The sequence below is a fragment of the Mya arenaria genome, chromosome 13, assembly GCF_026914265.1.
Source record: "Mya arenaria isolate MELC-2E11 chromosome 13, ASM2691426v1".
Taxonomy (NCBI): domain Eukaryota; kingdom Metazoa; phylum Mollusca; class Bivalvia; order Myida; family Myidae; genus Mya; species Mya arenaria.
Genome location: NC_069134.1, coordinates 66,021,571 through 66,165,749, shown reverse-complemented (window position 1 = coordinate 66,165,749; position 144,179 = coordinate 66,021,571). Strand labels below are relative to the sequence as shown.

The following is a 144,179-nucleotide window of genomic DNA, read 5'->3' as shown; positions in this document are numbered from 1 at the left end:
CGAAAAGTGAAATGATCATGCTAAATAGAGGCGGCGTAATCTGTATAATATACTTTATCGATATACGGTTTCCAAAAAGCATTCACTTCGTTTGTTTGTTTATTGATCAGTGAAATAGTGTTTACATATCATTTCATTTTTAAGGATTTTTTTTAATTGTTTGGAATCGATTAATCAATTATGGTAACTACTTCTTATAACCGACTCACACCTGTAACAATACACTTAGTTTTTCGCCGTTTTCGAGCGGTTGCGTATAAATATGTTGTCTTCATTTTGTGATTTTTTTAAGCTGCATTTTCAGGAATATGCAAAATGTACGAGTTCAAGTGTACATTACTATACATCAATTCAGTTTTGTTGAAGTTAAAAGATGTCATGTGTATTCAAGCATTCAATGAGCGCATTATTTCGACCGAATCACCGTGTAATCATTTGTAGTAACGATCTGATGTGCCTACTATGAACGTGGCCCTGAAGGGCCCCCGTTCGAAAACCGGTAGGTGTTGAGTATTTATTGGTTTGCTGTGTCCGGAACGACTTGGACAATCCCGTCAAAAGTCAGTTAAAGGTGCGAACTGACATCGTTTTCATCTAGTATCGATAACGAGGTAAATATAGTTTATATCCTTTACACATTATATTCAAGAGTCTAACCTTATGGAAAAGATATCGCTTTATTTGAAATGTCACTAGATTTTTCTTGTAGTATGCAAAAATACATGCAATTATCTCCAGAAGCACGGCAATATAACTCCGCTCCAATATTTGTTCATATATTTTCGTAGATATCCAATGACGTCTACGTTTTACATTTGCGACGTCCTGAACTAACAATCAGATGATCATACGTGTTTAAATTTAATAACTTTTAATTTACCAATATCATGACTGCAGCATAAGCATCATCTTATTGTTGGTCAAGATTTTATCAGATGGTCAGGCAGACACTGCATGGCTGACTGAGATCCGTAAATGTGCTTATTGTCCATCGTCGCTATCACATGCCCTTGCTGTATTTAAACGAAGCAACCGTTGGATACTGGTTGTTTGAAAGTCATGGATATCACAAACAGAATTTTGTTCTGGGTACCAGCTTCAGTTTGAGAGGCAGGTTATATTCAGCCCTGGTGATTGCAGAGTGAAACCGACGGTATCCGCCTGAATAATATGGATATTTCAACTTCGATGTTTTTTAGTTACACTATTTATATCTTAGTAAATTCATAAAAAAACCTGAAAATGGTATAACATGCAGTATAAGAAGCTGAGCATTTCCCTTTACCTCAAAATAATTTCAAAAAAAAGATTAAGAAAAAAGCATAATTATCTTATTTATTTAAACTTTTTATAACAAACGTAAAATGTTTTAATAAAATAATGGTTAATAAAACGAGTGAATACATAACATGCATGTAAACTCCTGCACGACAATAGAATGGTATTGGGTGGTTCTCTCCCTTGCCTTGGCAGTGTTTTATTAATTCCGGATAGCGCTAATGCATAGCTTAAGAGCAGGTTTTACTAAGTACTAAGCATTTTATTGAATATATATTTTTCATTCAGTATGTATCATATGTGCAACGTCTTAAGATGTCTATGGTAAATTCTCATGCTCTTTTTTCGTACCTTAGTGGCGTAGTCAAAAATGTCTTAAACTTCAGAATTGAAAAGAAATCTGTTTGACAAAGACTTCAATGAACAATTGAACAATCTGTTCTGACATTTATCCTCACGTTCTCCGCCGCCAACTCCTGAAAATTCCTCTTTAAAGCAGAAAATTGACCATCAAAATATTCTTTTATTTCTTCACCAACCTTATCTTTTAAATCATGTTCGTTTTCCGACATAGTTTTAATGTTATACAAGTAACTATCAAGCTGCGAAATAAAACATTCAACATTGGTCAATGCCCCGTAGGCTCATTAAAACTCCGAGCACGAGTACATTTTCCGCCTAAAACATTTCCCGCCGTAACCAAACGGGTTTTTTAACAATACAGTAGAAATATTGATAATTTTGAAGCGTGGAAATTATATTTAGCTAGTCAATTACTGTATCTAAAATGTGAATGGGATAAAATACATTTTACCATAAGTTTATTAGCGATAATTATTTCCTTTTCGCAGGTTATAATATGTTGTTGTTGTTGCTGTTGTTGTTTTTGTTGTTTTTGTTTTGTTGTTTTTATTTCTCCACTTTATTTTTAATAAAGGAGTTTTTATGTTTTCCATTATACATAAATCATATGTCTTAAGTAATTGATCTTAAACTTATCGTTTTAGTATTAATATAATACTTTATACCGTCTTTGTAATGTATGTTGGGACTACTTATGTCATCGTACCTGTACATTCTATTTCCCTAGCCATTTTACATCTATTATATTTCTTTATGAAAGCTCTGCGAGCTTAGGCTATTTGTATAATGCTTTGCCGACTGCAAAAGACATGAACTGTATTGCTGATAGTTTTCGTAGAATAATCGATTACGACGATTACGATGTATCACCAGATTTTTTTCATATTTAGAAGAGATGTAGGGGCCACATAATGCAGATAGATTCGGCATTCGTTCAACACTAAATGACCAGGCTTAAATTCGTTGTTACTTACACTGGGAAGCATATATGCTTGGGATAATGAAAATAATTGGTTAGTTCCTCCAGTGTATTTGATTTCCGGGGCTTTACATTTCTTAAAGCAGTCCAATGCTAAGGGTACATTGGTAGCACCATATTGGCCTTCCAGCCGTTTTTCTATTTTTCAGCCATTCATAGTTAAAATATTAAGATTTCGTGAAATGAAATATATATATATACGTTCAGGGTTAACATACGGAGGGCATGTTTGTTCTGATAACTTCACAGGCAAAGTGTAAGTTGCCCGAATCGATTTTTGCTTAAGCCGTATTTCCGTTTGAAAGGTTAAAACACATGTAAGACAGTCCCTGGTTTACCATTATGTTATCATCCGTAGGATTTTCGGTATAGCTCTTTTTCGCGGGTAGGGGCATACGAATATGATACAATAATGGATTTCCGTTAATTTACATAATTATATACTTTTTTATAACTGTAATCGAAAGTTGATATATTAGTAGTATCTACGCGAAAAATGGTTTAACTTAATTAACAGTTTACGGGTTCAAACTACGTATTGTTTGTTTTACATTACCATAATTGATTAATCGATTCCAAACAATTTTAAAATTTCCTTAAAAATGAAAGGATATTAAAACGCTATTTTACTGATCAATAAACAAATTATCTGAACGAAGTGAATGCTTTTTTGAAACCGTATATCGATAAAGTATATAATACAGATTACTCCGCTTGTATTTAGCATGGATTATAGTCATTTCACTTTTCGATCGTCGCCATTTTGTAAGCGCACTGCCTAAGAGTGTCTCATGGACTTCAGCTGGAATAAATGTGTATTGTAAGTATTTTATAATCAGATTGTTACACATGAACGGCTCTACGTGTGCGTGGCATGACAGTTATTGAAATTGCTTCAATATTTACACTGTACATATATTTACCTGTCAATGTGCGTTGTTTATGTGCGTGACCTACATTAATTGAGAGGCCTTAATCATAAACCTGCGTGTTTATTCTATTATTTAGTTTGTTTAGATTAGGATGTGAATTTGTGTAGTTCATCTAGCTATTTTTGATGACGTATATTATGCTTTTCGTTAGTTTATGCATTCGTGCCGTTCGTGGCTCACACAGTTTCGTGACCTTAGGTGACCCACTATGTAGTTGTATGAATGTACTGTAGTGATGCCAAGTCGATTGTAGCAATCTCCCCTTATGAATCTCATGAATATTAATTTTCCACGGAAGGCGACCAAATGCTGGTACCGGTTTTATACACCCTTTAAAACACATATATCAACATTTGCGGAGAACCATGTGGCTATTTATAGTTAAAATTAGATGATGAAATATTCATCAGAAGTTCAGAAGTTGGCAGACTGGCAGCCCAGCAGCCCAGCAGCGTGAAGTCAGCAGCCCAGCAGACTGGCAGCCCAGCAGCGTGAAGTCAGCAGCCCAGCAGACTGACAGCCTAGCAGAGTGAAGTCAGCAGCCCAGCAACTTGAAGCCAGCAGCCCGGCAGACTGGCAGCCCAGCAGCGTGAAGTCAGCAGCCCAGCAGACTGACAGCCTAGAAGCGTGAAGTCAGCGGCCCAGCAGCCCAGCAGCGTGAAGTCAGCAGCCCTGCAGACTGGCAGCCTAGCAGCGTTAAGTCAGCAGCCCAGCAGACTGACAGCCTAGCAGCGTGAAGTCAGCAGCCTAGCAGACTAGCAGCATAGCAGCGTGAGTTAGCAGTCTTGAAGACTGACGGCGTGAAGTCAAAAGCTAAGCAGCTGGGCAGATAAGCAGCTATGCTAAGACGAACTCGTGTGAAGTTTCCCGTCGGTTTCCAGTTTTCAAAGCCAAAAAAATACATAAAAAAATGAAAAAAATCATTCACTGGTTTGCAAAACACACCTTAAACTGAAGCAAAAATACTAAAATGAATCATTTAAAAACATGTACACTATTCCTTTTTTGTGAACTAAAGAAATCACTTTACTCCACTTTTTAATTTCACGCGTCTGACAGCCCCGGGCAGCCCCAGGCGTTTTATATTATTTTTACTCGTGCTGGATACATGGCTTCTAGTATATGAAAAATGAAAAAAAAAAATCATTCACAATAATTCGTTTGCAAAACACCCTTTAAATGACGAAAATACTAAAATGAATACTTTTTCAACATTTACACTGTTCTTTGAGTGTGAACTTAAAACATCACTTTACTCAACTTTTCAATTTTAGTTTTCCGGCAGCCCCGAGCAGCCCCGGGCAGCCCCGGGCAGCCCCGGGCGTTTTATGGTATTTTACTTCTGAAACGTTCGAATATTAACAAGTTTAATAACTTAACAATACGGAAAATTCAGAAATTCATGTTTTCAAAGCCGAAAAAAATGAAAAAAAAAATCATTCACAATAGTTCGTTTACAAAGCACTCTTTAAATGACGCAAAATACTAAAATGAACACTTTTCAACATTAAAACTATTTTTTGTGTGAACTAAACACTTTACTCCACTTTTCGACTTTAGTTTTCTGGCAGCCCCCAGCAGCCCCGGACAGCCTGAAGCGTATAACGATATTTTTACACGGGCTGGATACAAGGCTTTAACGATGTGTAACGTTCGGATGATTCCAAGTTTGATGACTTTAAGCAAAGATAAGATGTAAAATGTTACAGAACACTAATTATTTAACGTATTCTTGCTAGAATTTCACTCGATTTTTATCGCTCTGCTAAGACGAAATCGTGCGAAGTTTCCCGTCGTTTTTGTAAGAAAAAAGCGCGTCTTCAAATTCAAAACACTTCATTTTGCCATTTGAGCTGTAATTTAGTTTCCCCTTACCACACTACGCATCAGAGCGTTATATGCTGAATATTGTTTTTTCTAACAACACGGAAAATTCAGAAATTCATGTTTTCAAAGCCGAAAAAATGAAAAAAAAAACATTCACAAAAGTTCGTTTGCAAAACACCCCTTTAATTGACGCAAAAATGCTCAATTGAATCATTTAAAAACAATAACACTATTCTTTTTGTGTGAACTAAAAACATCACTTTACTCCACTTTTCGACTTTAGTTGTCTGGCAGCCCCCAGCAGCCCCGGGCAGCCTGAAGCGTATAACGATATTTTTACACGGGCTGGATACAAGGCTTTAACTATGTGTAACGTTCGGATGATTCCAAGTTTAATGACTTTAAAGCAAAGATAATATGTAAAATGTTACAGAACACTAATTATTTAACGTATTCTTGCTAGAATTTCACTCGATTTTTATCGCTCTGCTAAGACGAAATCGTGCGAAGTTTCCCGTCGTTTTTGTAAGAAAAAAGCGCGTCTTCAAATTCAAAACACTTCATTTTGCCATTTAAGCTGTAATTTAGTTTCCCATTACCACACTACGCATCAGAGCGTTATATGCTGAATATTGTCTTTTCTAACAACACGGAAAATTCAGAAATTCATGTTTTCAAAGCCGAAAAAATGAAAACAAAACATTCACAAAAGTTCGTTTGCAAAACACCCCTTTAAATGACGCAAAAATGCTCAAATGAATCATTTAAAAACAGTTACACTATTCTTTTCGTGTGAACTAAAAACATCACTTTACTCCACTTTTCAACTTCACGCTGCTAGGCTGCCAGTCTGCTGGGCTGCTGACTTCACGCTGCTGGGCTGCTGGGCTGCCAACTTCACGAACATGTTTTTTTCATGTTTTAAGGCAAGTACAAAGGATTATTTGGTTTGCATTTAAGCATGGGAGGGGTCTCTTATAGTTTTTTTTATCACTTTTGATACGAAAACAACTGGACTTTGAACGTTCTTAGACCATTTATAGACTTTGCCAAAATGTAAACAAAAATCCAAAATGGCTGCCGCGAAGTGAAACTACAGTTTTCACTTAGTCAGATGTTTGATGATTAATGCATGAAACAGTTGCTGACAGCTTCAAACTGCAAGTACACCTTGTGTAAATAGCTGTAAACATTAAGAATGAATACATTTTATGTCTATTCTTTAAATATTTGTAAAAAAAAACATGTTTTTTCACAAAGTTTGTGTTCGTCCCCAGTTTTGTACCGTTTCGTTCTCAAATATGTTTACAGTATGTAATAAAGACGTGTTTATATAAAATAAAGCCCAAGAAAAATGACAGATTTAGGTTACATCAGTAGTTTTCTGACTGAAACGTGATATTGGGTTCATCTTCAAGTGTTGGCTTCATCGCACCTATCATGAGCAGCTTTTGGTCGTAGAGGAAAACTTAAAAGTTGAACGAACCCATCAATTTAAACTGGTATGCCAGATATGTGTTAATTGAGTATGTTGTATAGGCTATAAGGGCGTCAATGATTGTATGTTAGGGTAGGTGTTGTTGATTTATTTATTTTCCTTTCTCAATATTTTAAACAGACTCGGGAGGAACTGTAAATAACCAGCCAGACAGCCCGCCCGTCGAGCTGCCCACCCGGCCGAGCTGTATTTGGTGTATGCCAACATGTCGACATGATGTAATTTGTGAGTAGGTCATATAATGGAAAATTGTATCCAAACTGAAGTATAAAGTGAGTAAGTTCGGGTCATATAAGCCCATTGATACTGTTTGTTCCATTCCTAAATGAATTTCTTTCATGTTGTTTGTCGATCATTTCTTGTGCGGCTTTGATAATAATATTTTTTTCTAATGAAACTGCTGACTTGTATTAGTCTTTGGTCTGAATAGTGCATCTATTCGCACATTTTGTTTGCTCTTTTAAGCAGACATTACATTTATTTAAAATTCTATAAGCAATTAAACAAAATTTACTGCACATTTGATGCAGAATGATGTTTTATTTAGTGTGCATATGATTTTGAGCTTATGGACAAGAAAACATCTACTTCAACAATCACAACAACACAATGAGATCCCTATTTTAAAGAAATAATGCCACCTTTCATTAATTCATTAATTCATTCTATCAATCATTCATATATATTTATTTATTTATTTATTTATTCAGTTTATACACTGAAAAACTTGACATTTCTCAAGGCAAAAGAAATAAAAAGTGAGCCGCTTTCATCAAGATTAGAGCCTTTTCCCTTCATGCATTAAAAAAACAACCTTAAATTAATACATTATTAATGTCTTAAAACCCTAATGTATTGTTTATTTCAATAGCCAGCCTGGTTGCTGTAGCCACAGGGGAATTTTCAAGGACAAGAACCAGTGCTGGTAAAAATGTGGTTTCATGTGATTTTTACATACCGGCTCTCAGCAAGGATTTCAGAGAAAGGAATACCGTCTCCAAGTAAGAAGAAATTCTAAGCATGTCTGGTTTTAATGCTTTCAAAATGCATCTGGGTACTCAATAAGATGAGATTAACCGTTGAATTGTTAAAAATTGAAAGCAAAATGTCCAAAAGACTATATATTTCATAAAATTTGTCCTGAAAATCTTTCAATTCATGAGCTTTTCTGCATATTTATCATATTTATGACCACATAAAAGGTTGACGTGTATGCCTCAAATGAGTGTTTACATGCCTTTTTCAAACTTTAACAGTATTGGCAGATAGTTTTATAAGTGTAAAACATTGCTTTTGTGTCTTGCTTGCAGATCATGATGTGCTAATAAACTCCAGTTAGCTGCGCCTATTTCCTCCCGGCAGTAGTCCTGCAATCTGAATCCAGGAGATGCAGCTCTGAATCCAATATTTCAGAAGAATGAAGATGTAAGTCAACTCTGTAGTAATTGTTATTGTGTAAATGATCAAATGAGTGAGATTTATAGCAAATCAGGTGTAAATAAGCAACTTATAGACATTGGTGAAGTGCTGTCCTCTTAATGCCAAATCTAGCCTTCAAAACAGATACTTAAAGTAAAATTAAAATAAAAATGGGCATGTTGATGATATCTCTGCATTTTCTACATCATGTAGCCACCTCATACATGAAAACACTAGCAGTTGTCATGAATCTTTCACTTTTGGTGTTTTCTTGCCATTTCTTTTGTTGTGCCATTTGTCCCGGAAGCAAACAATTTTACATGAAGTGGTGTTTAGACTGTCTATAAACACATTATCACTAAATTTCTTTTGTTAAACTGAACAGTTCTGTTACTTTGTATATAACTATAATAAGTGGATAAGAAAAGCAAAATTTTGACAAGTTGAAGCATTTCAGTTTGGCTCTATGTCATTTTTAGCTCTACTGGCCAAAGGCCAGAAGAGCTTATGCGAATGTAATTTGTACGTAATATGTGCGTCCGTGCATCTGTAAACAATTCATGTTGACACGATACAGCCTTCAGTTTTGATTGTATCTCGATGAAACTTGTACAGTATCTACATATCGATAAGAGCTCGGTTCCTTTCGAAAACCAGCCAAATCCGACCATGCATGCCTAGATTATGGGCCTTGATAGTATACAAATCCTGTAAACAAATGCTCGTTAACACGATTCAGCCTTCAGTATTGATTGTATCTTAGTGAAACTTGTACAGTGTCTACATATCCATAAGAGCTCGGTTCCTTTCGAAAACCAGCCAAACCCGCGCATGCATGCCAAGATTATGGCCCTTGATAGTATAAAAAAATCAGCGTGTCGGTAAATAATTACTCGTTAACACGATACAGCCTTCAGTGGATTGTATCTCGACGAAACTTGTACAGTATCTACATATCCATAAGAGCTCAGTTCCTTTCAGCCAGATCCGCCCATGCATGCCTAGATTATGGGCCTTGATAGTATAAAAAAAATCAGTTTGTCAGCAAACAATTGCTCGTTAACAAGATACAGCCTATAGTTTTGATTGTATCTCGATGAAACTTGTACAGTATCTACATATCCATATGAGCTCGGTTCCTTTGGAAAACCAGCCAGATCCGCCCATGCATGCCTAGATTATGGGCCTTGATAGTTAAAAAAATCGGTATATATGTCAGTAAACAATTGCTCGTTAACACGATACAGTCTTCAGTTTTAATTGTATCTTGATGAAACTTGTACAGTATTTGGATATCCATTAGAGGTGGAATCCTTTTGAAAACCAGCTAGATCTGCCCATGAATGCCTAGATTATGGGCCTTGAAATGATTAGATTATGGGCCTTGATAGTATCAAAAATGTTATTGTGTAATAAATGCTTGCGAACATGACAAAAAGTTTTGAGTATTGAGATACCCATAAGGGATTGGTTCTTTTCGAAAACAGTGATGTTGACCACACAAACCCAGCTATCAGAGCATAGGCCCTTGGGCCTCATATTTATATAAAACTATAAGCGCAAAAGAAGTGCAAAAACCTTATTTTGCTTAGAAAAAATCTTAAAAGAGCAGGCAGGCCATTTTTTGTGGTGTTGTTCTATAGACACCATTGAAAGCTACAAGGAAAACTTTACTTGGTCAAATTATTCCAATGCATTAGGAAATAATGGCTCTTCAACGGTTTGCAGCTTACCATTTGAGGGAAATGGCTGTTTCTGCGTTTTATGAAAATACCACAGGTGCTAATATTTGTCTCATTCATTTATTGTTTAATATATCATTTCCAAACTTTCAGTATGTGTTGCATTTAGCCTGAAAATAGAGTTTTGAAGTCTGTTTCTGAACAAATGATGCTTAAATAGGCTCAACCACAGTTATCTGTCATATATGTATTGTTAGGGCTTGGTATATTTTTGATTAACATTAAATGTTGACATGTTGCATGTAATTCAGATACCAACAGGTCAGGTTTTATTTACTATTTACTTTCATAGAATGCATTACATTGCATTGCATTTCTTTTTCCATCATACTTTAAATGCATGCATTTTTCAGAAATGAATCAGTTCCCACCATTTCACCTTCAAATGACGTCTCTTGTTCATTTAGACCTGCTTGTGTGTGCATATAAAATGAACAACTACTTAGAAATTTCAGCACACATAAAATAAAAATAGAAGTTTCTATTAAGTTCCAAAAAAATGTGTTGTAGTCACTCCCTAATTCTATAATGCAATGAATATTAATGACTATGTATGTGGTACATGTACTTTTAGAAAACTGAAGCCTTCAGGAACTCAACGCCACCATGGTATTGATTTACTCAGCTCTGAGTACTCAGCTGTGATGTAACATGCCTTCAAATCACTATCCGAAGAACATTCAGACGTTCTAAATGGACCATTGCCCTGTTGTCATGGAAATCATTATGAGGAGGAGCACACAAACTGTCACTTGTTTTGAATACGAGAACTGACCATAAACTTTTCGGATGTTCTGTTTATTTCACCAGCCAATTTCGATGTATATTTTACTGAATCTTTATTAACGATGCTCAGCTCTTACTCATAAGCATCTCTACGCATTCGTATTCCACAACTAAACATGCTTGCAATTACACTGTGCCATCTATAATAATATAGCAATGCTGCAATGTCCACATTTTTTTGTACTAGTTGTTGCTTTATACTGAAACTTTTATTGAAAATGGTGCATAAAGACTGATAACACATAAATGTTTCATTTATACATTTGTACATGTATGAATGAATCATTTATGTGTTATTAGTGTTTATGCACCAGTTCTTTCAGTGTATATGTTGATAATGTTCATACATATTTCATGTGCATTTACACATGTGTTTATTGCCAACCTCATCAAAACATGCATAGTTTGCTAACATACATATTTCCAACACAGACATTTACTGAATGTATTACTACTTTACGTTGATTTTGATATGTAAATAAAACATTGTACTACTCGTTTGTACAAAACACTTTTCATTTGCTATGTTGTTTGTTTCCATGTTCTGTCTGCATGCAGATGGTATTTTCATAAATATTATCAATTTTTAGCTAAACTATTCGAAGAATATGGAGAGCTATACTACTCACCCAAGCGTCGGCGTCAGCGTCACACCTTGGTTAAGGTTTTGCTTGCAAGCACACATACGTTAATATCACAGTTACTTCTTGAAGTATCGCATTTAGACTTAATACAATGGTACTCAACCATCCAACCTACTTAATTAACCAAGTAAGATAACTCTACTTTGCATTTAAAGCAAATTATAGGCTTTTATTATTTGACTTAGAAATTCTGGTTAAGGTTTTGCGTGCAAGCACACATAGGTAAATATCTCATTAAGTACTTGAGGTATTGGATAGCGACTTGAAACAATGGTACTCAACAATCCAACCTACTGAATTGACCAAGTTAGATAACTCTAGTTTGCATTTAATCCAAAAATTAGGACTTTATTATTCGACTTAGAAATTCTGGTTAAGGTTTTGCGTGCAAGCACACATAGGTTAATATCTCAGCCGCTACTTGAGGTATTGCATTGAGACTTGATACAATGGTGCTCAACCATCCAACCTATAAATTAACCAAGTAAGGTTACTTGACTTTGCATTTAATGCAAATGATAGGCCTTTATTATTCGACTTAGATGTTCTGATTAAGGTTTTGTGTGCAAGCACACATTATATAAATATCAAAGCATCTACTTCATGTATTGCATTGAGACTCATACAATTGTACTCAACCATCAAACTTCCCCATGTACGATAGCTCTAGTTTCATTTAATGCAAATAATTGCCCTTTATTATTCGACATAGAAATTTTGGTTAAGGTTTTGCGTGTAAGCACACATAGGTAAATTTCTCAGCAACTACTCGATGTATTGCATTGAGACTTTATAGAATGGTATTCAACCACTCAAAGTAATTGAATAACCAAGATATATAACAGCATTTTGCAAATAATTTCCCTTTATCATTAGACTTAAACATTCTGGTTGAAATTTTCCATGTAATCACATTTATGTTAATATCTCACCACATGAATTGCATTGAAATCTTATCTAACAGTGATCCATGCATGTTTCGCCAAAACATTTCGATCCTTACACTGAAAAGCGGCGGAATAGTCGAGCCCGCTATTTCTGTGACAGCTCTTGTTCAACATTAACGTGATGTTCATTTCATTTGTGAAACTTATCCCTTGGGAACAATATCAACATCTTTTAGCATACATGCCTGGATGAGTTTTAAAAAATGACCATATCATGCATACTTACTGCATGAAATATACAATGACATACATTTCATATCAACTTGTGTATCGGTATTTCCCTTTCAACTACTTCGAAATAACAAACGTCCCAACCCTAAAATAATCAAAAATCTTCTACATACATTATTTTTATCTTACACTGTATATTTTTATGTTATATATGTATATATCACGCCTAATAAAATTGAAGCCTGTCAACTCGTACGTTGTTGTGAAACATATGAACCCCACCTCTCATCTTCCCTGTGTGTTCCTATCAATTTGTTTCTGAAATTCCTGTCATCATTAATCACGACCAACTTAATCATAATCTTAAATGTTTTAAGAAACGTCTCGTAAACCTTCCTCTCGTTTGAATAAAACTAATCATTGCGTAGCGTTAAAGCGAATGACACAATCTGAAGTAAAATGACGTCAAGTCATATTAACCTGATAAGATCACCTGTTTTGTTTATTAATGATACTGTTTCTACTAAGTAGTAATAAAAGATGATGATGATGATGATGATGATGATGATGATGATGATGATGATGATGATGATGATGATGATGATGATGATGATGGGTGAGAAAACGCGACAGAAGGATGATGAAAAAGCGACAGTAGTAATAGAAGGTGTAGGTTGTTGGTTCTTTTACTTGCATCGTGAAGGCCGAGTGTCAGATTACATCTTCTTACCAAAAGAGATCTCTTGTCCCGTTCCATAAACATTTTTTTGTCGTTACTAGGAAATCTATAGGAACTTCACAGATTGGAGACCGTTAGTTTTGCCAATAGTGTGTTCAACAAATAAACTGAAACTTCATTGTAGTCCAAGTACGACGAAGACTCTTAATGAAACGCACCCTCAGTCCATCCATTATGCATCTGGTTTTTTACGAGTGATGTCCCTTGATAGAAAATGCACGAAAGGTCGCTCTCGTTAAAAATATATTTTTCTCAGTTTAAACCGATGTGAAACATATGGATTTATAACAAAACGTGTTCGGAAGACATTGTGATTAACATCGATATAAAACTTTTGATGTAATTCACTGAAAAGTGAACTTTGATGAGCTTCTTTGTGTTCAGTGTTTACGGCGGGAATATAAACAAAGGATTTATGTACCTAGAAACTGACCGGTGAGTGGACACTGTATATACAATAAACGGACAATACACTGATCCCTGTTAAACGTTATATCTCAAATCCAGGACAATGGGCATTTCAACAGCGCTGTGGCGATTTAAAATTGGGACATTTTCACAACCAGTTAAAACAAAAACTCATACAAAAACTTTAAAGTTGAAATATGTTTCACTGGCTGTAAGGATACACTTTTCTTCTTACTTCTCGCCCACGGCATAGAGTCGAACCCTGGGCCCACTGGGCGTGGGGCCTCCCGGTCCCGTAGCTGCACACAGCGCCGAGCACAGTGTGATCCCGAAACTCAACCGGAAGACGTCATAAGCACGCCTGATGCTTCGCAAACAGATCTTCGCGCCCTACCAGGCTCGCAACCCCGACGACCGGACGTGCCACATAGCCAACCGAGCGTCAGCGGTTGGCTCCATACCGGTGGTCAGCAGGGTCCACTGGCATCCGGTGGCCGACCAAGTCACCCCCACGACACAGAGGATACCGTCCTGAGCGACAACGACGCTAAGTCAGTTCTCCTCGAGATCCATCAAAACGTCAAGCATCTAAACCGGAAGTTTGACACGCTCGAGAAAACTGTGGAAGAACTCAAAAATGATAATGTGGTTCTTAAAGAGCAAAACATTGAACTCACCTCTAGCGTAAATGTGTTAAATGAAAAGCTTAACAAAATAGAAGGTGAGCTTTCATCATCAACGAAGAAAACAGAGCGTTTAGAAATGTTAATCAAGAAAAACAATCTGAAATTTTTCAACATTCCCGAAGCACCCAATGAAACGCCATCCAGCCTAGAACAAGCCGTTAAAGACAGTATTAGTCACGACCTTGGAATAAACGAACCTAACATGCATATTGAGAACGCATTCAGGATCCCCACAAAGTCTTCTCCAAGGCCTATACTTGTGCAGTTTTCGCGCTTTGTTGACAAAGAAACTGTTCTTAAAGCCTTCAGGGGTAAGCGGAAGTCCTCTGGGGATATGGCGTTCAGAATAAGTGAAGACTTGCCGGAAAGAATATCTCGCGCACGCACTGACCTGTTTCCATTCTTTAAAGAGTGCAAAGATTCTGGCAAAAATGTGCACTTCAAGCAAGATCTTCTAGTTGTGGACGGCGTTAGTTACACGTACGATAAAGATCTTAAGAAACCAACTATCGTTAATAAATAGGACGTCGGCCGAGGCCCATATACATACCCAGATATACAATCATTATTAAATATATGTTCATTAAATGTACAAGGCTTAAGAAAATATTATGGTAATGATGAATTTCTAACTTTTTGCGCACAGTATGATATTATTGGACTATGCGAGACTTGGCAGACTGCAAATGGTGAGTTCGACGATTTATTGTCTACAAAATATATAAACTAGGACTGTCCCCGGTTATCGAAAGGCACTCGTGGCTCCGGGGGTGTGACTGTATTCGTAAAAAAACAGCTCTGTGAGATTGGGATTATTAAGCGAATATATAGCGAGTTTAAAGAATGCATTGTTCTTTATATTGATAAACAATTTACTATGTTGCCCACTAACATTGTGTTGTTTTTTACGTATGTTTCTCCAGATGGTTCAACTATATATGACACGAACTCAAATAACGGTATTGAAATTTTATCAGAAAAGCTCACTTGTATTTTATCAGACATGAATGATATTTCGCTCATTGTGGCAGGGGATTTAAACGCCAGGACAGGTCATATGCAAGATTTTATTCTGGATGACAATGTAGACTTTGTTTACCAAAAGAATGTAGAATATCCTGGGGATAACTTCGACCGCCGACGGCAAAATTGTGACTCGAAATGTAACAGATACGGAAAATCACTAATTGAATTATGTTGCACACTAGACGTACACATCGTAAACGGTCGAGTTGGGAGAGATTTGACTGGCGACTACACTTGTTTTGCTAATAATGGAAACAGTGTTGTGGATTACTTCTTGGCATCGTCGAATATCTTTGAAACTATTGTCGATTTTGGTGTAGAATTGCTAGACATTTCTGATCACTTTCCACTAAGTTGTTGTTTAAGACTTGATATTAACAAGGCGGGGAATGGGCTTGAACATAGGCCGAATACACAATCGAACTTAACCAACTACACGCCGTTTAAGTGGAAAGATACGTTACGGTCGTTATTTATTGAAACATTCGCGCCTGCTTTTAACACCTTATTGAACATGGTCAATGACAATAACATTATTGAAAGTCAACAGCAGTTCGTGGACATTTTACAAAAGAGCGGTGAATGCATGCGCGTGAAAGGCGGCCGGCAGCAACTTCCGGCAACGCAGCCTCCATGGTGGGATAAAGACTGTGATAACGCTAAACACGAAAAATATGCTTCGCTTCGACGTCACCGGAAGTCACGCTCACCATTAGACCTAACCACATACTTAGCAAAGAAACGAGTTTTTAAAAGTGTGTGTCGTTCAAAGTCGTTATTATATCAACGTGAAATGAGAAATAAACTAATAGCCAATAGAAAAAATCCAAAAGCGTTTTGGGCTTCTGTAAAAGGCAATGTAAATAAACAGAGACCGCAAGTGCCAATTGACCACAACACTTGGACTGAATATTTTAGCGAGCTCTTCAGGGCTAAGGACTCCTTAGATTTAAACGTTGGCTCAGAAAACATATTAAATGACCTGCGCATTGACAGTGATGACTCCGAACTCGACACCGATATAACGGACGACGAAATCTTGAAAAGTGTTCGGGCCCTGAAAGGTTCCTGTTCATCTGGAGTAGACGGTATATGCATAGAGATGCTTAAAAGCACTATTGACTACACTTTGCCATATTTAAACAAACTGTTTAATGCTGTTCTTTCTACTGGAAACGTGCCTGCAACGTGGTGTGAGAGCATTATAACCCCCGTGTTCAAAAAGGGCTCTAACACCGATCCGAACAATTATAGAGCTATTTCAGTTGGTAATAGCCTAAGCAAAGTTTTCATGAAAATTTTAAGCAATAGACTAACTACCTGGGCTGAAAATAACAGTATACTGGACGAAGCGCAATCCGGATTTCGCACTGGATATTCCACCACAGATAGTATTTTCAGTCTACAGTCCATTATTCAAAAATACCTCAGCAATCGGAAGGGGCGTGTCTATGTCTTCTTTGTCGACTTTTTGAAGGCCTTTGACAACTGTGTTCATGAAAAGCTGTGGCAAAGTCTCGAGCGTAAAGGCATTAACCAAGACAGTAAATTGTTAACAGTGTTTAAAAATATTTATTCCCACTTAAAGTCATGTGTAAAAGTACAAACTGATATCACAACCGGACTAACTAGCTTCTTTGACTGCAAAGTAGGCACAAAGCAAGGCTGCGTGAGTTCTACAATTGTATTTAATCTCTACATTAACGATTTGATTGCATGTCTTAAGCGTTATTCACGAATTGGAATATACGTCACCGAAGTTACGGGCGAGTTATATGGACTGTTATTCGCCGACGATGTATCTACTTTCGCCGACACCGTTTACAATCTACAGAGCAATATTGACACTATCGGGAAGTTCTGTGACGAAACGGGAATGAAAATAAACCTTGACAAATCCAAAATCATGGTCTTCAGAGGTGGTGGGGGCCTTAGACGCTTCGAAAAATGGTTTTACAAAGGGAGAGAAATCGAAGTCGTACCCTGTTATACGTATCTTGGCTCGTACTTCACACCTACATTATCGTGGACAAAGACTAAAGAGTTACTGTCGATACAGGCTACAAAGGCATTAAATACGCTTTACAAGTATCAAAAGCAATTCGGCTACTTCAATCTAAATGATGCATTCAAGTTGTTTGATGCGATGGTGAAGCCAATATTGACTAATTCGTCTGAGATATGGGGGTACGAGTACAGCCACCAGATCGAAAAAGTCCAAATAACATTTTGTAAGCGAGTGTCATGTCTCAACCAAAACGTCGCTAACTTTTTTGCACTAAGTGAGTGTGGCCGACATCCGCTCTCAATCACATACATGTCACGTTGTATACGGTACTGGATTAAACTCACACAGATGCCACGTGACCGCAACCCTCGTCAGTGCTACGAGATGTTACTGCGCCTGGACGAAAGCGGACGCACCACGTGGGCGACACGCGTTAAACGTCTGCTGTTCCAACATGGCTTCGGATACGCCTGGATTGCCCAGGAAATAGGACAAGTAGACATGTTCATAAAACTGTTCACGGACAGGTTGACGGACACTTATAATCAAAAGACTATGGCGGATATCAATAGTTCCCCAAAAGCTTTGTGTTATAGACTGTTTAAATCAGCACTGACGCCAGAGACATACATTTCTGCATCAATACCGTTTCAATACAAAAGGATATTAGCCAATTTTAGATGCTCAAGTCATGCTCTAAATATTGAAATAGGGAGACATCAAAATATTGAAAGAGATTTCCGATTCTGTTCATATTGTCTCAATCGAAATGTGTATGTTGTAGAAAATGAAATACATTTCCTTATTGATTGCCCTTTGTATGATGAATTAAGAGCAACATATTTATTGAATATAGAAAATATTGTTAGCAGTGAACGCCGTTTTGTTAAATTGATGGCTAACGACAGTATCACTTCTATTTTTGCATTATCTAAGTTCTTAAAATCATCATTTGAATTACGAGAGGTCTACATAAATAGTATTAATTAGATATATGTGTTATAAAATATTCTGTTTAAAACTCACATATTTTATATATATATCATTTCCATTGATTTGTTTAATTTATACAACTGTAAATTGTGCATACCTTTATATTATATGAAATCATGTACATCACTTTTTGAACACTGTATATTTGTATTTTGGGCCGGTGGCCTTATGCATTACAAATAAATCACTATTGTATTGTATTGTATTGTAGTCCCTCTCCACAGGCGGGCCAAGGAGATTGTAGAACTGTTTAATTGTACGACAAATATAGTTGTTTTTAGAGATTTATTTTAAAAAGATAATTTCGTCACCTTAGTGCAATAACTCAATATCTGCTTATGTTTCTATATGCAGTTATTGAGTTATTGCACTAAGGTGACGATTTGTTATTTGGAAAACGTCATTCAAATTGTATTTTTGGCCAATTTAATGTTAAAATCTAATCACAAAACTAGTTATGTTGCATATCATTGTACAAGATAAATATATATATTATGACAACCGAATGATGGTTGGGTTTAATATATGTACGAGTCTGCCCAATATTGGTTTGGTATACTATATACATACGAGTCTGCCCACTGTTGGTTTGGTATACTATATATATACGAGTCTGCCCACTGTTGGTTTGGTATACTATATATATACGAGTCTGCCCACTGTTGGTTTGGTATACTATATACATACGAGTCTGCCCACTGTTGGTTTGGTATACTATATACATACGAGTCTGCCCAATGTTGGTTTGGTATACTACATATATACGAGTCTGCCCAATGATGGTTTGGTATATTATATATATACGAGTCTGCCCAATGTTGGTTTGGTATACTATATACATACGAGTCTGCCCAATGTTGGTTTGGTATACTATATATATACGAGTCTGCCCAATGTTGGTTTGGTATACTATATACATACGAGTCTGCCCAATGTTGGTTTGGTATACTATATATATACGAGTCTGCCCACTGTTGGTTTGGTATACTATATACATACGAGTCTGCCCAATGTTGGTTTGGTATACTATATATATACGAGTCTGCCCAATGTTGGTTTGGAATACTATATATATTTGAGTCTGCCCAATGTTGGTTTGGTATACTATATATATACGAGTCTGCCCAATGTTGGTTTGGTATACTATATATACGAGTCTGCCCAATGTTGGTTTGGTATCCTATATACATAAGAGTCTGCCCAATGTTGGTTTGGTATACTATATATATACGAGTCTGCCCAATGTTGGTTTGGTATCCTATATATATACGAGTCTGCCCAATGTTGGTTTGGTATACTATATATATTTGAGTCTGCCCACTGTTGGTTTGGTATACTATATATATACGAGTCTACCCAATGTTGGTTTGGTATACTATATATATATACGAGTCTGCCCACTGTTGGTTTGGTATACTATATATATACGAGTCTGCCCAATGTTGGTTTGGTATACTATATATATACGAGTCTGCCCACTGTTGGTTTGGTATACTATATATATATGAGTCTGCCCAATGTTGGTTTGGTATACTATATATATACGAGTCTGCCCACTGTTGGTTTGGTATACTATATATATTTGAGTCTGCCCAATGTTGGTTTGGTATACTATATACATAAGAGTCTGCCCAATGTTGGTTTGGTATACTATATATATACGAGTCTGCCCAATGTTGGTTTGGTATCCTATATATATACGAGTCTGCCCAATGTTGGTTTGGTATACTATATATATACGAGTCTGCCCAATGTTGGTTTGGTATCCTATATACATACGATTCTGCCCAATGTTGGTTTGGTATACTATATATATACGAGTCTGCCCAATGTTGGTTTGGTATACTATATATATACGAGTCTGCCCACTGTTGGCTTGGTATACTATATATATATATATATATATATATATATATATATATATATATATATATATATATACGAGTCTGCCCAATATTGGTTTGGTATACTATATACATACGAGTCTGCCAAATGTCTGCCCAATGTTGGTTTGGTATACTATATACGTACGTGTCTGCCCACTGTTGGTTTGGTATACTATATACGTACGAGTCTGCCCACTGTTGGTTTGGTATACTATATACATACGAGTCTGCCCAATGTTGGTTTGGTATACTATATACATACGAGTCTGCCCAATGTTGGTTTGGTATACTATATAAATACGAGTCTGCCCAATGTTGGTTTGGTATACTATATATATACGAGTCTGCCCAATATTGGTTTGGTATACTATATACATACGACTCTGCCCACTGTTGGTTTGGTATACTATATACATAAGAGTCTGCCCAATGTTGGTTTGGTATACTATATACATACGAGTCTGCCAAATGTTGGTTTGGTATACTATATACATACGAGTCTGCCCAATGTTGGTTTGGTATACTATATACATACGAGTCTGCCCAATGTTGGTTTGGTATACTATATATATACGAGTCTGCCCGATGATGGTTTGGTATACTATATATATACGAGTCTCCCCAATGTTGGTTTGGTATAGTATATACATACGAGTCTGCCCAATGTTGGTTTGGTATACTATATACATACGAGTCTGCCCAATGTTGGTTTGGTATACTATATATATACGAGTCTGCCCAATGATGGTTTGGTATACTATATATATACGAGTCTGCCCAATGTTGGTTTGGTATACTATATACATACGAGTCTGCCCAATGTTGGTTTGGTATACTATATATATACGAGTCTGCCCAATGATGGTTTGGTATTCTATATATATACGAGTCTTCCCAATGTTGGTTTGGTATACTATATACATACGAGTCTGCCCACTGTTGGTTTGGTATACTATATACATACGAGTCTGCCCAATGTTGGTTTGGTATACTATATATATACGAGGCTGCCCACTGTTGGTTTGGTATACTATATACATACGAGTCTGCCCAATGTTGGTTTGGTATACTATATACATACGAGTCTGCCCAATGTTGGTTTGGTATACTATATACATACGAGTCTGCCCAATGATGGTTTGGTATACTATATACGTACGTGTCTGCCCACTGTTGGTTTGGTATACTATAATCATACGAGTCTGCCCACTGTTGATTTGGTATACTATATACGTACGTGTCTGCCCACTGTTGGTTTGGTATACTATATACGTACGAGTCTGCACACTGTTGGTTTGGTATACTATATACATACGAGTCTGCCCACTGTTGGTTTGGTATACTATATACATACGAGTCTGCCCACTGTTGGTTTGGTATACTATATACATACGAGTCTGACCAATGTTGGTTTGGTATACTATATACATACGAGTCTGCCCACTGTTGCTTTGGTATACTACATATTTACGAGTCTGCCCACTGTTGGTTTGGTATACTATATACATACGAGTCTGCCCACTGTTGGTTTGGTATACTATATACATACGAGTCTGCCCAATGTTGGTTTGGTATACTATATACATACGAGTCTGCCCAATGTTGGTTTGGTATACTATATATATACGAGTCTGCCCACTGTTGGTTTGGTATACTATATACATACGAGTCTGCCCAATGTCTGCCCAATGTTGGTTTGGTATACTATATACATACGAGTCTGCCCAATGTTGGTTTGGTATACTATATACATACGAGTCTGCCCAATGTTGGTTTGGTATACTATATACATACGAGTCTGCCCAATGTTGGCTTGGTATACTATATATATACGAGTCTGCCCACTGTTGGTTTGGTATACTATATATATACGAGTCTGCCCACTGTTGGTTTGGTATACTATATATATACGAGTCTGCCCACTGTTGGTTTGGTATACTATATATATACGAGTCTGCCCACTGTTGGTTTGGTATACTATATACGTACGAGTCTGCCCACTGTTGGTTTGGTATACTATATATATACGAGTCTGCCCAATGTTGGTTTGGTATACTATATATATACGAGTCTGCCCACTGTTGGTTTGGTATACTATATATATACGAGTCTGCCCAATGTTGGTTTGGTATACTATATACGTACGAGTCTGCCCACTGTTGGTTTGGTATACTATATATGTACGAGTCTGCCCAATGTTGGTTTGGTATACTATATACGTACGAGTCTGCCCAATGTTGGTTTGGTATACTATATACATACGAGTCTGCCCACTGTTGCTTTGGTATACTATATACAGACGAGTCTGCCCACTGTTGGTTTGGTATACTATATGCATACGAGTCTGCCCACTGTTGGTTTGGTATACTATATATATACGAGTCTGCCCAATGTTGGTTTGGTATACTATATATATACGAGTCTGCCCAATGTTGGTTTGGTATACTATATATATACGAGTCTGCCCAATGTTGGTTTGGTATCCTATATATATACGAGTCTGCCCAATGTTGGTTTGGTATACTATATATATACGAGTCTGCCCAATGTTGGTTTGGTATACTATATATATATACGAGTCTGCCCACTGTTAGTTTGGTATACTATATACATAAGAGTCTGCCCAATGTTGGTTTGGTATACTATATACATAAGAGTCTGCCCAATGTTGGTTTGGTATACTATATACATACGAGTCTGCCCAATGTTGGTTTGGTATACTATATACATACGAGTCTGCCCAATGTTGGTTTGGTATACTATATACATACGAGTCTGCCTAATGTTGGTTTGGTATACTATATATATACGAGTCTGCCCAATGTTGGTTTGGTATACTATATATATACGAGTCTGCCCAATGTTGGTTTGGTATACTATATATATACGAGTCTGCCCAATGTTGGTTTGGTATACTATATACATACGAGTCTGCCCAATGTTGGTTTGGTATACTATATACATACGAGTCTGCCCAATGTTGGTTTGGTATACTATATACATACGAGTCTGCCCAATGTTGGTTTGGTATACTACATATATACGAGTCTGCCCAATGATGGTTTGGTATATTATATATATACGAGTCTGCCCAATGTTGGTTTGGTATACTATATACATACGAGTCTGCCCAATGTTGGTTTGGTATACTATATACATACGAGTCTGCCCAATGTTGTTTGGTATACTATAAACATACGAGTCTGCCCAATGTTGGTTTGGTATACTTTATATATACGAGTCTGCCCAATGTTGGTTTGGTATACTATATATATACGAGTCTACCCAATGTTGGTTTGGTATGCTATATATATACGAGTCTTCCCACTGTTGGTTTGGTATACTACAAACATACGAGTCTGCCCACTGTTGGTTTGGTATACTATATACATACGAGTCTGCCCACTTTTGGTTTGGTATACTATATACATACGAGTCTGCCCACTGTTGGTTTGGTATACTATATATATACGAGTCTGCCCACTGTTGGTTTGGTATACTATATACATACGAGTCTGCCCACTGTTGGTTTTGTATACTATATATATACGAGTCTGCCCACTGTTGGTTTGGTATAATATATATATACGAGTCTGCCCAATGTTGGTTTGGTATACTATATACATACGAGTCTGCCCACTGTTGGTTTGGTATACTATATACATGCGAGTCTGCCCACTGTTGGTTTGGTATACTATATACATGCGAGTCTGCCCACTGTTGGTTTGGTATACTATATATATGAGTCTGCCCACTGTTGGTTTGGTATACTATATACATACGAGTCTGCCCACTGTTGGTTTGGTATACTATATACATACGAGTCTGCCCAATGTTGGTTTGGTATACTATAAACATACGAGTCTGCCCAATGTTGGTTTGGTATACTATATACAAACGAGTCTGCCCAATGTTGGTTTGGTATACTATATACATACGAGTCTGCCCACTGTTGGTTTGGTATACTATATACATACGAGTCTGCCCACTGTTGGTTTGGTATACTATATACATACGAGTCTGCCCAATGTTGGTTTGGTATACTATATACATACGAGTCTGCCCAATGTTGGTTTGGTATACTATATATATACGAGTCTGCCCACTGTTGGTTTGGTATACTATATACATACGAGTCTGCCCAATGTTGGTTTGGTATACTACATATATACGAGTCTGCCCACTGTTGGTTTGGTATACTACATATATACGAGTCTGCCCACTGTTGGTTTGGTATACTATATATATACGAGTATGCCCACTGTTGGTTTAGTATACTATATACATACGAGTATGCCCAATGTTGGTTTGGTATACTATATATATACGAGTATGCCCACTGTTGTTTTCAATCATTTCCTATGGCCTATCAGGTATAGAAAAAAAAGGCAGACCTTATTTTTGTATATTCTTTATTACTCATTATATCTAAAAAGCTTTCGAACGTCCACTATTTGATGTTTGCCTTATATAAATTAAACTGAACTCTAAAATAAATTGAAAAATAAAAATGTTTGTATATGTCAGCATATTGAATTTTTAAGTGACAAGTCTGCCTAAAAGTCAAGCATGTATATATAATTATATTCATTCATTCATTGACTTAGCATGTTTGATTCCGCAAATCAGTGAGTGCAGGTACAGCTACAGTACAACATATAGTACATAATACAATAACGCGCAGTAAAACACAATTGAATCGTCATCTCTAATTGGTAAACAATAGAATTGTGTAGGTGAAAGTTCTGCTATCAAAACTTTGCTTATTGACATCAGTGCTAATTGGAAATAGGGGCCCTTTGTTGACAGTTTGGAACTCTCAACTAGTTCATTAGGGTCAATTGTGTACACAGCGGGGATTAGAGGGACCGTAAATTGTCCTCTTGGCAATTAGCCAGATCTGTTACTTCGTCTGTAAATCGTGTATTTAGTATTTTTTTTATAGATTTATTTTTTTCCGAGTACTCGAGTGGTGATTTGGTACTCGAGTACTCGGACGATCGAACGAGTACTTGAGTACTCGTTGCCATCCCTATTATAGACATTATGTTTACAGAAAATATATCACTCCTACCATTGACAATCGTAGTTTATCACAAGTTCAAAAACCATAGGGATAAGTTAAATATTCTGTGCCAATAACACGTTTGTCAAAAACGATTTACTTTTACGTTTTGTACTTACATGACCAGTGGCGGGATTTTATGTTCATCTACAACAGTGATATGTTCAACATCGCTTTCCTGTCACCATGTATTGACCGTGTTAAAGTTTATGTCAAGAGAGTTTTTCAAATTTACGGTAATGTTTTTGCAAACTGACATATGGTTACTTGTTGTGGGTTTCATCAAAGGGTATTCGTAGTTTTTAAGGCCTTTTGTGATGCATGATTATGGTATCTCCTGGAACCTCATCGATCAACTCGCCAAGATAGTCCCCTAGTTGCGATTCCTATTTGCTGGAATGCTAGTAAAGACTTTGGGAACGGTATCACAGTATATTACGCGATTTCCTTATGGTTTTAAATAACTGTTTGGTTTGAGACGGGCTTGGACTTTTGTATGCCGCTATGTTGACATTGGTTCTAGCAGATGATTCAATAAAATCGTCATTATAAACCCAGTCTTATTGCACCGACTCACCGATAATGATCCGAACATTCTTCACTTGCTGTTGGTCGGAAGTCGTCATGTCGAAAAACTCAGATGGGTCGGATATATATGTTGTTTTGGTCAAGTTCGTTTGTTGACAAACTTTACCCCGGAACATATTCAACATCAGTTTTGCTAATGATCTTATTCCTGGATTTTTCTCGATTTTATCGTAGTCTAGTAAAAAAACTCCATTTAATGATATTGTTGAATGTACTGACGCTTATCATCTTCGGTCTGGCACCAGTCTGGCCAGCCATTGCTTCACCTTCAAAACCGTGTTTACGTACTCGGTAATCAGTCCATCAGATTGTGACTCTGTATCATATTGGGACACTGTCTTAAAATGTCAAACTTCATATATCTTCTGAACATGGTATCACTGCTGTACAACTCATTTGACCTCGTTCGTAACCCAATTACCTACCAATGCAATGTCATTAGGCTCATATCGGCTCTGTTGAAACGTTGCACTGCAGGTACGACACAAGCTAAACATCAACTTCCCATTACACGTCACTAGTAGAACTGGTATATACAATCCTCTTGGTGACAATACCTTGTATTTCATAAGGTTCTCCTTGTTAGAAATATTTTTAAAATTCTCTTCAATGATCTGAGGGTGTCCACTGGGGATTTTTCCAGTCTTATTTGACGCGACGTCATAATATTTTATTTGTTTTGCTGCTGTGGTTTCCTCATATAGATTCAAACCTTCTGTGTGACCTCCGAAGAAAGCGTTTCTCGGTTTTAGCGGACTGCCCATTTCTAGGTTTTGAATTAATCGTTCTATATCTGGATTTTGCTCTATTTCAATGTTAAATCACATTCCAACATTGCAATGTAGATGTAACCACTTTCTTTAATGAAGCACCTTTTCCCCGTGGTCTTTGCATAAAAATCGCCAATGTGCATGTCATTTACAAAGTTCATTGTTGTCTTAGAAAAACATTTAGGGCAGTCGTACCAGAAACAACCGTGAAACTTTAAAGCTACGTCTTTACCGTCATCGGTTCGATAATAAAAGTCTATTTTGTAAGGTCGAACATGTCTCTCTCTGTAGTTTCTATCATGCTGTATATTGATCTGTTTTATGTGCTGGATACGAGATCCACTGATAATCCATGATTGACTGTTTTTCTATAGGTATGTACCCATGTGGCGGTATACCTCCTATGCTGTCACGTTCCAGAAAATTTGCCTTATACACTAGATGACATGAGGACGCAACAGTGATACATTTCTAAAAGGGGTCTATTCATTCGTTGTCTCCTTTCTGAGTAAAGTCTATGAATAGTTTTCTAAATTTCAAACAACACTTTCTCAATATTTCTACGTCTGATCGGCAGTATCGTCGAAGCTCCTGTTGAAAGTTAAATTGTTTTGTTTTTGTTTTCTTCATACCACTTTGAGAATTTCTCTCGTTCTTCTGGTTTCTCATTGTCTGGGTTATAGTATTTGACATCTGGACAGTCCTTTTTGTAGGGTTCTCTTTTCTATTTAATATAAATAGGAAAGTAGCCTTTGGCCAGTTCCGTGTCTCTAAACGACCCGGACATAGCGCTACAAACATGGGTATATAGTTGAGTGAATCGATCATACGGATAATGCAGACAGGTACGTTAATGGACATGTACCTACCCTTAAAATTCATGACAGATGACTGTGGCTCCATAATTTTATTTACAAAATAGCCACTTTCAGAAGTTTTCCGTTGTCTTTGTGCCTTGACACACACGTTCGTTCTTACCGCACGCCTCGCATGTTGACACAGTAGTGACGGGAAATTCCATACATGTTGTACAAATTTTGTGTACCGCGCAAAGGTTAGGCCTGTGTTGAAATGTTCCGCACCATGTCATTGAACAGTTCGTGCACTGTCTACTTTTACTTGGATAGAACCCATTTCACATTAAAGAGCATAATACTGTGTACATGCAAAGTCAAAATATATGTATGTAACGCGTTCCTTCTTCTGTTGGCTTTTGCTGTTTTCCCCCGACATCAACCGGCTGTATGAAACATAGGTGATCGTCATTGAAAAAATCTTTACATGTTTTACAATATTGTTCTTGGCAAACACCTTCTTATGAACTTTCGTATTAATTATTTGATCACACGTTTTACATTTGTAATACATTGCTCAGGTAGATTTACCCCCCCCCCCTCACTCTTCCGTTGTGAATGCATTACGTAGCATGTCTTATTCTAAAAATATCTGTTTCATTTCTCACAGGACCTCCGGTTTTCTTCATCATCTTTATGTAATTGATGACAGTTATCACAAATTTTATTGCGGATATAAGTCTCTTTATTGTTATATCCTTTCTTACTCTGATGATAACAGAAACTCCTGTTTAAAAAGCCGGTCATCTAGGTGATGACGTCAAAGACAAAAGGTATTTCAACATTGGCATGTACAGGATACGACAATTCTTGCATTATCAAGAACCTTACAGTCTACACAAGCCAGTTAGAACACGATTTCAAAGAAAGCATATCATAAGCGCGGGAAAAGACTATGTGTGGACAACAGCTAGTCGCTCCCCGGCCAAGTTAATAACTGATAAAGGTATTTTACGTTAATGTTTTGTTTGTCCAACAAAAAATACATTATTTTCAGGTCAGGATTTTGAAGTCAAAAATGTCCAAGACCTCATAAAAAAGAAGAAATCCATAAGTTGCCGACTCGAAACGAAACTAAGGCTTCTATATCAGGGAGGGAGGGCCATTTAAACCATAAAGACCCGTCTCATGCGCTATATTTCGTCATCTGTGTTACAAGAAATTGCTGACAATTAAAACAAGACCTGTCATTGAACAATTGGATTGCGACCTCTGGTTGTTAAAGGCACAAATCGATAAAAAGTTTGATTGACAACATACTTTGCACAGAATGGACAACATCCAAAACAAGTCACAAAACTGAAACTAAATGTGGGTGATTAGTCCGCATCAGTCATCTGAAAACCGTGTTTTCTCTGGCGTATGATCAAACATAATCCGGTGAACCAACATTACCACAGAGGCACATAGCCCAACTATAGAGTACGCGATTTACAAAATGGAGCTATTAAAGGAACGTTTTATCAAAGTGAACTCCGTAGAACTAAATATGATCAAAACAGTGCACTCAAAATTGACAAGATATTGAAATCAAAGTGTAAAGGAGCCAACAAACAGTATTTTGTGAAATGGAAATATTATCCAAAGAAATTGGATAAACGCTGGTGATTTTTAGCGATTTCATGTAAAATTAAATTTTTACTTTTTGTATCCCCGTTACGCCGGAGCTGCTCCAAAAGTTCCCTCATTTTCTTGTCCGTCCAAGATGGCGGATTTATATAGACATATAGTAAAAAAAGTGGTCTGGATGAGCACATTAGAGTACTCCGAGGAAAAAACAAAGCAGTATATTTAAAAGATTCAGCATCAAAGCAATTTATTGCAAAAAAAAAACGAAATCAATTCACTAAATACGTATTTTAGTTATCATATCGCAGTCAATTTTGCAATTACATTATGTAGCCACCTTAAAACTGTAATTTTGTGTCGATTAAAGTATAAAACAGGAAGGGTCGAAAGTTCGATCCATCCCCTATGTTACACGTCTTCCGGAGGAGATGTTTAATGTAATTGTATCAGTATGCGCTGTACACATTTCTAGCTATCGACACATGCTCTCAACTATATAAAGCTGAAAGTTTACCGAAAGAGTTGTTTAAGGCCACACCAAATTGATGTATCGTTCCGCGGATTTACCGCTCCTATTTTTTTGAAAATGTAAAGGGAAGTTACCGATGCGTAGTGTTTTTATACTGTATATCGATCGGTTTAGCATGGGTTTCAATAAATTCAATCAAAATGGCCGCTTCCGGTATAAACAATGTGGCTCGAAGTTTGGAAATTAAATCTTATTTTTGACAATAAATATGTTTTGAGCATGCTTGAAGTCATTGTTGATCGTCTCATGCACTAAAGGATCATTATTTAAAGCAATCATTATGCAATAAAGCATGTGTATCTGAGACTGGTAGCTATTAGGACTTAGTACTATTTTATTCAAGTCATAATACAAGGGACCAAAATTTTACCTCGTTACGACGATGCTGAAGATTACAGGACAATTTAACTGGAACATGAGTCATTGTTTGGTCCAAACTGATGTATCAAGCTCATTTTTGATCAAATTCTGACAAAACTGTTGTTTTGAACAAATATCTTTTCACACATAGCGATATAAACACTGGTCTGGATATACCTCAACATAAGTAAGCATAAGTTTATCACCTTATATTTTGTTTTTATTTGCAGCATAATCCGGGATTGTAATGCAATTGTCAATTGTAACCACTGCCCCGCCCACCCCTCGCCCTTGTTCCATGGGGTATACCGGGGACAGCAGAGGCAATGGGCTGTGTTTTTACCTTTCAGGGAAATTCCATACATGTTGTACAAATTTTGTGTACCGCGCAAAGGTTAGGCCTGTGTTGAAATGTTCCGCACCATGTCATTGAACAGTTCGTGCACTGTCTACTTTTACTTGGATAGAACCCATTTCACATTAAAGAGCATAATACTGTGTACATGCAAAGTCAAAATATATGTATGTAACGCGTTCCTTCTTCTGTTGGCTTTTGCTGTTTTCCCCCGACATCAACCGGCTGTATGAAACATAGGTGATCGTCATTGAAAAAATCTTTACATGTTTTACAATATTGTTCTTGGCAAACAACTTCTTATGAACTTTCGTATTAATTATTTGATCACACGTTTTACATTTGTAATACATTGCTCAGGTAGATTTACCCCCCCCCCTCACTCTTCCGTTGTGAATGCATTACGTAGCATGTCTTATTCTAAAAATATCTGTTTCATTTCTCACAGGACCTCCGGTTTTCTTCATCATCTTTATGTAATTGATGACAGTTATCACAAATTTTATTGCGGATATAAGTCTCTTTATTGTTATATCCTTTCTTACTCTGATGATAACAGAAACTCCTGTTTAAAAAGCCGGTCATCTAGGTGATGACGTCAAAGACAAAAGGTATTTCAACATTGGCATGTACAGGATACGACAATTCTTGCATTATCAAGAACCTTACAGTCTACACAAGCCAGTTAGAACACGATTTCAAAGAAAGCATATCATAAGCGCGGGAAAAGACTATGTGTGGACAACAGCTAGTCGCTCCCCGGCCAAGTTAATAACTGATAAAGGTATTTTACGTTAATGTTTTGTTTGTCCAACAAAAAATACATTATTTTCAGGTCAGGATTTTGAAGTCAAAAATGTCCAAGACCTCATAAAAAAGAAGAAATCCATAAGTTGCCGACTCGAAACGAAACTAAGGCTTCTATATCAGGGAGGGAGGGCCATTTAAACCATAAAGACCCGTCTCATGCGCTATATTTCGTCATCTGTGTTACAAGAAATTGCTGACAATTAAAACAAGACCTGTCATTGAACAATTGGATTGCGACCTCTGGTTGTTAAAGGCACAAATCGATAAAAAGTTTGATTGACAACATACTTTGCACAGAATGGACAACATCCAAAACAAGTCACAAAACTGAAACTAAATGTGGGTGATTAGTCCGCATCAGTCATCTGAAAACCGTGTTTTCTCTGGCGTATGATCAAACATAATCCGGTGAACCAACATTACCACAGAGGCACATAGCCCAACTATAGAGTACGCGATTTACAAAATGGAGCTATTAAAGGAACGTTTTATCAAAGTGAACTCCGTAGAACTAAATATGATCAAAACAGTGCACTCAAAATTGACAAGATATTGAAATCAAAGTGTAAAGGAGCCAACAAACAGTATTTTGTGAAATGGAAATATTATCCAAAGAAATTGGATAAACGCTGGTGATTTTTAGCGATTTCATGTAAAATTAAATTTTTACTTTTTGTATCCCCGTTACGCCGGAGCTGCTCCAAAAGTTCCCTCATTTTCTTGTCCGTCCAAGATGGCGGATTTATATAGACATATAGTAAAAAAAGTGGTCTGGATGAGCACATTAGAGTACTCCGAGGAAAAAACAAAGCAGTATATTTAAAAGATTCAGCATCAAAGCAATTTATTGCAAAAAAAAACGAAATCAATTCACTAAATACGTATTTTAGTTATCATATCGCAGTCAATTTTGCAATTACATTATGTAGCCACCTTAAAACTGTAATTTTGTGTCGATTAAAGTATAAAACAGGAAGGGTCGAAAGTTCGATCCATCCCCTATGTTACACGTCTTCCGGAGGAGATGTTTAATGTAATTGTATCAGTATGCGCTGTACACATTTCTAGCTATCGACACATGCTCTCAACTATATAAAGCTGAAAGTTTACCGAAAGAGTTGTTTAAGGCCACACCAAATTGATGTATCGTTCCGCGGATTTACCGCTCCTATTTTTTTGAAAATGTAAAGGGAAGTTACCGATGCGTAGTGTTTTTATACTGTATATCGATCGGTTTAGCATGGGTTTCAATAAATTCAATCAAAATGGCCGCTTCCGGTATAAACAATGTGGCTCGAAGTTTGGAAATTAAATCTTATTTTTGACAATAAATATGTTTTGAGCATGCTTGAAGTCATTGTTGATCGTCTCATGCACTAAAGGATCATTATTTAAAGCAATCATTATGCAATAAAGCATGTGTATCTGAGACTGGTAGCTATTAGGACTTAGTACTATTTTATTCAAGTCATAATACAAGGGACCAAAATTTTACCTCGTTACGACGATGCTGAAGATTACAGGACAATTTAACTGGAACATGAGTCATTGTTTGGTCCAAACTGATGTATCAAGCTCATTTTTGATCAAATTCTGACAAAACTGTTGTTTTGAACAAATATCTTTTCACACATAGCGATATAAACACTGGTCTGGATATACCTCAACATAAGTAAGCATAAGTTTATCACCTTATATTTTGTTTTTATTTGCAGCATAATCCGGGATTGTAATGCAATTGTCAATTGTAACCACTGCCCCGCCCACCCCTCGCCCTTGTTCCATGGGGTATACCGGGGACAGCAGAGGCAATGGGCTGTGTTTTTACCTTTCAGGGAAATTCCATACATGTTGTACAAATTTTGTGTACCGCGCAAAGGTTAGGCCTGTGTTGAAATGTTCCGCACCATGTCATTGAACAGTTCGTGCACTGTCTACTTTTACTTGGATAGAACCCATTTCACATTAAAGAGCATAATACTGTGTACATGCAAAGTCAAAATATATGTATGTAACGCGTTCCTTCTTCTGTTGGCTTTTGCTGTTTTCCCCCGACATCAACCGGCTGTATGAAACATAGGTGATCGTCATTGAAAAAATCTTTACATGTTTTACAATATTGTTCTTGGCAAACAACTTCTTATGAACTTTCGTATTAATTATTTGATCACACGTTTTACATTTGTAATACATTGCTCAGGTAGATTTACCCCCCCCCCCCCCTCACTCTTCCGTTGTGAATGCATTACGTAGCATGTCTTATTCTAAAAATATCTGTTTCATTTCTCACAGGACCTCCGGTTTTCTTCATCATCTTTTTGTAATTGATGACAGTTATCACAAATTTTATTGCGGATATAAGTCTCTTTATTGTTATATCCTTTCTTACTCTGATGATAACAGAAACTCCTGTTTAAAAAGCCGGTCATCTAGGTGATGACGTCAAAGACAAAAGGTATTTCAACATTGGCATGTACAGGATACGACAATTCTTGCATTATCAAGAACCTTACAGTCTACACAAGCCAGTTAGAACACGATTTCAAAGAAAGCATATCATAAGCGCGGGAAAAGACTATGTGTGGACAACAGCTAGTCGCTCCCCGGCCAAGTTAATAACTGATAAAGGTATTTTACGTTAATGTTTTGTTTGTCCAACAAAAAATACATTATTTTCAGGTCAGGATTTTGAAGTCAAAAATGTCCAAGACCTCATAAAAAAGAAGAAATCCATAAGTTGCCGACTCGAAACGAAACTAAGGCTTCTATATCAGGGAGGGAGGGCCATTTAAACCATAAAGACCCGTCTCATGCGCTATATTTCGTCATCTGTGTTACAAGAAATTGCTGACAATTAAAACAAGACCTGTCATTGAACAATTGGATTGCGACCTCTGGTTGTTAAAGGCACAAATCGATAAAAAGTTTGATTGACAACATACTTTGCACAGAATGGACAACATCCAAAACAAGTCACAAAACTGAAACTAAATGTGGGTGATAAGTCCGCATCAGTCATCTGAAAACCGTGTTTTCTCTGGCGTATGATCAAACATAATCCGGTGAACCAACATTACCACAGAGGCACATAGCCCAACTATAGAGTACGCGATTTACAAAATGGAGCTATTAAAGGAACGTTTTATCAAAGTGAACTCCGTAGAACTAAATATGATCAAAACAGTGCACTCAAAATTGACAAGATATTGAAATCAAAGTGTAAAGGAGCCAACAAACAGTATTTTGTGAAATGGAAATATTATCCAAAGAAATTGGATAAACGCTGGTGATTTTTAGCGATTTCATGTAAAATTAAATTTTTACTTTTTGTATCCCCGTTACGCCGGAGCTGCTCCAAAAGTTCCCTCATTTTCTTGTCCGTCCAAGATGGCGGATTTATATAGACATATAGTAAAAAAAGTGGTCTGGATGAGCACATTAGAGTACTCCGAGGAAAAAACAAAGCAGTATATTTAAAAGATTCAGCATCAAAGCAATTTATTGCAAAAAAAAAACGAAATCAATTCACTAAATACGTATTTTAGTTATCATATCGCAGTCAATTTTGCAATTACATTATGTAGCCACCTTAAAACTGTAATTTTGTGTCGATTAAAGTATAAAACAGGAAGGGTCGAAAGTTCGATCCATCCCCTATGTTACACGTCTTCCGGAGGAGATGTTTAATGTAATTGTATCAGTATGCGCTGTACACATTTCTAGCTATCGACACATGCTCTCAACTATATAAAGCTGAAAGTTTACCGAAAGAGTTGTTTAAGGCCACACCAAATTGATGTATCGTTCCGCGGATTTACCGCTCCTATTTTTTTGAAAATGTAAAGGGAAGTTACCGATGCGTAGTGTTTTTATACTGTATATCGATCGGTTTAGCATGGGTTTCAATAAATTCAATCAAAATGGCCGCTTCCGGTATAAACAATGTGGCTCGAAGTTTGGAAATTAAATCTTATTTTTGACAATAAATATGTTTTGAGCATGCTTGAAGTCATTGTTGATCGTCTCATGCACTAAAGGATCATTATTTAAAGCAATCATTATGCAATAAAGCATGTGTATCTGAGACTGGTAGCTATTAGGACTTAGTACTATTTTATTCAAGTCATAATACAAGGGACCAAAATTTTACCTCGTTACGACGATGCTGAAGATTACAGGACAATTTAACTGGAACATGAGTCATTGTTTGGTCCAAACTGATGTATCAAGCTCATTTTTGATCAAATTCTGACAAAACTGTTGTTTTGAACAAATATCTTTTCACACATAGCGATATAAACACTGGTCTGGATATACCTCAACATAAGTAAGCATAAGTTTATCACCTTATATTTTGTTTTTATTTGCAGCATAATCCGGGATTGTAATGCAATTGTCAATTGTAACCACTGCCCCGCCCACCCCTCGCCCTTGTTCCATGGGGTATACCGGGGACAGCAGAGGCAATGGGCTGTGTTTTTACCTTTCAGGTGGCCCCGCAGTGCCTAGTGAATGTGGTTTTGTCTTCATATTGAAAATAGTCGGAAATGGGCCTCACATAGGTATTCGGGGTTGCGGGGCCATTTGGCAGGGATTTTACCAGCAGTGTGTCCCTGCAGGTCGGGTATTTTACCCGAGTTTTGAGAGACCGGAACTCAAAGTCGCAGCTATTCCGGACTTGGGGGGGGGGGGGGGGGCATATTCAATTGGCTGGTGTATAAAAACATCTAAATAACCCCCCAAAAAAGTACTCTGAAAAATACCCTTGTTCGTTTTGTTAATAAGCACATGTATTTGCATTTCCTGTGATAATAAAAACAAAATTTAGTCCATGTTATATGGAGACTGATGTTTGATGATGCCTGTGTAAGTGATCATTTTTTACAAATCCAAAATCAATCCTAAGTTATGTCTAAATACAGTTGCATATGATGTTAAACTGATTCAGGTAGATTTATATAAGTCGTTTCAAACTTTTTACTAAAAGCAAGGTTATTTATTATTATTATTATGAATAATCGTCATATTAAAGTACATTTTATTAAATTATATAAGAAATTAAATTTATCCATATAATGTTTGTACTAAACACGGATGAATAAATAGTATGTATCATCCGACAATTTCCCAATGTCCATTAGAGGTTCAGTTTAAGATGGCATTAAAATAGGTTTAAGGGCAATTATTTTGAACAATCTTTCTTATTTATATTGAATATAAGGAAAAATATATTTTTCGCTCTTCGCTCGCTTCGGTTTTTATGAAAACTGACAATTTTTTTTTTTTTCGCTCGCTCGCTCCAATTTTTTTTAGCATAAATCCGAGGAACTAAACATTTATTTGGTGTGGCCTAACAGGTATATTCAATTATTGTGCAAAGTAACCATTTCAAGCAAAAGCCTATGGTATTTGGTGATTGATTTAAAACAACGGTTTAGCTATCCGTGTTCAGTCTGTAAAATAGTTTGTTGTCTAACACCGACACAAGCACCCTCTATATGTTTTAAAAAGGACCCACATATAGAAAATATTATAAGCTAAATCAGAGGTAAATCAATGATAATCTTCAGTCTGACAAAAATGACCCCAGAATCGCATCTTAATTTGGTGGCCAAAATACCAGTTTTTACCAACGAACACATCTACACATTGTGATGCTGTATTCTTTCCGTCTGACTATTCAAATGACATTCATTTTGTTCTTTTAACTTGTCGCTATGCATTGCATTTTTCACGGAGTGGGTACCAAAAGCTATATTTCACGAACTGCGTAAATACAAGTGAATTAAAAAACGTAGTTCACAAGGTATACGAGTACATATTTGATTTGATTTGGACATTAGAGAGTGCTAAACATTCAAAAAGATAAAATGTATCATATTTTGATTTCCCTTTTTGACAGTAATTTGTATTTTTATTCCACTAATAAATATATATGGACCAACGAAAGGCATATAATAAATGTGTTTACCTTAAACACTTTGATAACATGTAGTGTTGCTTTTCTGTGCACACTTCAAAACATGCCGATCATCAATCAGGAAGTTTTCAAATAGAAGATGCTTTCAAACTAGTTTATCTCGTCAGTTCAAATGCTTGATCCGAATAATGTTTTTCTTTATTAAAAAGATTAAAACGATGATGGCAATACTCATGGAAATTTTGTTTTCTGTATTAGTGTTGTGTGCGACTGTATGTGCGGTAGAACAAGATTGGCATTTTTCAGGTAATCATTATCATTGTGTATTTCACAGTACTGATGTCGTACAGAAACAGTTTTGCATATACATCGGAGCTGACATGTATGAGCTCCACGTGTTTTGTCTTACACAAAAAAAATAACTTGTAAATACGAAATTTCAGATATCCCGTTTGAATGCACTTACTAAGTCTACATTTCGTGTATAAACTAGATTTGTTTTCAGCAACGCTCTAAAAAGTACCGTCGGTAGGTAGACAGTTGTCTAGGGTCACTTACTTTCAAGGAGTTTTGTTTAACCGTTCTATTACCCGAAGCTTCCAGAAGATTATAAAGTGAATGCTCGACCTTGACAATAGCTTGCACCAAACTCATGAATTACCTTGTATAACGAGAGCGTTCTGTGGGTCCCGAAGGATACAAGAGACTCGAAGGCGGTAATCCAATAATAATGGCAACGCTGTTAAAATACGTACCCTTTAATTTGCATCTGTTTTTCTTATAATAATGTGGTTAATACCTTTCCTCTGCCCTTGTGGTACGCAAAGATCAGCGCTTATTAGGCAGGACTCGCAGTGACGGTACTTAGTACTAAAACAAGCATTTTCAGTGAAAAGATATCCCCCGCCAACGATGGCTTGTTCGTGCTTGATGGCTTTTTGTGCTTGAAGGTTAAAAAAATCTCAGTAAGCACATTGGTTTATCCCTTTCCGAGCCAAATTATAAAATATCGACCGGGACTACTTTATGATAAAAAATTTTAACGAAATCAGAGGGATGATTAAATAAAACTGTCTTTTCCGAAACTGCTTACTCGGAAACATCAATCATTGCAAAATAGTACTCAATAGTTGAGATAAAAATGTAGCCGTAGAAATTCACCGAAGAAGTTCATTGCAAGATGTTGGTTCATATAACATTCAAGTTTCATTAAATTCTAGCAGCTAGTTACTGAGAAACGGCTGCAAACAATGATTTTTTAATAAATCAAGGGCAATAACTCTAAGGAAAATTGACCAATCCAAAAGAAAAATAGACAGGCATCATCACAGTATGTTGGTTCTTATTTATTCCAAGTGTCATGAAATTCTACCAGCTAGTTGCATAGAAAAGGCTGCAAACATGGATCTTTTAATAAATCAAGGGCAAATAACTCATATAGAAATTACTCAATCCAAAATATAAATAAACAGGCATCATCCCAGTATAGTAATTCATATTTATTTTAAGTTTCATGAAATTCTGCCAGCTAGTTACTGAGAAAAACGCAGGTGACGGACGGACGGACGGACGGACGGAAGGAAGGAAGGAAGGAAGGAAGGACGGAAGGAAGGAAGGAAGGAAGGAAGGAAGGAAGGAAGGAAGGAAGGAAGGAAGGAAGGAAGGAAGGAAGGAAGGAAGGAAGGAAGGAAGGAAGGAAGGAAGGAAGGAAGGAAGGAAGGAAGGAAGGAAGGAAGGAAGGAAGGAAGGAAGGAAGGAAGGAAGGAAGGAAGGAGACGGACGGACGGACAACACCATTTCAATATCCCCCTCCCTATTTCATAGGCGGGGGATAAAAAGGCTTTAGATATTCGGTGCGCAACAACTTTCACAATCAATGTTACAATAGCGTTTTAAAAAAACATTTATCAACCTCTGAAATACATGACGAATTAACCAATGGCTGGCAACATCAATCAATATGTTATTGTGGTTTGTCATAAGATACTTTTATAATTAGACTTGATGAACACATTGTTTTAAACCTTGGTAGGGCGAGCTATGTCACGTAGCTAGCAGTCTATGAACGACTTTATAGTACCTAAAGAGCAAGCAGTTTTTATCCGGCTTGATTTATAGGTTTGCGGGAGATATCCGTATCCAGACGTTGGATACTTGAAATTATTTATCAATACATATGTTATTTTTTACATCATAGTTCACAGTTTTCAACCCGAGGCTGGCTCTATGATACATTTAATTTTGTAATTATTGATAAATGTTGGATTTTCTTTTGAGTTTATGGCTTTAATAACTAGTTAATGGCCTTACACAGTCGAAAAGTGAGGGGGAAGACCAAACATAATCAAAGCAGTGAAAGTGCTGATGGACAGTGACATTGTTCGGTCTGCTGCAAGTATAGAACTAAGTCCTTTCTCTTATAAACACAGAAAATCATCGGGACCTAATCCTGAATATAGGAGCATAATTTGAACACTCTTAGGTGAGGACAATTGGACAATGCTTCAAACCAAATATCTAAGCTTGATATTTATTTTCCAAACATATTCATTTTAATGCTGTAGCTTTGAAAAGTTGATGAAAGGTCACCCGACAATATCATCGTTAATGTTTGTTTGCAGAACTACATCATGGTCAAAATTTCATTCCAGTTGCATAACAAATACGCCAAAAGGACACAATAAAGATAACCGAAGCATAACATTAACACACGTTTTCAAAACAGTACACATGGTTTAAAGTTCAATGTTGTACTCAAAATTAAAAACGTAGGCCTTAGTTGAAGCAACTGTGCACAAGATGATCAATTTGCAAGATTTTTTTTGTCGAAAACTGACATAAACTTGGTGTTAATGTGTACAATGCATTGAATCTTACTAACTGAAGTACCACATAGTTTACAATTTATTTTAGCTAAGCAGTTATTTCGTATTTTTCCATTACAAATATTACTGGGTATGTCTACCTAGGTATATAGCTTAAATAAATCACCCATTTGGAGTAAGCCTTCGTAGCACAGTAGATACAACACTGGACTGCTTTTTTTACATTTTGGTCCTTTCTCTATAATTATGATTCAAAGCTTAACACATTCTATTAAATAATTGTCCTGAGTTGCGTTACAGGAAAAACATTTTTTTAGTGCCAATCTGGTGTACAGTCCCTTTAAAGTAGCCCGAGAACAACAATGATGAATTGTTTTCCAAACATAGCAACATTTTATTGCAGAGGCAACAAATATAAAGAAATAAGTGAAAATGTCACAATCATGGTTAGCCAAACACAACATTTATAATTATTTTTAAAGTAGTACATTTTGTCCAATCTGTAAACATATAAGTCAGCCTTTGTCAAGCTTACTAACATATTTCCTTGACGAGTTGTATAATACAGTCTCTTATATGATGACTAGTCTTAGTATCTTTTTATTAAAATATTCTTTAAGTAAAGACAGCAAAAACAACCAACCTGTTTTACTTCTCTAGTAAAAAACAGGATACCATAAAAGCGATACTATTCTCTGCACTACATGCATGCATTGCAAAAAGTTGTATTAGGAAAAAATTCAAACCAAAGAATCATGCGATCATTCTAATACTTTTACGTAAGAGAATAATATCAGATTTGTATCAAAAGCATTTGCATTATTTTCGGAAAAATCTATCGACAGTTTAAATATGTTTAAGTGTTAAAACGCTCCATACCACCCAATCAACAATGTCTTGTGGTTTCGTGATGATGTTTTTCTAGTAAGAAAGATATGATAGAAAATAATTCAAAATAGTGATTTATATTCATTTCCTGGTTACAAAAAAAATGCAAATTGAAATAGCTGCATTAACCACAAAGCAATATTAATCGCAAAGTCCTGAGCAATTTGACACGCATACATGTATATTTTGTATAAAGACGTTTCCGCAAAGAATTGAATGCCTTTTGATTGAATATCGGATAAAACATTTTTTTTTATAAAAGTTGCTTAACTCCGTTTTATACTACACGTGTTGCAGCGGATGCAAGTATTATGCTTGCTTAATATTGAACATCGAAATTAAAATGAGATGTTCTTATGTTTTGGTCATTCAAACATATCTTTGCACTGTGAAAGGTGCCTAAAAAGACTAGATATCAGATGGTCGCACACTCGGTAGTTACATATTTCCTCAAACAATCCTCGAATTGTCAATGCTAGCTAATATGAGGCCGCTTATACATCATTTTACATAAATGAAAGAATAAACACATGTCCCAGTTTCAGCTGAACGCCCCCTTTTAAAAATAGCGCATAATGATTTCCCAGTTTAAAAAGCACGGAATGGTTTTCCGATAACCTTGCAAGTTATTTGATCATTTAACAGACTGATCTGTCAATAAGTGTTTAGCAACTCGTTGTCATATTCAGCAGAGTTAGCCTCTTTCCAAAGTTACCTTCGATCAATGTCAATACCAATATTGATATGTCAGTATCTGTTTCTTCGTTGTTACGTAGCAGTATTCTGTTCCCTTGCAACGTCAATTTTTCCGGGAAGCCACGATGTGTGTATATTAAGCATGTGAAAGTCACGTGATGAGTACAGATAAATATCCTAAAGCTTAAAATTATTAACTAGGACTTAGATAACCACAGTAAATTTCGAATTGGAAAATGTTCAAAACCTGCGAAAGATACATGTGTCGTAAGCGATATAATATAAGTAAGATTCAATGCGTTGTACACAACTATATCAGTTGTAAGTGGATTTTTTAAATTCCTTTTTTTTGCAAATATATTGTCTCGTGTCTAGTCTAATCTAGCTACCGTTCCAGTGCGGTAATCACATCACTTTTTGTCCGTTTGTGGTGTTTGTTTGTTTGAGTCTTTAGATCAGTGTCAATCTGGCGCTTGTCTTGTACCTATAATAACGATTACATATGAATGTTTGACTACTGGGCTTTCTCTTATTGTTTCAACGATTCCTTAAATGCTTTCGATAAATAAAGCCATGTCTTATTTAACATGTTTATTGCCAAACAGCAATGACAGCAATATTTTCCAAACGATCCGACTGAGTGAGAACTTTCACAATTAATAACTTTACTACAGGTTTAAATGTTGCGCTTGGAAAACGTGCCATTCAGACTCCGTTTACACATGGATATCAAAATGCACCACTTGCCGTTGATGGAAACATACCAAACCTTTCGCAAAATGATTCCTGCGCTCAAGCGACCGTGCCATTGAAGAAACAATACGCCATTTGGGAAGTAGATCTCGAGAGCACTTACAATATATCAGGAATAAAAATATATTACAGAGAAAACACATGTATGTTTATTGATAAACAAGATTCTTGCACCTCAATGAACTGTCTTTCCTGATAAAATTACCTTGGTAATAAATAGCATTCACACTTTACGTACATATTCGGTATATTGCAACGCATGTAAACATGAACACATTGATGTAAGTTGGTCTAGATAACGGATATGATAAAATAAAAAGGTCCATATCTTTACTTCTGATTTTGCTTTTCAAATTTTATTTCAGCTCTTGAACGTCTATCACGATTAACAATTTTGACCTTCTACAATACATGGGAATCGGTGTCTAAAGACAACTTTTTAAGGTGCCCTGATTATCATGACCAAGAAATTAAACCACTGGTATGCCAAGATATCATAAATGTCGTATTGCATCCTCCTGTTCTATCTAATCATGTCAGACTGAAGATGAATAATAGCCTGACCCTCTGTGAAGTAGAAATTATATCAGGTATACTAGAAAGGTCACTGTTATCATGTATTCAATGAACCGCGCTCTTTATCTTGGTTGTCTTATTTATTTATTTATTATTATTATTATTATTATTATTATTATTATTATTATTATTATTAAGTCGCCTGCAAACGACCAAATGTTCCAAATGGTGGTACGAATGCCGAAGCAAAGACCTTAAATGGTATATCCATAAACCTGAAATGTGATGAGGGTTTTTTTACAAATGAATCGACATCAATGTGCACTGCACAGGGTACATGGAATCCTCAACCAAGATGTGCTAAAGGATGCAAGGAACCTACACTCAGTAACGGGAAATACGCTTATACCAACTCTGAAAGATTGGTTATTGGGTCGGTTGGGCGGTTGTGGTTCGGAAGCGTAATCAATCCACATTGTTACGATGGTTATCATCTTCAACCAAATGGATCAAGAAGATGTTTGACAAACGAGGAATGGTCGGGTGATATTCCAGAGTGTAAACCTGTTACATGCCAAGAACGTCCGGAAAGCTTTTCTCATGGATATTTCACCCCTGAACAAAATCCTCCATTCAAGCATGGCTTTACATTTGTTCCTAAGTGTGAAACAGGTTTTAAGCTTTCCTATGGTGTAAATAGGACATGTTCTCATGTTAACTACTGGACTGGCAATAACGCCAGATGTGAAACAATATCATGCGAATTAACAATGCTCGAAAATGGATTTTATACGTTAGGTTCCCAAAAAACTACATCAAATGTAATTAGCGTCGGCTTATCTATCAGCCCAAGTTGCAACGATGGCTACCATTTAAGCAACAGTAATAATCGCACATGCAAAGAAAATGGTGAAATAAGTGGTGATAGCCCTTTGTGTAAAAAAGTTCAATGCGACTCATTTGGACCTCTTCCCAACGGAAATATGTGGTTCAAAAATAACACATTAACAATACATAACGCATTTGACTATGGTACAACTATACTATCAGAATGTGATAAAGGTTTCGAACTTCGTGGTTCTGTTGAGCACAGGTGTCTTAAGAATGGGTCTTGGTCAGGCATTACACCAATTTGTGAAAAAATCCGGTGCACAAATCAAACCATTCTGAAAGATTTATATCAACAAAACACGAAAGAACTACTGTTTGGAGATGAATTTATTGCTGATTACAACAGCGAACACTTCTATCTTGTGAATGGCTCCTTAGACGTGGAATGTGCAGCCGACGGCAGCCTTAGATGGGCTACACCACAACCAATCCTTGGTAAATACAAATTAAGATTCACTTTTAAATGTTTTCAGTATCGAATTCGAAAAGAATTTTTCATACAATTTGCAAGGGTATATATATTATATGCATATTGGTATTTTATTCAATGAAATGCGGACAGAACAAAAAGTAATATTCAATTTTCCATGCACTTTCCGTGTACACTTTCACAATTATAAATATTTGGAGATTTCAACGCACGGGTGTTTTTTATTTGAATTTCAGCTTCTATATGTAAAGTGCAGAAAAACGATAATTTTCGGGCAGACACCAGACATTGCCTCGTTGACGATAAGTGTGAAGTAGGAAAAACGATAACGTTTGAATGTAGAGAAGACTACCAAATGTTGCAAATAACTGCAACCTGCCTTCGTAATCACACATGGAGCTCAAGGCCAATTTGCACACGTAAGACCACTGTATTTTGTTTACATTTTTTTTCTCAATGCAGTCAGACGTATTGACAAACTTATTTTTATAGAAAGTGGTATTATTATTCAATATGGCTAAGAATATGTAAAGTATATCCATTGTAAAGTCAGTTGCTGAGTTGTATATCCAAACGTGTTACTATATAAATATTGTTTTCATAAAATACATATATGTCTGTTTGCTGATATTCCTGATAACATTACATGTGATTTCGAAGTCGTTCAGTGTTAAATTTAAACTCATAACAAATCTGCTTTCGGGATGGATTCACTTCTTGATTCGTATAAGTGATAGATCTTTGAAATTTCTTTCATAGAGCTGTTGGCCTGAAACATTAATTAGATCAGTTTGAAATAAAAAAAAATCGATATTGGCTTGATGTCATCCTTATGATAAGTATATAACTCTTATTCATTATCATACAGTTTCAAAACAAAATGAGATACCTGAAACTATTATTAAAACGTTATCAGAATATATAATTAGCTGCACACTTCTTCCAACATTCAAACCATAATGTTTACCAATTTTAGCACTGTCTCAACCAACATCCAATGGAGCTATAATTGGCGTGTCTGTAGCAGTTGGCGTGGCTGTAATCGCGATTGTGATAGCTGTACTGTTGTTTCTACACAGAAGGTACACAATACAGGGTTTTTTTTTACAAACAATCGTTTCTAATGACACGTATTTTACTTATCAGCTATGTCCATACATAAGTAAAATAGTAAAACAAAACGTATGAAATTGGTTGCCTCAACATATCGTTGACAAATACAGTCGAAGCTCGTTGGCTTGATATCGCAAAGCTCGATATCCTTGTTGGCTCGGTCCGGATTAAAAGGACCTATTTGTGTTTACTCTATGTTCATATAAAATTCCATCGGATGGCTCGATATATTGAGGTTTGATATTTCTCCGAGATCGATGTCATTTCGCGGTCTCTAGTAAGAATTTCACACTTTATTTTGTTTGCTTTGCTCGATGTCATTTTTGCGAGATCCGATATGAATTTCACACCTTGATTTGTTTGCTTGGCTTCATTAAGTTGAGGCGCCGATTGATTATATTTTCTTGATTGGTATCAAAATTATTATCAAATTTAAATGGTTTAACAGTTTGAGCAAAAATGCTATCACTTTATTTTCGGTCTTTAATTTGCACGAGTACAAACGTCAAAAGTATGTCTTTACATGTATAATTCTCAATGCATTTTGATGAGGCGTCTTCACATAAAATATTGCGCTGAATGTTTCTCCAAATGGTATAATTCATGCAAATATCAAATGCTGAGCAATCTAGAGAGTACCCGGTTCTACCTAAGCTATTCATATGTGTTCCTAACTCAGTATAAAGATTGCTTGTTTATTGATTTCGTATGGATGGGTTTATATTTGTATTGCGTAAATATATAAAAAATATCAAATACTTTCGTGGTATCAAATGCATCATGTTGTGAACTGTATGGTGTGTGTACGGTAATAATTACTCTTGCGGAGATAGCGTAGCAAATTACAAACGAGGTTAACAAGACTTTCTTTAACGCATCAAAAAGAAAATACACATTCAATAAGCAATCCCGCTTGGCTCGATATTCTCGAGGCTCGAAGTATTTTTGCTGCTCCCTGGAATATCGAGCAAACGGGTTGCGACTGTAAGTATTTGCACATTCGTCATATTTTGCAAGTGAAGTTTACTCCATTTTTAGGCAAAATATTGGAACATGAAATACAGTCACCATATCATACTATTTACGATTTTGTAGAAAACTACGTAAAAGCAAACCAAAAACGCATTACGAAAAAGCAGATGAACTAAAGGAACAATTGAATGTTTATTCTGAAATCAGTGAAACACACAAGACAGATCGAAAAAAAGGTAAATCTTATATATAATTATTAAGATTAAAACATCAAATGATGATCTTCTTAGAATTCAAATAAATACTTAGAATCAAATAAAATGAAAAATCAAGGCGACTTTTACAGTGGAAGACACTGAAGAATGTGCATTCGCGTCGAACACGAGAGTTGTAGTCGAAGACAAAGAGACTTTGAATCCGAGATATCAGTCCTGTTACAGCGTTGAGAGCAGCAAGAAAATGCCGATTACAGCAATTAGAGTAGACGATTTATACGACGTTGTTTTGGGATCGGAGCATGGAGTCACGATGAAGAAACAGTTTCAGGTAAATCGTTAAATTTTTGCACCTCATACATTTCAATGTCACTTCAACAACTCATGTGTATTTGTATAATTTAAAATGTGTGCTAAATGCAACAATGTGTTTCTACCCGACTTTGCTTTGGCCAATCACTACCATTGTAGATTTGACGTTCGACCAGTATATGCTGTATCAGATTAACCATAAAATTTAGAAATATTGTTTATTTTTAATGCTATAACTATACTGAACAACTTTTCTACATGGCCATCTAACACATTTCTAACATAAAGATTTTTTTATTGTTTATATTAAATGATAAGTGATGTATGTTTAAGTAATGCCTTTGCAACATATTTCTGAGGTTTCATGATGATGTTGTTAAAATCGTAAGAATATTGGTAACTTTAAATTAGTAACCCCCATAATAAAGTCGCATAGAGCATTCTATAATTTGCATAAAAACAACACCAATACAGCTGTACTGGTTAACCAAACATATTTTAAGCATGTTTAACATTTCTTCAAGCATATCACCAAGTATACCAATCCTATTTCACTGAGGGGTTATAATTCTAGCTTATTGAAATATCTTTTTCTAACTTATTGAAATCTCTTAACATTAAGATTCGCGCTACAAGCATTGTAATAACAATAGGAAATGCATACTCTTCCCTGAGGTTTTAAGAAAAAGTAATTGAATATAATAATGATAATAATAATGGTCTACACATATTTGATGCGGTTTATGGTCAAACTGCTCCGGTGTTTTGTGCATGAAATGTTTTCAGGTAGAGAGATGCGTGTATGTGAAAATATTCTACATTTGAAAGTATATATTTTATGTAATGAACCAAAATCCTATATGTTTGAGCAAATGAAATATCTCGGTAAATTTTGAGAGCATACGCCAAAAAAACTATAAGGTTAATTACTGCAGTTGTATACAATTTCCGTTTTAAAGTTCCATTTGATTTTCTTTATACATCTTCAAAAATATTATTGGAATTCAAAATATACTAATGAAACAATTGTCAAGTGTAATGATATCAAAGTTAACATACTGGCTTAAAATTACAGGATTTCCCTAAGGGTTTGAAAAAAGACTACAGTGCCGCTCTTCAAATACAAAACAGACCAAAAAATAGATATAAACAGATTTATCCATGTAAGTGAAATACTTGACGTCCGCTCAACTACATGTAGTAATTTAATCATCTTTAATCAATCAATTGTTTGTAAAGTCAAATTACAATAACTTGGTCCTGTGCCTAAATATGGTATGTATTATGCATTAAAGATATAACCGTTCTTTACCTTATTGGAATCATTTTTGCAGATAATGACACAAGAGTTATTCTGCCAATGGATGAACGACACCCAGACTACATAAACGCTAGTTACATATATGTATGTATTACAGAGCTGACAGTGCACACAATTTATATATTAATTAAATAATGTTAATCGTTTGATGCGTTCTATTTCACTAGAAGTAATTCTTTTTTGTATTTTTTTTCACAGTTGCATTTTATTGATCTATTTTAGGGTTATAACAAGACACGTGCCTTCATTGCTTCACAAGGTAAATTGAGGCATAAAAATCATCCGAGTATTTGAGTACTCAATCAACTAATACTTGTATATCTTACGCTTGAACGCGTTTATGTGTTGTGTTTAGGCCTCAGGGCTACATACTTAAGTACTACAAATCGAAATCAGTTATTGTCAGATCTACATTTTGACATGACATGTTGAAAGAATTAATGCGCCAGGGTTACAAAATGGGACGTATGATGTTAAGCGGTTTTAAAATGTTCGAATAAAAATACCGCTTTATGTAAATATGTTTATAAGACTGCAACATTAATGTGAATTTGTAATCAAGCCAAAGTATCTTATATAAATATTAGGAATGAACCAAGACCCTGCTTTACTACAAATATCTTTAGCCGATATTAGGCTTCATTTAAATAACTTAACACTAGCAATACACTTTCAAGATGAAAGCAATTTCCATATATCCTAGTACATATAGGTTTATTAGATACTGCTATGAAACTAGCTAATTGTATTAAAAATATCAAGGTACATTTCCTATTCTTATTCGATTTTTATTACCTGTGAACATATTTGTAAAAATTAAAATCACGCTCGTGGTGCCTACAGCCTTTCAAAGTTTTCAGCGCTTTTATTTTATTGATATGGAAGGCTTTTGCAAAGAAATTGATATTTAAGAAACCCAAGGCAGACTCACTTAAAATGTTCATTATTATGTTTCGACCTATTCATATTCGAAGGGTAAACAAGGTTCTACCCGCATGCATGTTGTAGGCCCCACGGACGATATGCTTATGGATTTCTGGAGGATGGTGTGGTATCTTGACTGCGGTAAGATCGTCATGCTTACCAACTTGGAAGAGGACAAAACGGTTCGTTCTTTGCACTATTAGTTTGTCCGTTAAAGTCCAAGTGTTTCTTAGGATTTAAAAACTAGAGAAAAAAGTGAGTATACATCTATGAAATATTCTCATATAATGTCTGATAATTTCCCGAGGTCCACACGATGCTTTATTAAAAAGAAATGTACGGGAAATACCAACGAAATTCCAATTTGAACCACTGACTCACTATATGCTAATGAGGCATATAAGTGGGCAAACCTTAGTGCTTTTCAAACAGTACCTTAGCAGTTGCCATAATAGACTGGAGAAATAACTGAAGAAATACTAAACATTTTCAAATGAAATTTTATCAGGAAATTAAACTCTTGTTTCTTAAATAAATTTGATGCAACTATTTTCGAATGAAAAATGTTGTTTAGTGTAAAATTGGAGATGAGTTACTCGCTCATGTCTTTGTAAAATGCACCGTTTTTTGTGTATGTCGAAATAAAGTGTTAGGAGTGTTAAAACTAAGATACCAAAAGCTTGAACCCTTCACCAAATGTTGATATTTGCTCAAATATTGTTTTTGAAGACCACAATTTTCATATTAGCGTTGTTATTTGTGCAGCTTTGTTGTTGCGTAATTGGTTGATTGACATTACCACGTGATGATATTAATGTATGGTTAACATGCCAAAATATCAACTGCAGTTATGAAAGTCCTGGTGGTCTAATGGTTCAGGTATTGTGTTTCTAGCGTTATTTTTTCTTGACTCTACCGGCGTGGGTTCGCGCCTTACTTAGACTGTATTTTTCTGCAATTTCGATATCATAGAGTAAAAATATTATAAAATAAGTGTTTTCAGATGCATAAACGGGAAAATACTTAGTATATGAAGCAACATATAAATTTTAGTTATTCAGAAAGTCGCGTGACATGCAAATTTTGTCATGGCGTTTGGCGGGCTAAATTAAGATCATACTTTTGGTTTTGTTGCAATTTGTAATTGCGACAAATGCATGTTATCATCATTCTTGGGGTTAAAAATGTCAAAAAGGTTAAGAGAAGTCATTTGGATATGCATACAAAAAAACTTTACATCACGAAACATAATGGGACTTTAATTTACCCACGAACTGACCAGCCTCAAAAAGAACAGAAGTGAAACGAAGTTAAGTAGACTTATTCTCTCGTACAAAAAAAGAATTAAACCCGGTAACCGGTATGTGTTATGTCAGTTAAGCTTGCTGTTTCAAAGTGAAAATATTTCATTCCTTTCAGATGAAATGTGTACAGTACTGGCCAGACGAAGGATGTAAGGAATACGAGGACTTCTTAATAACAAATCGAGGGACTGAGTATTTTTCGGACTTCATCATCAGGAAATTATCCATACAGAAAGTAAAATATCAAATTACCAATCAATATTAAGATGCTGCATTTAATCTAAGTTATTTTAATTCTTCCTACCCTTTCGCATACGACATAGTCTGGGAATTATAGATCTGATACGTGGATTTTAATTTTGTATAAGACAACTTTAGTTTCAGAATGTTTTAATTGTTTTCAGACACATGGGGAAGAAAGAAAATTGATCCATTTTCATTTCACTGCCTGGCCAGATAAAAGTGTGCCAAAGTATTCTTCGTCTCTTGTTCATTTCCGCCATAAAGTGGAAACCACTATTGTTAATGAAAACGGTCCAGTTATTGTACACTGCAGGTTTGTCTGATAAGGCTTTACAAATACCGCTTAGAGCAATTTCATTCGTGATAAAAAATATATATAGACGGTTTTGCAAAGATTTAATTTCCTGGAACTTAGCGCAAGCGCTAACTTATCATTGTTATTTAACGTTTACAGATGTACAGCAAGGGGCATTTAATTCTTCTTTATTTATGAATTTGATTAATAACACTGAAATGTTCCTGTTATATGTGACTTTTTCTCAAATAAAAAAAATATAATTTAAAAAAAGCAGCCTTATTTTGATCATTTTGACCGTATGTATGTTTAATGTTCACAAATTTAGATCTTAAAAAATCATTATTTGTTATTCGACTAAAATAGTATATAAGCAAGTTGCATGATTGTGGTGAGACACTAACGAATATCTTATTGAAAAAACAACAACTAATAATTTCTATCTAATTGTTTCTAGTGCCGGTATCGGACGGACGGGAACATTTATTGCTTTGAATGTTCTATCTGAACAAGCCGCCACGGAGGGGTATGTAGACCCAGTGGGCTGTGTGAGCAATCTGAGGGAACAGAGGGTCAACATGGTCCAAACGGCGGTAAGGATAAGACAGTATCTCTGGTCCAAACGGCGGTAAGGATAAGACGGTATCTCTGGTCCAAACGGCGGTAAGGATAAGACAGTATCTCTGGTCCAAACGGCGGTAAGGATAAGACAGTATCTCTGGTCCAAACGGCGGTAAGGATAAGACGGTATCTCTGGTCCAAACGGCGGTAAGGATAAGACAGTATCTCTGGTCCAAACGGCGGTAAGAATAAGACAGTATCTCTGGTCCAAACGGCGGTAAGGATAAGACAGTATCTCTGGTCCAAACGGCGGTAAGGATAAGACAGTATCTCTGGTCCAAACGGCGGTAAGAATAAGAAGGATAAGACAGTATCTCTGGTGCAAACGGCGGTTAGGATAAGACAGTATCTCTGGTCCAAACGGCGGTAAGGATAAGACAGTATCTCTGGTCCAAACGGCGGTAAGGATAAGACAGTATCTCTGGTCCAAACGGCGGTACGGATAAGACAGTATCTCTGGTCCAAACGGCGGTAAGAATAAGACAGTATCTCTGGTCCAAACGGCGGTAAGAATAAGACAGTATCTCTGGTCCAAACGGCGGTAAGGATAAGACAGTATCTCTGGTCCAAACGGCGGTAAGGATAAGACAGTATCTCTGGTCCAAACGGCGGTAAGGTTAAGACAGTATCTCTGGTCCAAACGGCGGTAAGGATAAGACAGTATCTCTGGTCCAAACGGCGGTAAGGATAAGACAGTATCTCTTGTGCAAACGGCGGTAAGGATAAGACAGTATCTCTGGTCCAAACGGCGGTAAGAATAAGACAGTATCTCTGGTGCAAACGGCGGTAAGGATAAGACAGTATCTCTGGTGCAAACGGCGGTAAGGATAAGACAGTATCTCTGGTCCAAACGGCGGTAAGGATAAGACAGTATCTCTGGTCCAAACGGCGGTAAGGTTAAGACAGTATCTCTGGTCCAAACGGCGGTAAGAATAAGACAGTATCTCTGGTGCAAACGGCGGTAAGGATAAGACAGTATCTCTGGTGCAAACGGCGGTAAGGATAAGACAGTATCTCTGGTGCAAACGGCGGTAAGAATAAGACAGTATCTCTGGTCCAAACGGCGGTAAGGATAAGACAGTATCTCTGGTGCAAACGGCGGTAAGGATAAGACAGTATCTCTGGTCCAAACGGCGGTAAGAATAAGACAGTATCTCTGGTGCAAACGGCGGTAAGGATAAGACAGTATCTCTGGTCCAAACGGCGGTAAGAATAAGACAGTATCTCTGGTGCAAACGGCGGTAAGGATAAGACAGTATCTCTGGTGCAAACAGCGGTAAGGATAAGACAGTATCTCTGGTGCAAACGGCGGTAAGGATAAGACAGTATAATATAGTTGCAAAAAAGGTCAAAGAATTAGGAAAAAGTCGTTTAAAAAGCTCTATATACCAATACTTATACAATAATCAAAGCTAGCCTTTTTCAGTCTGTTTTCATGCTAAAGGACATATATTTTGTAATAGTTCCCAAGAAATTGCGAACTAGTGACAACAAAATTTGTCAATACAGTCCACTTATACTTACTCTACACACGAAAGTACATTTGGGAAATAACATGTAATTCAAATCCCAACCAACAAGCAATACGTTTTTGCTTTTTACACAGGAACAGTACATTTTTCTGCACATGACGCTTTTGGAGACGTTGATGTTGTCCACATCGGCTCTTCCCTCGTCAAGGTTCCTGGGAGCGTATGAAGAACTTCTGGCATTCGATAAAACCCAAAGGACCCGGAAGATTGATGTCGAGTTTTCTGTGAGTAAGAATTATTTGCATTTTCGGATGTTTGATGCTGTTTGCATTTGTATAAATTGTCGCATGAGATTTGTGTGTGCTTTTTAGTTTCTGTAATGATATGATGCTGCAACAGTATTTCGCATATTACATTTTTTTTTATCTAAGATTCATTTACGATTGATATTGTCTTTATACTTAATACAGAGGATGGAGAAAATGTCTCCCGTGGCTGATGTATGTCAATACGTGAGAGCAAAAGAACTAAGGAACAGGAATAAGAATCGGTATTCAAACATTCTCCCAGGTAATTATGTTTATATGTGCATTTATATCTGCATTCATTCAAATAGTTCAGTGAAATCAGTAATAGTAAAAGTATTTAATATTAAAGATTATTAATTGTTTCTTAAAAAATGTGTGTTTAACAGATGCTGATCACATGCCGTATTTGACTCCCTCCGGAAAGAGGTCTGAACCTGATTATATCAACGCTGTTTTCTTACCGGTATGTTTACCGATATTAACAAAACAACGTATTCAAAATATATTTCTTTAGAATGCAATCAATTTTTATCAAAATATTAGCTTTGACATTGGCACAATGGATTATTGCATGCGTGCTGTGGCACAAACGGAAGTCTTATTTGTGAATTCCGATGTTTCAAAACATGTTTTTAAAATGGAAGTCATTAACGGATGAAACAAAACAGTATTCTTATGATTTACACTTCATCCTAAATAAGAATATTTCAATTGAGGACGTTGAAATATATACAAATTGATATGATATATGTTTAGGGCTACAAGAAGAAGCGAGCGTTCATCGTAACCCAGACACCACTCGAAGCGACCAAGACTGACTTCTGGAGACTGGTGGTGGAACACGATGTCCATACAATCGTCATGATGAACAACAAGAGTGAGATGAAGGTGGGAACTATTTGATTTAGTTTAACATTATTCACTTTAGGACAGAAAGGGAATCCTGTGTTTTATATTAAGCGAGTAACATCTCTTTTAAAATGCAATTGATTTTGTTAAAACTATGTTATGTTGTTTCTAAAATCATGTCAAAAAGAAACAAAAACATTGTCTCTGGAAAAGAAACAGCTTTGCATGACTTATTTTTTTTGTTATTGTGTAGTTTGGCAATTAACTTTATGGCTTTTAATTTATACTAATTCCTTTTCGGTCGATTGTGATGAAACCTGATAGCTTACAGCATCTTACCCCTGGTGTGGATAGAACCAGTAACATTATTGTAATATTTCGTACAAATACATAACCCTTTTTTAACAAAGCTCTGTCGATTTAAGGAAGATGAAATATATTGGCCCGAAAATGAGGAAAAATATGAAATCATGACAATTACGAAGACAGGCCTGGAGTGCGAGAAAGGATTGAGAAAGATGACGTTTGACTTGAAACGGTTTGGACAGGTGATGTGGTCTCTTTTTTTAAAGTTAAATTGTATCTCCCCCGCCTCCTCCTCCACTTCCACCTTCCTCTCCTCCTTCATCATCATCATCATCATCATCATCATCATCATCATCATTAACATTGGCAACATCATCAATTATACATCATAAACAATGATTACTTTATTATAAGATACTCATATTTAAACTCAAATGGTAATGAGGCGAACGGACAATACGCTAATGAAAAAAAGAAAAGCAATTCTTATAAGTAAAGTTATAGTTTGCTTGTTTCAGACACGGAAACTTCAACAAATACAATTTGAAGGTTGGCCTGATGATTCAGCATTGCCCTCGTCTCCGAAGGATGTTATAAACCTCCTTGATGCAGTGCAGTTCTGGCAACAACAATCAGGAAACAATCCTGTCCTCGTGCATTGCATGTAAGTGAATGCACTTCCTAGTTCTTGAATCGAACATCCAACAAGATATATGGAACCTTTTTTTATTTTGTTTTTCAAAATTTTGTTTTTAGATCCCTACCGGTTTCACCGGAGGGGGTTTCAGAATAACCCTCTGTCCGTCCGTCCGTCCGCCCTTCCGTACGTCCGTCCACAAAAATATTGGTCCTGCAATAACTCAAAAAGTATCAAAGCTAGGTTAATGAAACGTAGTATGTGGAAAGAGGGCAGTATGGTGATTATGCACGTTAGTTTATTATTTTCGTCAGACAAAGTAATGCAGAGTTATGGCCATTGTCTTATTACTAATACAGGCAATTTGGTCCTGAGATAACTCAAAAAGTATCAAAGCTAGGTTAATGAAACTTAGTATGTGGAAAGAGGGCAATATGGAAATTATGCACATTAGTTAATTTTTTTCGTCAGGCAAAGTTATGTAGAGTTATGACCCTTGACTTGTTAAAAATATAGCTGTTGACTGAAAAAATATCGGTCCTGGGATAACTCAAAAAGTATCTAAGCTAGGTTAATGAAACTTAGTATGTGGAAAGAGGGCAATACGGAGATTATGTACGTTAGTTTTTTTTTGTCAGACAAGATAATGCAGAGTTATGGCCCTTGACTTATTAAAAACATAGCCAATTCGGTCCTGTGATATCTCAAAGAGTATTAAAGCTAGGTTCAGGATACTCATGAAAGGTATGTGGATAGAGGGTTAAATGGAAATTAAGTTTATTTTTTTTCGTCAGGCAAAGTTATGCAGAGTTATTTTACTTTTAAAAACAATAGTTGTTGTCTGAAACAAATTCTCGGTCCTGGGATAACTCAAAAAGTATCAAAGGTAGGTAAATGAAACTCAGTATTTGCAAAGAGGGCAATATGAAGTTGATGCACGTTAGTTTGTGTTTTTCGTCAGACATAGTTATACAGGGTAGTGGTCCATTACTTATTAAAATATAGTCAAATTGGTCAAAGCTAGGTAAATGAAACTTAGTATGTGGCAAGAGGGCAATATGGAAATTATGCACGTTAGTTTATTTTTTGTCAGACAAGGTTGTGCAGAGTTATTGACATTGACATTAAAAATATAGCCACTTTGGTCCTGTAATAACTCTAAAAGAGGGCAATACGTCAAAAGTAGACAAAGGTGATCTGGTAAGTTTTACGGCTTAAACTGTTGCATTTTAATGGATAAAGTTTACTGTAAATGCCATTAGTTCACTATCACATGGGTTGGGGTGACTTAAACAATTTTGATTTATTTGGTAGGATTTGTTAAAGCTTTCATGGAGATTCACTTGAGACACGCTCATAGTTTTCACAAGGCTTTCAACTTTAAACCGGTAGGGGACACTTGGCGCCCACTGCGCGGCGCTCTTGTTATATAAGGAAGTTTTTAGCGCGGTTACTCATAAAGCATAATTCTTTAAACTGAAGTGTTGTCACAAGTGCCATTGAAAATTTCCCTTGAAGTACGCATTGTTTATGTTGTATAAACGTGTGTACTTATAATACGTGCTTATAGCGCTTAAGGCGTGCTACCGCAGTTTCTGCTAACACTTAAAATGAAGAGCTTCTTTCTATTGTGTGGGTTTTGATCCTTGTTATATTCATAATAAATTATTATTTCCTTATTAATGGTTTGATGCGAACTGAAAAACAATTGTTGGCGATGATTCCTAAACGCAACTAGCTTTCTGCTGTCATCGATTATACTATATAAGATTGTTTTACAATAAATACCAAAAGTGTACAAATTATATTCTTTGTTGTGCAAAGAATATAGAGATGAAATCGCTGAAAGCGCTGAAAAGGCTGTACATGCGTCAAGCGTGATTTTACTTTTTTATCAATTCTTTTCACAGGCAATAAAAATCGATTTCAAAATATATGTTGAGTGGTCCCAAACTATAACTGATAAGTGCCTGTCATTACGTAAGGGAATAGGTAAAAGGTGATTTTTGATACAATTAGAGTATATGAACATTGTTTTTTTCTCACAAGACTTTTTCTATCATAAAGTTAATTAAATGGATCCCGAAATTGGCTGAGGATGTCTATCCTATTTGTAGAAAGTAAAGTAAGGCAGGGTCTTTTAGTCAACACAATTCCATTTTCTGCGATTGATCTATCCGTATCTATTCCCATCAGTCCAAGATGTATTAAAAACTCTTCGACTTGCTTGAACGTATTTGAATAAGGTGGTATGTTTAATCGCACTATTTTAAACCACATAACACTATACGTTCAATGTTATTACCCCTCCATGTCATGTCACTGGGTAAATCTCACGATACCTGATTTTGAGTGTGGTACAGCCTAATAATAAACGGGTTTCGAGAAATCCAACATTTTATCCTTTTATCGTCTGAGGTTTTACATTAGTGAGTCATCGGGTCCAATGTTTACGAAATAAATGTTATTTTAAGATTGTTTTATTCATTGTTTTTAATCATATTAATTATTAAACATGTAATTATTAGCATTGAAGGCATTGGTTTCGTGTGTTCAGGTAATATGAATGCAGGAGGGCACACTTGCAAGATTCTCAAGAAATTGTGTCAGAGTCGCGGTTTCATTTGGGTTTTCTTAGCTGTCTTTAAGAGAAGACACATACTAGTTCATTACATCGATGCTTAATCATGTGTACATATTCCGGACGGAGCAGACAGCAGCGGCTTGTTTAATGTTGTGACAGAATTCTTGGAGATAAAATAACGCATACTTGTCTGTTGAATAGATTAATAATCCATACTTTGTCACACTTTCAGGAACGGAGCAGACAGAAGCGGCTTGTTCTGTGTTGCGTCAACAGTCTTGGAGAGGATGAAGATTGAACAAGACGTTGCTATTGCCCAGGTCATCAAAGAGATGAGGAACTACAGGGAACAGATTATTCCCTCTGTGGTGCGTATATATACTTCAACAGTACGTCTAACGATGCTGTTAAACATCAAGCATTGCAATGCAATAGTTAAATTACTTCCATTCAACAAAATACTATTTTGAAAAAATGTTCGTTTCATGCTGTGCTTTCAAAGTAGCCTCTGATTTTAACACAGCAATTCAACAGATCAAACATGTCTGCGTGAAAAAGTCAGTGGTATAGACTTCAAAAGACAGTGAGACACATTATCAAAACTAACACAACCTGTCTTTCAGGACCAGTTCCAGTTCGTGCATGAAGTTGTCAAGGAATACATTCTGCAAAATGAAACATACTCCAATTTCACTTACTGAGGTCGACGGGCTATTTAAATCAATGGGACAATAATATGGCAGCCATAGGCTTTTTTGTTTTATTTGGCTTAAACAATATTTATTCAAATATTACAGATATATCGTGTATAAAGTTTGAGCATAAATATAAGGTGCTTGCATGGGTAACATTTCATGAAAAAAAGACATATGATATAAGCACAAAACAATAGATATACAGAATAGAGAATTCGAAGAAAGCTTGAAAGCTTATACTATGTATCGCTTCTGTTATTCCGTAAGGCTGCTTTTAATGGTGTAAAGGCTGTTTTGTTTAATCGAATACTAACAAAATGAGATATGAAGAATAAAAAGTGGGGATATGAGGAAAAACATGGTACAGAAGAGGAAGCGACAATATGGAAATGATAAGAAGGGTGAGAAAGGAAAAACGAAGAGATAAAGGGATGTGGACAGGTCGTGTGTTTTATTTATACGTGTATATTGGTATTTTTAATGATATTTAAATAGATTTCCATATTTATATAGTTATAACATACTCAATTGCTGTATGAACATTTCAAGTTGGTGTACATATGTATAATATTTGCAAACAGTGTGGAATGAACCTAAAACTAAACGGGAGTCATTTCGCCATACTGTACGAGTTAGATTGTCATTGTCATAAAGTGCGCCTTTCCTAGTTTTTGTACATACAATTGTTTCCGTGTTTGGAAAGCAAGAAATACAAGTGTTCACACTAAACACCTCTCAAGTACGGATGTATCTTTGACTGTTGCTACAATTAAAGGCATAGAGGGTACTTGTATAGCTATTATTTATTGTGTATGCTTTGAAGTGTTTGAATCGGAAATAAGTTTAATATTTTACAACAGTTTCATGTACTCTTTGATATTGACTAAACTCTAGTTGGTTTGTTACGTAAAATGTGTTATGTGCAAAATTTAGCTCCGAAAGTGTGATAGATCTTTTTTAATGTTCATATATATATATTGCTTACGAAGAACAGTCGAAATTTAACGAACAATATCGGTGAACAGCGTCGTCACTCGATAGATGCTGATTTGGCTGCGGTTCGGAAAAAGCATTCTGTTTGCATGTGAAACCAAACGTACAAACCTTTTCATTCTAAATAATGCCAAATCACCGTATTAAGCCAATAGCTACTGAGAATTTAATTCTGAATAAAATTGATCTTAGGGTATGCGTGACGCTGTCAGCGAATATGCATCCTGCGCAGGAAAAAGTAATATGTTCAGTTTTTTGCTAAGTGGTGTGCCTTAGAAACAGGCAAAATTGGATATTCTGAAAAGCGTTTTAAAAGTCCCGCTAATTCTACTATACTTGTACACACCATGAACAAGTTTAATTTCATTACGTTCGCATACTAAATAGATAAATCTTATTTTTCGGTACTTCCTCCACAGGATGTTTTCGCTCACAACGTCACAAAATTGTATATAATGTATATCACTTGTTTTATGTAGACCTTAATAATATGTCTATAATTGTTTATTTAAATAATATGCTTAATAAATACTTTCATTCTATAGTGTTACGTTGATATGCATCTTGGGTTAGGTATATGTAAGATGTATTGGTCTTTCCGTCACTGAATATTACGCCTCAACCATAAGTTGTGTTACTATTTATGGAATATCAATTTACATGATTCTCTTTATGGTATGTTTAAGACGTCGCAGATGTAAAAAGAAATGGTTATTGGATTTATATAAAAAGTCCGTGCACACATTCTGGAGCGGAGTTACATTACCCGGGGTCAGCAGCTGATAGCATCTATATCGCATATATTTCTAGAAAGACTTGATAATATTTAAAAATAAGACATTTCGCAAATATTTGCAATGTCTTTTCCTCATGTGAGCCGAATGTTTTAAAAATAGACACTACATTGAGTTCAATTCTTAAGTTTCATGAAAATGACGGCAATTAGCGCGTTGACAAAATTATTGACATCATTTTACTTGTTCAAAAGTGAGCCTACTTAGTGTTGAGCGAAGAGATGTCATAACAAATGATATTAAAAGTTGTTCTTAATGTTGATCTTTTCATTCACCCTACGTTGCAATGAAAACATCATGTTGATATTTACACTGCTTTTATTTCACTGATAAAACTCCATATTTCACCGTAATGATACCAGTTGAATCAGGGGATCGATACCAAATCAGACGCCTGTCTCACAGTTATACATGTATACGTTTATCATGTTCATTCAGATGCTGGTAGCTTCTGCATGATATTACAACTTGGAAAGTTAGAAAGAAGCTGTTTCGGTAGTAAAAAGTTTAAGAAATGTTTGACGTACCTATACGGAAAGGGGTTTATAGGTCACGCACAGATTTTTCATAATTGATGCGTGTACCTTTACTCGTTTGTCACGTGTTTAAAAGGGTAATGCAGTTATCGAGCTGTGCAGTGATTCCTCTTAAAACTTGACTGAAGAGACTCCCAAACATGATACACATGTATAAGCTTATTTATCTATTGAAGGGTACTTATACACAACAGGGTACAGTATTAGATCGACAAAAACGCCGCGCGGTACGCAACGTCAATTAGAGACACTGTCGCTTTAAGACATAATTGACCTTACGACAGGATTTGATTGACAGGTCCTATCAGCCAATCAGAATGCAGGGCTGATAAGCCGTGTTGCTATCCGCCATTTTGTCCGTCAAACTGACCAGAGTCCGTCATATACATGCGCTGGCAACTCCTCGGCTTTTTAAGTATTATGGTAAAAAGGTGTTGTCATGGCACTTGTAATTCGGATACAAGGTAGCCAGGCCGACTAAAGATGGCTTCCAATTCGTTCCGTATTCGAAACCAGCGAGTTATTTAGAAAAATGCAAGTGCTGTATCAGACTCTGTGGAAGACCTCATCAACAGCTGAACTTGGAAATTTTGAAAGATCGTTCAAAGGCGAAACATCTATACGTCTGTACAAAAGTATTTTTTTGAACAAAACTACTTATTTCAATCCGCTCAAAATTTATTTAATACTGAAATTGTCCGTGCATGACCTAAATAAGTGTTACTATTTTTAAACTATAAACATCGTACATTTATGCTTTGGCTTGTGTTGTCAAATCGGCATTAATGGCCATTTAATATCAGGTTCAACATGGACACGATTGATTTCATTCAAGATAGAGGTATTTTTGTTGATACCGTTATGTAGTTTTAATAAACTGCTTTGCTTTGAAAGTAAATCAGGAAATATCGTACAACTAAATTTTTGTCCAAACCATCGCATGCTTCCGAATCTCATCTACTCGTATGGATCCTATGTAAACAATGGCTTTTGTAGCTGTCATTCCGACACATTTCATAGATTTCTTATTTTCATATCAGCACTTTGTCGACGGGAAATCCAATCAAGAAAACCCTGACCCTCAAGCAGCTACTGTATTTGACCAGCTCACACCAGTTAGGCCTCCTCCAAAACTCAGATAAATATATGAGCCACCAAAAAAATACGAGAACAGATCGGTCTGAATCGTTAAGGTATTATTTTCTGTATAAAACAATTTATTTCACTGTACATTTAAATCAATTATTATGTTCATTAGAACTTGATTCTGCCAAACATGTGCTGTAAAGACTTAGACTTATTATGAATAAAGAACAAGTCAAACATGTACATATTTTCATTGTTATTCTTATATTTTGGGCCATTTACGTAAATCTACAATATTTAATGATAGTTCATCCAATGTTCAGAGTCCGGATCACATGCACACTCGATTAACAGTATTCTTAAAGTTGCACTCTCACAGAATTCTAGTTTGACACTTTTTGTCTCGGAATCCGCTTATTTTGGCATTCTTTAAATTAAGACCTATATATAAATCACAAAGCAAACTTCTCCGAGCCAAAATATGATAAATGCAATCGAATCCTGTGTAAGTTGTCAAAGTGATCAATCTGTGATAGTGCAGCTTTAACAGTGAAAAATAACTTCTGCTAATGCTATATATTTTAAAATATATTTGCCATTGCAATAAAGAGATATTCACCTACAATATCATACATAAACACCAAAGAAATATCAAAGTTTAAGTAATGTTTGCAAAACAACAATGTATTTAAAATAAATCTGATATTAAATATGCAACCACTGGTGTTATACTCCAGAACTGAAGCTAACATCATAGAGGTACATCCTTCCAAGAATCCATCAAAACAACATGCTGAACAACTTCAAGAACTCTCTTCAAAAGACCACACTTTCCTGAAATAAATAAAAGATGCCACTATTAAAATAAATCAGTTACATGTATTGTTAAATATTTTAATACTAGCTGTAAATGCTACTGCCTTTGATGTTTGCTTTCTACATGTATATCATAATGAAATATTGACAAGATAATAGCTTATGTTTTGTGGTTGTTGTTTTTCTCTGGACAAATAGTCCATTACTTTTGTACAGCAAAGTAAAACTAAATGTTATAAAAAGCTTTAAAATAGTGAACGTTTAATAAAATTAGAAATTGCACTGTTGGGTTCCATGTACAAACAGGAAATATCACTTGTTATATTAAGGTTCTCTTCTTGTATAATAAAGGTAACTTTCTGCGGTGCTCAAAGAACTGTTGTGTGCTCTATGATTATTGAAGAAATACAAAAAGGTATTGAGCGCTGTAGAGATGCCACGGTCGTCGTCAAAACATTTTAATTAATCTTAGTTTGAAACTGTCTATCGAAAGAAAGGTAAGCATGTGTTGAAATGTTGTGCTGAAATGGAATACCTGCTGTATGCAAGTACAATTCAATGTCCATGATTTTCAATTTAGATGCAACTATTCACGTTATTGATAAGCTGTATTTTTTCCGGACATATCTGTTTCGGATACAATAACGTTCGTTGTTGTTTACCATACGAAATTCGACCGAAAGCTAGTTCCAATGCTTAAACATATGTTTTTCCCAAATATGAAAATAAAATGCCCAATATAATGTTATGTTACTATTTTTAACATTGCTTGTATTGAAGTGTTTGTGTATTCTTAATGTTGCTTCTAGCCGACCCAAAACACATGCATCTGTGAAAAAATGCAAGGGTAATAACTTTAATACAAGGTTACGCACCTGTCAATAAATTGTAACCAAAACCTCCCCAGGTCTGGGAAATAGCGGGTCCAGCCAAGCCCGTAGAGTGTTGGACTGTGAATCGGACAACCCGGGTTCGATTCCCAGGTGGAGCAGGTCACTTATGTTGTGATTGGTTATGAAATCCTTTCTACAACTATTCGCACTGTACCTCTGCCCCTGGCATATACAGAAGCTGTCAGTTCCTTGCAGAGGTGAAGGCACCTAGTACTGGTTAACCTCCCAGGATAGGTTTGTGGTCACAGGTTGAACTGTCACTCTGGGACCCTTCAATCTGCTAATGCAGGAACCCGGAGTATAAGCTACTAACACCACCACATTGCGAAAAATAATAGTTTACTACAACTTCAAAAAGATTAATTTTGGTAATCAAATATTCGATCAAATAGGGATTACTGAATATTAGAATTTCAATTTTGCCATTTGTTTGCATCCCTAGTTATGACCTTCAGAATAAAGAAAAATGTGTTGTCCTACTTGTAATTGTTTAGAAACCACCCCACTCTATGCTGTTTTGTTGTGCAATTAAATATGATCATTGATATTTTAAAAGGGCTATTTCTTTTTGTACTTTAAACTGTTACACCCAATTATTTTCTTTTTTTATCTCTGTAGGACAACAAGGCATTACAAGTCCATTGTTAAATGGCATCTTATAAAAAAGGATCGGATGCTGAAAGACATCTAAGGAACATTTTTGGAATGAACAGCAGAAAAGATGACAACATTTATATTGAGATTGGGGAACAGACAGGTCCAGTGGAGAAGAAAAAAGAAATGAAGATTTTCTGCGTAGATTTAACTTCTTTTAGCACATCACTGCAGTTCACTATCCTCTGCACAGCTGTCTTCTTCTTTTACCTCATCTATGGATATTTACAGGTTAGTTCTAGAATGGTTAGTTTATACTAATTTATCTTAGCTTGATTGTGAAGTCAGTTTTGAGCCCGTTTCCTATATAGAAACCAGAACTTGTGACATTTGAGAAAAAAAAAATTGTAGATTAAACCCACAGCCTCTTGGATGAGAAGCTGGCACCTAAAAATGAACGATTATTTATCAATGTTAGAAAGCAGCTCAATAATGTTTGTGGTTATTGTTTAATTAAAGATTCTTCTAGACTACTTTGACAGTTTTAAGTTTTACCTTGTCTATATAGATCAATAATAATTATTTAAGAATTACAATGTATATCATAAACCTGCATATATTCTGTCTGTTTTATTTTTTTTATCTCACTTGATCCTCAAAGATTATTTTTCTGCCCACCAGGAGCTGATTTTCCGGCTCCAGGAGTTCCGACCTTATGGAATGTATCTGACACTAGTTCAGTTTGGTTGCTACATCGGATTTGGTCTGCTAGAGATGTGTCTAACTGGAGACAGAACCAGGAAGTAGGAGATATTTTAAGTTCCTTCAGTTAATCATAGCTTATGTTATATGTAACAAGCCTTTTTCAAGGCATGGCAATGGGTCAGATATACTGACTCATTCCAAATGGCAAATGTAAAATCATAAATTTACAATTTTGACAAGTTATTCCCGGAATTGCTTTTCCCATTTCAAGCATTTTAGCACCCTAAAAAGAGGTGCAATTCCTTGTTCCAAAAATGCCTATTAAAAGGCCCTGGTTATAAAATTAATCATAGTTGTCAAAGGACAAAATGTCAGTCCCCGTTTTATATAAAATAGCTGCTTTTATAGTCTCGTTGTGTCATATATATATATAGCTCCAAAATTATATCACCTATATACATGAAACATCATATTAATGTTTGTCAGCACTGGCTGTTGTGTGCCATTTCAGTCTCATTTCACCTGGACTAACAAAAGTTATCGTACTTGACTTAGTACAAAATGGTCTAAGAATACTCTGGAATCATGATCTTGTGTGGCATGTAGCACCAAAAGCATTTCGCCTACAAACATGTACATGAAACTTTATGGGTATGTTGTGTCACAAATCACTCTGCCTATCCAGAGTGATGACCCTTTATTTAGTAAATTATTGTCTGTAAGAACTTTGTTTGGCATAAACATGTACATCATACAACTTTGGTAGATATAGTTATGTTCTGCTAATGGGCCTTTTTAAGGAAATAAGTACTTTTTGCATGGATAAAGCCCTTAACTTACATGTATATAAAAGTTGTATGTGTCGATTACAAGATCCAAAAAGCTTCCTGCTTAGTTAAATGAAAAGTACATAACAATAAAAAAAACTTATGAAAACTCTTGGTTCTACTGGATATGAAACACAATAGCATTGACTAGATGTCTCTTTCCCCAGGATTCCTATCAAAATGTATGGAATGCTGGCGTTCCTGTCCGTGGCAACTATGGGCCTGTCCAACACCTCTGTGGGCTATCTCAACTACCCGACTCAGGTGATCTTCAAGTGCTGTAAGCTTATACCTGTCATGATTGGTGGCATACTTATACAGGGTAGGTGAAATGTTATCATATTCAAATTAAGTATGGACTAGGTTTTTTTTTCCAATTGTCATGATCTACTTTTCAATAGCTTTGTATTATTTTCTTAAAGTCATGTTTTATTTTCTTTTTAAGTGTGCATCATTTTAGCTTTGCTAATTGTTGAGTTATACCCCTTATTTAAATGAGAGAGAGAACGCAGGAATGTTGACATCTGCTCTCACTTATATTGTGTGCTATTTCAGGAAAGCGCTATTCTGTGATAGATGTGACGGCAATGATGTTAATGGTGGTTGGGCTGATCCTGTTTGCCCTGGCAGATAGTTCTGTCTCTCCTAACTTCAATACATATGGTAGGTTGGAAGCAAAAGGCATAATTCATTGATTCAAGGCCTTAACACAAGGAACCCTTTTTCACTCCAATTTTTCACCATTTCTATATTTATAATGCAGTAACTTTATATTTCTTTGCAATTGATGTCATGGTATTTGTTTACTTTGACTCTGCAATAGAAAAGCTGTCCACGATGATCAGGTTTTACTCTTGGCTTCACTGATGGTTGTGTAATTTACATAAAACATTCATAATATTGTGTCACAAATGGTTGTTTACTTTATAATTACTTTCTTGTTAAATGAAATATGCTGGAATATTGACCAAAAAATAATTATTGACTGAGGCGATAGCCGAGGTAAATAATGATTTTGCAGTCAATATGAACAGCATATTTTACAGTAAATAACTGTATCATTACATGATACCACATGAAGTCATATGCTTAAATGTTTCCAGTCTGTTACAGACAGGTCAATATTGTGTTTTTGAAGTGATTTTTTCCATCTGTATTTTGACTTCATATGATAAACTGTTTCTGGTCTATAAAAAGACAGGTCAATACCCGGTATTGCGTTGTAATTTGTATGAGAATTGCTTTTCGTACTATCACAGACAGTTTATTTATAGATCATGTAATAAAAATCATTATTCTATAAAATCATGGTTTAACCTAGTCATGAAATTTCAGCATGACTTACTCTAAGCCAGCTGACCTTAAAATCAAAAGGGGTGATCTATTAACCATGACCAATATGCATACCAAGTTTAAATACGTGAGATCAAGTCATTCAGAAATTAATGATCCGGAGTGAAACTGTGCTGTGAACAACATCTCCAATGATGATGCCACCTCCAAACAGAGTAATCCCTATGTCATGCTTTGCTTGAAAAACTCAGATTATTTCAAATGATTTCAGGCAAAGCAGAGCATAGAAAGCTACAATTCCAATTTCAATGCTATATTTATATGTGTTGTTTGTTTGCAGGAGTGGTTTTAATCTCACTGGCGCTGTGTGCTGATGGTGCAATAGGCAACTTTCAGGAGAAGGTGCTGAAACAGTACACAGCCGGCAATTCAGAAATGGTGAATATAAGTAGAGTTATGGGTTAATGAGGGGTGGAAAGAGCTTGTATAAATTTGGAAGTTTGATTTAGGTGTCATATTTAATAGATAAATAAATTCTGAGTGTTTCCATTCGACTATATAAATGGATTTAGTTGGCTAATACACTGAATTGAATCATTGAGGCCTAGATAATATAGATCCAGATTTTGTTAAGCTTATTGAGTATGATTTTTAGCTTGACTATTCGAAGAATAAGGAGAGCTGTTCTACTCGCCCTGGCGTCGGCGGCGGCGTCGGTGTTGGCGTCACACCTTCGTTAAGGTTTTGCATGTAAGCATCTTTAAGTCATTATCTCAGTAAATACATCAGTTATTGCATTGAAACTTTGGATATGTATTCCCAACTATCTTACATACTAAATTAATGAAGTTAAATAACAATTATTTGAATATAATAAATAATAGGCCTTTATTATTCGACTTAGAAATTCTGTTTAAGGTTTTGCATGTAAGCACACATAGGTTAATATCTCAGCAACTACTTGAGGTATTGCAATGATACTTGATACAATGTTACTCAACCATCCAACCTACTAAATGAACCAAGTTAGATAACTCTAGTTTGCATTTAATGCAAATAATTGCCCTTTATTATTCGACTTAGAAATTCTGGCTAAGGTTTTGCGTGTAAGCACACATAGGTTTATATTTCAGCAACTACTTGAGGTATTGCATTGAGACTTTATACAATGGTAGTCAACCATCCAACCTACTTAATTAACCAAGTTAGATAACTCTCGTTTGCATTTAATGCAAAATAATTGCCCATTATTATTCGACTTAGAAATTCTGGTTAATGTTTTGCATGTAACCACATTTAAGTCAATATCTCGGCAAATATATCATGTATTGTATTGAAAAATTAGATATGTATTCCCAGATAACACTTTTTTGAATATAATGCGAATTATGGGCCTTTATTATTTGACTTAGAAATTCTGGTTAAGGTTTTGCATGTAAGCACACATAGGTTAATATCTAAGCAATTACTTGATGGATTACATTGATCTTTATACAATGGTGCTCAACCATCCAATGTACTTAAATAACCAAGTAAGATAACTCAAGTTTGCATTAAATTAACATAATGACCCCTTTTTTATTCGACATAGAAATTCTGGTTAAGGTTTTGCATGTAACCATTTTTAAGTCAATACCTCAGCGAATACATCATGTATTGCATTGAAACTTTACACACAGGCTCCCATCTATTTAACCTTATTTAATCAAGTTAGATAACTCTATCTTTTATAATATATAATTTTTGCCCCTTTATTATGAGACTTAGAAATTCTGGTTAAGGTCTTGCATGTTAGCACACATAGGATAATATCTCAGCAACTATTTGAGGTGTTGCAATGATACTTGATACAATGTTACTCAACCATCCAACCTACTAAATGAACCAAGTTAGATAACTCTAGTTTGCATTTAATGCAAATAATTGCATTGAGACTTTATACAATGGTATTCAACCACCCAACTTAATTGAATAACTAAGTTAGATAACTGTATTTTGCAAATAATGGCCCTTTATTTTTAGACTTAGAAATTCTCGTTAAAATTTTGCATGAAACCACATTTATGTTAATATCTCAGCACACCATGTATTGCATTGAAATCTAATCTAACAGTGATCTATGCATGTTTCGCCAAAACATTTCAATCCTTACATTGAAAAGCGGCGAAATAGTCGAGCGCGCTGTCTCTGTGACAGCTCTTGTTTGAAACAATTGTAATTTATCCTAGAACATATTTACATAGACTGATTGATAAATGTAAAAAAAGAAGGTTTTACGTGTAGCTCAATTTGTCATTTGCAAAGAAGATTTTTATCCTGTTGTTAATTACTTCTTAATGGAATAATAATTTGATTGGTGAAAGCGAAAAGGTTTAATCTTCTTCTTTATTTAATGTCACTTAGAACCTTTTCGCACTTACCCCTTGAATTGTAGTTACCAATACTTACAGGAATTATGAGTAACTGTTATAGTTCATATTCACCATTTTTATGGTTTAATCTTTTGCCTTTTAGGTATTTTACTCCTATGCAATAGGATTTGTGTACATTTTGATTGGAGTTACATTGTCTGGTGAACTTGTACCTGCATTTAAAGTTTGTCAAAAAGTAAGTAATTTGTACTTTGTGTTTTAGAACTTCCTGTCTGTTCTTAAAACTTTTAATTGTTAATGTTAAAAGGTGTTGTTGTTTTTTAGAAAGGGTAATTTTTGGGTAATGTGTCTGTTTACAAACAATAGCTAATATTTAATATTTTTCCACAACAAATATATTTTAAGTATTGTCATTTTTAAGTTTCCTGGAATTTCTTTAATTTGCTGTTTATTTCTTGAAAAAAATGCCCTTTTATTTACTGTGGAAATATGACCAGCATTGGTGTAGGCATCTACTCTGCCGTACTCTTGTTAATGTGTATGTTCTATTGATATTTTGATACATTTTCAGTACCCACTGGAGACATATGGTTACGGAGCGTTGTTTTCTCTGACAGGTTATGTTGGCCTGTATATTGTGCTTACCCTCGTCAGGTCCTTCGGCGCCCTTGTAGCAGTCACAGGTATATTTGTTTGATGGATCATAAAGGTTATCCAATTTACAAATAATTATTCAAATTTATATGCTTCATGAGCCCGTTTGTATTTGTATCTTTCAGAATTTGATACACAATAAGAACGTGAATTTTTATGCATCATAGGCCTAAATTGTAACTTTTAAGGTTTTGCATACACAATAAGTTTCTGAGTTTTAATGCTTTATAAGCCCAAGTTGTATCATTAAGGTATTGAATACGCAATAAGAATGTGAATTTAAAGGCACCATAATTGTAACTTTTAGGTTTTGCATACACAATAAGTATGTGATTTTTTATGCATCATACGCCCAAATTTTATCTTTACGTTATTGCTTACACAAATATGTGAATTAATAATGCTTTTAATGTACTTAATTAAAAAGGAAAACTTGTTATTGTTATACTATGATGAATTATATTTGTATTGAATGGGCCTTTATTTAACATACTTTGTTTATGTCTTGGGTCATTAATGGGTCAGTGTCGGTCCATTAAAACTCTAACTTAACTTATCTTTTACAGTGACAACTTGTAGAAAGGCAGTTACAGTTATCCTGTCTTTCCTTTTCTTCACCAAACCTTTCACATATCAGTAAGTACATTGTTTCTTCACCAAACCTTTCACATATCAGTAAGTACATTGTTTCTTCACCAAACATTTCACATATCAGTAAGTACATTGTTTCTTCACCAAACATTTCACATATCAGTAAGTACATGTACATTGTTTCTTCACCAAACCTTTCACATATCAGTAAGTACATGTAAATTGTTTCTTCACCAAACCTTTCACATATCAGTAAGTACATGTACATTGTTTCTTCACCAAACATTTCACATATCAGTAAGTACATTGTTTCTTCACCAAACATTTCACATATCAGTAAGTACATGTACATTGTTTCTTCACCAAACCTTTCACATATCAGTAAGTACATGTACATTGTTTCTTCACCAAACCTTTCACATATCAGTAATTACATGTACATTGTTTCTTCACCAAACATTTCACATATCAGTAAGTACATTGTTTCTTCACCAAACCTTTCACATATCAGTAAGTACATGTACATTGTTTCTTCACCAAACCTTTCACATATCAGTAAGTACATGTACATTGTTTCTTCACCAAACCTTTCACATATCAGTAAGTACATTGTTTCTTCACCAAACCTTTTACATATCAATAAGTACATTGTTTCTTCACCAAACATTTCACATATCAGTAAGTACATTGTTTCTTCACCAAACCTTTTACATATCAGTAAGTACATTGTTTCTTCACCAAACCTTTTACATATCAGTAAGTACATGCACATTGTTTCTTCACCAAACCTTTCACATATCAGTAAGTATTTGTTCCTTCACCAAACATTTCACATACCAGGAAGTATATTGTTTCTTCACCAAATCCTTAATATTAACATATCAGTAAAGTAATTGCATCACCAAAACTTAACAGTATGTGAAACAACAGTGATATACCAGTAGTTTCACAGCTGATAAAGTTACAGGCATATAGATTAAGGCACACTTTTAATAATCCTTGTCCCCACCTTATTCTGCAGGTATCTATGGTCTGGTTTGCTTGTGGTCCTGGGAATTTACCTGAACATTTACAGCAAAAATCGAGCCTCCTGGGATACCAGTATTGCACAGTGGTTGCTGCGTGTAAAACAGCTAGTTGGACTAGAAACTAGACATACAATACCTAGTCTGTCAGGCTCTGTAGTGTGAAAGTCTGAGTGGGATAGCAGTATTTCACAGTGGTTTCTCCATATTAAATAGCTTGTTGGACTAGCATACCCAATGTTGTCAGGCTCTGTAGTGTGAAAGTCTGAGTGGGATAGCAGTATTTCACAGTGGTTTCTCCATATTAAATAGTTTGTTGGACTAGCATGCCCAGGCCTGCCAGGCTCCGTAGTGTGATATTCTCTTTTCATTGATGTTATTTATTTTAGAATCTCCAAGGTATCATGTTTGCATTCAAACAAAATGACAAGCGTATATTTAAGAAAATGTGTGTGTATGACACTGGGGATTGAAGAATTATGGGGTTCGGTACATAAGGAGTTTTGTTGAAATGTTTTTGCCTGCTTATACATGTTGTTTATATTCATGATTATTAGGAAAATTCCTTAATAGGGAAATATTACTTCCCATACTGTACATAAAAGGGTTTTTATGAATTTACTTTTACTTTTAAAAGGCAGTTGTGAATTCTTTACTATACCTAAAATTATTTTTTTGCAAATTGCTGCTAGCTTAACCAAATTAAATTCTTATATTTGTTATTTCTTGTTCTTTAAGAATTTTGTTGTACTATTTCCAGACCAAAAATGATTTTCCTCAGTTTTTGCTCTTTTACAATTGTGTTTTGTAAAATTAACAGACCAAATTCTTGTTTTCCTTGTTTTTTGATTTGTTTAAAATATGTTGTAATATTACCAGACCAAAACATTTTTCCCTCACTTTTTTGATCTTGTAGAATTGTTGTAAAATTACAAAACTTACTTTCCTTATTGTTTTTTTTTTGTTTTTATTATTTTTATTATTATTGCACTTTTAGAAAAAATGTTGTTAAAATACCGAACCAAAATCTTAATGTCCAAATATATTAGTTAAATGTCATTTTCTTAGACTTATGTAACAAAATGTTAAAAATGCATTAAAACCTGTCCTGGTAATCTACTTGATTGTTGTACCATATAAAGTGTGCGGAAAAATTACATAGAGAGTAATTGCTTGTTTTAGTGTAAGACAGCAATATATTTCACCTAGTGAGCACAAAGTTATATTTAACTAGTGAAATATTTATATTTTCGGTGTTGGCTATGTGAAATATATTACTATCTTTAATACACACATTCATGCTTAGTATATATGAAAATCAATAATGAATTGTTAATGGATCAGAAAATTGTGCCAAATTTAAGTCAAATGACATCAAACTGGAAATGAGTTCAATCATTATCTCAGCAATGTGATATTTGTTGGGTCGTTCATAGTGAATTGGGCTATAATTGGTGAAACAGTGATATTATATATGATAAAATCTTTTGTTTAAACAGAGTTACTAGTATATAATTGACCTTTTTTTTCTACAGACAAAGGAAAGGATGAAATAAAACAGTATTTCAATATTACACATAATTATTAATATGACAATATGGTACCGTACAGAACACTTACTACATCTATCATTGTGATTAAAATTGTACATGTCATATCACACTAGATGTGCTCCTGTATGGATTTTAATAACTAGTCACTGATGGAGTACAGATTACATATTATTATTAAAATTATACTAATATATACATTAATAAGCTTTTAAATATATTTTTTCAAAGAGGGATAAATCATAACATTTATAGGTGATTTCATGTTTTACTGACGGTTGTTGTTAATTGTTGGGTATTATTATAATAAATTACAAAGGGTATTTGATATTCTTCAGTGTATAGTTGTTAATTTCATACTTTCAAGGTATATTTAAGATGCTAACCATTTCATTAATAATTGAAAGTTTAAAGAGGTGGGGAAATTAAAATAGTGGAGAAATTAGGCCCATTGACATATAAGAAGTTTGATAAAAAAAAAAATGTTCAAATTGACAATGTGAATATGGTCATTTTTCACATATTCAGCTCCAAAACAAATTGTGTGATCTGGCTGATTATCAAACTTAGCCCACATAATCTCAAGTCAAGGTAATCATCTTAAAGAAGATTGGATTAGAATCGCTTGACTTTGAGTGTATAAAAGTAATTTCAGGAAGGGTCAGACTGGTCATTAATTATGCTTGAAATGTAAAACATTCTTACCAAATTTGGTAGAATTTTGATAAAATATGGAGAGCAGACAAGGTTACTTTGGTGAAATATTCATATTCAAGGGCAATAACTCCTGGAAATATTTTGGTCAGAGTATTATTTGCATATATTCTTTCTAGGTTTCATATGCTTTCAAATGATGCAAAATTTAAGCATCTTAAATGATGGATTCTAAGAAAGGAGGGAACACAAAAATGCTTGTGTTTTTTCTCACTTTGTTAATAATGGTGTTATCACAGACAAAGACACTTAAATATTTATTATTATTTATTTTACTTAAAAAATAACACTGATCATAGAGATATTAGTACCAGGGTACAGACTTTGTCCTTCTTAAAAAATAGTGTCTGTTGGATATGGATAGGTAAAACAATCAAATGAACAAATTATTTATTTCATGTATACCATGGGAAGGAAACAATTAAAATATGATAAAAAAATAATATTACAAAATTGATATAACAAGCAGACGAAATATCACAGCATTGTGAAACATAATAAACAATTAAACAATATTGATTAACAACATCAGCAAATCAGCGCAGGGCTTCCGTTAAAGGAAGTTTGGAAGCATATTACTCCCTACATATGGGTTAAAACTTCCATAATTGATTCTGTGGAAGTACAAAAACTTCATTAATCCTGAAGTAAACTTCCAAAGTTGAAAGCTCATGGAAGTTTAAAATATCAAAATCTTTCGTCAATATTGCTTTTATGATCACAATTTTAATCAGTATTAAAGTAAAATGAATTGTTATAATATAAATCTGTCAATTTGGCAAGTTAAAGTTGCATATCATTTGATTTTTAACATACTTGTTGAAAAAAAGTTAAAGGTATTGAATTCAGGAGACTTAAAAAGCACATTTCAGTGAAATAAAATAAAATTGATTAACAGGAAGTTCATACTTCCAGTTCCAAATCCATAATGGAAGCCCTGTCACTCAGACAGCATATCAACAAAACAAGAGCACCACAGGTGGATATCAGCGCTTGTCTGTTTTTGGTTTCAATGATAAAGGGGCACTTCTCAATAATAATAATAACTGCTTAAGCTGTGGGACTAGATACACGATGGTGTTGCAACTGGCAACATTTGTTTTAAGTTTCATTTGAATAATTTGGAACATATTTTTTTCTATGGGCATGCTTGTATAGGCGACACCAAGGCTACATAATCACGATACCTCGGCTTCCTTTCAAAATAACAGACAGGCCAGAAAAATAATTGACAAAAATGGACATTATGTGTACGAGAAATGACACTAATTGTGAATCATTTTGACAAATTTTGAATTGAGCCATTGACAATGGCACTGCAGACTGAATGACAATGCCAGTATGTTGTTTTGCAATATACCAAGGTGTTATTAAAGTCTGAGTTATGGGCATTGCCATATGATATGTGTCTCTGGAAACACAACAACGCTGATGACAACAACGATACCAAGGCTTTGGCAAAATGATGATTTTCTGCAAACACTGACAAGCTAAAACTGTAACTGACCATTCAGCTCATGCAGCATTTAAGTGTGAAGATGTTTGTGTATTAATCAGGACATGAGAAAAATACTCAAATATTGTAAACGTCATTGTTTCAAATTTTGCAATCTTACAATACCAGTAACCTTAAAAACTTAAATGGTGTAAAGTATACAGAAATAATGATCTAAATAATTATGACACATTAAAAATGTTATTGCTAAATCAGTTTATTTATCAATCATTAACATAGATATGGAATACATTTCTTCCCAATCTTATGTGGAATGACAATTTACAATCTGTATTTACATATTAAGATATCCCATGTTCAAATATTAGCCCTCCATTTTATTAGGCCATTTGGAAATACAATTGTAAATTAAATGTAAAATGTTGATGGCTGGTGCCACCTTGTAATGTTGGTATAATTGGAAAGGGTATTACTCTCTGGTCACAAAAAAGTATAATAAATGACTGAAAATACATCACAGATAATGTTATCATGGCAGTTAGTATTTTTTGTTCTTAATTTCCACTGAAAACAGAAGTGAAATTTCGCATTTCTGTTCCTTGGATACAGTGCTCCGGCTAAGCCTAAATAGCAGAGGGGAGCTCCCTTCTACCCTTTTTTGTCACCCTGCTGCATTTTCACTATGCTCTGCTGAGCCTTTTTGTTTGACAGAGCCCTCTTTGCTGATAATGAACTATATTTGATATTTATTGGACATACATGTACTGTCAAGTCAATTTTTAGAAATTAGTATAAAAATGATAAATGTACACAATTTTGACACTTAAGTAAAAATAACAGCTAAGGTATTCATAACAAACTATTGTTATTAAAAGTAGCTACAACACATGCTCAATATAAATTGAACATTGGCCCTTGCAAGAGCCCCATTAAGGCTCATTCAAAGCGCATGAATGTGCCCTTTCTGACCTAGCACCCTGCCCTTTTCAAATCCTGGCTGGAGCACTGGGATATCTTTAATCCTAAAACAATTCATGTTTCAATTTTGATTAACCAAGTAGTTTAGTTTTTGATTTAACAAAACATAATTAGGGCCAGCCACCTTCTCAACAAGAGTATCTCACAATCAAATGGCTGAGTAGCTATATTAGACTTTTTTTGTTTTACAATCATGATGAAAGTTGCATTTACTCATGCTAAGTCACCCTCGAAACACTTGGTTGTTAAGTTAAGGTATTATTGATATGATTTTGCAAGTAAATCTTTCAATTTAGTTTGAAACACTCGCTTCACATTTAACTGAAATTCTTTAACAATATTTTGTTGTACACTCGTTGAAAAGATGGCCACAATTAAGAATTAGACTTCAGTGATAAAGAATTCTTAGCCTTTTAAGCAAACAACTGGTATAATAGCTGGATAATCTGAAGTAAGATATGAAATGAATTATTACCCCATACTTTATTAAATATAACAGCTTATATAGCACTGTGCTAGGTAGGCCCTATTTATTTTAGTATTGCCAATTTTTATCAAGGGAAGCAAATCATGTCAATTTATATTGACAAATTGAGTTGGGTTATTTCCCTTGATTATAATTTAGACCACATGACAATCATCATGATTTCCAACAATTCACATCCATTATGCAGCATATAAAATACTGTGATATCTTATTAAAATACATTAAAAACTAAATACATTGAGCACATAATGATGTGGGTTTTTTTCCAAAAATGTCACATTCTAATTCATAATGAATTGAAAATATAAAAAAAAGAAAAGAAAAAAAATGTGATGAAATAATGAATACTATATAAAAAATGAACATATTTTTGTACACATAGTGTTATTCTGCCAGGTACCCAGTACGGTAAGCTACAGCATGTTTTTAATGGCAAGTTTGGTTTTCAACAGTCACATTTTTTTTTATATTAATGAAATAATTAGAATATTTTCCGCAGGATCAGTATGAATCTTTATACACAACATTCTTAAAGGCCTAGTCTAAGCCTTCTTTGAGTGACCCCCCCCCCCCTAAAAAAACAACGTGTACAGTACACAACTTCTGTGTATTGATCTTTATCAATTAAAAGGTTTATCTCAATTTTCATCTGATAATGATTGACATATTTCCTATCACAGAAAGCACTTGAATGTAGCTTAATTGTGGGACAGATGTTAGCTCATATGAATCAAAGTTGAGGAGGTTTTCTGCTTTCTTGGTAGAAACTAGTAAATGGTGACCATGAGAACCTTGGATGGGGGTGGGGGGGGGGGCTCAAATGCTTGAACTCCTGGGCTTGAACCATAGACCTCCTGGGACAGAGGCAGACACCTTAACCACTACTCCACTCTCATATTTTTAAATGCTTTATAATTTTTTATTTAACCTATTGAAATTCAAAATAGATACAGTGCAACATTTTTTGTTTGTCCAAAGGATCATTCTATGACATTCAAGCTGTGGAATTAATTTACCTACAGAGTATAAAATATTATAAAAATAAACAGAATATATATATATAAATATATAACTGAGTTAAACTGACTATGTTCAGACAAAAGAAATTTAAAAATGCTTAAATATTGCACATCTGCCATTGAGCGGACGTCAAAATGAGCATCGGAAATGATCACACAAAATAGCCTAAAAACTTCATGTAAATAAAATGACTTAAATACAAGAATCCTGATCCGAGTTTCTGGGACATGTACACTTCTCATGGCATAGAGATCTTCTTTCAGCAAATTGTAAATTATGAAAAAAGAGAAGTTAATATTACCATTTGAATAACTCATTTTTTAATAAAATAATTTGATATATATTTTTTCAACTTTTTGAACCAGTTCTCTCTGAAGATTGATATTGTAAAAAATTATCTACTATGTCATCTTTAAATTATAACTAGAATTATGCAAATAGGATATGTCACCTGTAAGCCATAACCATTGTCATTCACAAGTTATCGATTGGAAATGAAAGTGTCGTGTGGACAACGCCCCACACAGCAATTCCTACTATAGAGAAATATCTTTAACTTTCAATTCAAAACATAAAAGAGCAATAAAAAAAATGTCAAGATGAGGCCATATTTCTAGCTCATTTCATAGCATGCTTTTCTTATCTCTGTTCTTAATAATATTTATCAAAAATTTATACATACAATTTCAGACTAGAAACAAGTCTTAGTCTATTGTTATTTCTTTGAACCTTCATATTTATCAACTCAATCAAATACTAAGAAAGTTGATCAGTTTATACTTATCACAATACAACGACTAATAAAATTCTATGAATATGACTAATAAGTTTACATCAAGCTATGCCGGTAGCACCATTAACAACAGTACTCTCAGGTATTGGACCATCATCAAGGGGGCTAACTTCTTTCACTGGAGATGACATTGGAGTGACTTCCCTTGGTGGACTGGGACACTCATTTTCATCCTTGCTTAGCGATTCTGAGACTGGGTCCTCTTCAACCATCTGGCTTAGACTGAGGCGTGTGGCGTGGATGCGGAAATGAAGACGTGATTCTAGCAAGTATCCCTTGTAGTTTTTCCTGAATTTAGCAAAGTACATACATGAATATATCGATACATGAATAATAAAAAATAGTTAAATTACTTGAATCATTATCATATATTAATTAATCATATAAAATAATGGGACTATTTCCCATCTTGGTGGTAATGTGTACCAAGTAGCAGTGATCCACAAAAATTGTAAGGAATTTTTTGCTCCACAAACTCCAATATATTTAAACCATTATTCCAAATACCGTTTATCTGAAGTTATCGCCATTTTGAAATAATTTTTTGGTTCTGAACTCAGTCATCTCATAGTTTTCACACCATACTGGGACAGCATGCAGGCATTAGTTTGAGGTGATAATGAAGAACATTATTATGTATAATCAAATGTCAACTTCAAGCACCAACAACTCTTGGTCCTACAATCCATAATGGTAGTGATTCGTACCAAGTATCGTAGTAAAAAATGAATATTGTTTCAGCCATATTAATATTATCAATTGATTGATAGGCAGCATTTACTGCAGACAAGTCACATTTAGCTGATGATAAAGAAACTTTGATCTAGGCAAATGATGTTTGTTACAAACCAAACTTAGCTAAAACTGTATTTAATGGTTATTTGACGCAAGCTCTACCTGTTTAAAGTCACTCTGCCATCATATAATTATGTGATACTAACTTAGCAGCCTCAAGATGTTTTTTCACTTCTGGTATACGTCGCTGATCCAGACACAGGATTGCCAGCTCAAGCGTCGCGTACGGTGGAATGTATGTATCCACCTTGATGCGCTTCTCACTGAAATGTAATTTTTGAGGTATAATTTGAAACATATTTAATTTGATAATTATTATATGTTAACCTTCAAACAGTGCATTAGTTGGTTGTCACTTGTATTGTTTCTGTATAATTTAGTGATATAATTTTGAACTTTTCAAAACAATATTTATCCAAGCAATGTGCGAGTCACATGAATTTTCTCTACTTTTGAATATTATTTTACAAAGAAAAATCCTTATTGCATCAAAAAGATCAAAATACTAAATGGGCATGGAATCAGAGTGATTTTAATGGCCATTGTAAAAAATGGTTTGTTTACATACAGTCTCTGTTATACAAGCATATTTTTGTAGAAAAAATAGCTTTGAGCTTAGTGAGTATGTTCTGTAAAATTATACATGAATGTGTGACATAGTCAGCAAAAATGAGTTCTGTGGAAGAAAAATTGACATTATCATTTCTGCAACGTTTCCTGCCTCATAAGCAGGCAATCATAGCTATGAGTATACATTCCAATTCATTCAGAACACCTAGACCTTTTTCCATCGAAACCAACCTCAGATGTATATGAATGGTTTATTATGTCAGAAATCTTCACATCTAACTACTGCAAGTATATTGCCTAGCAGTTAAATTTAGCAGTTATAAACTAAATGTCTTTAATGTTGGGAATCTTAATTACTTATACATTTATAAACATCTATACACGTCACTGGCCATCATTTTAAACTTCGATATACTAAATACAGGTTAAAACACAAGAATTAATTAATATTATTATTTAAAAGATTTTAAACTACTTCTACTGATACACCAGTAAAACAATGTTGATGGAAAATGGCCAAGGTATTTCGAATGACTCATATGGTGGCATATGTTCGAAAAGGTTCTTAAATTAAACTAGAGATTGCTTTTTTGAAAAAGCGCTTGTCTCCCCTATTGTGTGGTCGTAGCTGAGAAAAAATAAATGATGGACATGAAATTTGTAACTTTGGACTGGAGACAAACCAACAGTGAAGTTTGGTTTATTCGATTATATTAAATAGTGAAGAGAAGAAAGTGTTGTTGATTAATCATGGAAAATGTAAACGAAGTTTGCATTGTATGAAGTTCCTGGGCGCAAGCGTTATTCAATTATTGATCGGAAACCATTTTTCAGCTCACAGTCATCGTGACCATGACCTTTTACCTACTGATCACAACATCAATAGGGATCATCTACATAACCAACTTGCATACCAAGTATTAAGTTCTTGGGTGCAAGTGTTCTTTAGTTACTGAGCGGTAACCATTTCTTCAACTCAAGGTCATGGCAACCTTGACCTTTGACCTACTGATCTCAAAATCAATAGGGGTCATCTACTAGTCATGACCGACTAGCGTACCAAGAATGAAGTTCCTGGGTACAAGCGTTCTTAAGTTATTGAGCAGAAACCATTTTTAAGCTTAAGGTCACCGCCAACGTATCATTTTTTACCTGAAGGTAACCTTGACCTTTGACCTTTTGATCTGAAAATCAATAGGGGTCATCTTCTAGTCATGAACAACTAGCTTACCAAGTATGAAGTTCCTGAAACCAAAGGATCTTTAGTTATTGAGCGGAAACTTTTTCTTCACTTCAAGGTCATGGCAACCTTGACCTTTGACCTAGTGATCTCAAAATCAATATGGGTCATCTTCTAGTCATGACCAACTAGCATACCAAGTATGAAATTCCTGGTTGCAAGCGTTCTCTAGTTATTGAGCGGAAACAGTTTCTTCACCTCAAGGTCACGGTGACCTTGACCATTGACCTACTGATCTCAAAATCAATAGGAGTCATCTACTAGTCATGAACAACTATGAAGTTCCTGGGTACAAGCTTTCTTTAGTTATTGAGCAGAAACCATTTTTAAGCTTAAGGTCACTGCCAACATAACATTTTTTACCTGAAGGTAACCTTGACCTTTGACCTTTTGATCTCAAAATCAATATGAGTCATCTAATAGTCATGAACAACTAGCATACCAAGTATGAAGTTCCTGGACCCAAAGGATCTTTAGTTATTGAGTGGAAACCGTTTCTTCACCTCAAGGTCACGTTGACCCTGATCTTTGACCTAGTGACCCCAAATTCAATAGGGGTCATCTACTAGTCATTACCAACTAGCATACCATGTATGAAGTTCCTGGGTCTAAGAGTTCTATAGTTATTGGGCGGAAACGAAGTGTGACGTACTGACTGACTGACTGACAGACTGATGGACTGACTGACGGACAGGGCAAAAACAATATGTCTCCCCATGAATGGGGGAGACATAAAGATATTACACGCAAATGATTTTTACATGGAAGGTCACCACGACCTTGACTATTGACCTTGTTACCCCCAAAACAATTGGGATCATCTAGACATCATGACCAACCTCACTTCAAAGTTTGGTGAACCTAGATCAAAGCATTCTCCTGATATTGCACGGAAATATTTTTTTACATTAGAGGTCACAGCGACGTTGACCTTTGACCTTGTGACCCCCCAAAATATAGAAGTTTTCTAAACCTCATGATCAACCTCCCTACCAAGTTTGGTGAACCTAGGTCAAACCATTCTCAAGATATTGAGCGGAAATGTTTTTTACATTGGGGGTCGCCGCGACCTTGACCTTTGACCTAGTGACCCCAAAAACAATAGGGATCTTCTACACCTCATGACCAACCTCCCTACCAAGTTTGGTGAACCTTGGTCAAACCGTTCTCAAGATTTTGAGCAGAAATGTTTTTTATATTGGGGGTCGCCGCGACCTTGACCTTTGACCTAGTGACCCCAAAAACAATAGGGATCCTCTACACCTCACGACCAACCTCCCTACCAAGTTTGGTGATCCTAGGTCATGCGGTTTTCCAGTTATCGATCGGAAACGAAGTGTGACGTACGGACGGACTGACGGACTACCAGACTGACGGACAGGGCAAAAACAATATGTCTCCCCCAGAGAGGGGGAGACATAATTAAACACAAAGTGTGTTTTGTAATCCAATGTCTGGGTTTAAAGTTATTTTCGTAGTTAAGGTTAAAACATCAACAAAACTCATTTTCACAGAGATCCTCATATTTCTGTCTTATCTAAGTCACCAGACACTACAGCCAAAGTGTTCACCGGTGGGCTGCATGTTTTGTTAAGGCAAAATTTGTGACTATAAACATAGAAAAGATAAATCCTTGATTAAGTTTGCTTTATGTAGTACTGGTTATCTTTAGAACAATGTCATATACATATATCAGACATCAACATATCAATGTGTTATCATCAATGTATAAATACATAATCACCGAGGGTATCATTTATAAACCTTGTACCCCAGGATAGCAAAGTAAGTTGGAAATATTTACCTAAGTTAACATTTACTATTTATCTTAGTATGGGAAAACAGTGAATCCACTATATCTAATAATTGTTCAACTGGAATAAGTTATTGCTGGACAAACCATGATCAACTAATTACATCTCTCTGTGAAAGCATTTGAGGCCATAACATTATAATGGAAGACTGTTCAAATGAAGAAAACCATTGTGATAAAACCAGAGGGGAAACAAGAGACAAATCTCCAGGAAACGGACCAGCTATTCCAAAGCAACTAGCTGGTGTAGATAACAACATCACAGCTGATAGTCAAGATGGACCAGACACTTCTAGTGATCAAGATGACAGAGTAAACAATCATGATGATTTTCTAGTGTCAGAAGCATTCTATGACTTTCGTTGTGAAATATGCAAGAAGCACAGGAAAAATGAAGAGGCCAAAAGATACTGTCGTGATTGTGAAATACATATGTGCAATACATGTGTCTCTCAACACGACGTCTTCCCAAAAAATCAGGACCATATTTGTGAACTAATCATTGAGAAATCTGATCATTCAGTTCACCATGAGAGTGATGCAAAAGTCTGTGGAGTATATGACATCTGTCAACTTGCTGACGATTCCTTTTTGCTTGCAGATGGAAATAACAAATGCATCAAAAGAATGGATGCTGGTTTTAATGTAATAAATGTTCTATCTTGTAATGAGAAACCTATCAGCGTGTGTGAAGTAACTTCTGGTCAGGCAGTTGTTGGTATACGATACACATACACAGGAAGAATCGACATTGTAGAAGTTGCAAGTGAAATGTCCGTAAAGTCTTCTTTTAACCTTGACAGTTCCATGGGGGCTGGTTTATTCAAATGAAAAATTATTCATTTGTGGAAGTACAATGGGCAGTGATTTGAAAAGTACATTTGTGCTTAGGCAAGGATATATAATGATATACAATTTGAATGGCCAAAGTCTGGGTATGATACCACCAAATATATCCTTGTTTGGAGAAAAGATATTTCAAAGGCCAAGGAATATTGCAAAAAATGCGTTCGAATCTTACTTGTATGTTGTTGATGAAACTAAGGGCATTCATGTTTTCAATCATAAGTTTCAAAAACTACATACCATTGACCCACAAGAAAACTTCAAACCTATATTAAAGGGAATATGTTTGACCAACAAGCAACGAATCTTAGCATATAGTCGTAAAAGCAACACCCTCGTAGAAATTTGTCTTGACAGTTCCAAGCCTAAAATTCTGGCTTACTTAGATGACACGAAAATAGTAAGGGCTCTATGCTATGACAGAAACAACCAGACATTAGTTGTTGTAAACAAGGACTGTGATGAGTTGACAGTGTATCGTTTACATGGGAAAAGTTATTTTATGAAGTAGCTTATAAAAAGTAAAAGCATGATTTAAACTACAGGATTAACAGAAACGACCTCTGTAGTATTTTCTTTGTATTATACTGAAATACATTACTGATAAATCTTCAGTGCTAAAAGCAGCAAAACCAAACATAATGAGCTAAACTGGCCATGCTGAAAACCTACAAAATTTCTACGTTGTCTTTTTTTCGCTGTCACCTAAAACTAAGATTTCTATACAAAACAAGACACCACTATGTGTAACATTGTACCAACAAGCATGATTAAGACACCACTATGTGTAACATTGTACCAACAAGCATGATTAATATGATTTTGTTATTAATTGTTTTCTTTTTTGTGAAATAAAGAAGATTAACTGATGACCTACTTTTGTAGGATTTCCAGGAAGCACTGTTCTGCCTGCAGAAACTGTCCCCGAAACTTTTGACACACACCTTTCAGTAGCAGAGCGAGGCAGTACTCATCAATATAATGACTGTAGTCATCTGCAAAAAAAAAAAAAAATTCAACAAACGCCAGAGGAAACAGATTTTCAATTTCTAATCCCATCTGCCCATCCAAAACTGGTTATCCCAACATTTTTCTTTAACAAAGATTCTTCCCCTGCAAGAAGTGGTTGAATATCAGGGAAAACTGACTGAAACTTTTCTTCAAAAAGTATCTTAAAATACGCCAATCTGCCTTTAAAAAAATAAATTGGATGAGAATCTTACAACAAATTTCTCTGGCCCATAAAAAATATTTATTTGTACATTTGTTTGCAAACAGTTACACTATTGATAAATTGGAAATAAAATGACATGGAGCTTACCCAATCTTTTTAAAATGCTAATGACAGTTAAAACAATGAAAACATTAAACAAGGCTTCTGCAAATCGGATATGAGGCAGTCGGGAGGAAGGTCAATAGTAAAGTAAAGGTTACCATGACCACGACCTTTGAATTCTAAATCAATATGGGTCATCTTCTGACAATGACCAGCATGCAAACAAAGTTTTGAAGACTCCACACCAAGTCATTTAAAAGTTCTTGATCGAAAACAAGAGTGTGACACAGACGAAGCTGATGTCAGTTAAAGCTATGCCTTTATGTCTTCCATGCTTTGCAGGTGACATAAAACCCCTTCCAATTGAATATAACTCTGTACAATTATGTACCAATTTTAATTAATTACCTCACAAAATAATAAATCCACTTAGTTAAGACCCCACAAAATGTCTTGTTTTAAAAGCTATGCTGGAAAAAAGCTCATTGAGCTAATGTTTCAGGTTAGCTTATACCTGACTTTAAATAAAGCTTCTTGTATCTCTTGTATCCTGTATCTTGTTGTAAGCTATGAACATTTAATGCTACTGGAAAATCCATGAACAAACCTTTGTTGGTGAGTATTTTGTTGATGGTGGTTTCTATGATGAGGAGGATGGGCTGTAGAAGGTCTTGTCTGGTCCCTATTATGTTGAAGCCGTTCCATGTGTAAATCAGCTCCTGGAAAATTATTCATGAATGCATGGTTGGTCGGGTCATCTGTGAAGCTGAATTGGTCAAACCCTTCAACTATCAAATTGTTCAATTGATAAATTGATCCAACCAGGGGCCAACCATTAAATTGTTCATTTGCTGAATTGATCAAACCATGAAATGTGCTCAATGGCTTTATTCATTCAACGCAATTGTCAACTGTGAAAACTGTTAATTAGCTGAATTGGTCTTAGCCCAGAGTCCTGTTGAAATTCTTATCTTGAGTTTTTCAAGCACTACATTTGTATTTTTCACTATCAAACCAGATCTAGACATTACATGTTATGTACAAAGATATATGCTAATTAAATAATAGCCATTTCAGTTGAATCTTGAAATCCAGATGAAATTGGCATCAATGCTGTCTTTTTAGGGCCACACAAAAAGTATATGCAGGAAATGTATGGTATTGTTTCCACTGTGAAGTTCAATATCATCATAAAGCTTTAAACACATTTCCATATTTCAACATTAAATTGCATTATTCTTGCCTGCATTTTTTCTTACCAAAGCTGGTAGGGTGAGATATCCCTTCTGGTCAAGGAAGCGCTTTGCTTTACTCACTGCAAACTTCTCTATGGGTATAGACTTTCCCGCTATCCGCTGTTTCAACCGGGGAACCTCCCTGTAAAATATGGTAAAATAATATATGTTCAATCTTATTGCAAAACTAATGTACATCTGTACCACATTGCGAGATGGATACAAAAATCATGTTGAGATTTATAAGCCAAACATATTTAATTTGTTGAAATATTTAAGAATGGATTACATTTGTTGAAGTAATACCATTACTATTTGGACGTCAAGACATGTGATTTTATTGTCATACAATAAACAGGCGAGATCATTTGAATTTGAAAAAATCACTCTAAAAGGTATAAAAATTGATTCAAAGGTGCCTTACTCGAGCTACACGTACAATCAGAGCTGCAGATAAGTCTTAATGGGCATAAATACACTTTAAAATATCCCAATAAAGATAAATAACAACCATCTGTTTGTATAAGTACAAACACAAATTGTCATAAGGGCATACAGTTACCTTGATCAATTTAATACCATTTGGGGAACTACCGTTTCCCTATATTGAATAAAACCAAGGTGAAAATTACACTTTACAAAATGACATATGAGCGTACAATACACTGAAAGTAAAAAAATATATCTTTAGCTTTGTACAAGGCATTACTGTTTTCTTACCCCATGAGGTACTCTAGATGTGTCTGGGAGTCCTCCGTCTGTTCACACATCATAAGGAACGTGGCCTTCTGGTATGTGTACGTGGCCTTGCTCCAGCGACTCTCCCGACACAGGATCTCCGCATACTTCATGCCCATCAACCAATCGCCCTTGAAACTGCAACAACATATTTGTCCTTATAGACAGGCATGCCCTAAAACGCACACAGGATTTTTTCTGGACATTTTGACAACTTAAGACTTGCAAAAAAGAAACCTAGTATCTCTTTTAATATTGCACTGGCCACCATTTTTTCCAGCACACTGCTTTCATATTGAACGATGGTAGGTTACACAAGGCTAATATTATAAACAACTCATTTTTGGTTCATAATGAGCGTGAAGGTTGATCAATTTGACACTCACCGTCTATAAGAACAAATATGGCACACACATTTTCATTACCCAGTCTCACATTATCTGTTCTTTTTGAACCTCTATATATCAATCCGAACTATAAAATTAATAACAAAACTCTACTTCAACCAGCATTCAATTTTTGAACTACCCGGTATATTTAATTAACATAAAAAAAAAATCAACAAGAGAACTGCAAGGATATGGGCATGTGCATAATGTCATAGAAAACATGTGTGCCAAGTTCAATTTAAATATAGATCTTTAAAATACTGATGGTTTACCAGTTATTGTCAATATTTAAGTTTTGCATGGCAACTTCAACAAGGATGACGGTGAAGCTGCCATCAATAATGGCAACACCAAGACAGTATGTCAAGTGTGTGACACACATATATCAAATCAAGCTGCACAGAAACAGTACAATGCTCTACCAGTGACACCACATGAGTTCCCAGTAGCAGAGATGGTGAAACTGTCGCCATTCCTGCTGTGACGCGATCGACTCCTCAAACTTCTCTACAGCCTGAAACATACATCAAACTGATAGCTCGAGCACATATGACCTGCAACTAAGTTGAAGCGGAAATGGGTTTTATCATGAATATTTTTATTAGGTCATAAGCAATTTTAGGTAATTCATATTTCTTTTTTTTATAAAACATACTTTGATAATATGCTGATAACAAATAACTTACAGTAAGATCATATTTTGATTGACACATTGCTTTGTTTTAAAAAAAATAACTCAACATAGTATAACCTAAATTTATTAAATAGTACCAGTAGCTAGATTCACTAAAGAATCATTGACGAAACTTCAAATATCATAAATCTGTATCAACGTCACAAATGGCAATAATTGGATGTTTTTATTTCCTTAATATCATTTATAAATAATTACGGTCATAAAGCAACTCTTGAAAGTATGTCACATGTGAAACAACCTACTTCGTCAATCTGACCACGAATTTCTGCCACACGACCAGCGTAGAACAGAAAAAGAGCGCCCTGAAAAATACCATCATCATAAGTGGGGGTTTCATTACCTAATAACAAGGGTAAGACACCCCTGTAAAACTTGATGCAAGCTTCCTTGTCCTAAGATCCCCCAATAAGCTTAGGAAAATAATAAATACAAGACTTTTCTTATCTTTAAGAATACAATTTTCCAACTTTTTACTACAAATATATCTTCGACAAATCACTGTCATCTAAACAAATTATCAATGGAATTTTCCCATCAGACATATTATGCACTGATTGGACAGTATTAAAATAACAAATAAGGTATCTTGATACTCAGAGGTTTTGTCAAGGGAAGAAGTGTTAAAATTTTCTGGTTCATGAAAACAGTATTAAGGTAAGCCATTCATCATAAGGATGCAAATATGTGTTATGCAATGTCACTTTTGAAATATTGATGGGTTTTAAATGTTTAAATATAAATAATGAAGGTTTCCCTGTATTATGTGCAATTCAAATATCAACATATTCTTACTTACTTCAGTTATTTACACAAACAGGATCTTTTTAAACAAATGTATTGCTTCGAGTTGTAGTTTATCCTTATTGACATATTTTTAAAGAAAGAACACAAAGTATATTCTCAAAGATAGTGCTTTGATTAATTTAGTTATTGAGTAATTATTTAAGAAATATAACACACCACTGAGGGTCATATGACATTATAAGGACCGGCCAGTCAGCAACCGAAGGTGTATATGGACCGAGGCGTAAGCCGAGGTCCATTTACCTTCGGGGGCTGACGAAGTGGTGTGTTATATTTCTTACGTTATACCGAACACTTTTAATTACAATTCAATATTTTTAAAGCGATTTAATTGTGTTTTATTGAAAAAAGCTAATAATGTTTACTTGAGACAAGTTTTCGCCATTGTGAAAATAGCAAGCTGCACTTACCAATTGTATGAAGTCAGCAGTCCATATTACATTTTTGGCGAGGTCCGGACCGGCCAAAAATATAATATGGACCCCTGACGTCATTAAACTAGATTTTCATCAAAATACAGTGATATACGGACCGATCGAGTTTATATATACAAAGAAGGGACAAATTCATGTGAGGTATAATATATATATATATTTATGGTAAGTATTTACGAGAAACCTGGGACAGGTCCTAGACAAGAGTTGCAAATGAAAGTGCTGAAATGTTAACATTGTAATGTACATCAAGCATACAGACCTTTGGATAAGTCTGTAAGCAAGGCTGAAGCAGCCTGTCAGCCATGTCTATATCACCATCTGCCAGGCCTGCAAAGGGAGATCACTCTAGGTAAACCATTAGATTAGAAGACAAATTGTTAGCATGCACTTAGGGTAATGTAGGGTAATGATGGTCATTAGCAAACAGGAATAATATTGATATGTTTTTGTGTTTACATTCATGCTATGGGTAATTCAGCATTCACACATAGTTTAAAGCCATTTGCCTCAACACTTGACATTTTCTGTCAAATTCTTATTGTACAAGTTTTTCACTGCCCGACATAATGTGCCCTTCTTTCCCTTAGCACCCTGACCCTTTTCTGCAGCACCCTGTCCTTTATTAGCTAGAACCCTATCATTGAGCATCAGCTATCAAGACAAGAGTCTTTCTGCCCTTTGCCACTCCCACAATGTCTTAAATCAGTTTTTCAAATTTCCGTTTTCCAAGTGACACATGTATGTCCCTTTTGATAGCTACAGCCCTTGATTTATACCTAGATCATAGCTGACGACGGTGTGATATCCTATGAGGATGACGTATGCTAGCTACACCCCTGGATTAATATCTAAATCATAGCTGACAACAGTGTGATATCCTATGAAGATGGCACATGCTAACTACAGCCCTTGATTCATACCTAGAACATAGCGAACAACAGTGTGATATGCTATGAGGATGACGTATGCTTGCTACAGCGCTTGATTCATACATAGATCATAGATGACAACGGTGTGACATGCTATGATATGATGTATGCTAGTTTTACCCCTGGATTTATACCTAGAACATAGCTGACGACGGTGTGATATGCTATGAGGATGATTGAACACAGCGGTCCTCTAAGACTTGTAAACAGGTCACTGCCGTGCTCCAGTTCACTCAAACCCAGTTGCTGAAATGAATTTAGCAATGGAAAATAATGTGAATTCTTTAGGGCCATTTCAGTAAAACATATAACCCACAGGGGGAAGGCAATTATTTTCATAGTATCTGGGTGGGTGTCTTTATCGTTAATTTAGACCCCAAAAGGGTAAATTTGCTTCTACAGGAGGGTGGTATAATTTAGAAGTGCCTTCCCCCCATGGGTTATATATTTAAAAGTAATAGCCATTATTACATTTATATACTAAATGCTTGAGTTATTCTGATCCATCACAGAGTTCACTGGACTTGTCAAACTTAATGTCCCTATTAGAATGGCATATTATACAGTGACAAGCAGACTCGGTTTTTTTTGTCAGCTGATTTTGTAATCCATAATATTAATTCAATCAAACTACAACATAAAAAAAAAATTAAACCCAAGTATCTTATAGCATTAATCAAATTGTCACAAGATACCAAAAAAATAATAAAATATAATCACCTTGTTCCCTGAGAATCCAACGAATTCCAATAATTTCAAGACTTTACCCGGCAGTAGTGAGATCATCTGTGATAAGAAAATGTCAACAGTTTTACATTTATAGCTCCTGGTTTACAGGCTTTTAAGTCGGTGGGGAATTAATTTTTTACTTCTAAAGTCATGAAAAAATTGCCTTTCAGTAGGTTGGTATGTACGCTACAATCAAACATTGTCAGTTTAAGCTCTATCATAAGAATTCATACAGAGTATTTTATATATTTCTTGTCAACAAAAACTATATTCAGTGTTTTGACCAACGGGAAGGCAGTATTTCTGAAATTTGCCGTTAGCACCAGAGGCTGGACCAGTAGACAAATTATAATCTCAACCACTAAGCTGAATAAAGGGTTATAAGAATGTGATTACCAAATGAATAGCCTGAGCATCTGTGATGATCGAGACCATTTGGCAATAGGCATATGCATACTACTAACCTTTGGTTGTCCAGTTAGCGCAGTGGTTAGCGCACTCGGTCCTCACCGAGACGACCCGGGTTCAATTCCCTGCCTGGGCGCATGTGAGTCTGACAAGAGGTTTTTCTCTGGGTACTCTTGTTTTCCCCAAAACAAAACACTAACCTTTTACCATTACTTATTTACTGGTTGAAAAAAAATTTGATTGAAAAATATATAGTTGAAACATGCAGAAACATATACAAGACAGTATAGATGATTGAAATACAATTATAAACCCAAGAGCGGTTTTCACTAATTTCTTGACTATGCATTTGAGAGGTTAACATAGACTCAGAAAAGTGGGTTTTAAAATGTTATAAATATCTTCTATATAAGCATTTTTAATTGAAAAAGTGCAAATTATTGTGAAATATGTTATTTTAAATATATTGAGCATTTTTTACTATTACCGGTATTTCCCACAAAAAGGCAATTTTATGATAAAATTAAAATTTGAAATTTGGAGTCTCAAAATCAGACTCAAGACATTAATGAATATGGGGCCTGGGCTACTAACCAGGTTAAACGAGCCAACTCCCATTTTCACACCGCTCTCAAAGTGATGCTTCTGGCTCTCTGACTCCCAGCGCCTGTTGGCAAGGATCTTCGCACAGTCCCTTAAACATCAGACATAATTGAAATGTCATATTCAGTTAACGCCTTAACTTCAGGTCAATACATTATTTATTTGTCCTGTAAGTGGATTAGAATACTGCAAAGTAAAGATGTTTTATTACAATGAAAAATTTAATTTTAATTTTGCCTCAGATAATAGCTAAATCTAGTCGACAGATATAAGAAGTTTCTTGGTATGTTCTAGCTGACTTAAAGATGTTGCCCTAGGTCATTAACTTTGATTAACAGGGTCAATTAATCATTATATTTTTGCTTTTGCACATTGGCAACGACACCAAGGCCACTATAAAGACTTTGATGATACTTTTTAATCCAACTGTTTTCATTGAAAAATGAAGAAGCTCGGAAACTAATAAGCCAGTATAGTATAATACTTGTAGACTTTGTAACATTCTCGTATTTTGAGTCCGCCCTTCACAAAGCTGATGAGATTCTCATCCTGAATGAACGTAAGAAGGGCTCGTATCAGCAGACATTCTGCGTAGCACAGCTCAGCATGGATCTCCTCTGAATTTAACAAATATATAATATAAATATAATATCCGTTTTATTGTCCCGTAAGAAATTAAACTCCTACATGAATTCACCTACTATGAGATGATAGAATTATTTCTGAACAATGCAGGTAATTTTATCACATTTTGAAATTGCTTTCTAACCAAATGTCTGAAAAGCCAACAAATCAATTTATAAATAGACAAGGCCCTCAATTTACACTTTTTGGGGTCCTAGTTCCTTCATCAACACAATATCTGTTTTTCCCAAAAGTTCCATCTACAGGATAACCACTTTCAAACAAAATTATTCCAAAAATGTTCATTGAATTTGAATACATAGAAACATGTGAGTTAAACTTGAAGAGTATCAGTATTGAATTATTTTGATCAAAGGTACACCAGAAGAATAATAAAGATTTTAGACAATCTGTAGTTTTGAAACTTCCCTTGCTGGCTGCTGCCCCTATGCCCAAAGATTTTTAACATTTAGGAAACATGAAAAATACAAACCTGTTCCATAATTTACATAAATTTCTTAAGAAGAATATTGATTACACCAAAGGGATGGTACACAGTGATTACTGTTGTTAAAAAAACTTAATTTTGTAGCCATGGCATCATTTTATTTTGGAACAAGGCAAGCATTCAAAATACATTGTATTTCGTTATTTAAACTCTGTTATACTCAGCTTTCATTACAAGATTTAAGAATCAAACTTATTTTCCTACCATTGGTCAGTTCATTGTAGGAGTTTTTGCTGGCCTCACGACTGAAGGAACCGAATAGGCCAACTTTCCGTCGCTGCTTGTTACACACGATCAGCGACTTCTTTATGGCCTGGATCGCTGTTTCTATGTCATTCTAGGAAACAAAACATAGAAAAGTAAAAGTTTGGAAATAAATAGTTCAACGAAGCAATCATTACAAAAAGGGCGCACTTATTGGATGCGAACAGTCAAAAATGAAGGGGTGAGAATGGTGCAAAGCAAAAATCCCTGATAAATGCTCTGAGGTCAAGAGGCCCAATTTATGCCCCTTTGCAAGTCCTTGGCAGTGCCTTGGTGGGGGTCACACTGGCAAGCCCACTATAAGCTCTGCCGTTTGAAACATTAATTTTAAAACCCCAAGATTTAAACACATGACTGTGTACTAGTTGTTGAGAATTTTAAAAACAAGGAGATGCTAAAAAGACGAGAAAATCCCAGAAATTCCATGAATATGTGGAAGATTCTATACTCTGATAAAGGGATATAACTTTACAGAATTTGAACATGTGTTGCAGGACTAGCTACACATATGCCTATCAGTGATCCAGCCAGGATTTGAAAAGGGCATGGAGGAGTTTTGAAAAGGACAAGCTACATGAGCCGCGTAGCCTACTGTCACAGGTAACATGAACTCAGTATGAAGTTAACATCTGGCTCTCATATTGACAATTGACACTGATGGTGTACTATGTGATCCTAATGACAACACCACAAGGCTATGACAACACCCCAGTTTTGTCTTCAAAAACTGATAGCAGTTGTTTAGCAAATGTATTCTTTCTTTGGTGAATAATTTTAAGTTTTATTGGGCATTGATGATTTCTGTACACTGTAACTTACCATATCAAACGTCATGACTGCCTGTATATATAGTATGGTGCCATACCCCAGCGCATGGTACATACTCCAGTCTATACTGTAAAAGGAAATTTAAAGTGAATACGTTCAAACTTAAACATTTTAAAGATATTATTTAATCTTCAGCAACTAAAATTATTTGAATTTAGTGTTTACAAATCTATTCAGTCTTGTTTGCAATGAACAAACAGGCTGCAGTGACGTCTGCTTGGATTTAGGCACTTTTTCTTTAGCTTTATTTATTGTAAGATTTTAATGCACAAGCATTTTAATAAAAAGCTCCTTTTTTCTCCTGTATGTATCTATACATACTGATATTCTTAAGGATGGACCCAAATGATGATGATGATGACGACGACAATAAAGATGATGATGATGATGATGATGATGATGATGATGATGATGATGATGATGATGATGATGATGATGATGATGATGATGATGATGATGATGAGGAGGAGGAGGAGGAGGAGGAGGAGGAAGATGATGATGATGAAGAAGATGATGATGATGATGATGATGATGATGATGATGATGATGATGATGATGATGATGATGATGATGATGACGACTATGATGATGATAAAGATGAAGAAGAAGATGATGATGATGATGATGATGATGATGATGATGATGATGATGATGATGATGATGATGAAGACGACGACGAAGACGATAAAGATGATGATGAAGAAGATGGAGAAGAAGATGATGATGACATTGATGATAATGACATCTTAATCTGATGGGTGTGACCGTGTCACTTTAATTGGGGTGTCATCAACCGGCAATAAATAAGACAGTCGAATACAGTACGTTGAATATTCCTGATTCTGACTCTATTCTTTCTGAATTTCTTATAGCCTTGCCTATAAGACGGGCCCCCCTACTTTAAGGTTAAAAATCAGGACCCAATTTCCCCGTCTTATAGTCGAGGAAATACAGTAGTCATTAAATTACTACAAATCAAACCATGTACATACTGCGGTTCCATTCTGTTCTTTGCCAGTGAAAACTGGTTATTAAGGAACATCTTGAGAGCTGCATGACAATCCAGGATACAGGAGTTGAAGTCTGTGGGGGACAGTGCATCGTCCGGTGGCCGGGATCTGAAACAGATATCTTCCATTTAAATGCAGCAAGCCACTAGGACTCTACATTTTAAATACCTCTTATGGTGTTCAGACATGTGTATTCACTATGAACATGACCAGTGACAGATGTTCACAGCTCACTAAACACTGCAATTACAGCCTGATACAATACGGGTGCATCCCCCTTTCCCCCAGCATACAAAATACCTACCCCTATAATGCATGTCAACTAACATTAAACTGTTTTGCAAGTCTGCGTCCAAATATTGTAAAAAAATAAGTGTCTGCGTACCACAAAATAATAATTGTGTTCCACATGTAAATGTGTTTATGATTTTCGTACAAGCCCTGATGTCACCTGACAAGTTGAAGATTGTAGATACGAATGTAGGAATGAAAAGTTTCCAAATGTATGATAGCGATTGTTTACTTAAAGTTTCATTTACCACTTCTCCAGTGTGAAATTATTTTTAAATGTTATAAGCATCCCAGATTTCTAAAAAGTGGCATAGACAGGGTTGCATTACGTTTCTGTAACAGGATTCTGACTGCTGAATTTTTAAACGCTTTAAGCTAAATTTATATTTGTTTTGCGCAAACTATATAGCAGTAATCAAACTGTGTTAGATCATTGGAGTTATTAGTTATTTTTTCATACCCATATTATTAAACAACACTTTTGGCTCATAAATCTTCTATTGAAACACCTGAATACCACATAACAAATTAGGGTGGTGGTGTTCAGACGCACGCTATATACATTACCCATGCATGTGTCCATTCACTATGACGCATGCTTATGTTCCTTAAACTGTGAAATGGGCACACAACATTGTCCTATTGATTATCATAAACATGTACAGAATTTGTAATTATCAGGAGAATATCAGGATTATTAAGTGAGAGCTATCTGCACCCCCAGAAAACATCCATTAATAAAACACTGTACATTTGTCAATTGATTTATCCCCAGAAATATGGTTATTCCCCATGTAAGGCATACTTATTTGGCATTGATAAAATGACTGAAATACTAACATATGGCATCTATTGCAAAATCCTAATGTATATTGTAGAAACATATAATTGCGTTCTGTTGTATGACACAATCCTACCTTTTATCATTATTCTTAACACTTGTTTCAGGGTTTTCTCCCATACTTTTTTCCAAAGTCTCTTCAGAATCTATTTCATCAATTATATCTACAGAATTGTCCTCTTGAGTTTTTTCTAAAGTATCTTCCATTGTGTTTATTTATAATCATCTATTTTTTCACTTCCATATAAAACTACACGCAAATCACTATTGAACACATCGCTGACTTCAATAACTTTTTCTTCTTTATTCCCGTCAACCGCTCAGTATAAGTACCGTATTATATCATGCATAGGACGCACTTTTTTACCCCCAATTCACGCCTTAAAAATTGCCTGCGTCCTTTCTATGCTATTAGAATTTCATCTGTTGTTTTCCAAGTCCATTTCAGGTCGAAAATATCGGACCGGGGAAGAACGCGGTAATAGTAAGTATCTGTACTGCGTCACCGAAGAGAACAACTAACATAGGTAAAATCACGCAAGTTAACACACGCAGAAATATATTGAATGTTTACTTTAAAATGATTTATTGAGAAATAAATTGAAAAAAAAAACACGAGTGTTTACTTTTTTATAAAAGGGACGCTACTCACAAAAACTCGATGTGAGTGCACTTTAACTGGATTGAGTTATAACGGCAACGGAAATCGGGAAAGGAGGTAAATATCAATTAATCGTTGTTTATGATTTTAATGTTTCGATATTTTACAAAACATTTTGTTGTATGTTACTGTTTTAAAAAATTGATAAATGAATGTGCATAACGCAAAGTAGCATTATTGTCACTATCAAATCTTTTCAAATGTGTGAAGGTGTGAAAAAACCCGCTGTCTGTTATTAGAAAAACATCAATAGAACAAACTATTGTGATGGTAATATCTTATGGTTGTTTGTTCGCACTTTACCCGATGTGCCTTCCGCTGTCAAGGCTAATTACTGACACTTAATTATGCCGACATGCTTTAATCCGCACAGCGACAAGCCTTATCAAAACAACCATCAGTTTTAACAATACACAGTTTTGTTGCGATTGCAACGGTTGCAACGGTTGACTGTCATTCAGAAGGCATGTCGAGACTATTGCAACGGTTGCAACGGTTGACTGTCAGTCGGGACTATTACGGCATTTGTATAAGTCTTATAATATGCGTAAATGTTCTCAAAATGTCAAGACATATATCATTGTTGTGTACGCTAAATTACCAAAATATGACAATAATTATCAAAATATACAAGACAGTTACCAAAATATGCCTTATATACAATTTTTTGTTTGTTTTTTACTTCAATATATATGTTATAAATACTTGACCAACCTCAATTTTTCGGCTCCGATTTTGATATTTTTCCGCTGCGTCCTATCTTATATATTAAGGGTTTTTACCCGTTTTCTCAACTATTTTTTTGCCTGCGTCCTATCTATGCTAGCGTCCTATACATGATATAATACGGTAACTTCATCTACTGAATTATTTTACTCCGTTATTGCATGATAATGAGAAACAGATTTTTCTAGAAATTGTGAACTGAATATTTGTTGAAACTAATATGATATTAATGACAAAATAGCATGGCCTGCTTAAAGGCAAAAAGAGTAATGTTTTACAACTATATAAAAAAAACAGATGTCACTATAATGTATTGAATTATTCTAAATCATTAATGCCATTTACGTTTTTGCTGAGTCATCTGACAAACATATCTTTATCTCCAGTATATAATGATTCATAGAACAGATTGTAAGTCCAGCAGCCATCTAAAAATTCATTGACACAAATAGCGTATGTTGATATACAAAAAGATAATTACGAAAAATACACAGATAGAGTAATTAAGACGTTATAAACATCATAATCCCAACAGTCCAGTTTCGGAAGTTAACTATACCCAATAATTAGACTGCATTCAGTGCCATAAATATTTGAAAAGCAATATCGAAGACAAACATGAATACTTCAGATCATATGATAAAAACCAATATGTTCTCATTTTCCAAAAAAGTCCAAATATTGAGTGGCCATGAGATCCTCTCGGATTCTATACTATATCATAATCGATGCCCTGAAAACAGGCAGGCTTTATGCCAGAATTTCTCTGGGGAATTTCTATATTTAGAAGCTAATGTAATTAATCCTTTGATGTCATTAAAGAAATGGTGTCAACATTAATAGCACTTATTGATTTGGTGCACATGTAAGGAGATGGAACCTTTGAAATAATATTTTATTTAAATAATTATCATTATATCATAATACACAAGGTGTTACTTAGTATAGTAAAATTTCACTATAAATTTGTTCCCGCAAAAAGAATTGTTTCAACCTGTTTCACAGCACATGAAGGCGGCAAAAATTTATACGAACTTCTTAAGAGAATTTATACGGAATAAAGAAAAGTAACATGAGTAATACTGATAATGACCAGCTCTGTGTTTCAGTAATGAGAACTGACAGGAACCGTACCAGTAGTTGACATTCGGTGAAGGTCAAAATGGAGTGAGAAAAGGAAGTGTTTTGTCGAAAAGTTGAAAAAGTTTTTGTTTGACTTAATCTGTCTGCACATTGCCCAAGTATTAGCACCACACCTTCCTGGTTTAAATGTCAACCATTCACTCTAGTGGTATCAGTGTCCACCTGGCCCTCTAGTGGTTTAAATGTCCATGTGGCCCTCTCGTGGTATAAATGTCCACGTGGCCCTCTAGTGGTACAAATGTCCATGTGGCCCTCTAGTGGTACAAATGTCCATGTGGCACTCTAGTGGTATCAGTGTCCACCTGACCCTCTCGTGGTTTAAATGTCCATGTGGCCCTCTCGTGGTATAAATGTCCATGTGGCCCTCTCGTGGTATAAATGTCCATGTGGCCCTCTAGTGGTACAAATGTCCATGTGGCCCTCTCGTGGTACAAATGTCCATGTGGCCCTCTCGTGGTACAAATGTCCATGTGGCCCTCTCGTGGTACAAATGTCCATGTGGCCCTCTCGTGGTACAAATGTCCATGTGGCCCTCTCGTGGTACAAATGTCCATGTGGCCCTCTCGTGGTACAAATGTCCATGTGGCCCTCTCGTGGTACAAATGTCCATGTGGCCCTCTAGTGGTACAAATGTCCATGTGGCCCTCTCGTGGTACAAATGTCCATGTGGCCCTCTAGTGGTACAAATGTCCATGTGGCCCTCTCGTGGTACAAATGTCCATGTGGCCCTCTAGTGGTACAAATGTCCATGTGGCCCTCTCGTGGTACAAATGTCCATGTGGCCCTCTCGTGGTACAAATGTCCATGTGGCCCTCTCGTGGTACAAATGTCCATGTGGCCCTCTCGTGGTACAAATGTCCATGTGGCCCTCTCGTGGTACAAATGTCCATGTGGCCCTCTCGTGGTACAAATGTCCATGTGGCCCTCTCGTGGTACAAATGTCCATGTGGCCCTCTCGTGGTACAAATGTCCATGTGGCCCTCTCGTGGTACAAATGTCCATGTGGCCCTCTAGTGGTACAAATGTCCATGTGGCCCTCTAGTGGTACAAATGTCCATGTGGCCCTCTAGTGGTACAAATGTCCATGTGGCCCTCTAGTGGTACAAATGTCCATGTGGCCCTCTCGTGGTACAAATGTCCATGTGGCCCTCTCGTGGTACAAATGTCCATGTGGCCCTCTCGTGGTACAAATGTCCATGTGGCCCTCTCGTGGTACAAATGTCCATGTGGCCCTCTCGTGGTACAAATGTCCATGTGGCCCTCTCGTGGTACAAATGTCCATGTGGCCCTCTCGTGGTACAAATGTCCATGTGGCCCTCTCGTGGTACAAATGTCCATGTGGCCCTCTCGTGGTACAAATGTCCATGTGGCCCTCTCGTGGTACAAATGTCCATGTGGCCCTCTAGTGGTACAAATGTCCATGTGGCCCTCTAGTGGTTTAAGTGTCCACCTGGTTCTCAAGTGGAATTAGTGTCCACCTGGACCTCCAATGGTTTAAATGTCCATCTGGTTCCCTAGTGGTATAAGTGTCCACCTGGCCCTCTAGTGGTTTAAATGTCCACCTGACCCTCTAGTGGTATTAGTGTCAATCTGACCCTCTAGTGGTATCAGTGTCCACCTGGCCCTCTAGTGGTATCAGTGTCCACCTGGCCCTCTAGTGGTATCAGTGTCAATCTGACCCTCTAGTGGTATCAGTGTCCATCTGACCCTCTATTGGATCAGTGTCCACCTGGCCCTCTAGTGGTATCAGTGTCCACCTGACCCTCTAGTGGTATCAGTGTCAATCTGACCCTCTAGTGGTATCAGTGTCCACCTGGCCCTCTAGTGGTATCAGTGTCCACCTGGCCCTCTCGTGGTATAAATGTCAATCTGCCCCTCTAGTGGTATCAGTGTCCACTTGACCCTCTAGTGGTATCAGTGTCAATCTGACCCTCTAGTGGTATCAGTGTCAATATGACCCTCTAGTGGTATCAGTGTCCACCTGACCCTCTAGTGGTATCAGTGTCCACCTGGCCCTCTAGTGGTATCAGTGTCAATCTGACCCTCTAGTGGTATCAGTGTCCACCTGGCCCTCTAGTGGTATCAGTGTCCACCTGGCCCTCTAGTGGTATCAGTGTCCACCTGGCCCTCTAGTGGTATCAGTGTCCACCTGGCCCTCTAGTGGTATCAGTGTCCACCTGGCCCTCTAGTGGTATCAGTGTCAATCTGACCCTCTAGTGGTATCAGTGTCCACTTGGCCCTCTAGTGGTATCAGTGTCAATCTGACCCTCTAGTGGTATCAGTGTCCACCTGGCCCTCTAGTGGTATCAGTGTCCACCTGGCCCTCTAGTGGTATCAGTGTCCACCTGGCCCTCTAGTGGTATACATGTCCATGTGACCCTCTAGTGGTATCAGTTTCCACGTGACCCTCTAGGTTTAACAGTTTTCACCTGGCCCTCTAGTGGTATCAGTGTCCATCTGGCCATGAAGTGGTAGAAGTGTCCATCTGACCATCTAGTGGTATAAGTGTCCATCTGGCCCTCTAGTGGTATAAGTGTCCACCTGTCCATCCAGTGGTATAAGTATCCACCTGGCCCTCCAGTGGTTTAAGTGTCCACCTGACCCTCTAGTGGTATACATGTCCATCTGGCCCTCTAGTGGTATACTTGTCCACCTGGCCCTCTAGAGGTATAAGTGTCCACTTGGCCCTCTAGTGGTATACATGTCCACTTGGCACGCTAGTGGTATCAGTGTCCATCTAGCCATGAAGTGGTAGAAGTGTCCATCTGACCATCAAGTGGTATAAGTGTCAATCTGGCCCTCTAGTGGTATATGTGTCCACCTGGCCCTCTAGTGGTATAAGTGTCCATCTGTCCATCCAGTGGTATAAGTATCCACCTGGCCCTCCAGTGGTTTAAGTGTTCACCTGGCCCTCTAGTGGTATACATGTCCACCTGGCCCTCTAGTGGTATACTTGTCCACCTGGCCCTCTAGAGGTATAAGTGTCCACTTGGCCCTCTAGTGGTATACATGTTCACTTGGCATGCTAGTGGTATAAATGGTTAACTGGCTCTCCAGTGGTATCAGTGTCCACCTGGCCCTCTGGTTGTATCAGTGTCCACCTGGCCCTCTGGTTGTACCAGTGTCCACCTGGCCCACTAGTGGTATAAATGTCCACCTTGCCCTTTAGTGGTATCAATGTCCACCTGACCCTGTAGTGGTATAAGTATCCACCTGGCCCTCAAGTGGTATAAATGTCCATGAGACCCACAAGTGGTATCAATGTCTGCCTGGTCCTCTAGTGGTATCTGTGTTCACCTGGCCCTCTGGTTGTATCAGTGTCCACCTGGCCCTCTGGTTGTATCAGTGTCCACCTGGCCCTCTGGTTGTACCAGTGTCCACCTGGCCCTTCAGTGGTATAAATGGTCAACTGGCTCTCCAGTGGTATCAGTGTCCACCTGGCCCTCTGGTTGTATCAGTGTCCACCTGGCCCTCTGGTCGTACAAGTGTCCACCTGGCCCACTAGTGGTATAAATGTCCACCTTGCCCTTTAGTGGTATCAATGTCCACCTGACCCTGTAGTGGTATAAGTATCCACCTGGTCCTCAAGTGGTATAAATGTCCATGAGACCCACAAGTGGTATCAATGTCTGCCTGGTCCTCTAGTGGTATCTGTGTTCACCTCGCCCTCTAACCTGGAAATTTTAACCCACCAAGGGCCGTTTTTGAGGATGGCTGATTAAAAACTTAACAAATACCGACAAAGGTCATCCATGAGCACAATGGTTACTTCCAAGAACAAAAACTTGATCACTTGTGCCTATTTATAAAAGCATTCAATACTCATCCAAAGCTTTTAGTACCAACTATTGTGGATTGCATTAATTTCACAAGTCAATCAGATCACAAACTCACATTCTAGCTACCAAAATAATATTTAATTGATGTTTCAGGTGATAATATGTAACTCAAAAAATCATGAAATGGTGTCATACTTGTAAAACTCATGAAACTGGACAAAACGCTGAAATGGCAAAAAAGGACCTTACGATATTGAAAAAATCTACGCTTTAAATGAATTACAAAACTACTCACATCTGCAGTTGGTCAACAGCATCCTCAAAAGCCTGAAAATAATGAAAAGAAAATCCTAATTTATTTATTCATAATACTGGGCATGCATGTTTGAGCCATGATTGAATGTCAATGAACTGATAATTTCCACTCAAAACATTAAGTTATATGTAAAGGATAATTGTTTGCTTCCGAGTAAGATCACATAACATTACACCGAGTGGGCACCAATGGCTACATTTTACGAGTGTTGTTACTAAGCCTCAGAGAAATATGTACTCGCGAGGTGAAATAAATTGCTATTTTAAACAAACATATTATTTCCCAATATAAGTCTAAGACTATAGGAAAATTCCGCTAAACGCCACAAGCTATCTTTAACCGCAAACAATAAATACTATATAATTATACCAGTGGTCGAAATTAACACAAGCCCGCAAGCCCTGCACTGGTAAAATGACTTCCGGGCTTGCTCAAATTCTGAATTTTATATAGCAGGGCTTGTTCAAAAATTTGATGCCTAGCAATAGTATAGGATTTCGGGCTTGTTCATCCAAAAGTCTAATTTCAATGACTGTTATACACTACGTTGTATTCAATATATTATTTATTCACATTCACACAAGTTTAACAAGGGCATTTGAAATTTATGGCGAATAAGATGAAAACATTTTTACAAATTATTATAGAAATAAACACAGTGTACGATATGCTTATATCGTGGGGTATAGTGAAAAATTGATCATTAAAAATACAACGTCCGCATTAAGAAAAAATTGCAACCTTTAAAGCAATTGCAATATATCAAGGGTTTGGGCCTAGCGGTTTTAGACAAGAAGACATTTGACATTGGAAAATTATGTATGGAAAAGCATAGAACACTTCAAACAGAAACAGCTGAAAATTAATGAAAAGTACCAATTGGGACTTTTATCTTGAATCGAGCTGGTTACAAAATGCGCTCTGCACATCACAATATGGTCAACCTTTGTGTGCAGTTTTTTTTCAAAATCATTCCAGAGGTTTGGAGGTAAAAGGAAATATAGTCTTATTATAATGATACAACCTTTAACTTTTTAGTGTGACCTTGACCTTGAATCAAGTTAGATGTAACATGCACTCTGCACATTGTCTCAATATGGTGAACATTTGTGGCCAGTAATATTTCAAAATCCTTCAACTGAGTCTGGTTAATTAGTTATGGAGCAGCCAGGAAATATAGTCTTTCAAACCTGGTTGAAGGGCCACCTGCTTTAATAAGGCCACCTGCTTTACCTGGCCACTCCAAATTTGGCCAACTACCTAACGCTGCAGCGGTTATTAGTTTTTGGCAACACGAAGCCATATAAACACAAATTAGCAGCCACTAAACCCATGTCACTGACACTTCCGCTAAGAATTGCTTATTAAATACACAGCTTTAATTACTGAGTTAAGTTTACAGCAAAAGACGACAACCTTAAAATTTGTATCATCCATTCAAAGTGCATATTACATCTCACAGAGGTTTATTCTGCAGGGCTTTTTATATAGTACCCACGGGTCCGACTATCGGACCCATTCCCAAAGCAAAATATAATATATTTTTCCCAATCTTCAGAAAAAAATCCCAATCAAAAATATACAAAAAATTATAAAAAATATATATTTTTTTTTTTTTAGAAAGTCTTTTACCTGTACTGGTTCATTTTCAAAATCCTGATCAACTATGTAATGTTAAGTTTCTTTGATAATTGAACTGAGAAATCATTGATTTTCATTACATTCAGAGATCAGTATGAAATATTATCTGTCATGATTTATTGCAATACATATTTACACCCCAAGGATTGATATTTTTTAAGTCTTTTAAAGGGAAAATAAACTAATATTAAATCATTCATAAGTCGTAGGAGACTAGACAGCTTTTTCTTTAAACTGTAAAATTTCCCAATTTCGGCATTTTTATGATGCAAAATTTCCCAAAACGTCTATGGGCTTTTTCCCAAAATGGGCAGAAAAAGCCCTGACTCCTTGAGAAATCATGTTTTTAAAATGAGCCAATGTTTTGACACAATTAATGAATAGACACTGGAAAAAAACATTCTTAATTACAAATTTAACAAAAAAAATAACCGGCCAAGAACACAAGTTATTATTCATTCACAGGTTGCATTGTCACTTGAAGGGATGAAAAGAGTTACGATCGGTATTCATTTCAATTTTAATTTCGAAAGTGCACAGTTTTCTATTTTTTCTGAACGAATATTTACATTGCATTTTAGTGTGATTTTCTCTTTAATTTTGATTATGGATGAAAGTATGACAAAAAGCAATTGTTTGACTCTGACTCTGTGTCATATGTAATAATTTATTAGAAAACAGTCCTAGTGCTTGAAGTGTTGCCAAGGAATTTAACTGTGGTCAGTGTGGACAGACACAAGTCAATTTCTTGCTTAAGAAAGTTAATTCCCAAAGTGTAGACATTAAATTGTGGAGTATGACAGCAATGGTAACAAGTGCCTTGCAAATTGTCCCAATATGGTAAACATTATGTCTCCATATTTATTTACATAAAAACACTTAAAGGCAACAGTGATTAAATTCAATCTCAATAACAGTAAATAAATAAATTAAAAAATATATGTTTGTAAAAAAAATGAATATTTGAAAGTTTCCGGTTTGTTCGACGAACAATGGTTGTACATATTTCATTTCATAGTCTGTTTCGTTTGGAAAAGTAATCGATAACAACCTCTTCATGATCGCTGTCATCTGTTTGTTTTGTTGAAGTCGCCATCTTAACGGTGAGTGAAAAAATGATTTTGCGTGAAAATTGCAAATAACTGATTTTGTTTACTTTGTGGTGACTCATATTCCTTAACTGGATTCAAAAATCATTTCTAAATTTAAATGTTCTTGGTTCTGCAAATTAGTCATCGGTTGCAATTTGGTTCTATTAAAACCAATCAAATTATTCATTAGAAAAAGACATCTGCAGATGACAAGAGGTATGTCGTTCACATTTGTCATTTATTTTTTGTTCATTCATTCTGAGTACATTTTGAATCTTCCCTAGTTTTTTCTCTCAAAACAGTTATTGTATGATATCTTTATCCTTTAAGATATCCTTTAGTGAAAAAACAGCTGATTGTCGTTTTATACGTCTTTGCGTGTGAAAGTGCCGCCTTTTTAACAATTCACATTCTAGTCCACCTGTACTGTAGTGCTAGTCTAAAATAATAGATGTGTTATACGGGATTCTTCCAATCCCTAACATGAAGGATTTGCTATATCAAAAATCGTAAAAAAAATCAATGTACAATTATTTGGACTCTCAGTAGGGCGAGTGCACTATTTGACTTTTTTACACATAAAGTGCATATCTCTCGGATTAAATGGTAAGCTGGGTTTGGTCCAGATAAGTATTAGGGAAATCTTTACACCTAAATGGCACTAATTGCAGTCTTTTGACGATTTTTTTACTTTGGCAGACTTGAGAGAGATACATAAGAAATGCTACAATAATAAAAATTATCCCTGATCACTCGAGTCATTATTGACTAGCAATACATATTTTAACCACAATAATGCGTGATAAAGAAACTTTTTTAACATTTGGACATTCATTATGTTCGCCTGTCACCTTCACAAAAATTGTCAAAGACTCTGAAGAAGCAGCTGTTTACATAAATGTATATGGCCTTTACACATATTTAAGTTTATAAAAGGTTGTCTGATTAGGGCAGTGTTTGGCACTCTTGCTTCTCACCTAGGCTAAGTTCATATCCCAGTCTGAGCGAAGTTAAGATTTATTGTCACCAAGTCCAACAAGTAGGTTCCCTATGGATACTCTTTTTAAAGCTGTGTGCAGTGTCATTGGTTAAAACTATATGGACAGTGCATTAAAAAATTATTTATTCATAGGAGGCACAATTTTTTACTAGTAATTTAAGGAATACACTATGTCTAAGGACAGTTTTCTGACAACGTGACTATTGTATCACATCAAATTTTCCATATACATGTACATGCATCCACCTGGACGCAGAATGTCCAGTGATAATATCCTCTAATGATATATATCTATGGATGGCTTTTGATTTGTAATTCTAAAATGCTCCTGAAAATTAAATAACAGGTTGATCTGTCTGAGTATCATTCGTCAGCTGTAGTTCTATCTTTTTTTGCAAACCAAACTCTTTGAAATTTGAAAACAAAATAATTAAATAAGGGGATGCAGCAATTAAATACTGCAATGAAATATCCTCTGTAATTCATTTCTCAAGCTTTGGTTTATTACATTTATGAATTCACTTTTGTATTACTCTTTTATCTTTAAACAGACCATGAAAGAAGGAGACAGTTTATGCGATTCTGTGTCTGTTGAATACAACATTACCAAGAAAATGGAACAGCTGAACAGCAGTGATCATACAAGTGCAGAGGAGAAAACGGATGTCAGAAAACCTGAACAAATAGAAGAAAGTGACGGAGATGTTCTGATTAATCCAGATCCAGATGAATTTGAACTGAATCTGACCGACTTGCCAGAGGAAATTCTAATACACATTGCCTCATTCGTCGAATCCCGAGTGATCATCTCAGCGCTGTACGGAACCTGTAGGCTGTTCTATGCCTTATTCTCCGATGAACGGTACTGGAAGACGAGAATCGCACAGACGTTCCATAAGTCTTACCCTATTTTTGAAAGTGAGTTATAACAAAGCAGAGATCAAGCTAGACTTACAGATGTTGAAAAATCTCAATCAACACAATTTTCCTGGTGAAATAATAGAAAAAAATCTCACTTAGCTTAAAATAGGGAGAAAATTTACAGTTTTTTGGGACTTCTTCTCCAAAGTCTCCCACTAGCAAACACCTCATTGGCCGAGGGCTAATAACAGTGTTGCTTTTGTATGAGTCATAAATACAACATCACCGTGAGACAATCAGGCGGACCGGGTTGTCTTTACATCTGATCAGCAGGCAGGTTAACCCCTACCTCATTTCAAAATATTCTTAATTGTCTGCCAATGGGTATTTCACTGAAAAATTTCTTGGCGTTTTAGACTCTAATTTGTACACATATTTATGTTGAACATTTTTTCGCTGCAGCTAAGGGTTTCAACTGGCGTAGAGCATGTATGGAACGAGAAGAGCTTCACGATTTGTGGTCCAACCCTGGCAAAAACTTCGACCACTTCATAGTCAATCAGGGATTCTTTGCTGCAGTAGATGTGGTGCACTTAATGAAGGTAAGTTGATGTGCTGTTACTAATATAGGTTAGACTGGTTGTAATGAGCACTAAATGATGCAGGGTTCGAATTTAGACTCGCATACTCGCAAAATGCGAGCGACATTTGGAAATTGCGAGTGACTTTTATTCAAGCTCGCAAAATTCTGCGAGTGGCTTTTTCTAGACCACAAAATGTTAAAAGGAAAGTAGAATAAACATGAACTTAATTCCGCTATGTAGTCGAGTGTAAACAGCCTATTAGTAGCATGTTTACACTACCGGTATAAAGAAGACAGTACGGAGTCACGCTCTAGTAGGTTTTCAAAAATAGAACAAATACGGAAAAGGCTGAGTTTTATCTCGAATCTTTCCGGGATGCTCCGAGGCGTGCATAATACAAAGTAAATACGAATGACGTAATCACCTAGCTCAATCATTGGCTAAATTTAGCGCTTTTGCGCACTATATGTAAACCCCATCATCCTGTCAAAATGAATAGACTTCGTTGATCGATATATTTCATGGTCCAAAGTATCCACGCTACATTTACTGTTGCTTTTTTATTTTAAATTTATTATTTTATTGTTTTTAATACTTATAGACTTAATGAAATCTGTAGCGTGCTTGTCGAATGGGTATTAAATTACCCGATGGCGAGGGTAAATATACAAAGTGAACAATGTCAAATTATTGGACAGCTTTGTTATCAAAAAGCTGCCAGCATCAGACGAGTCTTTCCATACCCCCCAAATAGAATAAGCCATCAACAAGTTCTAGTAGTCGAGTCACTCAAGATTGATACTTTTTAATATTCATAATATGTCTTAGGTGTTAATTTCTACTTTAATTAGACAATATTATAAGGGAATAAAGCAAATAATAAAATTGCAAGTTGATTTGTCATTTCGCGAGTTGCCTCAAAATGCACTCGCAAAATTTTGCGAGTGTTCCTTAAAGTTAAATTCGAAGCCTGTGATGGTAAGTTGTTAAATGCTCAATAAGAGTTTGTGTGTAAGAAGCTGTAAGATAGGTTATAAGAAAACCAAAAGGAGATACACAGTGGAAGATTTGATTTTAAGACAGCTCTGTTACCTGAAAGTATCCCCATCTAGCCCTTTCCTGCTCAGAAACCAGTATAATGCATGTCCATTTAAATGGATTTTAAAAATTCTGATATTTCATCAATGTTTAAATAAAGTATTTGTGATCCTGTGATCACACTAATCACCTCTGCGTACACTGAAGGTTTTTTGTTGTCAACATGAACATTGAATCTGTTATTTATCAAAAACAAAACCCCTTAAGCTAGAGATAAACCAATGATAAAGTATTGTCGAATTATTGGTCATTTGATCAAAAAATATAATACAACATTTAAGACATTGATGTAAAATACATGTTGTTTAATTGTACAGCAGTTTAAATGTAAATGCAGTTCTTACCTGATTCATACCATTTTAAGAACTACTATGAAGTTTTAATTTGATTACATTATTGATCATCATTGAAGAAAGCTTGTCTGATTATTTCTGATGATCGATCATAAGGTAGGACTGATATTCGCTCCCAGTAACCGTTAGCAATAATGGTAATCTTATATCCAGGAAGGCCGTTACCTGGTGACAGGTTCACGAGACAGATACATGAACATCCTGGATCTCAGCAAACATTCCACTGAGGCTCAACAACAGAGTGATGATTTCACCGTCTTCCATGACGATAAAACTCATAAGGTAAAGGAACTGTTGTAGTAATCAGAGATAAAACGATGAACAAGTATTGTTAGAATTTATAGATCGTACGATTTTTATTTCGTTCTATTTTGAAATATATGGTAATTGCCAGGAGTAAAATCATATGACAGTCGAGCCCCATTGGCTCGAACTCCCAGGCAGGGACCGGCAAAATACCTTGAGCCTCAGAAAATTTTACCCAAGGCCTAAAAAAAAAATACATTTGGTTCGGGTTACCCGACCCTACCTACGGAATAGGCGCCGACCCTAATGTTTTTATAGTCAGTTTGAAAAAAAAAATGAAAAAAAAAAAAAAAATGTTTTTCTTTTTTTCTTTTGCTTTTCAATATGTAGTTTAAAACCTTAATTGCTTATATAGAAGATAACTTTAACACCATTCTCCAATGTTGAAAATGACATTCTTATATAAAACCTAATAAAAAAATAAATAAATAGAAAAAAAGCCTACCTACCCTACCTATTTTTGAAAAGGATGTAACCCTAACCAAACGATTTTTTTTTAGGCCCAAGCGAAATCGTCTACCTTCAGTGTAAAGAAATCAGTCCTTTACATCTAGTTTGAGCCATCAAGGAATTTGAGCCAAGCCAATTCGAGCCAACAGGTTTTGAAAGTATATGAAATTAAATATAAAAAAGTTTGATTTAAGTTCACATGATGTATGTTGTTCAAATAGTTCTTTTTGTTAAAAGATCAATAAATGAAAACAAACAACTGATGAATGTAATCTTCATGAATTACAATGCAGGGATGGGTGTGGTCGATGGCGTCACAGGGAGATTCACTGGTGACAGGGTCATGGGACACGTACATCCGCATGTGGGACACGGGGGATGGAAACGTTGCGCTGACCTATGACAAAAAGTAATTAAAACAGTTCATGAATATGCTAGCTTCAGAAAGCTCATGTTGTTTTCCTTCTAATAATGACACAGCTATGATAGCAATTGTTCTATAAGGGTAAAACTAAAGGTAAGATTACTTATGTCACAATGTCATGTAACATAAGCTCTATGCAACTTTTTGCTCTATTCAGCTTTTTAGCAATGGACATACTTATCTAAAATTTATTTTTAAAATATACCATGTACATAAATGATTACAAAAACTATTTACCATTCCTGTGTAATAACCAGTACTATCAATGACAAATCTGAGTGGGGATTGAACCCCAGTGTCATATACACTAGCCACTTGACCACTGCCACGAATTCTGTAATGGTCAATAATCTGGAATTTTGTTTAGTGATTTAAAATAAGTAAAGAGTATACAGTTTAAATTTGAACATGGATCATTTTAATCAAAAATATATGGCTGATTTCAATAGTATCTTAAGCAAAAATACATTTTCAAATTAATATTAGGTATTACAATGATAGAAATTACTCAATAAATCATTGCACAGAATAAATTACAAAAACAATGTATTTATACTATTAGTAGTAAATTTGTCTTAAATATATTTCCTTTGTTTTTCAGGTTGAAAACACCTGTCCTTGGCCTCTATTATGAACCCAACTTCATAGCCGCTGGGGGTTTCGACAAGCGTCTCCACATGTTTGATCCTCGAAGCCCGGACGAACCAATGCGAAAGTGCTACCACACCCATCCTCTTCTGTGTGTCACTGGGGATGATAAGTACATTATCTCAGGCAGTGAAGACAAGGTCATCTCTATATATGACAGAACTGCGGGGAAAAAGTATAAACAGATTAAGGTATCGGGTTTTTTTTTAGGTTTGAAGCATTGTTGCCAAATTATTAATTCTCAAAATAATATTGTTTTGACTTAGGGCTATTCATTTCAAACATATAACCCCTGGGGGAAAGCGCTTTTAAAATATACCACCCCCCTTCAGAAGCAAATTTACCCTTGTGGGGTCCAAATTAGAGAAAAAAGACACCCACCTATATGCTATTTAAATAATTGCCTTCCCCCTGTGGGTTATATGTTTAACTGGAATAACCGTTAGTGTTGAATTAAGTTTTGGCATTGTAGTATTTTGGAATAAGTATTTTTTTCACTGCAGACAGATAGATCTTTAAATCATGTGTTTTCACAAATTGACATTGTAGTTTTACTTTATAAGCAGAGGATATTACATGTATTTACTTGCAATAGATACTTAAAGCATGCATTTTTTCATTTTTCTACTTTTATGTCAGAAATATAGATTATGAAATTATTTCATAATTGCGACATCATTTATGATATAAAGACTTTTTATCAAACAAGTGTCAATTCATATGAATATTTTTGTGACCAGATGGAGAGTATGGTGTTAAGCCTAAGTTATGGTGGTGGCCAGCTATGGGTCGGAGATAAACAGGGAAACCTGCGTGTGCTCGATGCCAGAGATGCTCTCTTTGATGAGAATAACATTCAGGTAAGGCCAAATAAAAAAATAGGTCCATTTCAGGTTACCCGACCTACCCTATTTTTTCCCGCCGACCCTAACCTATTTTTCCCTGAAAAAAAAAAGTGATTTAGTTTGTGCTTGTGTGGCAGGTATAATTTCAATTCTTGCACTATATTTTCTTGTCAGATACAAATGTGTCAGATACTGACTTTCAGATTAATATGTCAGACTTAAGTGTGCAATTTTGGCAATAAAACCTGCATGTTACTTGTTCTTCAAACCTGAACCCCCAGGTCCTCTTGACAGCATTGAGGTTTCCTTGGCTGATGGCTTACATGGTAAATTTGCTGTCCCACTCTCCATGTAATTGTGTAACAGGCAGGTTAGCATACTACAGAGGGTGATTGAGAGCCAAAGGGTGCATAAAGAAAAGTAAAACCGTTCCTAGAAAGTCTTTATTAATAGCAGAGTGGTGTACCATAACTTAGTTGAAATCCAACCATCATTGTCAAAGTATTTAACCAGACATATAAAGAACGTTTCCTTTGAAGCACGGAATATGTTAAAAAACTGCTGAAAACCCTGAAAATTGATGTCTTTAATTAAATACTAGTTTAATTGTTACAGTCTGAGTCAACTGAAATCAATAAAAAAAATAAAAAAAAAAAAAAAAATGAAATAAATATTCTAACCTACCTACCCTATTTTTTTTTGGCAGCGTTACCTGAAAGGCACCTATTTTTTTATTTGGCCTAACAAACATGTATTGCGCTATGGTTTATATGCATGAATTAACTCTGTAGCACATTTTATCAGTGGTCGGGATTAGCACTAGCCACCAATCCCTACACTGTTAAAATGTTTTCTGGGCTTGCTCAAATTCTCGATTTAAAATAGCAGGGCTTTTCAAAAAAAAAATAAGAATAGAATTCGGGCTTGTTCATACAAACGTCTAATTTCAACTGACTGTATGATCATGAAACTTATTAATAATTTAAGTGTTGTTACCAAAAAAGAAGTTTATATATTATTTGTTTTTTATAGCCTTTGTATTGTCATTGTTCTTACCTTGACGATGGCTTTATTCACATGAAACTGGGTACAAATGTTACCAAGACAATACTCACGTTTGTAGCAATGCCCATAAGTATTTCTTTGATAATTGTTGATTTATTCCCCTTTATTGACTCCAAACAAATAATTGCATGGGATTGAACTACTATTTTAAAGTGTAGTTCTGTATCATAATAAGTTTTGAATAAAACCTAATTAGCACTGATTTTAACTTGTTTTTAAACTTTCATTCAAAACTTTATTATATTTGTATAATATTATTCTTATTCATTGATATATATTTTTATAATAATATGTTAAAAATTATATTTAATATTTTTCAGACCATAGATGTAGGTCACTCCGGCAAACTGACGGGATTGATCCACACAGATGGGGGCGTGTTCACGTGCTGTTCTGACTCCAAGGTCAAGGTCATAGAGCCATGTCTGGATGCAGACGTCATCACTACCCTCAATGCACATTCCGGGGAAGTGGCAGGGGTAAGTTGGAATGTCGGGTTTATTCTACCAGCTATTTAGTCTGTTTTTTCTTTAAGAATAAAGCAGAGGTTTTGTTATTGCTATTGCATAATACCACGGCAAGGATATGCAAAAACTTCAGGCATGACAGAAAAAATCCACAATCATTGTAAAATAAGTTTAAACTAATGAGGCATGAATTTTATAGATCTTAACATTAATTTCACAAGATAACATTACACACTTATGAATGTTTTCCCATCAATGTTAAAATACCTAAAACTTACTTTAAATTTTAATTTTAATGGAAACTTATATTGGCTCATACTTGAAAAGTGATTTGATCTTATCGTAACAAATCTTGGCTACATTGTTACTGGGCATTATATCTCGATTGATCTCAACAGCCAACTAATAATTAAGTCTTGTTTGCAATGTAAACTGTATGATCATTTGGTTCAAGTGTTAATGAAAGTGTTTTGTCTGTTCGCAGATCAGCTACAATAATGGTGTTTTGGCGAGTGCCGGGGCTGACATTACTGTTGGAGTATGGCTACCAAAAACCAGGGCATTCTGAAATGCTTGGAGTGAAATCTTGTCTATTGTTAAAGTTTATATAGTCATTTGTGACTTCAGGACACTGTAGTATTAGTGTTGTTGTTACCATAGTATGTTCTGCAAAGTACTGCTTTCCACAAAATATCAACAGCAATTAACAAAATGTATGGATAATCTGATCCAAGACTAGTATTGTGCGCTTCACATGCTGTAGAACCAAATGTTTTGCATACATTCCATATCCCTGGGCCGAGGGATAATCCTCTGGAATTTGCACATACTAGATCAGATGATAACACTGAATATATGGAAGGTGGATTTTCATTGGTTGTTTTATTTTTAGATGTATCCAAATCGGCTGAATTTCAATTTATATGGTAAATCTGAACGGATTTCATGTTACAAAAAAAATTGCATAAAAATGTGTTGTTTACAAGTATTTGTGGTGCTCTTGTCTCGTTTGTTTGCATACTGTGATAGTTCATTCAATATGTTCACTATGCACATACGCCAAGATGTATACTACCTGTTATGTATTATTTTCATCTTTGTTTCATCCGGATTTATTTAAGAAAAACGGTTGCGTTATTGTCATAGCCGCGTGTTGTTATTGGTATAGTAGTTGGTGTCATTTTTCTAAAACCTTGGCCCAGGGCTGCCGTTGAAGGAAGTTTGGAAGTATATTACTCCCTAGAAATGAGTTAAAACTTCTAAAATGGATTCCTTGGAAGTACAAAAACTTCTATAATTTTGAAGAAAACTTCCAAAGTTGAAAGCTTGGAAGTTCAAAATATCAAAACTGTCAATATTACTTTTATGGTCACAATTTCAATAAATCTTGAAATAAAATGAATTATTTCAATATAAATCTGTGAATTTGGCAAGTTATAGTTGCAAATAGTTTTATTTTTAACAAACAATTTGAAAAATAGTGGAAAAAAGTATTGTATTCAAGAAACTTCCACATTTCAGTTTAAACCTTACAATAATGATGGACAGGAAGTTCATAATTTACTTTCAAATTCTGAATGGAAGCCCTGTTGGCCATAACTATTAAACAGTTGAAGAAATAAAGCAACTTTCTACACATATTGCCAGAGACAATACGTTCATATATGGATAACAAGGCGCATAACTCTGGCCTTGATAACTGTAAATTTGTGCCCCTTCGACATAAGGAAAAACAACGGACGAGCATTGTTGCTTCTGTTGTTCTCTTGTTTTTTTTTAATGCATTGTTGAAATTGTTTGTATTGAATTGTCATGTTTAGAGCGTCAAAATCCTGTTTGCCTTTGCAGTTGATTGAATTGAAAATCAAATTAGTTCTTCATTAATTGTGTCGCTGGCGTCATGGTTGATGTTTTGTTTTTCAGTTTGTGCGTGTGTTCAATGTATATTAATGTGATCTGATAAATACGAAACACAATTTTGCTCTTACTATTAATTATGAACTACGCTTAGCAATTTTAACCAACAGATCGACCAAGAATACTCAATTGTGCAAGAAAATCAGGATATAAAACATAATCTGATTGTAGAATCTGCAACAGTTGTTGTCTTCGGCATTGTCATCGTCATCATCACACTTTCATCATCACACTTTCGTTTCATATCTTTAAAATTTTTATGCACATTGATGGCTGGTCATGGTCAGTAAATAGGCCTTATTGGTTTTGGGGTCAGTAGGTCAAGGTCATGTTGACAGACGACAGATCCGATTAGCGGAATTCTAGTTAATCAATTAATTTCATTATATGCGACTTTATTCACTGTGGTAATTCTTGAAACCTTACTGATATTAAGAATGGATGTTTTGATGTGATTAAATATGAAACCTGCAACATATGTTCTTGACTTTATTGAATCTGATACCTCTCTGCGACTATATTCATTGTGTATTATATAAACAAATACATATAACATACAGATATTTGGATCAGATTAAATCTCAAAACTGCAACATGTTTTCTTGTTGTCTTGAAAGAACGTCCAGGAACATGTTGAACTTGCTGGACTCTTTTTATCTCACTTGAGAACAATCACTATTTTGGAGGAGCCATTCATAATCGGTGACATTAACGGTCAAATGCAGTGGTCCACTTTAGGTTTACTTCCATTATAGAGGTTACAAATCTGGCGAACATAAACATTCACACTCTTATTGCAATTCCTTCGATGAACGCATATTCTTTCAGTTGCATTCATAAAAATATTAGAATGAATGAAACATCTTCAGAGTACCTTAATATGTACAAAAACGACGCTTTTGATTGGTCAACTGGCATGAATGTGGTAAATGCTCTACAGTATGTGACACAGCTCAAAGATTTGACGTCATTGACGCTGCTGCTGTTTAAACAGACAAATAAATACTATGTTTGATTGCCTTGAAACCGTTGTTTTTCAGTGTTGTTATTAAATTATCCAAGGAAAGATGTGCAAATTGTGACATTGAATATCTTTGAAATGCGGTGCAACTGTGTCTGTAAACATTTGGTCAGTGCACCGATAAGCGTGACGTCCGGACTTATCTTACTGTGCACTGGCATTTTCAAATATTGTTGTCGTGCAATCCTAAAATTTTGAAATTTTACTAGCCAAAATGACCAAACAAGCAATGCCAACCCCTAGAGCATAGGCCCTCATGGGCCTTTGGTTTGTTTTTTGTTGATGTGTTTCGATTCGGAAATAATTCGGTTGGTTGGTAAAAGAACATATCCAGTCGGGTACTCTGAAACAAAACTATTTTTGACCTTATTAGAAAAACTTGGTTTTCACTGTATCCATTTAAAAAGCTATGATACACTTATTATAATAGATACGATGATAATTAGTCAAAAAGTGAACAAGTTGACATGATTTAGACAAAAGGCCATGTTATAACTCCTTTAGTCTACGTCAAACAGGTGACTAAATAATCATTATATACGTTATAGGCTTCCATAGAAATAACATGTCTTTGTTAGATCAAGGTTTGGGAAACTGGTTTGCCGATACGCTTCCATACATGAAGGATATTAATGCTTTTTATAGTTTTTATGTTTTATTTATAAAATATTTCTTATACCCCTCCCCTCCTCCCCTCCTCCCCCCCCCCTCCCCTCCTCCCCTCCTCCCCTCCTCCCCCCTCCCCAACTTTCAACATTTTAACTTTTAAAGTAAATGTTAAATCTCGAACAAACCTATACGATCACACACTGTCTATCTAATCATAATACTAATTCCTTAGAAGAACTCTCAAAATATTTCAGTGTATGTAGATTTGGCGCTTCATACACTAATTCTTCAATGAAAACACTCCTGAATTTTTTTCTAATCATCTTGTTCTGTTGCGAACCTTTGTGTATATATACTACACGTACAAGAACACATTTTTTTCTAAAGAACTGCTGCTGGTGTGTCTTATAAAGGTTTTTCACAAACTGTCTATTTAAATTTTAAATAGACTAACCTTTAACATATGACAAGCCTACAATACTGGACTTGTTCTCTTTTATGTATCTGATTTCGAAACACGTTTCATCAGACACAGGTAGTACCGTCATGTTTTCAAAATAATACCGCTATACCGTATTTCATTACTCATACTGATATTTTTCACATACCACTTTCCAATCTGCTTCCTGCATACTTTCTACCTTCACACTTATGCGCAAAATGCCAAAGTGTCCTAAGAACTCTACAGCCTGGTTCTGGCCTCCTCTGTTAGTCATTCCTGCAGCTGATAAACTGCCACATCATTGCAGAACCGCTCCATCAGCAGCAGACTTCCGGTTTCCGCACAAAACTTGACGTTGATCGGCTTGCTGAGACCGGAAATCACCTGACCGAGGCGGTCACCCGTCTTTTGGATCAAGTGCACGTTTGCTGACGTCAGCCCGCAGATGAAGATGTTTCCATCGTCGTCGCGCGTGCAGCTGGTCGGTTTCCGGAGGCCCGGGTCCATATACATGCTGCGCACCTGAGCGGCCGAGTCGATCACAACCAGGCAGCCATTTATATCATCCGAGTCACCCTCGCCTTGACAGGACACGAATATCCTGTCCTTGGATTCCACGCAAACAGAAATCGGCCATTTCATGTTTGGATCCTGGGACCCCAAACTACAAGAAATAAGTTCCGTACCTTTTCTATTAAGAAACAAAATCATATGATCATCGCTGTTTGTTACTACCACCAACTTGTCGTCTAATGAATCGATCCCCCAGCATTCTAATCTAGTTTGAATACTGTCCGATACTCGCATGCCATCTTGTAAACTCAGGAAATGAATCTTCTTTTCTTTCGGTACAGTGACAGCCACTTGGCTATTGTGGATGGTGGTAGCGTCAAACGAGGCGCCGTCCGTTTTGAAATCAGAAATTAGCTTATAATCAATATCAAGAACCTTCAGTTTCTTGTTGTTATAATCCACCAGCACCAGGCGTCCGTCCGGCATTATCGTAGATCCAGTTATGTCACACGGACTTTTGTCATTATGCATGCGGACCCCGAACGAGCTCACTTTGACGGCACACACTTCCGTCGGCGGACGTCTTGTTCGCGCATGCGCGGGTGACTTCTTTGGTGTCTGCGGGATAGTGACGACGGGCGGTGGCAAGGGCGGAACCTCAAAGCTGCCCTCGTCCGTGACGACGTCTACGGCGTCTTTCAACATCACCATGCACGCTTCCATCTTAGCGCTAACCTGTAGAATAAATAAGGATTAGATGGAAGACGCACCACTTTTAAGGGGCAAAGTAGGTTACACTTGCTAGATCCCTAAATAATGATCAAAACAAAACAAAACTTGATTTGTGTACAGATAAGAAATATAAGAAAAACTTTGGCGCTTTTTAGTTGGGGGTTTTGTGGCCACGTAGCTATTAATTGATACCCCCATTTATAAGGCTAATATGTTTTTAACATCAACCTATAATGGGCTCATTTAAAAAGAACTTTCTCACTATATAATTGACCGAACATTAAAATAAATTGATTTATATGAGTAATTAGATAAAACAACTTGTAGCATTTCGTCATCAGACAATTGGGTTATATTTTAAGTATGATCTTTTTTGTTCGTATAATTATGTTTGTTTGTTTTTTTAAAGAAAATGCTGAATTTTGCCGGAAAGTGCTAGTAACCCAATTGAAAATAGATTTAATTTACCGAAAATACTGTTAAGATAAATATATGTCTGTAACTGTCTGATGTGACTTCGTGTTGAATTTTACAAAATAATAATAAAATAGATACATATGTCTAGAACTGTCTGCTGCAATTTGGTGTGCAATCACGTAGCTTTGTGATATTTTTCAATTTGAACAAAGTTTGAAAATAAAAGTCGCCGACATTACATCTGTGAATAAGTCCCTTGAGAAACAATGGCATGGATTTTTAGCGAACTAGGCAGAAATTAACAGTCTGCAATTTGCTCTTGCTTAAAAAATACTGTCACACACCCACACCATATAGATATACACGGCTGTTCTTGAAGTTCAAGATATACTAGACTCAGTATGCCTAATATATAAGTATTTTAAAACAAGTTATCAAATAAAACGGTCAATATTTCCATGCCGTCAGAGAAATTGAAGTTCAACCGATGTTGATGATGATGATGATGATGATGATGATGATGATGATGATGATGATGATGATGATGATGATGATGATGATGATGAAGAAGAGACTAAAGAGAATACTCGGAGTGCAAGAATGGATTACTTGGAAGTGATAATGTTGACAAGGAGAAAGGTACTGCGCTCGAAAATGAAGATGTAAGTGAAGTCAGTGATGATATTGAGATAATGGAGAAGTATGACGATACTGGAGTAAATGGAAGCCCTCATGCAAGATTATCTTTCTCTACAACGATTTGTGTCCAATGATTCTGACGATTCTATCGACGTTCCGAACGATGTGGACAATTTCATTTCATAAACGAATGTAAACCAAACGAGCTATTTGAAGATAACTTGGAATTAAATCAAAAGTGATTAGAACTTGGCTGATGAAAAAAGAAAATTGAAATGAATCTAGCCACGACTATGGGCGAGTGATTCCGATATAATTGAGACGCTCGATACAGAAAAGATGACCAACATAACATGTGATGCCCAATGACAAAAGCTCAAATTTCCACAGCGATGAAAAAATGGAAAACCCGTCTTTCTAAATACAAACATACTTAAAAAATGAAAATGAACTTGATGCGAGCTGTTTTGAAAGCGAAACCTGCAAAGATATTGATACACAACCGACATTTAAACATATCAAAGTATCAGCAACATTAGTGATATAAGTGATATAAAGACGAACTGGGGGGGGGGGGGGGGGGGCAGTTCAGGAGTTGACGTTACAGGAGTTGGGGACCTTTTGACTTGCACCCCTCCCTCTGAACATAAATTTATTTGGTTTTAATGTTGGCAGGTGGATATAGGGTTCATGGTGGAAATGGTGTCTTAAATCATCAAACATTCTGTCATCTTGAGTCGTTTTAGACATGCCATACTCTTTTAGAACGACATGCATATAGCCAATCAAATGACGATAAGCCAAGCAAAAAGATGGCTAGACAACTAGGCGATCTTTCGAGGAAAGGAGTTAAATCACAGTTGAAAATATTTTAGGAATTGAAGAGCGATAACATGCATTGTCCATTGCCAGCAAAAATAAAACAACTCACGCAAAATACTGGCATGGGTCTCTTGCTATGCTTGTACAGAAGGCAAAATACTTACAACAAAATGGTGCCGCAAGAAAAGAATGGCGCAAGCAACGGCACGTCATGAAGATAAATCACGAAGTAATCTAAACATCACGTATGTCAACACATTTATTAAACTTCAACAGAAATAATGTTGAAGTATAAGGAAATTAAGATTTAACAAATGGAAACTCTAAAGCTTTAAGAGTAATATTGTTCCTATGTTATGTTTAAACAATGTCGTGTGCAAACAGTGAAATACATAATAAATAGTGGTACATGCAAGTACATGCAATCTGAACATATTTGTAAGTATTCAAATAAAAATCTATATTTCGATCTTGAAGATTATGTTCCGATCTTGCCGGAGATAGCCGAGTAGTAACGATTGTGCAATTAAAAGAAACATAGTACAAACGTCGTTTTTGTTCAAGCGAGATCTGAATTAATCTAAGAAATATATATAAAAAAATTAAAAAGAATGCATTTTTTGTTGACATACCTTCTTAACCTTTAAATGTTAACTTTTCAATAATATAAGAGTAATTAATAGGTTTAAAAAGCAAGGCAACATATATGATATATTTTAATGTAAATATATATTAGTGCAACTTTAGATTATTATTTTTGTTAGTCTGTCTACAGAGAACTAATGTCTCGAATAACAGTGCAGCCCTAACCCTCTCTTGGTGTGCGAATATATAGTCTTAAAATGATTACTTAACATGCAAATAAATGCAGATAGCAGAAATGCAAATATACAGCTGGTGTCAATTAACCGTTATATATCTTTCATGAGACAAGTATTAATTATTAAATATTCGTTTGAGTGTAACCACTGGCCGCAAAAGTATCGTCTAATTGTCACAAAACACGGCTTCATTCGATAAAAAGTAGAGGGGACTTAAATTAATATTTCATTGATTAGTCAATATGTTTGTGTTATTGTTTAGCCTTTACACGGTTAATTGACACCAGCTCTATATATATCAGCCCTCCTAACTACTTACACTGGATCCTGTTGGTACGTACTTCAATAAAACAAGAACATGAACTATCATCTGTCCTAATCAAAATTTGATTAGCTTTTCAAATGGACTGACTCACACTATACAGAACAAACGTTTTCATGAAATTTGGTATTTGTCATATTTCCAAACAGTAAGAAGAAAATAACTCTGATTCTGGAAATCTTATGACATCTTACCGTTGATCCAAGCAGAGTGTTCACACTGCACACAAAGTTACATTTTTGCTTTTCTGACCCAATAAATTGTGAGAGAGTCTATAAGGACAGCTTACATATAATTATTTTCAAACCAGTTTAATACTAAGGTTTAAACTAAGGTTTCACAAAGTCCAATGTTTAATTGAATTGAAATTAATCATCTAAAGGAGAAAAAAAATCAAAAAAGAAAAATGTCTTAGAAATGAAAAAAAAAAACAATACAGTTAATCTTTGGGATAATGCAACCATGTGCTTTTATCATTATTTTTTCATAATATTGCTATTGTTCAACTTATTTGTTTGATGGACAACTGGCGACTGGTCTACTAGTATTTAGCAAGGTTATGAATTGTTAAATCGACATCCAATTTTACCTGTAACTATAAAAGCCGTAACTTATAAATGAAGATAATATTAATGGAATATCGCAAAAGGAGGCAAAGCAATGTCAATATCAATTTCAACGTATAGGTTTTATAACATTCAATTGAATTCAACAAAGCTGGTGACAGGTATTGTGAAAATGAGGCTTTTTCATTTTGTCATCCGTTTATATTATCGCTGCACAATTCAATTGAATGCCCGTAAAAGTCTGCTTATAATAGACATTGAGAGCATTCATACGGAGGATTGATCAATGCTTTAGTACTAATGAAAGAGCTGATTCAATCATTTTAAATGAATAAAATATGAAAAGGTATTTTAATACATCGAGCCAATGCCTCAATAGGAATACAAATATATTTCTTTTCTATTATTCGTACTTTTTCAAAGCGCTTTCACCAGTACGTATAGAAATGTATTTTTACATCAATAGTCTTCAGAATGGAGTAATATTATTGCAGATAATCAATTACTTAAATATTATTTACGTATCACCAAATTAAATATCGTAGTCTTTCCTTGTTACCCGACGTACTCAAATGTGTTTTTTCCTGTCCTTTTCATATACAATTACAGTACATTTCCTCTGTATTTACTTTCATATGTATTTCTTTAAGTCTCAACAACTGGCGTAGCTCCACGTACGCATTGTAGGCCTGGGTATATGCTTCATGTAACAATATTAGCAAGTCTTTCCTTTTAATGTTCTATTTATGTATTATTATTATCATTATTCCAATACTTAGCGGAAAACGCACCTAAGTGCACATTGCATTCCGAGGGGGAACATGCCCCAAACCGAACCTGCACATCAATCTAGGTCTAGATACGCCCCTGCCAATGTTGGTAAAGTAATCCACGATGGTGTCCAAAACCTTGACCATATGGGCAATTGATATTCGTGTTATGGATCGATGGCTGACCTAGCAGGAATACTCAAAACTTTGAAGAAAACTTGTGGGTTGTTGAATCAAGCTTTATTAAATTTTGGCCGTAAACTTGAAACTATCCCATGTTTAAGTGGTTTGGAAACATATGGACAGTGTAAGGTTGGCATAAGGTTTTTGCAGTTTTCAGTGGGTACTATGCACATGCAGTTTCCAGTGGGCAACATGCGCTAGCAGTTTAATGTTTGTTATACGAACCTAGACAAAATACCTTTGCAGTTTGACGAAAGTAGACAAAAAAACCTTTGCAGTTTGAAATTAGCAATATGCTTTGGCAATATGCAATTGCTGTTTGAGGTTGGCAATACGCACATTGGCAATTCGATCCTATAGTTTAAAGATGCGATATCCACGTCCATAATAGACCGTTGGATATATTATACGCATCTACTTTAAATTTGCAGTACATAGTTTCAATTCGCGCCTACAGTTTCAAGTTCGCGACTGTCGTCAACACGTACTTGCAGTTTTAAGTTCCCAATACGCATTGCAGTATGAAGTTGGCATTACGTACCTGAAGATTTTAATTGGCATTACGTACCTGAAGTTTGGAGTTGGCATTACGTACCTGAAGTATGAAGTTGGTATTACGTACCTGAAGTTAGAAGTTGGCATTACTTACCTGAAGTTTGAAGTTGGCATTACGTACCTGAAGTTTGAAGTTGGTATTACGTACCTGAAGTATGAAGTTGGCATTACGAACCTGAAGTATGAAGTTGGTATTACGTACCTGAAGTATGAAGTTGACATTACTTACCTGAAGTTTGAAGTTGGCATTACGTACCTGAAGTATGAAGTTGGTATTACGTACCTGAAGTTTGAAGTTGGCATCACGTACCTGAATTATGAAGTTGGTATTACTTACCTGAAGTTTGAAGTTGGCATTACGTACCTAAAGTTTGAAGTTGGCATTACGTACCTGAAGTATGAAGTTGGTATTACGTACCTGAAGTATGAAGTTGGTATTACGTACCTAAAGTATGAAGTTGGTATTACGTACCTGAAGTATGAAGTTGGTATTACGTACCTGAAGTTTGAAGTTGGTATTACGTACCTGAAGTATGAAGTTGGTATTACGTACCTAAAGTATGAAGTTGGTATTACGTACCTGAAGTTTGAAGTTGGCATTACGTACCTGAAGTATGAAGTTGGTATTACGTACCTGAAGTATGAAGTTGGTATTACGTACCTGAAGTATGAAGTTGGTATTACGTACCTGAATTATGAAGCTGGCATTACGTACCTAAAGTATGAAGTTGGTATTACGTACCTGAAGGTTGAAGTTGGCATTACGTACCTGAAGTATGAAGTTGGTATTACGTACCTGAAGTTTGAAGTTGGCATTACGTACCTGAAGTTTGAAGTTGGCATTACGTACCTGTAATTTGAAGTTAGTGACGGGTAGCGTTATGTTGGCCATCTCCATGTCGACCATTTTTAGGTTGGCCTCTGCGGTGCGTAGCGCCAGGAGTCGCCTGGAGGGGATATCGGAGCCGCCGGCCTCCTTCAGCTCTCCAATAGAGGTCGTGATGTCAGTCGTCAGCTCCTGAATGAGGGATGATAACGCTGACTGACATAACAATACGGCTTTGGACGCATATGTCATTGAGAGCACGGTGTCCTTGACGAATAAGCCTTAAATGTTGTTTCATGTTGTTATAGATGTCCAAAAATCAGGCTTTGAATACTAGACTAAAAGCGTTTCTAACATACCAGTAAAAGCTACTTTTAGTATCTGACAAACATAGTAAGTATGGTTTTCTTTAAATCACTTGACCAGTGACTCGTTGACCTGAGCGTTGCTATTTGGCACATTTCCTGGCTTCGGTCGTACGTTAATTAGATTCTCATTCAATAAAAGGTTTTACGCACGGAATAAGAATTATTATAGATATTTCTCCGAGTGTTTGCGCTATTGCAAATCGAACAATGTTACCAACCTACGGGTTATTGTCCTCCAATAAATGTTTAATCTCTCAATCGTTATAGTGGTGTTAAATAGTATTTGGAAATGGTCTTATTTTCAGAAGAATGTTCACACGCTATATGAATCTATGACACTTTCGATCTTTTTTGTTCGAAAAAGCAACTTTATTTCCAGAAGAATGTTCACGTGCTACAATTCTATTATTCGATCTTTGTAGTTAAACATTAATACGTTTGCAAGCAAAACTATCCAACCAAATATTAGTTGCTTAAGGTATTCGATCCCAAATAAATACATGCATTGATTTTATTATATGTTTTCATGTGGTTGAAAGAGATTTATCAGTGAAATAAAAATGATATTTAACTGTTTCCAGCAGTGAATATATCAATTTGATATATTTTACTTTTAACCTGCTTTCACGCCCCAAATCATTCATCAGCGTCCACAGGGCTAGGAGTAGAACACAATATCAACGACGTCATTTCCGAAATGACCAAGCGTCCGCATATAATTTGACGCGCCTACGTGCATATATTTTATTTTCTTCTTACACAGAATGAAGCTTATTTCGCATTTTTTCCCTTATTGCATTTAACCGTCTTTATAATTTAGTGAGTGTTAATTGAAAAGTCATCTATTGTTTAAAGCCCTTAAAAAGAGATATTCGAACAACCGAATGTTTATTTTTGATGAACCCATATGATCGTAAGTTGTCATTACAATACTTAGCTTTCAAATCGATAACATGCTGTTTTAATACGCGTTCACTTCCATTACAAACATAGCACTTTCTTATCAGTGATCAATATCTCTGATTTAAGGAAATTCTTCAATAGTTTAATGAATGCTTTTTCTTCTATAAGTTTGCAAAGTAAAATGTTCTTGTTATTTTATGTATGGTCTTGCCACCTTAAATATTTAAAAAAATCTTGAATCGTTCAGACCTGAAGCATGGTTCGCTGTTTCTGCAAGCACGTGACACCTTGTTTCTTGTACGTCTGTCCTTTGGCCAGAATCCTGTCTTCAAGGGCGTCAAATGCCGAGTTAAACGTATCTCGCAACCCCTTTAGTTCATACATAAGACTCTCCTCATCTTTAGAAACGCCGTCGATTTTATTTGAGATTTCGTCCATTATGATTCCTAGGTGATTTTTATAACGTGTTAGATTTTCATTGATATCGTTCATTTTTGACGTGTAGTACGTACTCTTGACGTAATCGTTCATGTCCAGCACACGACAATGACGGTGGCTCGTCAGGATGCATTTACTGCACACGAGAATATCGTGCGTGACGCACACGAGGTCAGCTGACTTGTCGGGGTGGAGCTTACACTTGGGCCAGTCATCGCTGTGCTGCGTGATAGCGTCCATCATTGACAGGACGAGCCGGTTGATGGGAAAGGCAACCACCTGTATCTCAATGCTGCTCGCCTGAAATAAAAAAATGGGTTAAGGGGAGTTATTATATGACTTATAAACCAGGGGCTGCTGATAGACGTTATAACCTCTTTAACCATGAAAACGACTCTTTCTGAGAAATTGCGAGCGTCGGATTCTACTATTTTCTTAAAATGAACAAGCATTCACTTCAGTAAAACTCTGTTACTTAGACACTCATGTACGAGTCTGATATGAATCACATATATTCATATAACATTAGTATTTAACTAAACCAGTACTGTATGGCATTGAATCACGGTGGGGCTATCAAGGGTATTTATCGTTGCCATTCGCGAGTATAGGGACTAACAGTTATTGCTGAACCTCGACCACTTGGTTGAGAGGCTTACACGTATACATCGCTTCCCACTAACCTTAGGCAGCTTGGTGACGGCCCTGCACACGGGGCACGGGAAGTCGCCATGACTCTGCTCAAGGCGGTCAACATTGGTAATGAGCGTCTTGAGGCACTCGTGGCAGAGGGAGTGCTGACAGGGGAGCGTTCGCGGCTGTCGGAGCACCTCCTTGCACACCGGACAAAGCAGAAGGTCGCCGATGGTGGAGATCAGGGACGCCATGGTGCACGCGCGCACGAGCGGGGAATGGTGTTGGTATATAAACTGATGTCGTGCAAACTCCACTTGCAGCGAGCGTTGTTTCCACGTTAAATAAAGATTAAGTAGGAGCTTTACGTCGGAGATTATTTTTGCAGTTAATTTGTTGTCCGGCTCGGGTTGATACCTTCGTTTGTCGTTCCCTCAAACAAATTATCCTCAAAATTTAAGGTACGACCGATTCTGTTCCACGAGAGCAAGACATTGATGTCAGTCTCAGGCCATTCAGAGTTTGTCTAGGTTTGTATTACACTCATTTTACATATATCATTTCATATACATGATTGTAGTCTTTTTTCAATAACGTGTCCTATACTTTTTTATAAACTGCAGCAAATGTTATAATTCCAAGCACCACAAAATTATATAATTAAGTCCAAGTCCTTAACATGTCTTCGATCTACTGCGCTACTTATGAAAACTATAGATTTCAATATATGTATCCTTATCTTAACAACTCTTAAGCACAGAAGCAATCGGTAGTTTATTTTTTCATCAATAAATTTCCCAAAAGCGAGCATTCTTATCCACGAGTAAATAGATCGATATCATAAAATCAATCACTTGTTTAAAATCTCAAAAACTCTTTACATCTCCAAATCAAATTCCGTCACCGTAACCTTGATTTTACAAACTGTTTATATTTTAAGCCATCAATCCAAAATTCCGTACTATGAATATATATACAAATCCAGTCAACTGTGTTTATCCTGTAAAGGTATTAAAAGATTAAACTGAGCATACATGGAATGGTATTGTTCTTTGTTGACCTATTGATTCATTATCTGGTATTCCAATATTTATTATTCAAATTTTATGAATACAGGCGCTGATATTAACATATTGTATTGACAGCAAGGCGAGAATCATCTAATCTATGTTTGGTCTTTGACTCCTGACCTAATAAAAAGCCACGCAAAATCAAATTAATCCTTTAAAGGAATTATCTCACATTCCATCGGGTCAGACATGGAACCTTTCAATAACCGTTGTGTATTGTTAACAATCTACACTTAAGACAATAGAAAATACATCACTTGTTTTTTTGTTAAAGCTGCACTAACACAGATTGAATTGATCGTTTTAAAGCTGCACTCTCACAGATTGAACGTTTTAACAACTTTTTTATTTTTTGTCTTGGAACGAGCCAATTTATGCGAAAATCCATGAGAACCAGTTATGTAAGAGTGCTGACATAAAATTAGATCGTAGATTTTTATATTTAAGTTCGAAAATTGATGTTTTATGCATTTTTCTTAAACCATTAGAAACGGTTTAAGCCATAAAACATTAATTTTCGAACGGAAATATGAAAATCTACCATCTGATTTTTTATCAGCAATCTTATATCACTGGTTTGCAGATATTTACGCAAAAATTTGCTCTTTCCAAGACAAAAAATAAAAAAGTTGTAAAAATGGTATATCTGTGAGAGTGCAGCTTTAATTAATTATTTTTATTTTCTTTTTTTTGTCTTGGAACGAGCCAATCTTGGCGTAAATGTGTCAAACAAGTAACACAAGACTGTTGACAAAATATCAGATCGCAATTTTTTTATATTTACGTTCAAAATTGATATTTGTATGTTTAAAGCGTTGCTAAAGAGTAAAGAAAAATGTTTTTTTCGGCCGTTTTCAAACCCCTTCAAAATTTAGATACATGAAGTCCAACCACAGAATGTATAGCCTTGGCTATTTAAACTTGCCATTGCAACAATCGGTTTTGATAAAATACTTTTTGAACACGCATTCATTTATAAGTAGAAACATAGCAGGAGTCCTCTTATCAGGGACCAGCTTTCTCGTAGTTGAAACTCGTAATGTCGACTTTGTCAGGACCTAGGGGGAAAAGTCGAGATAACGAACACTCGACACATCCGAACTTCAAAAAAATATAATGGACATAAGATACAAGGGAAATGTGTGAAAATCGACCATAGGTAATGAAATAGGAGGTCGACATAGCGAAAAGTCGAGATAGAAAAATCGACACAAGCAGATTTGTTTTATATAGAATAAGAAGGAATAAATTCGGGACCGAAAAAAAGTCGACACAACCGGAAAGTCGAGATATCCGACGTCGACATAGCGAGTTTGAACTGAAGTTTCGAAACATTCTAAGACACGACTACCAAACGCCAGCTCCAACACTTATCTGTGATGCAAAGCAAAATGGGCTGTCAACATTGCCGTGGTGTAGCTGTGACGTTTGTTTATTTTGTACACAGGTTGAGTATGACATATATTTCATCTGATAGTTTTTATTAAATGACTATATTTCACAAATCGGAGAATGTTGGTAACGTGTAAGAACACTGTCATTACAGGTTGGCTACGATTCCTATTCAAGTTAGTACGATGTGGAGCAAGGAGCTTTTCTCCTGATTTGATCCGGTTCATAGTTTGAGAAATGCTAGTATTTCAGCTACATTGCAGAACATAGACACACCATAAGTACATTCTGGCGCATGAAGTGCCAGAATGATGGAGCTGGCGTTTAGTAGGCGTGTAAGAAAGAAGAAGTGAGGTAAGTTATAGTTACTGCACCACAACCAAGTTACTGAGACACGAGAGCTGCGGGTCAAGTATCTGTTTTGTACCATGTCATTTACAATGTTGTCAAGGACAAGGTTCAATAAAAAAAACGTGCGTTGTCATTTATCAGCATGGAAGATATAAAACGACTACGCCCATTCTTCATGTTAAGGTTCCTATATGGGGGTAATGTGTAGAAAAAAATCAATCTGATAGAAATATTATTTAAATATTAAATTTGTAGAAATGCATTATTAATCAAACCGAACTACTTGATCTCACGGTAATTTTTTTCGTAGTTTCGTTGATAAGAAGGCTCGTTAAAGTTACATTCTTATTCAAAATCAATACATACACATGAATAACAAACATCAATTTTGACTGATATATGGTATTCAACACGTGACAGTTTAATATAATGGAAAGTTTGTCATGATATTATGGAACGTTTGTCAAAAGTTTAATTTATCACACAGTTTTTTTCATTTATAAAAGTGTCTTTCAGTGCAGATGCCAAAAGATGGTTGAACTATTTTCAGCACACATTTAGGTGGTTAAACCAAAATAAAATTACCATGAAGGCTCTTGTAAGGAACTGTCAGGAAATTAAAATACCACATTTAAATAATGTTAAAGCAGAAATAATTGCAAGAATATGTGTTTTTGGAACCAAAAACGTCATAAAAAGTATCAAATTCTCGCTTCCCACATTAGTAAACAACAGACTGGCCGAATATTCTCCTTCAATAACTTTTTTATTCCGTAACCTAGACGCATGAAATAAAAAGCCGAGTGAGGCATGGTAATTGTAGAGCCGAATGCGCGTCATGATATTTTTGCAATATATACTTTATACCACTTACCAGGCGAAAACAGGTTCCAAAAATCCTATTTCGTCATGGTTTCGACGCCATCTTGCATATCAAGCTCCAAAACCTCACTTAAACCCTTGCAGATTCGGAATACGTGTACCCCCCTTGAATATGATATTTATCCATATGGGCCATGGCCTTCTGAATGTTATGCAAATAAAACTTCGAAACCTTGAAATCTTATTTTTGTGATAAACAGTATACGATTGAAACAAAATTTTGAGAAGGCGATACAGTATACACCTGCTCAATAATGAGGCACATGGATAGATGCCAGTGAATGTAATAACGCAAAATATATATATCGTATTAATTACTCTATATAAAATATATAATAAAAAGGACGACCCATTTGCGAAAAACCAAACTGAGCTACCTAACGCTCCAACATATTTCGATATCAATCTTAGATTATTGACTACAAACAATTACAGAGATCACTTTAATGATACATTAATCCCTGGGCTAAAGGATATAATTTCTTACACACATCACACCCATGTATCAACATAAATGTCATTGAGATGTGTACGCTAAAAGGACAATAAAACAACATAACCAACAGTTATGGCCGGGGTAAAGCCACCCTGACGTACGCTGTGGTCATTGTGCCACGAGCAGTCAATTTATTTTGCGATTAATTGAAAGAATTATCTTGACCTGATTAATAATGTGGAATAAGAAATAAAAACAATTAAAGTTTTATGTTTAATTACAACAGGATATAAACATGTATGGGTGAATGAATCGCGTCATGTACGCGGACCTGGCTATCTATATATATATGTCCACTCTCCGGACTGGCACAACAGGTCAAAGAACTGACCAGTGGAAGCGGGACTCAATTCTATAGACATGACTTAAGGCAACGCTGGAATAATCGAGATGTTTGGGAAACAACATATAAGGAGACAGTCTGCTTTGAAGTTAAAGGTACTGGGTAGCGACCTATTATTCGCCCGTACCACTTTTTCGCCCACCCAGTTTAAACCAGTCAAAACGAAATATTTTACACAAATTAGTATGGCATTTTATTGCGTCATCTCTATTGACAGATATCAGCTGTTTTCTGCGTTAAAATGTAAGTAGTATGTGGAATTCGACCCAAATAAACACTGTGTACACTTCTAACCTTGTTAGTTGCACGCGGGATGACGTCATCACGCGCGCGCTCGCTTGCATGAGGCCCTGTAAGGATTTTTTAATTTTCCTTATACCTTGCACTATCAGACGACAATATTGATTTGTCATTATAAAGTATAAAGCAAATACCATAAATTGCTGCTTTTAAGTTCAATTTTTGAAAAGGCAAATGGTAAAACTTCAAAACGGTGAAGTTATCGCCGAGTTTTTCGTCCAAGGGAAGCAACTCAAATTTGAATTAATCATTACATTCTTGTATAATATGAACATGGTTTTGTATTATGGAAGAATTTCAAATTCACGGATTTTTTTATTACTCCGATATGGAAGTTTTAAAGTTGCACTCTCACAGATTTACCGTTTTTTAAATTTTTGTCTGGGAACGAACCAATTTATGCGAAAATGCAAGGAAACCAGTCACATGAGACTGCTGACAAAAAATAAGATCGCAGATTTTTATATTTATGTTCAAAAATTGATGTTTTATGCATTTTTCTTAACCGTTAATCATTGGTTTGCAGATATTTACGCAAAAATAGGCTCATTCTAAGATAAAAATATAAAAAAAGTTGTCAAGACGATATTTCTGTGAGGGTGCAGCTTTTAAAGGTTTAAAAGATATTCATTTTTGAGTTTTGAGTCTTATCAGGCAACTGAGGCAAGTTATCTCAATTTTCATCTTTCAGTGAGTTAAACATGCCACACATGAACCATATGTCAATAATTATTAAACAGTGAGTTATGTACTTGAATAACTTGCAGAAAACAACATACATGAAAACAAGTGTAAAACATCTACAATATTTAAATAAAATAAAATAATAAGCATGGTGAAACTCCGTTTCTTCGACGTTGCTTGGCTCGATTTTTGTACAAAAGACCGATTATTTGTTACTATAAGTTTATTTAAAGTGACACTCTTATTCAAAATCAATACATACACATGTATAACAAACAACAATTTTGACTGATAAACCTTTAACTACTTACTAAATAATGCATTTATGGAAAATATAACTTACTGATAACAATATTGTAACCGTGTATTTTAAATCAGAAAGCGCAAAAAATATTAAATGATTGGTGAGTGCTAAAAGATTTACTGTGGTCTATACTATAGTCTCATAAGGCAGAAATAACGTGTTTTATGCTCATTTCTTTCCAATTGAACACGGTATCCTTTATAAGAACCATTGTTTTCGACATGTATTCATCCGTTTTGGAATATTAAAACAATATTTATAATTGTGGTAAATCTTATAATAGTGCATCTTTAAAACACACGTACATTCCTAATTTGTTATCTACAATGTATATTGTTGGCAAGTTTGTAACCAATATTATCAAAATGTGCTATTTTCTATATTGTATTGAATGCGATGAAAGGTATGCACGTATTTCTACATTGTATTGAATGCGATGAAGGTATGCTATCACGAAAGGTGAATACAATCTAATAGAATAATTACGTGCGCATTGCATGCCCGGAGTATAGAGGTAATATAAACTCGAATATAAAGTTTCGTTTGAGTTATTCGATAAACAAGTATGTGTATATGTTTAACACCTGAAAGTTTCATGGTTAGTACAGATACATATACCGACGCTGTTTTTCAATTAACTTGGATTTACGTGGTAGACAACCCCAGTGAATTTCGAATTGGACAAATACGCAAAATTAGTTTTTGACAATTTTCTTTTTTTTGCCATTGTATCATCTTGTGTTTTAGTCCATTTACACCAATAAAATTACAAAGTCGAACTTATTATTTACATGTATCATGATTTTCACTCTTTGTCTCTAACCAGGAAGTGTCCTTTGCTTCTTTCACTAAACAGCTCTCAAAAGAGCTTGAGCTACCTGTTTTGCACCTGTGTACGTAGATGATTTGTCAGCATTTGTACCTAGTCAACATTATTACTACAAATCAGAAGCATAGCTTGACATTAACGCCCAACCTGAAAGGCATTCATTCGGAAAGTCCCTAGCTAGCCTCTGCATTCAATAAAGACTGACTTAAAATCAAATAGTAAATGTCGTGCGGCAGTGTTCGGGATCGGTATATCAAAGTTTTACCGAAAAAATGCAACTTGAAAGGAGTCAAAAGCAAAATATATCGGTTAAAATATTGAACATTATTACTATATTGAACATTTCTACTCTATATAGTTTTAACCTTGACACACTTCACTGATTTGATGAGTTTAAATTTATTCATCACCGAATGTGAATAGCGATTATTAAAGTGGCTCTCTTACTCCCAAATAAGATTTACCACAAGTAATACTATTGTTGTAATATTCCAAAAAGGATGAATGAATGTCGAAAACAATGGTTCTTATGAAGGATACCGAGTTTAATTTAAAAGAAATTTGCCTAAAACACGGTATTTCTACCTGATGATACTATAGTAGATCACAGTAAATCTTTTAGCATTCACCAATCATTTAATATTTTTGCGTTTCCAGCTATTAAATACACGGTTACAAACTTGTTATTAGTAAGTCATATTTTCCATAAATGTATTATTTATTTAGTTAGTTAAGTTTTATCAGTCAAAATGTATGTTTATTATACATGTGTATGTTTTGATTTTAAATAAGAGTGTCACTTTAACTTACAAGTACAGAATTGCTGTAGGAGACAGCAAAAAAGGCTCGCTCTAAATCGATCCATAGCAATGCACAGTTAGTGTTTTGTGATGGGACAAAATGGGCAGTTTCAGTACTGACACATGGAAATTTTAATCAGCCAAGGTTTGCTTTATTATATATATATATATATATTTACACCTCAACTTCCATTCCTTAAATGAACGTCATTTCGGCAATTGCGTTCATCAATTGATTTCGGCAATTGCGTTCATCAATCGATGAACGCAACATCTTCGGATATGTTCGGATCGTAATTCATTGCATAACAATATACATGAAAACTATTGATCTTATTATTGGTTGTATTGTGTCTGCAGGTCCTGTAAAATATAGATCAACATTTTTAAAAGTTTTAGTTTATTATATTTTAAATATATTGGTACCAGAAGTGTTTCAATTTTACGTTTTAAAGTGATTTCAAGTGGTTGATCTTTTCCCGCGTTATTGTGACGTCATTTGAAAACATGTTTCCGGTTATAGTCGGGTCGTTCTATTTACAGAATGGGTACGAACGGGTTACTGAAAGGTTTTCTTAAATTAAATGAAGTTTTTTTTAACAATTCTTGAATGAAATAATGAACTATTGGTGTAAATATAAGGAATGAATTGCGGGGTTGATGTCATTATCGGAGATATGAACGCAATTGGGTTGGTCAAAGTAAGCGTGGAGTCCTTCGGACTCCACACACATTGACCAACCCAATTGCGTTCATACCCCGATAATGACATCAACCCCGCAATTCATTCCTTAAATAATGCAAACATGGATGAGATCACAAATCGTATTCAAATGATGCAGGACATCTTTCAAGCTTTATTTTACTTTAAGACAGATTTTGAGTAATATACATTGAAACGTTTTGCAATGAGAACTTTGTTTGAAAAATATATATAAAAAGCTGTATTTTGTGTATTTTGAAGAGCTGAATTAGAAAAAATAGGCACTATATATATATACATGACTATAAGGCTAATTTGTTCTATTCTTAAAAACTTAATGTCTTAAATGAAAAGTTTGAAATGGGATAAATGGATGTTAACATAGTGTTTATTTATACCATTCAGACGAATGCGCATTTTGTCGGTGCGAACGACATTGACCGTAGATCGAAGTGTGTGTATACCACTGCGTGATAAATTACACAGCGATTTGGAGGGAATGAGATGAATTTTGACCTTTACAAAATTTAGTGACATTTTACCTAAAATAACCTAAAATATATATTTCACTGTATGAGTGCTTGATGAATTTGAAAAAAAAAATTTTTTAGGTTATTTTAGGTAAAATGTCACTAAATTTTGTAAAGGTCAAAATTCAGCTCATTCGCTCCAAATCACTGTGATAAATTACGTCATAAATGCTACGTCGGAAGGCAATATTTTGCTTCGAATGAAGACTTAAAATAAAAATAACTTCAATATTTCTTCACCATTTGCGATGAAACATAGCGCAGTTTACGCCTCTTAAGGAGCCCCGCCTTCGGTTTTTTACCAGAGTTTGATCGAGAGTTTAGTTTCTTCAAACACTTAAACAAACCTTTTCACAAAACGGCCGTCTAATGGAGCACTGTCAAAACATTGTTTTGGAAACAGGTTTGTCGATGTGTTCGATTAAACTAGTTACCTTATCACACGGTAATAAAACGAAGGCGGGGCTCTTTAAGTGGCATAGACTGCCCTTTGTTTTATTTAAAATGGTGCAGAAAAAGAAAGGTTGTCTTTGCTTTAAGTCTTCATTTTAAGCAAAATATCGCATTCAGATGTAGCATATATGACATCATTTATCACGTGGTATACACACACTGGATCAGCAGCTACAGTTGAAGAGGGAAAAAAATAAGAGCTAGGAGGAAAGCCACTTGTCAGACCTGATGAACGTTCAGTACTCACATGCCGTCAGTTTACAATGAATAGACGAAACAATGCAATAAGTAAAAGAAAGCATTAATTACATACCCGTCTTTGTTTCAGCTTCAGCTTCAATGAATGAAAAATCCGGACCAACTGAAATCTCCGAACTGTTACGAAAATCGTTCGGAAGTTTACCTAATTTACGGACCAAATTAGAATACGCATTGCTATGTTTCATATATATATATTATTATGTAAGATTACAATAACAATAATAATAATAATAATAATAATAATAATAATAATAATAATAATAATAATAATAATAATAATAATGGTAATAATAATAATAATAATAATAATAATAATAATAATAATAATAATAATAATAATAATAATAATAATAACAATAATAATGATAATAATACAGAAAGGCAGACGCACAAACAGGTTAGACATTCATACACACGCACAGATAGTTTCACAGACAATCAAACATACGTACATACAGACATACGGACGCACATACAGACGCACAGACAGCTGCACAGACAGACATATATACATACAGACAGACGTACATATAGACAGACAGACATACTTACAGAACAGCCGCACATACAGATGCACGTACAGACGCATATACAGACATACATACAGACAGACGCACAAACAGACGCACAGACAGACATAATAAAATATATTTTATAATAGATTCAATATCTATAAAACATAGCAATGCGTATTTTAATTTGGTCCGGTCCGGCCAGTCTTATTATACCAACACAAAATTAGGAAAATTCCGAATGATTTCCGTAACAGTTCGGAGTTTTCCGTTTGTCCGGATTTGGTCCGGTCCGGCCAGTGTTTTATACCCAACCATTCTTTGCGCATGCTCAAAATTTGAAAGGAGTAATTGACCTCAGGGCCTTTGTTTATACGCCTCGAAATCGACAAATAACATTATTTCTTTAAACCTTTTGCCAATTGGGTTAAGCAAAAACATTTTTACAAAAGATAATTCGAAATCACTCTTACAGTGGTTAAAAAAGTATCATTCTCTAATTCTAAATTTTCAACAACACTTTTCTGTGCATACACTTACAATTGAAAGGCTAAAATCAATCATTTCCGTCTCCAGTACGATCTCAAAAACCAATCACTAAAAAAGGCTTGCTCTGTGGAGCGAGCCTAATTTAGCTGACTCTCCGTAGACATCAATATTTCAACCCAAATGCATTATTTCAGATTTTAACCACCTTGCAGAATATGATATAGACTCAGATTCTTCTAACTGACTCAAAAATTTCAAACCAACTTTCCAGCTCCAGATAAGTGTTTTATACTTCCCAAGTGACCCCAATAACAGTTGACCATTCAGAAAGTGCTTCTTAATTCCCCTTAATAGTTTAATGACTTCATATGATAACTTTTACCTCACGTTACAATAATGAAAGGATTTTATTGGCTATCGTCACAAAAAGGAGCTTGTCAATGAATAGATTCAAGGACGTAAAATTTGGCTGGGCCAAACCCTTTGACATATTTTTTGTAAACAAGATAAATAAACTTTTTTCAGGACTGTTCTGAAATAAGCCATCAGCGGATGACCTAGGGTTAGAGTTGATTGATCTTCGATGAAACCAAGTAAGATATGCGCTAAGCAAAAGGCAGGTCCTTTGATAATGATTATTCAAGTCTCAGGACAATCCTTAACAAATGCTTAAACGATTGACTGTTCCATATAGTTTCAGAATATCTAATCGACACCTGCCGGTAACGGCAATGAAGCTCATATGACATGATATTATATGATATAATAATATAATATAATTTGTTGCAAAATTTCCTTAACAAATATGCTATAATGTTTTACAGTTTCATTTGAGATAAGTTTGCAATATTTTGTTTATATTTTAACAATATTTTATTAAAAAGTATACCTAATCTTATACATAACACTGTCCACAATGGAAATTTGTAGATTGAATTGTTTTAGTATGAGATCTTTCTAATCCTTGAGCTTATCTACATTCGTGAGAGAGAATTCGCAAGAATTCCTACTTGTCTAGAATGGCCAATATACTTATATACTCATCCTCTATACAATACAAACTCTCTAATACTAATGCTTTTCAAGTAACTACACATGTTTTAACGCTGAAAGATCAACATCTTCAAACATTTTGAGATCAACCATTATTCATAGACGCTTCAACGTTGAATACATGCTATCAAACCATATTGTGCCTGCTGGGATCAATTAAAAAGAAATTAATACCAACTCGGTTTACAAGTTCACCCGTCTGAAATTCTGATTCTGACATATGAAACCAGGGTCTCATGGTTTTTAGTTTCAATATTTCAATATTTCTATGAAAAGCTACAGAAACAAGCTCAGTAGCCAAAAGTTTAAGCATAACCCTGTATGATGGTAAAGGGTAAAAGTCGGAACACAAAAACAAAAAATCACAAACAAGGAACATGGGACAACAGCACAAAATTCCAAAAAAGACACATTATTTTTCATCAAATCAAGGCATACAGTTTATGGTATGTATTAATAGCTTTAGAACAATTACTACATCAGTTTTAACTTAAATAGAGAAGTTAGTTCGTTAATTCAAAGATTTATAATTATATTCGTTTTGTTTGCTTATTGTAGCAATTTTCTTATGCTTGACAATTACTAAATATTGAACATGTCATATGCGCATTGTTGCAACGACAGCAAGAGTGTTGCATTGAGTATTTGACTGACATGAACATTTTATCATTTTAAGCACATCATATGAGGCCACTGAAATTTGTTCTGGTAACATTATTTGGACCAAAGATCGCGTGTCCTTTTTCCCAACCAGTTTCAAACGGATCCAGGTTTGGTTGGTCTGATTTAACTGCACAATTCCAAACACACGTTTGAAAATGTGCTCGCTTGGTATTGTCATTAAATGCCTCTGTTGTTGGGGGTAGAGAAGCAAGCTTTGGTGCACACGATGTCGCTTTCCTAACCTTAGAACTCAATACCTTCTGTAGAACCGGTGACATGTCGTCGTCAACAACTGCCATGTTGTAACATTGTGAAATGAAACGAGTTGATCCTCGGTTGACTGTCGAGTAGTCAGATGTTTCATCTCAAATACACACGAGTGATACTCGCTTTTAGTACCTTCAATACTATGCCCTTAGCTATGCCGTAGCAGCAAGTAGTAGTATCTGATCCTGATAGTGCGTGTGCTGCAAGTAGATCTGGAACTATACGTTTGTATGTGTTGACTGTGGCTGTTATATTTATCAATAATCTGTCTTTCACAGGTCATTCCATAATAACTTTGTTGATGTTTTGTTCCAGGTAATGGTGAAGAAGTACAAAACATCGGTATCGTCTGAAATTACTAGAATGTCTCCATCGTTTTCCTTTACTATACCAACAATTTGATGGGCAACAATGTTGTCAGCTTCTTTATGTGTGTTGCGCATATCATGATGCGTAATTATTACAGTTGGTGTAACTTCAATTGGTGAATCTTGATCTCCAATAACAATAAGCACCCACGTGTCTAGGGAATGAAATGTTGCTACCGACATGATTTCTTTCTGAGGAGCAATTTGCATTGCAGTTGACAACTGATGTACGCGCTACGTATGTGATCCTCTGTTTTCCCGTGTTTCAGTTTCTGTGCTGTATTGCCTGTATCTGGCGAAGATAAGTTACAGTCTATAATTATCGATGTTACTTGCGTTGTTGCAGAACGTGCTGACACCCGAACTTGCAAAGACTTTTTCAGCACATATTTGGATTTGGCAAGTCACATTCAAAACATCGCTGTTAGCACATGGGACATCTCATAGGTCAGCAACCTTTCACATCAAAGTCACGTGAGCTCGCTTGAAGGCCGATCACTCTTGTGAAGATTAATTATGACTTAAAGACCTTCGTATCACCAGTTAGAAACTCAGGCTCAGAAAAGCGAACATTTAATGTTGTTATAAAAATGCTATTACATGAGTATATATTGTAAAAAGTGGTGTATCTGTTACAAATAATCTGTTATACAATCAGGCACACATCTTTTGTCAAAATTAGTTATATTAGAGATATTTTCAAACATTTAAGAATTCAGTTTTTTGAGCCTGAGTCTCAAACTCAGACTCAAGACTTTAGTGAATACGGAACCTGATCTTAAGACTTATCTTGACATTGAAACACCAGGCCAACCATTTTCAAATTCCTTCATTTGTTTGATTCCAATTTCAACAGCTTGATCAACATATACAAATTCTGGTGCTATCTGACTTGTAACTAAGTTGACGATTTCATCAGGGTAATTCGACGGCTCCGGTGCATTTATACAGTCATTTCTGCAGTGATCTATGATCGTTGCAGTCACTCAATATTCTTGCCTTCATTTCCTCTTTGGGTTTATCATTAGATGGCTTAACTTGTTCACTATTTGCAAGGCTTGAGATATCTGCCTCCAACCTGCTACAAATGTGTAGACCAAGCGACCATATCTTGGGTGTGTCGGATTTCATTGTAATACAAATAATGCCTTGTTTTCCATACCATTATCTCATAAATTTTGTCTCAATGAACATATCACTCGAAATGCTCTTCCAAACGCCAAGAATGTGACGCATCACATGCTCACCCTTTCCGAAATATTTCCCTACATGAACCGGGCATTGATTCCATAGTTCGTAAATAGGGGCGGCAATACCAAACGTAATGCACGTGTCTTGCTGCAAAGAAGTAAGGGATCGTAGGTTTAATACCAAATGAAAACCCTAGTCAGTTTCTTTTTCAGCTATGATGTGAAGCATCATGATCAGCAATAGTTTTATAACACAGTTATCCATAGCTTTCATGTTCTACTTCTAGATTACAGCTCTGCAAGAATTGCATTGATGTCACCCATGCTGTCTATGATTCCACTTACAAATGTTTCTCTCAGTAGTTCTTCAGAAGTAAATTGGAATAAATAAAATGCCATGGTTTTTTATACATATATGTAAACGGTTGTGCTCGTTTAGTCGGTGTTCATTAATACTTATTTTGGCGGCCATATTGGACGCTATCTTGGTAGATATATTATTATATAATGTCATTTGTGATACCTATATTGCATATATACATTGTAATGTAAAAACGAGATACATGTGTATAACAATTGATGGTATTTGATGGTATTTGAAACAAAACCTGACTCAGTTGTCAATTTTCTTTGTTTTGGCGGTAATTTTGGATGCCATGATGGCCTAATTATGATATGAAATAGTTTAGAATGGATCGGTTTGCAATAAAAATACATAATGGTATAATTTTGCACAGGAATTAATGCATTTATGCAAAATTATTAGTCAATTGTTGATTTTGGTAAAATTTGGCGGCCATCTTGGACGCCATCTTGAATATCTCGATTACCCCAAGGGTGGCGCGAGATCATCAAACGGATTCCTTAACAAGGGGGTCTAAACTACGTAAAAAGCTAAAAACATTTTCTATACATTCCGGTGCAAGGTTCAGCCAAAATATCCCATTTGGCTGCCGGACTAATTGTGAAGATTTAAAGAATCTGGATTTAAAGGTAATACACTACTTATTATTTTCCTTTTACATTTCAATATCACGAGGCAAAACATATATATAGACTGCATAAATGCCATTTTTAGCTTTCATGCATGTGATAATCATACAGTTTCGATATAGTTCGTTCAAATTCAATCGGTTTAAGCAAAAATAAAATCATTACACGCATAAGAACATGTACTTACGTTTAAGTTAAGCACCGTTAAATGTTCATATACTACAAATTCAAATGCATTAGGCCGTACCAGAATAAAATTTATTAATGTCTGGGAATTTCCTTGTGCTTTCCCTTTCTAATGGCAGGTATTAGACTTGCAAATCTAACAGAGTGTGATACCACGTGATAAATTGCGTCATAGGTGCCACGTCGGAAGGCAACATTTTGCTTCGAATGAAGACTTTAAACAAAGATAACTTTACGTTTTCTTCATATTACCATTTTTGATTTAAAAATAGCGCAGTATACGCCGCTAACGGAGCCCCGCCCTCGGTCTTTTACCAGAGTTTTGTTTCTTAAAACACTTGGACAAGCCTTTCCACAAAACGGCCGTCTGACGGAGCACTGTCAAAATATTATTTTGAAAGAAAGTTTGTCGAAGTGTTTGATGAAACTAATCACCTTATCAAACTTCGGTAATAAAATGAAGACGGGGCAAATTAAGCGGCATAGACTGCCCATCATTGTTTCATTTTAAATAGTGTAGTGAAAGAAAGGTTGCCTTCCGACGTAGCATATATTAAATAATTTATCACGTCGATACACACACTGTCATTGTTTAGTAACTACTTATAATTTGCTTCCCCCAAACTTAAACACAATACTTAACCTAATGTATAATGAGCTATGTTCTATGTAGATTGTGCATCCGATATGGAAGTTATTGTCCGTCAGATAATGTAGCTGCTTCAGGGCACCTCTCACATTTGTTTTCAATGCATTCGTCTAAATGGTGAGTGCTTCATGCAGATGTTTGTGCCATTTTGTAATTTGCCTACGTGTACACCTTTTGTTGCCTTCATTTTTAATTGACTACGGTTTTCATCAAAATACACCAGTTCAATGATGATAATGATGATGATGATGATGACGACGACGACGACGACGACGACGAAGAAGAAGAAAAAGAAGAAGATGATGATGATGATGATGATGATGATGATGATGATGATGATGATGATGATGATGATGATGATGATGATGATGATGATTATAATGATGATGAAGACGAAATAAAGATTAATATACGTTTTTTCTATGCCGTCCGAAAACAGGAATTTAAAAATATAATCAAGTCCGAACGAAATGAACATTATTCACCATCGAAGTTTAAAGTTTAAGATAAGTGAAATACTAAACGAAGTCTTCATTTCATATATCTCTTTCAGTTTTACTGGAGTTGTCATATACATAATTCAAACTTTTTTTCAGTTGATTTTCGCAGGTTTTTGTTGTTCTGCATTTTGCCGAATGTTTTAGTAGAACATTTCGGTCGCTTAGTGTTTTAGTTTGCATCTCTTAAAAATAGTTGAACAAAACAACTATTTGGTGTGGCCTTATTGTTTAAGAAATTTATTATGTGTTATATTTAATTAAGCGTCTTTGTAAATATTGTAATGAGTGATGCGATTTCAATGACAAAGGAAATTTATTTGCATACGCTCTAAATATGTTGAACTATACATATGTACAAATATTTGTCGCAGTGTCTTTTCACTTTGTAAACAAATTTATTTATTTGTTTTAATCTTAAATTGACAAATGCACCAATGTTTTATTCAGATCTTATAAACAGTCAAACATCATGACTCATCTGGAGGATGCATTGAATGATACTGAATATATACGTAGCAAAACTTCTAACTAGATCCTTACATATTCGTTCTAGACAATTCAAATAAAGTTGATACATTCTAT

The 144,179-nt window shown here is 35.6% G+C and overlaps 5 protein-coding genes and 2 long non-coding RNA genes across 8 annotated transcripts; 5 read left to right on the top strand and 2 right to left on the bottom strand.

The window, feature by feature from the left end:
• Positions 1-3,355: 3,355 nt before the first annotated feature.
• LOC128215006 (uncharacterized) lies at positions 3,356-12,821 on the top strand. The gene is made up of 5 exons (XR_008258023.1): positions 3,356-3,440; positions 6,998-7,102; positions 7,749-7,878; positions 8,188-8,302; positions 10,613-12,821. It is a non-coding gene; the product is annotated as an uncharacterized LOC128215006 (long non-coding RNA).
• A 24,446-nt stretch (positions 12,822-37,267) lies between these two features.
• Positions 37,268-59,857, top strand: LOC128215001 (receptor-type tyrosine-protein phosphatase mu-like). The gene is made up of 23 exons (XM_052921734.1): positions 37,268-37,458; positions 42,236-42,457; positions 42,680-42,904; positions 43,029-44,156; positions 44,388-44,570; positions 45,128-45,233; positions 46,360-46,472; positions 46,583-46,782; positions 47,839-47,926; positions 48,098-48,168; positions 48,307-48,343; positions 49,093-49,190; positions 50,428-50,547; positions 50,717-50,868; positions 51,308-51,443; positions 53,078-53,227; positions 53,414-53,513; positions 53,638-53,714; positions 54,008-54,139; positions 54,526-54,648; positions 54,925-55,070; positions 57,860-57,995; positions 58,251-59,857. The coding sequence occupies exons 1-23, from the start codon at positions 37,341-37,343 to the stop codon at positions 58,326-58,328; spliced, it is 3,939 nt and encodes a 1,312-aa protein (XP_052777694.1). The 5' UTR covers positions 37,268-37,340; the 3' UTR covers positions 58,329-59,857.
• Positions 59,858-61,063: 1,206 nt separating this feature from the next.
• LOC128212792 (uncharacterized) lies at positions 61,064-62,678 on the top strand. The gene is made up of 3 exons (XR_008257616.1): positions 61,064-61,280; positions 61,686-61,838; positions 62,469-62,678. It is a non-coding gene; the product is annotated as an uncharacterized LOC128212792 (long non-coding RNA).
• Positions 62,679-62,860: 182 nt separating this feature from the next.
• Positions 62,861-73,075, top strand: LOC128212998 (adenosine 3'-phospho 5'-phosphosulfate transporter 2-like). The gene is made up of 10 exons (XM_052918454.1): positions 62,861-63,044; positions 64,059-64,325; positions 64,716-64,837; positions 65,734-65,888; positions 66,122-66,229; positions 67,200-67,297; positions 69,374-69,466; positions 69,803-69,914; positions 70,452-70,521; positions 71,498-73,075. Exons 2-10 carry the CDS (start codon positions 64,089-64,091, stop codon positions 71,664-71,666), a joined length of 1,164 nt encoding a protein of 387 aa, XP_052774414.1. The 5' UTR covers positions 62,861-63,044; positions 64,059-64,088; the 3' UTR covers positions 71,667-73,075.
• Positions 73,076-74,143: 1,068 nt separating this feature from the next.
• LOC128214146 (tetratricopeptide repeat protein 39B-like) lies at positions 74,144-105,736 on the bottom strand. The gene is made up of 18 exons (XM_052920435.1): positions 105,692-105,736; positions 102,979-103,010; positions 95,225-95,350; positions 94,224-94,299; positions 93,345-93,477; positions 92,493-92,625; positions 92,000-92,099; positions 90,989-91,054; positions 90,403-90,514; positions 89,599-89,666; positions 88,341-88,400; positions 87,824-87,915; positions 86,995-87,150; positions 86,299-86,416; positions 85,647-85,758; positions 84,641-84,758; positions 79,441-79,557; positions 74,144-78,787 (listed from the first exon to the last, which is right to left on the bottom strand). Exons 1-18 carry the CDS (start codon positions 105,734-105,736, stop codon positions 78,541-78,543), a joined length of 1,911 nt encoding a protein of 636 aa, XP_052776395.1. The 3' UTR covers positions 74,144-78,540.
• Positions 105,737-105,788: 52 nt separating this feature from the next.
• On the top strand, positions 105,789-116,330 carry LOC128215601 (F-box/WD repeat-containing protein 9-like). Its single transcript, XM_052922320.1, has 9 exons — positions 105,789-105,947; positions 107,283-107,649; positions 108,055-108,194; positions 109,781-109,909; positions 110,677-110,792; positions 111,409-111,646; positions 112,196-112,315; positions 113,686-113,844; positions 114,317-116,330. The coding sequence occupies exons 2-9, from the start codon at positions 107,286-107,288 to the stop codon at positions 114,398-114,400; spliced, it is 1,350 nt and encodes a 449-aa protein (XP_052778280.1). The 5' UTR covers positions 105,789-105,947; positions 107,283-107,285; the 3' UTR covers positions 114,401-116,330.
• Positions 116,331-117,539: 1,209 nt separating this feature from the next.
• On the bottom strand, positions 117,540-128,268 carry LOC128213382 (uncharacterized). 2 transcript variants are annotated; one of them, XM_052919029.1, is made up of 5 exons: positions 127,380-128,268; positions 126,508-126,996; positions 125,012-125,179; positions 122,085-122,105; positions 117,540-119,069 (listed from the first exon to the last, which is right to left on the bottom strand). In XM_052919029.1, exons 1-5 carry the CDS (start codon positions 127,581-127,583, stop codon positions 118,092-118,094), a joined length of 1,860 nt encoding a protein of 619 aa, XP_052774989.1. In that variant the 5' UTR covers positions 127,584-128,268; the 3' UTR covers positions 117,540-118,091. The 2 variants fall into 2 exon arrangements, with proteins under 2 accessions (XP_052774989.1, XP_052774990.1); XM_052919030.1 differs by lacking the exon at positions 122,085-122,105.
• Positions 128,269-144,179: the final 15,911 nt, after the last annotated feature.

What these genes read in the sequence shown, in the direction of transcription:
- LOC128215001 (XM_052921734.1), top strand. Translation starts at nt 37,341, where the DNA reads ATGTTTTTCTTTATTAAAAAGATTAAAACGATGATGGCAATACTCATG. An exon ending in CGATGAAGAAACAGTTTCAG is followed by an intron (nt 46,783 to 47,838) that starts GTAAATCGTTAA and finishes TTAAAATTACAG; the next exon opens with GATTTCCCTAAGGGTTTGAA. An exon ending in TGCCTTCATTGCTTCACAAG is followed by an intron (nt 48,344 to 49,092) that starts GTAAATTGAGGC and finishes TGCATGTTGTAG; the next exon opens with GCCCCACGGACGATATGCTT.
- LOC128212998 (XM_052918454.1), top strand. Translation starts at nt 64,089, where the DNA reads ATGGCATCTTATAAAAAAGGATCGGATGCTGAAAGACATCTAAGGAAC. An exon ending in TGGTGGCATACTTATACAGG is followed by an intron (nt 65,889 to 66,121) that starts GTAGGTGAAATG and finishes GTGCTATTTCAG; the next exon opens with GAAAGCGCTATTCTGTGATA. An exon ending in CATTTAAAGTTTGTCAAAAA is followed by an intron (nt 69,467 to 69,802) that starts GTAAGTAATTTG and finishes ATACATTTTCAG; the next exon opens with TACCCACTGGAGACATATGG.
- LOC128214146 (XM_052920435.1), bottom strand. Translation starts at nt 105,736, where the DNA reads ATGGCGACTTCAACAAAACAAACAGATGACAGCGATCATGAAGAG. An exon ending in TTCGTGGTCAGATTGACGAA is followed by an intron (nt 87,916 to 88,340) that starts GTAGGTTGTTTC and finishes TGTATGTTTCAG; the next exon opens with GCTGTAGAGAAGTTTGAGGA. An exon ending in CATCTAGAGTACCTCATGGG is followed by an intron (nt 86,417 to 86,994) that starts GTAAGAAAACAG and finishes CATATTTTACAG; the next exon opens with GGAGGTTCCCCGGTTGAAAC.
- LOC128215601 (XM_052922320.1), top strand. Translation starts at nt 107,286, where the DNA reads ATGAAAGAAGGAGACAGTTTATGCGATTCTGTGTCTGTTGAATACAAC. An exon ending in GTCTTACCCTATTTTTGAAA is followed by an intron (nt 107,650 to 108,054) that starts GTGAGTTATAAC and finishes TTTTCGCTGCAG; the next exon opens with CTAAGGGTTTCAACTGGCGT. An exon ending in TTGATGAGAATAACATTCAG is followed by an intron (nt 112,316 to 113,685) that starts GTAAGGCCAAAT and finishes AATATTTTTCAG; the next exon opens with ACCATAGATGTAGGTCACTC.
- LOC128213382 (XM_052919029.1), bottom strand. Translation starts at nt 127,583, where the DNA reads ATGGCGTCCCTGATCTCCACCATCGGCGACCTTCTGCTTTGTCCGGTG. An exon ending in AACAGCGAACCATGCTTCAG is followed by an intron (nt 125,180 to 126,507) that starts GTCTGAACGATT and finishes TCCCTCATTCAG; the next exon opens with GAGCTGACGACTGACATCAC. An exon ending in TCACTAACTTCAAATTACAG is followed by an intron (nt 122,106 to 125,011) that starts GTACGTAATGCC and finishes GTTTTATTGAAG; the next exon opens with TACGTACCAACAGGATCCAG.